General features: G+C 37.3%; 1 protein-coding gene across 4 annotated transcripts; it reads right to left on the bottom strand.

Moving 5' to 3' along the window:
• Positions 1-3,194: 3,194 nt before the first annotated feature.
• On the bottom strand, positions 3,195-105,252 carry LOC128511131 (band 4.1-like protein 1). Of its 4 annotated transcripts, none has more exons than XM_053483802.1 (22): positions 105,142-105,252; positions 47,516-47,655; positions 47,036-47,203; positions 35,101-35,205; positions 32,903-32,945; positions 32,220-32,295; positions 30,552-30,770; positions 29,035-29,122; positions 27,060-27,212; positions 25,915-26,012; positions 23,549-23,724; positions 22,335-22,513; positions 20,306-20,329; positions 19,796-19,831; positions 19,061-19,210; positions 9,270-9,395; positions 8,097-8,189; positions 7,572-7,619; positions 7,378-7,467; positions 6,937-7,017; positions 5,753-5,869; positions 3,195-4,614 (listed from the first exon to the last, which is right to left on the bottom strand). In XM_053483802.1, exons 2-22 carry the CDS (start codon positions 47,633-47,635, stop codon positions 4,609-4,611), a joined length of 2,196 nt encoding a protein of 731 aa, XP_053339777.1. In that variant the 5' UTR covers positions 47,636-47,655; positions 105,142-105,252; the 3' UTR covers positions 3,195-4,608. The 4 variants fall into 4 exon arrangements, with proteins under 4 accessions (XP_053339777.1, XP_053339778.1, XP_053339780.1 ...); XM_053483803.1 differs by having other exon boundaries at positions 8,097-8,186; XM_053483805.1 differs by lacking the exon at positions 8,097-8,189.
• Between the last annotated feature and the right edge of the window lie 16,644 nt (positions 105,253-121,896).

Raw genomic sequence — 121,896 nt, 5'->3', positions numbered from 1 at the left:
TCCTTTATAATGCATTAAAATGTTTTTTTTTTTTTTTTGGTCAAATTTCTACAGTAAATTTAACCCCTAAATGTAATAAGATGCAAAATAACTTTACAGTTAGGTTCAAGAATGTGTTGTACATTTAAAAATAAAGGTTCTTCGAAGGTTCTTTAGGTTTTCTATGGTTCAAAAGCATCCCGAACAATCTGATTGGATAATATCCGTTCCTTAATTGGTGATACAGTAATAGAGCAAAACATCACTGGGACATTTAACCATATGTATCACGCCATGGCACAGGTGTTGTAACAATCATTAATAATCCTAACTGTTGTTAGACACTAACTGTTTCAGCATCGGTGAAAGTAGGTCGCTACAGTCCGCAGTACTGAAAAGAGAAGACAGCAGCTGCCTCTAAAACCCACTGCAACTGCAAAGCTACCTAAGCGTGTGTTAGCTAGCTGCTAACACAAGGCTGAATACCAAATCCCTCCCTAACCCCTGATCTATGGCGTTATATTCCTGCCACAATTCTGAGCGCACGGTTTGACATTTTGAGAGCAGACAAAGCACTCTATGCGCGTGCAGTGTCTCTACTGCGGGCTCAACAGCTCGATTCTGCGCGTGCAGTTTCTCCCCTGTTCGCTCAACATGTTCTCTGTGCGCGCGCGACTTCGCCTGCACGCATGTGCAACATTTATTTTCTGTGCACGCTCGACTTTGTCCAGTTTTACAAAACTGCCACAAAACCAGCCAATCACAGACATCCACACACTACTTCTGATTGGCTGTTTCTTTTCTATCAGCTGGTAATATCGACCGCATAACGGAAGCGTTGTCAATAACGGTTTATAAGTAAAGCGACCGAGTTGTCCGATTTTAATTTTAGTCGATGTAGTCTAACAATGAGCTATATGGATAATTAGATAAGTAAATAAAAACACAAAATGGACAAACGAAACTTGTATATACTAATACTTAATTAAATAAAAAATACTTTAATATTTGTTTATAATATTTATAAATAAATACAACTTTATTTACATTGCTTCCCTTATGTAATTACTTTTCATTTCTATATAATTATATATACTAATATAATTAAAATTTCTTATTTTCTTTTGATTTTGGAAAGCTGCTTTCAGACAATGACCATTTTAAAAGCACAGAAAATAAATGTTGCATGCTGTTGAGCGCGCAGTGGAGACACTGCACACGCATTGACTGCTTTGTCTGCTCTCAAAATGTCAAACCGCGTGCTCAGAATTGTGGGAGGAATATAACGCCATACTGATCAAGGAACTGATACTAACAATACATGCAACATCTTTCCATTTTACACTATTTGGGGTTCAACCCCAAAAGAGTTAGGGCTGAAAGCTAAAGTGGATTAAGTTGAAATATTCAGTAAATCTTGTAGGTTTCTCAGGTCAGTCCACCACCTCTATTCTCCTCATCTTTTGCCTACATAGTAAGAACAGTAAGGATTTAAAACTACTACCTACACTAGTCGCAGGTCCCGAAGTGGAATGATGTGTGTTGGTAAAGCAAAATAACTGTTTAAATAATTCAAGAAATAAAATAATATGTTAATAATAAATAGTATTTGTGAAACTGTTGTATAAAATTAATATCACACTCAATGTCGTGCTGGTATTCAGTACAACAGCACTCACTCCAATCCCCCCCCCCCCCCCCCTTCATGTAATATTGCTTAATTATACAAGTTACAGTTCTTTGAAATAAGTGTGTGTTTTTGTCAGAGCATTCTGTGAAACTTTTTGTACCTTAAGGAGGATCCTGGAAGGTTCTATGTAAAATCCTAAAACATTTGAAGAAACTTTTGTTTGTGAAATTTTTAAATGTTCAGGTCTTTAACTTATGATGTTTACCCCAAACCTTTCCTAAAAGAAATCCACCACCATTGCTGTATAACCTTTATGCAGAGCACATGAATGTGTTTTAAACACCAAAGATATAATTGCATTGCACTTCCCACATTATGGCCTGTGACACAAAGAAAAAGAAAATGACAGCGAATCTCTCTGTGCAAGTATATACAAGGCACTTCGCCCTTCTCCAATGCATCTATATTCTATTATATATTTATGTAGCCATTATTTCTGACCATGAAAAACAAAAAAACGTTCGTCCTTTGCCTCAAGTGGCAGTGACTCTAACTGTTTAAGGCACCCAATATCAAAGAGACACTGCACAGACTCGAGCTACAATAAATTACACTTTGATGCCATTTATGTATAAGAACCAGACTGCAGGTTTAAATTACACTTTTGAATAAATTGGCAGAAATCATACATTTTTTTTTTTTTTAAATACAACCAGCCCATCACTCCCTCCAACACAAACTCAAATGAAAAGCTAACATATTGTAAACCAAACATAATTAAAAAATTGTGAATAAACACAAGCCTGGTAACATTTCATATAGTCTTTAAACATTGTTCAGGAACTCCAGTGATGACAGACTTTGAACAAAAAAATGAACTACTAAAAAAATGAAACAACTCAAACAGCAGATCTGACAGATTTCCCATCTAAGAGAAGACTGTGGAAGAAACAGACAAAGCCGCGGGTAAAGACGGAGGTGATCGCGTGAAGCTTTTAAAAGCAAGATTGCGTAAAGAGTGTCAGATTTTTTAAATGCGTCATTTCTAGAAGAGGATTTAAGGATTTTTTTTTTTTTTTTTGAGCCTGTAGCTATAACTGATGCCTGGACCCAGGATAATTTTGAAGGGATTGTGTGCCGTCCATCAAAAGTTTGGGGACACCATGTCTCCAGCTGTCAATTCTTTTGTTAAGGGTTGAATCAAAATGTAAATGTTTATTTCCATTGTCCCTTCGGGGAATCTCTTAACTATTTAATGGAAAACATGTACTTTAATGTATACTGTCAAAAATAAAGGCAACAAATTTTACTTTTTTTTATTTCTTACTTTTTTTTAAGTAAATTTAAACTTTACTCCAAAATTACTAACTAAACTATGTAATGTGCCTTCTTCAGCTCTTAGCTATTTTCGAATGTTTATCTGGCTTAAGTTTAAGGATATCATCATGAATTAATAATATATTAATGTACTGTATATGTTTCCTATTTTAATTTTTTTTTTTTTTTAAATATTAATGATAAGGTAGGAAGGTAAGGTAAAAGTTAGCTATTTTTTCCCCAACATCTCATATTAGCTTTGATATTTCAAGACAGTTACAATTAAGAATGATTTAAATTAATTAAAAAAAAAAAAGTCAAGATGTTACAATACTTTTGACAGATTGCACACGTAAGACCATCTTCATATGAGGGGTTGAATAATTATTTCAATTTCTAGTTTGATAAAGTCATTTTAAGTATTAGAGCATCTAACCCTCCATTATTAACCCAGGCTTTGTCCATACTAGACTACGTTATGCTGAAAGCCAACGATACAGTCAGAAACCCAAAAGCTCACATTCACAATTCTTATAAATACATTTTTTAATTGCACTCATACATTTTATCAAATAAAAATAAAACATCACATGAACTTCTTTTTAGATACAACATTTATATTAAAATCTTTTTTTAGCCTAAATTCTCTTAAAACCCATATATATGGTTTATATAGCTATTATTATAATAGTCGTTATTATTATTATATTTATTATTATTATTATCATTATTCAGAAGGAGTTGTAAGGATACAGTAGGACATGTTGGAAATAATGCAGGGCCCAAATTCTCCAAAAGCAGATGCGATGAAAACAAAACACTTATTCTTTTGCAATGCATGATGCGAATGGACTATAATTAATCAACATGGAATCTGAGTGAAATTTTACGATTGTTACATCCATGATTAATATTATTATCAGACGTCCCTGTAAATGCTGCTAGTTGGACGTGAAAGATCGGACTCTTTATCCATCCACACCAGCTACTCATGCATATGTATGTTTATAATCGATAAATACGCTCAGTTGTAATTAACAAGCAAACACTTTGTGATCATCTATTATATTAAAAAAAAAGCTTAAGAGACAGCGGATGAGCATCGCATAAGAGAGTTCAAGCAGGGCGAGCGGGACCGTGACTCCAGGAGATGCCTGACCTCGAAGCTTCTCTAAAGCCATGCGTCAAGGACAAAGTATCTTCATGAAAAAAAAAAGAAGTATTCCACAGTAAACATGAAGAATTAGAGGGATTTAAGAGCAAAGGTCCAGATTTAAACTCATGAAACAGACAACAGCGCATACGAGATGGATGCTTTATGGTTTTTCTCTTACCCCCCCACAAAGTTTTTAGAGTTTCTGCTATTCACAGTTTAAGAGGCTAAACTGGAGATTGCTATCAACATTTATACAGTTCAGGGTGGAACACACTGGTGAGTAGTGTCATGACAAAGAAGCATCGCGCGTATCGGTTGAACGGTTGATATGAAAGAAGTGCATTGGATTGATGGGGTTATGACATCAAGTCTAAGGGAGGAGGAGCCAGACTGTGTGTGTTCAAGATGCAGGAATTGTCTGTGTTATCGCTAAGTAGCAACAGTTAGCTTCTCGCAGAAGGCTGTAGTAGGTGGGGTTAAAGGTGACGCTTCTCTCTTCACTCTGATCTCATGAACCTGTTGGTGATCAGGACTACACACACACACACACACACACACACACACACGCACACAAAGACAGAGTTATATAATAAGTAAAAACTTGCAAAAGTTTAGACTGTGTGAATAAAACCTCCGGTATCCAACCCGAGTACGGACTAAAACGAGGTCCAGGAGCATGTGGGAACATGAGCGTTTTAGTCCCCTATGAATCTTTTTCATTGTGTCTTTTGTTTCTCCTTTTAATGGTAGCTCCGAGATAAATTTATTTAACAAGTCAAGATTGTGATATAGACATGCATCTTAGGTATTTGTTATTGGTTTTTGTTTTGTAGTTGCAACTCTAATAAAAGGCGCAAAATTCAAAATGAACAGTGCTGTAGAAAGGTTTTAACAATTATGCTAAATAATGGTGTCTGCTACATTTACCAGACGCCTTTTTTAGAGTGACTTACATCTCTTCAGACATTTGAGAGTTGTGCCTCGATCAAGGACCCACTTAGTGGTCCTGGGGTTCAGACCTGGCACCTTTTAAACAGTAGTCCAACACCTTAACCACTTCACTACTTCTGCCTCTAACCGGAAATGCAATTATCAAATTTATCTATTGAGCACCAGCAATATGTTCTGCTGATTTTGGTGATTTCCACAAAAGGAATAATAAAAAGAGTTTGAAAAGGACATTTTTAGCTAATACATGTAATGCATGTTAACAATTGTTAGAAAGACAGGTAGCTAGCTAGATAGGTAAATGTATAAATTTGCTTTTTGGTTCTTTAAATTATATGCAACACACATATCAAACAATATTCTGCTATAATCCTGGGTCATAAAATAAACTTATAGGTGTGTAGTAAACACCTTAGGACGTTTAAATTAAGCAATACTACACGTAATTGCTTTAAAAGTCTACGTAAGGGTATGTACAATATAAATGAAAATAGAGCCTCAAGTTTTTTGACTGTTTACTATACAAACTATACTGAGGCATGATAAAATTAATTCATTTGATTTTGTACCTGCTGACTTATGGCATTTGTTATTTACAGGGACTGCAGTGAAAAACTACAAGAAGTTAAATACATTTGATGGGGAAAAAGTTTTTTCCATAACAACATGCTGTGATGAATCGAAGAATGAATCAGTAAATCAACTCGGAGAGTTTGACTCACCTGAGAGGTCCGGTGTCTCTCCTCAGACGGAGCGTTCGTTTCTCTGACCACCACAGCCTTCGTCACGAGCATGTCAGGATGCTGCTGTTTGGCCTCTTGTATTGCCATCGCAAGAGCCTGGAAAAGAAGCAATCTCCTCAAAGCTGTGATTCTTACCTTCATCAAGCTCGTTCTTACTATATTAACTAGTATTGGCAATCGTTTGGGTTTTTTACGATACTGGGGCCAAATCTATATTTTTTAAAACGGTATCAGTACCTAAATGGATGCAAAAAAAAAGGCACAAAAATGGTGGATAACATTAAACAATGTCTTTATACTACATAAAAAAAATATATTTTTTTAAAGTTTCAAGTATACATAAGTATAAGTAAATACAAAAAACAACTAATTGACATACAGTACTATATAAGTAACCCAGCTACAATAATTTAACACCAATAGTGAGAAATTAGTTGGAATTCTTGATGTGCTATAAAATATCTTTAAATTTCAGCAATTGTTTTGCAGAAATATAACTTGGGCCGGGGATGCCCACACTGCCAGTAGATGTCCGCGAGCTCTTAAACGCGGTGCATCCCTCTGCTTTTACCTTCATCCCGTGTGTCCTCAAATGTTTTATTAGGTTTGACGCGTTTCCCCCAAACACACGATTGTTGAAAGACATTTGTTGCATTTCACGGACAAAATCCTTCGTTGTGAAATACACCCACACTTTAGAACGTTTAGTCTTAGGCATTTTTTATTTAAGCGTGTTTAGTTTAGCTAGCTATTGCTACCTGCTGCCGTCAGAGCAAGTGTAATTACTGCATTCATTGTTTCATTTCAGAAATATGGAATAACTTCACATCATCACCAGATTTATGACAAGCATCAGGACTTTAGCAGGATTTAACCCGTGTCACCAGTCTGTCAAGGTTGCCAAACATCTCTAATATTTGACTTTATATTATAAATTCTTGTAATATTATGACTTTTTAAAATGAATTCACAGCTTTATTATTGTTACATTCCATTTTTTTCCTCTTTAAATATTTTGATTTTTTAACCTTTTCTTTAATATGCAAATTTATTTGATCATTTTATGCCTTTAAATTCAAAATCTGAGATTTTTTACTCCTTAAAGTGGCCAAACTATCCTTTTATTCTGCTCTTTTTGCACGTTTCACTTAATTTAATTTTACCTGCTGTTGGTCCACAGCATCGTCTCCTGTGATAATGATCCTTTTCTCAATTCTTGTCTCTGAGTATCCACCTTTAACCGTCTGCAAATGGTGGAAGTCATAAATATATACATTATTTTCCCTAAACCAACAGGCGATTAACCTATTAAATCACATACTTTGGTGGTTTAAGATAATAATAATAATAATAATATCGTTCTGCACATTTGTAATGAATAAATAAATACATCAATCAATAAATAATCATTAAAAAACTATTATATATAACTATAATGTAATAAATCCTAGATTTAAATGTTTAAAATTTAGTATATGTTAAAAAAAGAGAGAGAAATCCTCTTACTTGCATTAGAAATAATTTAGCTTGCAAACCAAACTTGCATCCTAAACCAAACCAAACCAAACTTGCATTTAATTTGCTTTAAACAGATAAATATTTACCTTTGTGACTTGCGTAGTGGTCGTGGAAGTGACATTTTCATTACTGATGGGAGAAACGATAAATTCCTTCCCAATGCTGATTGTTTTAATCTTGAAAAAAAAAAAATACAGAACAACAAACTTAACATTTCCTGTTTAATCTAATACAAAATTGGAACACTTCACTATATGTGTAGGTATTTGTGCACACTTACGGGAGAACCGTTCTCTTTCGCTTCCTTTAGTCTGCTCTCTTTCTGGACCTGCAACAGACAATCGGAGCATGTGAGTGTGTGAGTGTGAATGGAAATTTTTGGTTAGTTTAGGAGACAAACAGTGGAGAAGCAGCGACACTAAAGGAAGCGATAGGCAGTGCACAGACAGTGGCCAGACAGCAGATGGCAGAATTGAACCTTGGTTTAAAAAAAAAAAAAAAAAAAAAAAGGCGACAGTTCAGGATGTTTGCCTGTAGAGAGCAGTGCGTTGTTACGGCTAAGATTTGTGGCCCTCCCGGGAAAAAGAACAGTACTCTTTTAAAATAATATTAAATTAACAAAATAAACGAGATGCACTGTGTTGTTGCTAAGCACCTGTACACTGAACATATATAAAGGTAAAGTCAACAGACGTGAGAACAGCGACAGAGAACGTATCAAGCCGAGAGTTTTTTGTTTGTTTTGCACATCGCATGCAAGATGAGTGGACTACATAGGACTCTGTCGAAGAGAGACAGAACATACCGGATCTCCCTCCTGTGGCTGGATGACATCATTATCAGAGACTATGGTCTCTTCACAGTTTACGCCACCGTCACCAACCTCCTGCACGGGCTGCTGGTACACACGCATTGTCCATATTAGGACACCACACATTTGTTTTTACACAGCCCGTTTACATTGTTCTTGAGGACACCCAAAAATTTCCCTGGAGCCGAGTTTTAAGGACAAGCTCTAAAAATAATCGTCTCGGCTCATCAGGTGAGCGAGATGAATGGCACGGCGGAATGCTGTGATTAAATTTTAATAAGACACCTGTGGGGGTACAGAGACAGGAGGTGCTCTCTATCTCTGTCTCACACACACAAACGCACAAAGGCATAGCCTTTGGAGATTAATGAATCGTCTTCCTTCCTTTATCTCATTAATTTCCTGTCGATTTCCTAATTGTCTAACACTAATTCTAACACCGTCTTCCAGTAAGATTTCTAGACGCAAGAGAAAGAAATATACTGAATTAATGGTAACCTTTATGTAGATTATGGGTGAACTTGAATTTACAGTTACAGTGTCTATAAGGGGCGTTTAAGTCAAACTGGGACTTTTGATTGACCAGAATGACAGATAACAGTAAAGAGTAACAGCTCCCTTTCTTTCTCTATATATAACAGACTGCCTACTTCACGTCTAAGACTGAGAAAATTACTGCAGCAAACTGACAAAACTCCAAGCCACCTTAGGCGGGATGATTTTTTCCACCTTTATTCATAAGAAATTTTATTAAGTCTTGGTTTGACTTGAACACCCCTTATATTTATTTTCATAATATATAACATTTAATATTAATATGTACTTTAAACTAAAAGAAAACATTACTTTATATATGTTCTTAATATGTACTCTACAGTATACATCTTCAACAATAAATGTCATCATTTAAACATTATTTTTATTTCAATAAATAAATGTTTTATTTGTTTTATTTATTTATTTTTTTAATCACTTTTTTTGGAAATAAGTGAAAGAATCATACCATTTTAAATTTTGCATTTCTAAAAAAAAAAAGGCTGGTAGATAATCTCTTTATTTTTTAAACTACTGTGATTTTATAGTACGCTATTTTATAATGTAGTCAGTTTCTAACAGTAGTCATTTTTACAGAAGGAAAGAGGAAATAAACTACAGATCTTCTCTTACCTGATCAGGGATGTCTGGAATGTTGTGAGGAACCCCAGAACCATTCGATTGAGACTCTACTCTGGACTCTTTTCTTAACATGTGCGCCACAGTCACTGCATTCGGGTCTTTCTTGGCCACAGGTGGCTAAAAGGAAACAAATTTCTGTAAGTGTTACTTAATAAACTCAAGCACAGACCTTTATTACAGTTTATGTGAGTGCAATCACGCCACAATTGTCCTTAAAACAAAATCGATGGCAAATATGACACATTTTTCCACGATGTAAGCTAGCTACAGTAGCTAGCTGTTTTACTGCAACGTCTAAGCAAAATTGGTTTATATATATATATATATATATATATATATATATATATATATATATATATATATATATATATAGCTAGATTGTTTGATAACTAGTTGGAACAGATCTGTCCTGGCCACCTACTGTAGCTATCGATTAAATTGCTGTATAGTCTTCAAAACTGTGATGTGGATTACCAAAGGCTCAGCTAACATGTAAAAATAATAAATAATGAATTAACATGACTATCTGGTCAAAGAAATAGCATATTGTTTTATCACAGTGGGGTAACGTGTTGTTTCTTTTGCAAAAAAAAAGTGGCTCACAAAGTAGAAGCGTGGCGAACAATTTCATGCATGATTAAAACAATGATTTGTAGTTGCTGGATGAAAATAAAAAAATACGAACAGAGACATAATGAACACAATGAACCAGGAAATTATAACAATCAGAGCCAACGCATAATCAAACAAAAAAACAAAGTGAAACATAAAATGGTAAAAAAAAAAAAAAAGGCAACCAACAACATACAAACATAAAAAAAATGGAACATTCACAAAACTGAAAATGTTTAATTAAAAAGCAAATGGTGGTCTCTGACAGAAAATGTCCAAATGCAAAAAAGAAAGAAGATCCAATGCATAGATGAAACACAAATTTGTGGGTTGTATGGACATCCACGGCTTGGTGTCTGGAACCAGAGCAAGGAAAATGGTTCCTTACAGGTTCTACTTCATGATGGATGCGTTCTTCATGTGCTCTCTCCTTTGTGGCCATCCCATCATGTGGTGGTCCGGTGATGCGGGTGATGAAGAAGTCCTCTGCCACTCCAAGTTCGACTGCGCTCCTGGTAGACTCCTCTACTCCTCCAGGAATCTCCATGAACGCGCTGAAGTCAGCTTCAGCCTCAAGGCTGGAGGTGGAACTGACGGTCATGCTGGAGCACTTGCGCTCGATGCCCAGGTGTGATTCCCTCAGAGTCACTGCTGTGTTGCGATCGTATTCGTATTCGCTGGAGGACAGTGGCCGTCGCTGTGGGACAAACAGACCAGGAGCAGCAGGCAAATGTTACTCCACTCATGTTAAATACGAGACCAGGACCTAATGGAAGGGGTCATGCCATTACTTTACAATTTGAACATGCAACTTTTATGGTCGATCAGTCAACTGGAAGTTTGAAAGCAAAGTTAATGAAAGGACAAGAGGACAGGTTGAAGAGACAGTTTAAGTATTTTTTTGGTGAAATATTCACTTAATGCTAGTCTTTATGGTTTATAATTTCAAGGTTAGGTGTTTAGGCCCTTCACGCATGGCTGTAACTGTTGGATACGTCTGGTTATCAGAGTTTAAAATGTTGAATAGTGCCAGTCTTTGGGGCTGTACATGTACTGTATATCTTGCATAGTGTGATATTCTTAAGCAGAAGGATAAGTATTTACTGTTTTACATTTAGCTCGCACTTATCAGCTATAAAAAAAAAAAAAAAAAAAACATTAACCCCCACACATTGTGTAGGTTTCCCTTGATCCTTTGGGTGTTGTGAGCTGGGGCCTCCATAGGCTGGATCAACATCCTAGACCTCTTTGTCTGCTGAGCCCCATACACAAAAGGCTTTGATGCACTGGTGGTTCTGATATTTCATGACCATGACCATCATGACCACCATTGACTTTTCCGAAAATTGGTGCTACATTGGCTTTTCTGTGGGACCAGACCGGACAGGATGAGCTGGCCTTTGGTCCCTGCAGACACAAATAAGCCTTGGGTGCCCATTATCCTGTCACTAGTTTACTGGTACTGTTTGTAATCAATGTTATGGCTGGTGAGTGTACATCCAATATATAAAGCAAGAACTCTTGCTTAGTCCCAATCTTTATTCAGTATGTAGGCCCAACCTACATTAGCTTTGTCATTTTGTTACTGATTATTCTTGGCTGTAACTCTTTAATCCCATATTAGGGCATGTTACTCTTGGTTGTAGGTTGTGTTATTCCTCCGGCAACTGGTTAACTGAGTGATGATTATGATGTCCTTGTTTAACTCCTTGTTAGTCCAATGCATTAAGTCTCTAATGTGTGGTTAGTACTAGTTTTTAAGCTGCTCATTTTGAGTTGGGCGCAGTCTTTAAGACTCTAGTCTTTTAGGTCCCGAATTGGATTTGTCCACACTCTTGGTTAGTTCCTTTAGGCCCCAGCTCTAGGTCTCAACTTTAGAACTCTTAGTTTAGCCTGAGTTTTAAGTCATTGGTCTTCTTTTTAACTGTATATCATGCTTTTTTAATTAATACTAGCTTCAGTAATGTCTCCCCTGCTTGGTTGCAGTCTTTCAGGCCCACTCTATAAATTAAACATGTTGTTATGTAAAATTTATATTGTAGGACAACCTACTGATATGGAACCCAAAACCAGTTAGAGTGCTGGGGACATAACCTCCTATACAGTACAATGTCTCAATCCAAACATAACTAAATTGGAAATTAAATGGATACAACCAATGGGATTAAAGGATTTATTACTGGGCTATGTAGAAGTATTTGGATGATATGAATTTTTCACATGGTAGGTGGATTGAAGCCATGCAAAAATAAACAGCTAAGACGCATGAATAATCATGGAGTTAGTGAATATAATAGACCTTGACTTCATCTACTGTCTCTTCATAAATGGCAGGGGTGGAAAGTGGCTCCTGTAAGAGGAAGAAACAGAAAGAGAGCATCCTTGAATTAGAGCCATTAATGTGAAAATAAAGTGAGAGAGAGAGAGAGAGAGAGAGAGAGAAAGAGAGAACTTTTTTGTGACACTTTACAAAGTGCATACTAGAAAATAGATTTTTTTAAAGCACTTGTAAAGCACTTGGTAAAGCTATTGGCAAAGAACTGGATGGAGTGCACTTAATTTTTCGAATTATTTGTTTGAATTGATTAACATTGTTTATAATTTGATTGGTAACTTCTCCAAAGCTCTCTTTTTTTTTTTTTTTTTGCATTCCAGCCATGATCTCAGTGTTGTCCATTGGTCAGATTGTTAAAAAAAAAAAAAAAAAAAAACATCCTATATCACTGTCATGAAAGCACCATCTGCTTTTGTTGGCCATTTCAGGGCCTGCCTTGGGCAATCAAAACAAACCAATAGCAAAAACCTTGTGATTCAAAGCTTGACAGCAGCCACACTGTTTTCAGCAATCACAATGTGTGAGCTTGTGAGATTACACTGCTCTCACATGCTTATCACAGTGCTGGCTCCCACACTCTTTTGTGTGCCATTGTGTTGTAGATCTTGATCTGCATTTTTCCATGTGTTAGAATCAGATCTCGGCCTAATTCAAAGTCCTTTAATTCCTTTAACATTAAAAATAATAATGAAATCTGAGTGCACTTCAAATTACAATCAAAATGTTAAAATATATGTGGTCTTGTGGTGACTGAGAATTAAAAGGAGTCTCATGACAGTCATAATGTTTTTAGATTTACAAATTATTATTGCATATTTGATGCAAACCTCATGCAGCATTCATTTCTTTTTATGGGTTCAATCACCACATGATGTGCTGTAAAAGAACAGTAGCCTTGTGATAAATAGTTTTAATTTACGAAGCCGGGCCAATTACTTATTAAAATTTGGTTTCTATAATTCACACAGGTTTTAGATTCAGCTGATGCAATTTGAAACCTACTTGAGAAATGAATACCAATGTTTTCCTACAGGAACATCATGGATGTTATGGAATACCAAGCAAAATGTCACAGAATTATTATTAACTCAATGCAAACAGTCCAAGAAACCACTTTAGAACTCACTGACTTCTTTTGCAAAACAAATGGCGTGGAGAAGTCATGAGTACCTCAGAGTCAAAGCAGTATGTATGAGCCTTGATTTTCTTTGCAACAACTCCACAGTTGAGAGCTGCAGAAAGCTCGGTTGGAAGGAAAAAGCAAAGCTCATGGTTGAAGAGAGGGGAAAGCAAAGGTGTTGGGCTGAATGGGACTGTCAGGGCTTCCAAATTATCTCATGCGCAGGCAATGTTAGGAAAAAAAACTCTAAACCGATGTGGCCTTCTCCAACCCCTCTCTTCATTGAAACTGGTGAAGAAGTTAAACGATTTTTCAAGCAATTGCAAGGAACATGATGGATGGGTAAGTCAGCTGGAAGCTCATGCGATGCTTTGTTCCAATGACTGAAAACAGAAGATGCCAATTAGAGTTACCCCATGTGTTTTCTTCAAAGCGACTTCCACTCCTAGCTCTTTGTTGGTATTGCGGCTGTTTCGAAGTATCAGTCCTGATTCTCTGGCCTTCTTGGTTTTGACTGGAGGAGTTGGAGGACCACTTTTTTGTAGTGGTTGGGTCTTGGGGGAGAACATATGAACTTCCATGGCCATTTGATCAGAGGGAGGAAGACTTTCGTACCCTGCTTTGGGGGAGTAATTGAGCAGCTCAAGATCCTCAATGGCATTTTCTTTGACCAAGCACTCACTATACATGATTGATTGCTGCTCATTCATTTGCAAGATGCTATGTTCAACATCCACCATGGATAAAGATGATGCTTCTTGAGAGCTTGTGGTTTTGTAGGAAGTATATAAAGAATGTGAAGAGCTTGTGTCCCTGGACTCAAATCTATTCTGATCAAATTGTCTCTCTAATGATTCATACATACTATGTCTTTTAAAATGGCTTTTCACCAACCTGGATTCTTCACCAATATCGATATCATCTTTAAATTCTTGACTCTTTGCTCTCTCTGGTTTTAATGGGACAATCCTTGTTATTTCAGTACGAACATGCCCTGTAATCCTCGGCCTTCTCTGAACCTTTTCAGCCTCTTCAAAACTCTCCTGTTCAATATTGCTAATCTTTTTTTCAGGCAGAAATTCACCAATTCTCTGGTTGTTTTCATTCTCATGCTCCTCTTCATTTTCACTGTTGTCAATCATGATGATTTTAGTAACCTCAAATTTGATCTCTGATTTTCTTTTAATCTCATCTTTTATGGGACCATTGATTGAGTCAGAGCCATCTTGCTGATCAACATTAATGCTCTTCGCCTCAACCATCATTTCCTTTAGTTGATCATCTGCTTGTGGTTTGGCATCATCAAAACCAGTCTTGCCCACAGCTGGCTTCTCTTGATCATTTTCCATTGTTTTGTTAAGCTCCTTCTCCTTCTCTTCACTTAGTGGACTTTCTTTCATTTGTTCCTTTATCTCCTCGGGCAGGGGTTCAGACCAGCTTTCCGTTCCCGGTTGCTTGGTTGGTGTCACCTCTTTTCCTGATGTATTATTGTCTTCGTCAGATTCCTCTTGTTGTATGTTTGATGTCTCTGTTTTAGTCTCGTACACAAACTCTTGTTTTCCCAAATTTAGACTCTGTGGTCTTTCTTCCTTATATGGAAGACATTCCACTTTTGATTCATGGAATTTGTCCACCTTGGTTCCTGTGGTCTTTGGTTCAGTAGATACCTTTGACTCCTCTGGTTCCCTTAAAGCAGCCCCTTGCCTTGATTCATCCTTTGCTTGTATCTTGGGAGATGGGAAGGTGTCCACCTGAACCTGCATTTCTTTACCATCTTCACTAGTTACTTCAATATGTATCATCTTTCTTTCTAAAGGGAGTTCGGTGACCAAAGGAAGCTGAGAAATATTGGGTTTGCTTTTATCTTTCTCTTCCATTTCATAGTCAAGCTGGTAAGCGTTCTGTTTTTCAATTAACACCCACTCCTCAGAACCCTATGTGTTAATACAAATGGAAAATCATTAGCTTTTATTGTCAAATTAAGGTAAAGATAAAGTTTTCTAACTTAATTATGGCAGTTAAAGCTTATTTCATTAGGAGTTAAATATTTGCAAGCAAAGCAACCTCGGGCGAAATCACCAATGTCTTCTGGACGAAGTCCTCCACTGAAAGGCTGTTAATAGGTTCTCTTCCACCTGCTCCAATTGCCTCCTGAGGGTCATGCATGAGACCAGCAGGAGAGAGCGAAGAACAGTAATTAACCGGTGTCTTATTATGCTCCATTTGCAGTGTAAGGTTAATTCAAAAATAGTAGACTCTTTCATGCGCTTCACTGAAAACATGTAACAGACCAATAATACTGGAAAAAAAATTCTGGCAGTTTAAATAATTAAAAGTAAAAAGTAAATCGAGCCCATCGGTTCGAAACCCTAGGCCTCGATGACCCTTTGCCCTGTACATTTTTGTGTCTTCTCTGCTCCCAGCACAGCTGATTTAATTCATCAGCTAATTATCAGCTTTTTCTGGATAGAAGTGAGTGTGGCTGAGCAGGAAGAACATGACATGTGCAGGGCAAAAGGATCCAGGACTAGGGCTGGGAACCACTGAGCTAGGCAACCAAGTCATAGAGAAAGCATTGTGAAGGACATGTAATAATTTTTCTGTCAATACACCCAAACATGCATTAATAACCTGTTTCCATCACAGGAATAAATCCAACAAGATAAAATCCTTGGCTCCTCAAGGATTTTTGAATGGTTGAGGGTTTTTGTTGTATGATTCCTTAGAACCTTGCCCTTAGACTGCTTATTAGGATGCTTGAAGGAAGCATTTCTGTTATTGGTGCATACAAAAAAAACTGTTTTAACTGTGGTTTTACCTCATTGCATTAGGAATTTGATATATATTTTAATATGTGGCTCTGTATGCACTATATGTAGAACAATGCTTAGGGCTAAACGTACCTGCTGACTACATTTTTAATTGGAAATTTATCATAACTTCAGGCTCAAAACAGGATGCTACTGCCTAATTCAACAAAGTACTCTTGGTTTAGGAATTCCTTAGTAAAATTTTTGTTAATTTCTTTTAAGCAGTTATGAATAAGTCTCAGTACCAAAGAACAGATTTTTTTTTTTTTTTTTTTGGTGGTAAGATCAGATTTTTTCTGATTTCCAAAACAAGTTTTGGATAATAGTCAATAGCCTACTGCTCTTTGCTTTAAATACGAATGATCTGGTGCCATCCTATTTAGCGAGGTGATAACTAAGAGTCTCATCTAATAGAGAAAATGTAATCTCAAGTTTGATCACAATGAGATTCAGTTCCTTTCAAGTCACAGGGGTTTCTTTCAGTCTCATATGGCTGAGGCTAATCTTGCCAACTAATCAATGCGACAAAGCAAGGATTATATCTGTCTTTAGAAGGAACAATGTAGTCAATGCAAGGATTATGATCTGTCAATGTTTTTTTTTTTTTACATTTTTTAAAATGAAAAACTATGTATAAGATGTCTTTCAAATGTCCTTTGACAACTGACTGAACTGACAATTCTACTAGACACTTGAAGGTATCAGAACATAAGTGAAGAGGACTGTGTGTACAACTCGACCCATATTAGACACTTAAATCAGAAAAATCTAGAACACTAGATCATTTTCACTGTACTATGTAGACTCCTTAAAAAAGGGTGGGTTTCTTTTAGGAAATAAAAGAACCCTACAGGAAAAGTGGAACTTTGAAATTAACCATTTCAATAACCCTTAAATAACCATTTTAATGACTTCACTCCAAGACACCAATTTAAGCTTAAAACGTTTTTTACCAAGGTTTTGTTCAACATGTGGGTGTGTTTTAAATTTAGGGTGCTTTTTTTTTTTTTTCAAATGCTTGTTTTTAGAGTCCAGTAAATAAACCAGTGCTAATAAACAAACCACATCACAGAAGGAGAAAAGCAATTTTCTCCAAAAATTCGACCATTAATTATATTTCATGGGGAGCTGTGATAACTTATCTGTGATAGTTCACTGCTCTGTGTTTTCCCGTGCAATATAACCGGTGTGTTTGACAAGGACAACAAAACATTAAGATCTTTTTTAATGGCCCAAAGTGCCAAATAAAATGTCTTTTGGGTTCATAAAATCCCTGACTATTCTTGAGAGATGCTCTTTTTGTGGCTAGGGATAAAAATTCTACATCACATTTAAAAAAACTTGTCTACGTTCAAATACCATTTTGCTCTTTATTTTGGAAAATATTCCTATACAGTACATTCATCTTTATAAAACACTTTATCTTGGCCAAGGTGGTGGAGGATTTAGACCAAGGGTGTTAAGTCTAATCGAGAAATGGCCGGTGTGTGGTTCGGTAGTATCGCCGCCGAGGTGTGTATAACGAGATGTTTACTTGGAATGTGAACCTGCACCAACAGCAGCTCTTTATGTAGAAGATTTGACACCACTGATCTACAGGAACCCACATTGGTTGTGATGCTAGTCTTCACACAACATACATGTTTATATATCACATTGGAAAGGCGAAGTAAACTGGAGAGTATGAAGCAAACCCAGTCCTTACATGGAGAAAGCATGGATCCACTGTTTCTAGGGTTGCAATTTCATTGGGCAAAACTATTTTTGAAGGAAGCAGCTACTGCTATTTCTAAAATCATAGTTGAAGGAGACAGTATTGATCTGCTGTCAGTTGCTTTGTTATTCAGTACTCAAAACAGAGTAAAAGTAGTTTTCACTTCTGGCAACAACATCATTTGATGTCCGAAGACTTTGTCTGGAACTTCCCACATCAACACTAACAGAAATCATCAAAGCCAGGAAAGTTATATTGTCTGTATTTTGCCTGAAGCGTTCACTTTCTTCCACTTGGTCCAACTTCTCCTTGGTGTCCTTCTTTATACCCGATATAAACATGCAATCAACTCATTTACTGTTTAGTTCATCTTAATTTTTTCCCCACTGCACCTCCGCTCTGTAAGTGAAGCTTTAAACAAACAGTGTAGTAAGACTGAGAAGTGGAGCTGTGGTAATGATAGGTCTTCAAGGTAATATATCCATCAAGTCAGTGTTGCATTTTTAGTCACGCAAATATATTATTATGATTTACAAAATATCCAAGCAAAATTTTCTGACCCAAACATGCTTCATGGACTATAGGAAAATATTATTGTGTCATCTCAAACTTTAAAAGCAAGCACTTATATCCCCCCCCTTCTCCAAAAAAAAAAGAAGCAACATCCTATAGCAGTTTTGAAACAGCATTTTTTTTTTTTGCTTGTTTTTCTAAGTTTATCATTGACGTGTTTCTTTAATAGAAGTCTGACACAATTTTCTTGGAGAAAAATGCATCATTTTAAAGGCTTTTAGTGCTGGTTTGACATGAAAAAAAATATGAAAAGAAAAAAAAAATGAACAAGCAGAACATGCCCCTGGCAGTAATCAATGAAAAATGAATAGAAATATATCAAGTGCAATAAAGCATCTAGAATGAAAAAAAGGTGAAATTCAACTGGTGCAATTACTAGAAGCATTTTCATTACAAAAAAGAAAAACAAATCAATAAAATACAAATAATACAATCATATGTAACATAATTGCAAAGAAAGAAAAATATATTAATTCATACTCATAACCAAACACAGACGAATTCTGTCAACGTTCCATTGCTGGATATATGACAACAAAAAAACCTGCATAAAAGAAGGAGGACACATGATCTACTCAGGTTTTCAGTATTCGACCATGAAACTACACTCATACTCACAGCCTTCTTCTCGGGCGTGTCACCCGGTGAGGTCGCTGAGAGACGCTTTTCCCGGTTCATCAGCTTGCTGCTGGGTTCCCTCAAGGCTCGCTTCAGCTCGTTGATGCTTGCCTGGTGCTTCAGCAGCATGTCTTCTGATTTATCCATAAACTACAGAATAAGAAAGATAAGACAAGAGGCTTTTCACTGCTTTATAGCACTGCGAGTGAGGATTAGAGGAGAAACATAAAAAAATTTCAAAGGATGAATAAAAACAGAAGCAAACTGCTGATCAAAAACTGCCGCAGTCATGCAGTAACATCCTCAAATTGTATCACACTCGGCACTGTATTAATATCCATGTCACATGATTTGATAATAATGGAAAGCTTGGGCGCTACTTGTGATTGGATTTTAATCAAGTCAATTAGCCACAAAGGGTTAGAACAAAAAGAGTGTAAGGTAATAGGTGTGCTCTTTCAAACTTAGTGAATGAACCTGCAAATGGCCATAATAGTCCAATTTCACTTTTATTAGCAGAAAAGAAAGTAATGGCCACCCCCTTTTTTCTTTTTTTTTTTTTTTGCTCTTTGGGTCACAGCCATTGTAATCATTTGACACTTTTCTATTTAAGTTGTATTTTTTGGTGCTTTAAAGGTTTTGGTCAGTCCACACAGGGTGGCCACCATTCACGACTTGAAAAATGAGATTGTGATTTTCAGACTAGGTCTATTAAACCATGGGACTAACGATTACCTCCTGTTTGTGTCGAGGTGTTGACTCCATCTCCAACTGAGAGGTCCCAGATGGAGGCAGAATAAAGACAAGCAAATAGAGCGGGATGTTAAGTTCAAAAGAAGAAGAGCTTGATCCAAACAAAGACAGGTGAAATGAAGTAAGACAGAAGGGACTAGATGTGTCTAGTGGTTGTGCTAAGATGACAAACAAACAAAAAAGTGAAAAAAGAAAAAAAGAAGAAAAAAAAAACTCTTTTTCATGCATGCTAATGAAGAATTATGGCAAATGATTAAAAAGGTCCAGAAGAAATTTTGCTGATAAAACATTTTAATGCTAATCCAAGCTTTGGAGTAACAACATAAGCTGTTGTGTTTCTCGCTAGACAGAGTAATAATTGGCTGCACATAACCATCCCCGGCACAGAACGTAATTAAAAGTGTTACTTTCTGGACGTTTCTTCTAATACTGATGAGATGTAAATGAACAGAACCACGAAGTGTCACTAATAACTGCAGTACAGAACGATACCTCCTGATTAGCATCAAGAGTCTCCTTTCAGCAGCAACAGGGTTAAAAGAGAAAGACATCCAAGGTGAAACATTAAAGCAGGGTGCATGAGAACCATTTTGCAGAACCAGTCAAAGAACCAGTTTATGCAGCCTTATGACAGAATAATGTGTTGCACCTCCAGCAAAGTGCTAATAGCTTCAGCAACTAAATTGCTATTGTACACACTAAAATAATGGGTACATAGTTAGATTAGGCTTTTTTTCTGTTTTTGTTTAAAAGTTGGGGGTTTTTTTTAATGCTAAAAAAGTGTTAGTATATCTAGCGTGCAGCTCTTACGTCCTATAGTTAATTGTATTTCAGAATGACTGTCCTGGAAATGATTAGAAATGAAACCAAATTATAGTCCTGGACCAATTTCCAACTCCATTTTAACCATTTAAGCAACCAGGCTTTTTAGTCCTATTGGCAGTAACATACTTGCTTGTGAATGGAATCACACTGAATGATATAATCGTGATATCAAGGTGCTGATACGATTAATATTGCGGTTTAGTTAGTATCAGTAGAACTTTTTATTTCTGATTTATTCTACCACCTTAAATGCAAATTTAAAGAAGTAATTTTTTTTTGGAGTCAGTGTAGCAATACATGAATTGCCACTGAAAGGAAATGCATATGTAACTGAATAAATGTCCCCATCTTTGATGTTTGAACACCAATTTTCTTTAATTATAAGCTACATAAAAAAAATAGCTTTTGTAGCTGTTACATATTTATATTATGTTAATTTTAGTAAGAATACATTAAGTTTGTAAATGCACTTAATTCTATTTAATGAATTCTATTTAAACTTATATTTATATAAATGAAAATATGTTGATACATAAATTTTTTTGTCTTATTTTTTCTTTTGCAATTTTTATTTTTTATTTTTTATGCCTTGCCTAATAGGACACAGAAAAAGCACTAACTCTGGTTACAGTTCTTTAGTCTGAACAAAATGCAAGCACCACCAATGTAAAATTAATGTGTATTACCTATATACAATTAATATATTGTGTAATAACTGAAGGAAAACCACTATTCTGGTTAACACCCCACCCTAATAAACCATCTTATTATAGTCAGGGATGGAAAGTACTTGAGTAATTGTGCCACATTACTAGATCAAAGTGTAATTATTAAGGCTCACTGCATGTTCTTTAACTTATTTGTATTTACAATTAACCTTTTACTACTTGCATTTTGATTTAGACTATTACATGCTGGTTACAAATCTTAAAGGTCTCGTTCACCCCAAACTTGAAAGCAGGTTTTGACATGTATACGAAGGGCAATCAAGTCAAACTTTTGATTGTGCAGAACAACATAACACAGTTAGTGCAGCAGTTAGGAAAGTAAAACTCTTTTTTTTATTCTCTATATAATACCCTGCTACACAAATGTACACAAATTCCAGTGTTTCACTAGTGCTTGGATACCATCAAGGTAAAAAAGTTTCTCTGTACGCTAGAGCCGTGATCAAACAATAACTCCCAACCGAATTCTTGTAATGTGCAAGTGGTATTGGTGAATGTTTGTGTGTACAGTTCTCAGACAGATGCTTCTCTTTTGCAAGTTGGTGACAAGTTATCCGTCAATTTTCAAGGATCAGGCGCTTCACTCGCTGAATGTTCACAGGAATGACTACAGTGGGCTCCGAGCAACCTTGGAATGCGATGATGATTTAAGAACGTACGCCCTTCTTTAAAACGTTTGCACCATTCAAATGTTTTAATGCAGCAGAGTCTCATCACCATACTGTACCATACTTCTGAAGATTCATCACAAATCCTGGTTTGACTTGAACACCCTATTTATTTAATTATAACTCCTTTTAGATAATAAAAATGGTTTTACATGCAAACATGACAACATTGTGCAAGATGCATCCACTTTTAATAGTGCAATATTAATTGCGTCTATACTTTTACTCAAAATTAATAATTATTTATTCTCACCCTTGTGTTAAATTTCTCCTCAAACAACCTTCAGATTGTCTCTTTACCTTAAAGTCTTTCTTCCTTGTTGGAGTGATGACAGTGGAATCGTCTTGGTCTTGGTCTTGATCTTGGTCTAGACTCAGGTCAGGTTCTCCGTCCTCGTCTCCTGAGAAACACTGCGTCTCACTTCTCTGGGACAGCGCATCCTGAGGTTCCATCATTGTGGACAGCGGCCTGGAGAACTCTAAAGGATACAGAACAAAATAAAAGGCCACAATTTTCACTGATGCACATATGAAGACATAACCAGGTTGTTGTTGTTGTTTTTTAAAAAAAAAAAAGGTTTCAAATGTTTTTTTAAGAGTTTTAGGGTAAAGAACTTGGATTGTTCTGGACAGACACTGTTTTTATGTTCTCAAGATTTTCTAATAGTTCACGCACAGTTCACTCAGATAGTGTTTGTCCAAGCTTTTAAAAGTCATCTGGAATTGTATAGCAAACTCGTCTTGTAGTTTGACACTTAAAGGGATCTTCATGATCTTGAAAGTAAATACAGAGTTAATTAGTGTTTTTCTTAAAATTGTTTATGTTCATTGCTTTTGGTGTCTCTTTTTCTTTTACATTTCAGCACTTATGATTTGCACTAAACTGCATAATTGTGTCACTGCCATGGTGCCATTGGTCTGACATTGTTTTGAGCACTGAATTGATAGTTTGTGTCATTAGATGACAATATTGTACAACATAGGCCCATCTAAACTGTGTTTTCAATATTTGCACTACACTACAGCTACTGTTCAAGATATCTGGGTTAAAACAAGTCAAATTTGTGGGAGAAACAGGCACACAAATTCCAATTCTCACTTACTGTAAGTCACATGACCATGTTTCTGATATAAAGCCGGTCTATGACCACATAAGTAAGAGCCAGTTTAGGCTGTATATTTAAATGTAGCTTACTCAATTTAAAAGATATCACGATTAAAAACCCTCTTAACTTGGGAGTACAAACTAGTATTGAAAACAATGTGAAAAAAATGAGGCGTGAAATTTGAATGAGCTTTGTCTAGCTGCAGAACCTTAGGGATACACCACTATTCGGCAAATTCATGTTTAATTCAAGAGTTTTAATTGGCTTCTGGTGAAACAATGATTTGAAAGAGGAATGAAAAATCACACCTTGGAAAATTAGCTTCAGCCCAAAATACAAATGATTTCTTTAATACATGAATTATTTAATAAATGCTGAATGGGATGATTGCAGTGGGAGCGTACAGACCTCCATCCAGACTGCGGGAGAGGAGGTGCCTCTTACTGGTGGAGCGCTCGAAATGAGGGGCGGGCCGATCGATCAGGGAGCTGGCCTGCCTCGTCTGGGCCTGTGTCCGCCCGCTGTACCGAAACTTAGAGCCCATAACGAGGAAACCTTTAGGAGGAGGTTCTGGAGACACTAACCTGTAATCAGAAAATGAAAGAAACCTCAGAAATGATCGAGATGCATTCCACAACTTTTACACTTGGTTTCATATCTATGTTACAGAGAAAAATCTTCAATTTAGAAGCCTAACAAGTTTTACACTTAAACCTACTCAGTACATCATTAAATATCTTATGTAGAACCCTACAACCAAAAGTACCACTTTTAAAAAACGTTCCAAATAAAAAGGCATTAAAAAACATTAAACCGTTAAAGATGAAAAGGACCCTACGTGAAACACTTCTTAGTATTCAGTCCAAAAATGTTTACCTTTGCAAAAGAAGTTGGAGTATTACACTATACAAAGACTAAGACCCTTAAAGGGATATTTATCTTTTTTTTTTAAGTTAGTCTTATATTAAAACTGAGTTGCATATACTTGATCTCACAAAAGTGAGTACACCCCTCACATTTTTCTAAATATTTTATTATATCTTTTCAAGGGACAACGCTTAAGATATGAAACTCTAATAGAATGTAAAGTAATTAGTGTACAGCTTGTGTAATGGTGTAAAGTTGATGTCCCCTCAAAATAACTCAACACACAGCCATTAATGTCTGAACTGCTGGCAACAAAAGTGAATACCCCCCAATATGAAAAGGGGTGTACTCACTTTTGTGAGATACTGTAAGTACAGTACAACAGATCTTGGTCATTATAAATTATCCTGGCCTGTGCCGTATACCGACCATATTGTACCACTGCTCGTCACCAGGGTGAGATCCTCAGAGGTATGTAGTTACAGTAGCCTTATTGTGTAAATTGTCAATCTATCTTCATGGAAGTAAATGTATTATACTTTTATTATGTACAGTATGTAATTTATATAGTGTCTATACCCAAAAATTATACATTGACCAACAAATAACTTCTAATAAAGAGGCTTGTCTTTCTCATCTCAGCAGTGTAAACTAAATTAAAGCTTCAGACTGAAAAGACTATTTAAAAAAAGCAAGTCTAAACTGAGACACAGAGCAGCAAGACTATAATCTCTGTGTCAACTTGAACCACACCAGAGTTATCCTAAACACTCTTTCTCTACAGTTACACTCACTCACTCATCGTCTATACCGCTGTATGCTGTATTCAGGTACACCCTGGGCAGGGTGCCAATCCACCGCAGGGAACACACACACACACACACACATACTACAGGCAATTTGGGAACGCCAATAACCCGAACCTGCATATCATTGGACTGTGGGAGGAAACCGGAGTTCTTTACTGTTTGTCCAAATTATTATCTTGATATTTTTGGTTTGTTTATCTGATTTGATTTCACACTGCATGTAATTACCAATCTATCAATCAATAAAACTAGACGAAAGACATGTAGTGATAAATGCATTCTAACAAAAAGATTCTAACAAAAAGATTTCTATCAAAAGATTTTCATGGCTAAATAAACAAATAAACCTTTACTCTTCCAAGCCCGGAGTGAGAATTTAATACTAAACAATTAAATTGAAATTTGAATTGATTTATAGCTATAGATACATTAAAAGTATTCCTTATTTTAATACTAAATAAATACAGTGCCATGAAAAAGAAATAATACATGATGACTTTATTTATTAAAAGGTGTGTGTTGGGGGGTTTCCTTTTTAAATATGTCCCTTTTCCAAATTTTCCTATTAAAATGTTAGTTAATAGTTAATATCAATATAAAGGGTAATATTAATATGATATAAGGATATTAAAAGTGCGACAAATATGTCAAAAAATGAAAAAAGTATTAAAAAAATACCTTTTAACAGCACTGTAGACTTAAACTATAGATGACAATAGATTTTATTTTTCACCCAGTAATTATTTTTTTTTATTATTTATAGGTCAATTTTCAGAATTTTCCCAGCATTGTCCTTTTTTGTCCTAGTGAGTTGTGACATTATATTTTAGATATATATAGAAATTTTATAGAATTATTTTTAATTATAAAAAATTAATATATAAAGTGTGGAGCAGACATTTAGTATGGATGGGAACCCTGTCCATCACACATGTTCACAGTAATCCACCAAGCCAGAAAACCAGAAAACCCATATACATCTAGACCATATATGTAAACCCCATGCAGACATGAGAAGAACACGCCTACTGTAACTCCAAGTGGAACCACCGTTCCACCTGTGGATCTCTTTAAGGATTTTTTTTCCGGAGAGGTTACCTGAAGAAGGTATGATGCTCGATGCAGACCTTCCAGAGTCTTTTCGCAGCTCTGTGGTTGTTCAGCTTGAACCCGATGGTGCTCTCGAACTGCTCATACTGTAAATAAAAGACAGATCATCATTTCTGTCTCATTCTGTCCTTGCCTGAATTATTACTATCAAGCTTTACCCATACCACATACAACGTTGTTAATTTAACAAACAGTGCACACACATCCCTTGTGTCGCTCCAGGGCATAATTAAACAATGTAAATTAATCAATTGAATCACTTTAGGTTTGTTATCTTTAAAACAGATTCCTGAACTAAGCTATAAGACCAATCAGACCAATTTTTCTCCTTTTTCCCCCTTTTTTCAGATGAACAGAAGCATGACATTCAGGCAGCGCTCTAAATTTGTCCATCTCGTCCCTTTTTCTGGGCACTGATCTGCAGCTGTGATGTGGGAAATGAAGGAGCTCTTTATGTGTGGATGTGTGTGGCTCTGTTCTGCCAGCGAACCGTCAGCAAGCCTGTCGCTCAGAAGACGGACATGCTGAGAGAAGACGCATGAGGGGTTTGCAAATCAAAGAGGACGTCCACTTATTCCCTCCGGGCTTATTGACATTCATCAGCCACACTTTGCAACACAGAACAGCTGGGAGACTCGAGAAACCACTTAGAAATGCAGTGAGTGTTTCTCGTTGTGCTTTTCAATAAGAAAAAGGCATGTGATTTAAGAAATAAAATACTAAATATATAACATATTTTCAAAGAAAGAATATAACACAAATGAAGATCCTATTCTAGGTAAATAATCAAAACGGAGATGGAGTGACGTTGCCTGAAGTGATGGTTTCCAGGAACAGTACGGCTCGAAGGGATTTATTTCTCATATACTGCACCCACATTGGCTATTTTTTTAAAGCAGCATATTGTAAATTGTTACATTTTTTACATAATCACCTTAATAAATCTTCATCTTATCCACCATGAGTCCAATTTACTGCAAAAGCAAACCAACTTTCTATTTTTGTTTTTGCAAATGCATTTCTATTTTTAAAAAGCATTTTTGTTCCAAAATCATGTTCTTTAAGAATTTTCACCATTTTGGTTTAATTGATTCAAATACGAACAGCACAGCAATGACACAACAGTGACGGACCTCTCCTGGACGGATCTTGATGTAAAAGTTGCTCCTCTTATACGAGATCTTCAGGATCTTGGGCCAGGCGAAGCGGTTAATCCTCAGTCGGTCGCGGTAGATCAGCAGGCCGTTGGCACAAACGCCCAGCATGATTTCAATCCCTTCTGAATCCTACGCCAGAGAATCAGCAAGCCACAAAACAAGAGAATAAAGTTTTAACCAGTCCTGAAAGCATTTGTGACCAGGAGTTACTCCGTGCTAGATGGAGTACAGTTTGCATTATGTATGCTTCGTTCATACTGACAGTTATATTTATTCACTGCACTTTAAAGTAAAGCAGTTTGCAAGCACATGCACAGATACAGACATCCTGAAGGAATAAATTATTCAGCAAAAGTGTCTGTGCACATCCGATAGTACAGTACACGCTAAAGCCTTGTTGAAGAATTTAGTCCCGTTGTCAATTTGAGAGTCGTAAGCTTTACAAGATGAGTCGAGTTGTAAGTCATAAGCTTTTAAGCCAGGTTCGGGTTTCATGTCGTACGATTTGACACCGGAGTAAAAGTCGTAGTCATACACTTTGAAATTTAAGTCAAGTTATAGGATATGAAATCCGTTTCATAAAATCAGAAGTATATGTCAAGTTTAAATATGTCGTCTTGTGTGCCATAAGCTTTGAAGTCAGATTTTCCTTAATTTGAACTAAACTACACTCAACTCACGCTTCGGTTCACATCGTATGGCACTTTTTGCTCACGGATCATATCATTTAATATATAATGGGTAGACAAATGTATTTTCACTTTTTATTTACTTTTTATAGATGGATGGTTCATTCAGTTTAGCATCACCATTCACGTATTAACACACTGACTTCAAAGTATTGTTTTCTTTATATGTATTTATATGTACACACACATACAGTTTATATATTCAGTATATATATTCAGTATATATATATATATATATATATATACACACACCGTATGTATAATATATTTTTTTATTTATATATGTTTGCATTTGAGTTGGAGTTCCTCTATAATCTTATACTGTAGATGGTGCTTTAAACTATTCACACATTAGCAGGCAGCACAGCATCTTATGTGGAATGAGCAAAAGTTAAAGCTAAATCTGTATAAAATTGTAACAAAATGACCCCTAAAAAAACGAAATAATTCTGGATATTTAAAAAATCTTAACAGTTACAGAATAGCAATACAAATCAAGTCGGGTGCTCACTGATGATGATTATAATTGTACAAATCGATTGTTTAAAAATATAATCTACTGACCTTTCTTTAAACAATAGTCAATTAAATAATAAAAATAATAACAATAATAATAATAATATGATACTTTAGAATAATATAAATATAATATGAATACTTTTTATCCTATTTACATTAATTTAAAATATGTATCATTTTAGTGGATCATTAACAGTATATAAAAGGTGTGTGCATAGATTGGGTAAATAGGAGTTCTAGTAGATGTTATTTTCCCTTTTTTACATTTTAGTGACTGGGTTTTTAGCACTACCATGATGGGATTATCAGCGTGATCTGGCAACCCTGGTGAGCACCATCAATCAAGCACCAGAATGAGTGTTTTAGAGATTGAAAATATAATTTGTGCACATACATAAAACAGATGTTTTTAGTCAGGAATTGGCCTGAATGTAGCACCAAACAGTAGTTATACAATTTTATTTCACGCTGGGATGGTTAGCCTTTGCAATTCATCTGTGGTTCACATCTGTTCCTTAGCATGGAGAAAGATCCATACAGATCACTAATCAATTGCACGCTATTATTACATTGCTACAAAACTGAAAAACACACAAGCTGTAGCAGTTTTGACGAGGCCTGAGTCAAGAAATCTAGAAGTCTTGTACCACTGTCAGATCCTAACATGGCACACGATGCATCAGTAATAGAGCTGTAGAACCAAACCTTAATTAGAAATGTCAAAAGTTGCTCCTGTGTTGTACCTTTGCATGATGTAAGTCGACCCCGTACATGGACAGCTTCTTGGCATTCTCCAGGAAGTTCATTTCTGCCTCAGCAGGTGTCATACCCCTAAACCACGAGATAAAAAAAAGAACTGTGCATGAAAACAGCAGGAAATCTTTTAGTCGGCTTGCCAGATAACAGAATAAATAAGTTGGCTAGGGGGTCTGAGTCAGTCCTAATAGGGATCCAAGACCTCAGCCTGTGCCTGAGGAGCTTCAACACAACCTGTCAATCAGCAAGACCCTGGCTGTGGAGCTTATTGACTGTCTGACTCAGTAGGAATCAAACAAACATGGTGGACTGGTTTTAGAACAAACCAGGGCGTGCGTGTGTGTTTGTCAAGCTACTGCACAGTGCTGAAGAAGCATCCACACAGCCACATATACACGTTCTGTAAGAGGCCTGTTAGCAAGAGGTTACATAAACCAATTGTGAAACTACAGACAGCCAGGTCCGGGATCTAAGGGCGAAATAATAAACACAATGCAAAGTGTTCCATGAGCTGTGAGAAAGCCTGATGAAAGCCTCGAGCAGGGATCAAATTAACCAGCCTCTCTGTGCTGCATTTCATAAGAATCATCATTTCATTAGGGTGATCAGTAAATAATGGGGAAAATCGTACATTATAAACATACTGTACACAAACCTCGTCCAGTTCCGAGGAACTATTCCACACACACATTTTACATATATCTTTTTACAATACATGTACTGTATTATAGCACTTATTATTAGACTTCTTATAAGTGTTTGTACTAGTTGTGTGTATTTTACCTGCCAAATATTGTTGTCAGACACATAAAACCAGACACATAAAAAGTTTCTAAATGTATTTCAAATGCGAACAACGGCTCCATGTGATGTGCATTTAGCTGAGCTCTCATGTAATCTGGGGATCAATTCTAGCTTGCTAGCATTATAAGACAGCCATATCACTGCTACAGTAGTCTATTCATGCTTTAAACATGTTAATTTAGTATTACAAGTATTTTATGATATGAGTATCAACCCTAGGCAATACAAAAATAAAAAAGGGCAAAAGCCAAAAGATGCAGTTTTCTCATTTTTTGTTTGCTTGTTTAATCTTGAGTAATAGGTCACATTTAGATCTCCCATGAAAAGTTTAGATTATTTTAATCCCTATTCAGACTGGATTTTCTTTATGGTTTATATGGGTATGTGGCATAACTTTCAATGATTGAAAGGTTTAATCCTATCCAAATCTGTTATTATTATCACAAAGTCAGTGATTTTTTTTTACTTATAACTTACAGCTTTAAGTAAAAGCCTTTTATCGACTATACAACTTCCACAGCACCACAAGTTACAGTATATACTGTACATGGGCCTAAGTGAGAACCCTAAACTATTTTTTGGTTCTTATTCAAAATATAATTTAAGATTAATAACTAGATACCTAGCCTTCAAAAGGGTAAAATATCTCTAACAGATTTCGACTTGATCTTCTTCACAACAGATAAACTGAGTTGCCCACCTGTAGGTGCGGTGCAGCTCCATGACTCTGTCCTCCAGCTCGCGCGTCTGATTGGGGGCGAAGCGGAACTCGCTGACATAGTCAGTGCCGTGCTCCTCCTGGTCATAGTCTCCGAGCTCAGCTTGCACGGTGTAGGAACCCAGCAGAGCGTGAGTGACGAACGAGCAGGGGAGGCGACCAGACAGAATGTCATCACGCAGCTGAAGGCACAAGTAGTACCTATAAGAGACGGGGAGGAAAAAACATGACAAGGAGGAGCAGAAAGGACTTCTGTCAGCCAGCAGAGGAACAAGTTTAGAGCATTTAGGCTTGTGCATGTTACCATCACTGACATTAGATTACATATTGTACAAATAATTTAAACTAATATTAATGCATGGACAAAGGAGGAAATAAAATACAGTGAACAAGTTAATACTTATAAATGCTCACTATTACTCGCTCACTTTCTCTATACTGCATATCCTGTACAGGGTTATGGGAGGCCTGGAGCATATCCTCGATAACTCGGGGCACTAGGTGGTGTAGAATCCATTGCAGGGCACACAAGCACACTCATTCACTCACTTACACACTACGGGCAATTAGGAAACACCTGTTAGCCAAATCTGCAAGTCTTTGGTCTGAGAGAGGAAACGGGAAAACCCGAAGGCAGTCTCGAGGCCATCCTGCTAACCACTACTCCACTGTGCCGCCCGTACAAACACTCTAAAACTTTTAGTTTTATTCGGTTTAAATTAATGACATGTGGTTTAACTTTAGTAATGACATTTTCCTGCTTAAAGTTGTTTAATAACCTTTTGTTTTTGGTTTGGTTTTGCTGCATTTGCGAGCCATGTTGCACTCCACTGAAATATTAAAAAAAAAAAAAGAAACAAAAAGATAATACTAGAACATTTAAGAGCTGCATGTGCTTTTTTTTTTTTTTTTTTTTTTTGTTGGTTGTAAGTTGTATTAGCAACGACAAGTTCCAAGGTCTTTTTAAAAAAGTCACTCTAACAACTTTGTGTTTTGTGTGGGTAATGTTGCAAATTCATTACCACTATATGATAACACCATCTAACGTTAAGCATTTCTGGTGGAACTGTGTTCAGGTGTGTGAGTGGAGAAATTTTGTTAATGTTTCAGGATAAATTCATCGTGCTTCTCCTTGTGAAATAATGCAATAATGTAATATTATTAATGGCTCATATATATATAATCAATATGAGATCCTTTGAAGATCTCAAGCGCACATCCTTTTTTCTTTTTATTGATGTAAAAAATTACATATTAAAACTGTTTCTTATATTTTTGTAACTGTTCCTTGTAATTTGCTCCAAATACTCTCTTAAAGGAGCAGTTTGTAATTTCTGAGCCCTCTGCTGGGTACTAGATGAACATCAAATTAAATAAAAAAATATATGGGAAAAAATTTTTAAAAAGCCAATTTCTAGCCAAAAAACATGTACACAAAGGCCTAAAACCTAGTGTACCTTGTGTGATCCACTGCATGGGAATATATCAGGTCATCGTTTTCATATGGTATCTTTAATATGATATGATGTCAATTATACATGTTTAGAAACACTTTAAAAAAATCACACACTGCACGTTATTGTCCAAACCTTGTAATAAAAACAACTCAAACAATGACAATGTAATGAGAATGATTTGTGCAGCTCTTACCTCGTGATATCCTCCATGAGCTGAGATGGGTCTGGAGGGTAGAATTTGACAGCGAAAGCAAAATGCCAAGGAGACACTGAGGACACAGAGACATATCACGTCATATACTGTAAGCGTGTACCTTAGCCATGTCGCTTTAAAAAAGTTAAGGGTGGAGAAAATAAGTGTGTGTGTGTGTTTTTATGCCTGTCTTAAGATGTGTCTTTGACTTCTACATACTGTATATAGTAGTCTTGGAATCACTGACACATATACAGTATGCATGTGCTTGTGTCAACTACATAGCTAACATGTGGGAACCTGACCCGATTTCGGGTAGGTTTTACTTTTCTTTTTTTTTTATTATTCCTATTTATAACTTTTGTTACCTTTCTGCCATGAGCTAATTTCAGTTTAATTTAGTTGATTGCCAAACTCATAATATAAATGTGTATGATCTTTACAAAGCTAGCCAGTTAGCTAACATAAGGTGAGATGATTTATAAGTCATATGGATGTGTGTTTATAAAATTCACTGCAAACACAGCTAACTTTACTTAGCTAACATAAAACTAATTTTCCATTGTATATGCATACATATACAGATCTATGCAGATGGAAATGATAGCAAAAAAAAGCAGTGTATGATGCAAAGTAGCTCACAGATGGAGAACACGGCTAAAGTTCCTGTCTCATGCACTTACTTCGCATTTGCTTCTTGATCTCCTTGGAGGGGTCCAGCCAATTCTGCAAGACAGAGCAGTAACATTTGAACCGGCGTCTGCGTGCCTGACACATGGCGAATTTACACCACACTGCCTTTGTTTCCCTGACAATCTCTCACTAATTGCATGGTTTCCAGTTCGAAGCCTCTCCGTATGTTTAACTGAAGAGAAGCAGCCTGTTCCTAGAGAGCAATGAGCGGAGCCGAAAGCAAATCTTAGCATCTATTTTTTTATTTTAATTTTTACCCATGCAAGTGCATTTCAATTAGCTTCATCTTTAGCTGACCGTTCTTGGTAATTGATGCAGTTTGCTGCTGATCAACAGACTATAAAGTATAAGCTGTGACTTTGTTCAAAATTTCACAACCTCCTCAGACCTCTGGCCCGAAAACGAAACCCTGATCTACACAAAACATTGACTTTGCAATTCACACAAATCCTATTTTAACTTTAAAGCCAATATGCATTTCAAGCGGCACAAAAGTGTCTACACAACACCGATAAACTGGACTCAGAGGGCATTATATCCTTTTTGGCATTAGACGAGTTGAACGGCTCAGCACTGCTCATCTCGGGACTAAATTGAATTTTGAAAAACAAATGTCTTTTCGTTGAAGCAACATTTAGAAACCGCACATATTCAGGCTGAATACAAAGACTTGGAAAGGATGCAGGTAACATTTTGACCTTCATTAATATTTCGTTCAAAGGTATGGTAACAAAAATGCTAATCAGTAATTTTAGTCAGATATCAGGTTTACAGAGCTACACTAGACGGGGTTATGTAGTTAATATGGAACTTTGCTATTAGCAAATAATGCCAAGTAAAAACTGCGGTATTTATTTATTAAATCAATGGCTACATCCTTAACACAGATATTAATTAAGGTTAGTTTTACTGTACATGTAGTGTAACCTCCAGAACCCAGTTATAATCGAAACCTATAATCAGCCGAGCTATTCTTACTAGCCAGATACTCTACCTTACATGCTTGCTAATAACGTATTGAAGAGTCAGGTCACTGATTGCTGGTTACTGACACTTTTGCAGTACGAACTGTGGTATGCTCGTGAGCGCTTCACTAGCGCTTCAAGTGCACAGCCGATGTGTGTTCACTTAGGGGCAGGGCTATACGCAGACGTCTCTGTGTCCATGTGTGAGAGAGAGAAGCCAAAGACTGAGCGGAACAATGATAATAATAATAATAATATTTTGATAATAATAATTATCAATGATAATAATAATAATAATATTTTGCCCATTTTAAATAATAATACTAATACATATCGAATTAATATGTGGAAGCTATTATTTATAACGTGGTGGACGACACAAATAAATCAGCGTGTGGGAAAACACTGGATTGTGCCGCTAGAACTGAATAAATACATTTTAGAGAGGGAAATCTGGTGATTAATTATTAATAATTAATTGATTATTGATTATTAACACCTACAATATGTTTTTAAACATATGTTCAAAATCGAACAGCTTTATTTGTTTTGACTTATTTTTTCAAATAACAAGGTATAAAAAGTAAAAATTACAATTTGTCATAATTAACCTAGAAGTAAGTATACTAAAAAATCCACCAGATTACAACTTGTTGCCATTTCAATCTATAACCTTGTAAAAAAAAAAAAGATGGCAGAAAGTGACAATTAACAGATGCACCAGAGACCGAGGAAGATTTGGTTGAACAAAATGCCTTAATCCTCAAAAAAAAGAAAAAAAAGAAACACAACAGCTGGCTGCAACACAGCCAACGGCATAATTACCCAGAAATTGCTTCCCTTACAAACAATTTGCCTGTCCCCTCCAGACTCAACACTCACCATCCCACAGTGAATAAACAAGTTTTGTTTGAATGCACTGTGCTTTGTTTTTCTGCAGGAGGTCTGTTTGTTCCACTGCAACATTCCCTCAGATTTAAAATTTCTGTATGTTAGCAGTGTAACACAGCTCCATCATCTACATCTATTTAACTGTCCGAATATCTACTGTATATTTGAATTTTGAACCAAAACCCGACTTAAACCATCACATTGCCCTTGCCTGTTACTCCTCAAATATCCCGTCTGCTATTCCTATCCATTTAGAATACAAACTCAAACTTGACCACATCTCAGTATTAGTGCACAGTGCATACGTTCGTCCTTTTGAAAGGAGTTCTGACCTTCTGGCTGTCTGAATCGCTGAAGGTCAAGCCGAAGTAGTCCTTCTCGAGTAGGTTGAGATGTTCGCACACCAGATCCAGCAGCGCCTGACCCCTGCAGTGCTTCTGCAGATACGAGCAACAGATAAGAACAAATGAGACCAAGTCCAAAACATGTTTCATTGACCCTGTGCAAGGATGTCGAAAAAAGGGACTGAGACTGAATGATGTACAGAAAATGTGCAGGAAAAAAAAAACACCTTTTTTTTAATAAAAATTGAGGTGCATGTAAGTACGTAACAGTAAGCCTTGTTTGTTCCGGTTTGTCATACGGAACGAAGTATAATAAAAGTAACAGGGGCCAAATTCCACAACCCTTATTCCATGTAAAAATGCATTCTAAAGTTCAACTGAAACTCATCTAATGCTTCTGCTGTATGGTACAGTCGGTTTGCAAAGTAATGTACTTATATGCACCTCAATTCTGATTGACTTAAAATTTACTTAAAACTGAAAATCTGTCCCTTTAAAGCTCAAATAAACTACAGGTGTCATTCTTTGGAAAAACAACAGTTATGGCAATTATAGCCTATTGGTATAGAGAAGAACTTGAAGCAAACATATTCCTACCAATGATCAAAAGGTCACAGGTTCAAACCTCAGCACTACCAAGCTGTAATGCTTTGGCCCTTTATCAAGACCCTTAATCCTCAAATTATGACTTAAAATTTTAAGTAATAGAAAACACTGCTTCTTAATTTAGTAACAAAAATCATTCACATCACAATAAATATTTTATCTAAAATACATGTGGCCATTTCTGATTATTTTCTTCAATTCTTAGAAGACAATATGAGGCTGTGCCTTAAGTCTCCTGGGATAGGCCCCAGGTCCCGCCAGCCTGAATACAGGATGAAGCGATATAGAAAATCAGTGAGTGAGTGAGTGAGTGAGTAATATTATTACATGCACATGTTTGTTTTTTCATTTATATATATATATATATATATATATATATTTTTTTTTTTTTTTTTTATAATTGCCAATACTTTTACAATTACACAATTACATAATTCCAACAAACATTCCTAAATGAATAATGGACAAAAGGAAATGTCAATTTTCCAGTGAAGGTGGAGGAATCTTTGGGGATTTTTTGTTATAGGCTGAATAAATACAGAAATAAATACAATACAGAAATAAGCGTAGATTAATTGTAAATGCTTAATTTACTCTTGGAATTACAAATCACTACACCATCTGTTCAATTGCCTGTTTTTTGTGACAACTTTTACAAATTTTGTCCATTCATCCATCCATCCATCTAGGAACCTTTGTAGACCAAAGGGTCAGTAGGAAACCATAGAAGGGTACGGTGCTTAATACCATTTAAAATATATATTCATTTATGTTTATCATAGCTTTGATTTTAATATTTACTTCTGCACATGATATTTCCTACATAATGTACCTAACTGTATTAACAAGAGCCTTTCCACTGTGACTGTGGCATTAATCATCACTTAGCTCTCCCTTCTTATTCTCCAGAGGAATATACACTCACTATGTGGAGTACTACTATCTGGCACAAAGATAAACACACACTAAACACGCACATAGCTCCTCTAAGAGCCTTACATGCTTCTGCTTTATAGTGACATCAGTCATTGTCATGGAAACAGGCGAAGGGTGTTGCTGTGTGAGAAGTTCTCCTCTTTACACTTCATTACTACTTGAGGGAGGAAAAGCACATGTGCACTTCTAATCCTGCTTAATCTTAGCCTGTAGATGTTAGCTAGATTCATTTTGAAATGAGATCCTTTCTTATTACTCAGATAGCAAGCAAATATGAAATGACATGTCCTGAAGCCAGGTCTTTAGCTACACTCAGGATTTTATATAGCTAGCACAAGCTTAGTTGACATGCAAAGGCAACCAAGTGCATGCTTTTTTTTAAACCGCTTAAACACGGCAGCATAACACACATCTTCCACATACACGTCATCACAGATGCCTATGATTTGCTAACGTCACTGTAATTGACAGAAGAAAGTCAGCATGGGTTCCTTCCCACCTTGAGAGCATAAGAGCCATGAATCATATGTAGACTGTTGTTTCAAATCAATGCTTTTCTTGGATATTGCAATTTTCACTTCGAATTTGACTTAATAGCACTAAAGGTTGCTGTTGGATCTGTCTCTAGCAGCTATATTTCTCAAAGGTCCAGAAAATCCACATTTCAATGCTTAAGGAATACTACAGAATTTTTTTTTTCTAACTGAGCTCGGTCAAAAATATCTGCGCTGATTACATAACCACCATGAAAAGTATTTTCAGTATGTTTTTCTCTGCTAAAAAAAACAAGAATGGTTAAAAGAATGTTACTCCCTCAACAAAATATTAATTATACTAAAACCATTAAGAATTATATTGTATTATCTAGAAGCACTGTCAAATAAAAAGCTTATCAAAGTACTTATTAATACTAGACAAACATTATTTGTATAATTCAAAAGCTGCCGTTAGACTTGAATTAGGAGTAAATCTGGGAAAACCATCCTTTTTTTTTCTCAGTGCAGGAAAGATGTGTTAAAAATCTTACCCAGGGTAATCAAAAACTCTGTAATGATGTGTTACTGTAGATAGCGATTAACCTGAGAAACTGTGGAGCATAGGATGCACACATGGCAATTAACCCAAGCCTTTCAATCCAACAGATGCTTAGATTCAACATTTACCATGGGATGGGATTGTCTTGTTTTTAAAGCGAACGTTGGCACAAAGTGTAGCTTGGCTTCTCCTGGACAAAACATCTGGCGTGGTACTGTATATGTACTGTATGGTATAGTGGATATGGGTACTCGGTTATAAATAAATGAAAGGGAAAGTGGCTGTTAAATAAATTAATAATATATTACAAACATGATCATGCAAGAAGAATAACAACCCTGACCACTATTGTTAAATATTTAAATACACTTCCCAGCAGGGACCCTAACCAATCGAACCCAAACCAAATGATGTCCACATTGAGATAATGACTTTTATCCAAGAATGAATTTTATAAAGTAACGTTGAGCTGGTATTGAATAAACATTGTGAATACAACCTCAAAGCAACAAAATTGAATCATTTATTTGAAGCATTTGTGCCAAATACGCTACTTGCACGCAGACTTGTTACGTACTTCCGCTTTGAAGTAATAGGGCTCGCGTGAGTTCCGGTTTGTCGGACATTGTTTTGGAGTTTGGAGGAAATGTTCAGAAGAATTTGTGTGTGTTTATAGATTTCAATAAAACAACGTACACTGTTGTGTTCCGCTGTACATCTTCTGTGAAGTTCAACGGAACTTTAAGTTTTCACAGTTTTTCTTCAGATGTGGACCTTAGAAAACCGTGGCTTGTGAACATACCGTACGCCGAGACGATTTTTGTCCTACCAGCAATTCTAGAGTTTGCAGTAAACATTTTAGCAGTGATCAGATTATTGAACCGCAAATACCAGAGGCACGGAAAAAGTTAGTAACTGGCGCTGTGCCAGTGCTTCTTGCCTGGTATGATTACGCCGTTAAAGCATCGCGGTCCAGTGTGTGGGAGGGAAGAGAGAGGCCTGCTGAAGTGGTATCCGTCGAACCCATACCCATGGATGTAACGATGGATCATGATTACTGTAGCATTCCTGAGCCTTCATTATTAGACCTGGCATGTGCTAAAATAGAAGAACTTTCTAATCAAGTGGAGGAGCTTCAAATGCGGCTACAAGAGCTACACGTTCAGCGTGACTGTACATTTACAGAACACAGTACAGGGTAGTATTTACAATGTGGTATCTACATATATATATATACACTACTCTTAGTCTAGTGTATATATACTACTCTTAGTCTACCTCATAAGACTCTCGTCTGTTACAGGGCTGCTTTCTATCACTTTATCATACTTACCAGCTCTATTTGCACTATACAGTATGTCTGCATTGGCACTACTCTGTCTGGTTTGCACTCTCTGCCATGTGCCCCTACCCTTATATTGTATTTGTTTTTTTATATATTATATGTTTAATTGTATTTATTCATATTTTTCTTTGTACTTTTAAAATTCTACTTTATATATTTAATGTTGTCCACCAAGGGTCTGAGAGTAACGCAATTTTAATTGTCTGTATGTCCTGTACATGTGGCAGAATTGACAATAAAGTTGACTTTGACTTTAATAAGTTCTTATATAGTATACAATATATTTTGACTTGATTGTTATATATATATATATATATATATATATATATATATATATATATATATATTCTTATATAATATGGTTGTTTTGCAAATATGATGCACGTCAGCAACGTTAATCCGTGGGAGATCCTGGAGACAGTGTAGAACGTAGCCATTGCTAAACCGGAACTGACTAAGCCCTATTGAAAAGAACGCGGAAGTAGGTGTACAAGTAGCGCATAAGATCCATTCGCACAATGTCCGCACAAGTTTCTAACCAGGTTTAGAATTCTGATCAGAGATTCACACACAGCTTGCCACACACAGCATGTGTATCTCATGTGTCACACATCTCTTAGTGTTCATTTCATTCCAGAAGTGTTAACATTGAGGTGCTTCTTAGCTCCCAAATCACTTTACTGTAATATGGCCCACATGGAAAGAATCTATATGAGGATATATGCGCATATATGAAACCTATATGCAGTATATATGCACATATATCCTCACCTATATGAGGATATATGCGCATATATCCTTACCTATATGCAGTATATATGCACATATATCCTGACCTATATGAGGATATATGCGCATATATGAAGGCCTATATGCAGGATATATGCGCATTTATCCTCACCTATATGCAGTATATATGCACATATATCCTGACCTACATGAGGATATATGCGCATATATGAAGCCTATATGCAGTATATATGAAGGCCTATATGCAGTATATATGCGCATATATCCTCACCTATATGCAGTATATATGCACATATATGCTGACCTATATGAGGATATATGCGCATATATGAAGGCCTATATGCAGTATATATGCGCATTTATCCTCACCTATATGCAGTATATATGCACATATATCCTGACCTATATGGGGATATATGCGCATATATGAAGCCTATATGCAGTATATATGCATATATATGATAATATATATGCTGCATATAGGCAAAATTGAGGTGCATATATGTGCATATACAGGCCATATAGGTCTCCTGTATTGCTTCTTTATATCCACATATAAGCCCTATATGTACATACAAGATATGTCTCCTATATAGCTCATGGCAGGATCTGGTCATTTTAGCTCATATCTCACTTTGGGAACTGTCATACATGATGCGCTCATATTTTCTATTATTAAGGCAAGAACTAAGAACTAACTAAATAAAAAACACATTTTAGAATTTCTGTCGAGTTATCTGCTAATGACCCGAGGCAGGACACGCCCACACGCCAATCACACGGAAATCAGTCCGGCTAATTTACATACTAGGCCACGCCCCCGGACAAGGAAACTCTTCAGAATGTTCTGGAAAGTGGGAGGAGTTTACATTTACCTCAGAAGAAGACGGTGTGGCCCTGACGACGAACGGGGAGCATTTTGAAGAGAGAATCCAGGGGGACACACTGGGTAAGTTATTAAGTCTTATATAACTCTTATTCTGATAATATTAAACTAATATTAGTAAATATTTTCCTCACTTCAGCTAGCTCTTGTCAGCTTGTGTGACACATTGACTTTCAATGCCATTTACATAGTTTAGGTAAATCATGCTAACATGCTGCCTTTCTGTATGTAGCACAAACATGATATTTCCCGGTGGCTAAGCTAATGCCTTATGGAGTTTACAGATGTTTATAAACGTTTTAATAAATAATCATTTATTATTATTATACTGTCTTATTATTTTTGTCTTTTCTAGATGCTACATTAAAGAAGTGGCCGGCAGCCACCCGAGGGCAGACAGGCACATCTATCAATGCAAAGCTCACGAAGCTGAGAAGGTCCTCAAAATATATATATGTTTTCTTCCTGTTGAGTTTTTTTGTCTTATTTTTGTTCTTTTACTATTTGATTGTTCTTAAAAAAATAAAAAAATTAAATTTCTACATTTTGGGCTTTTATTTATGTTGTCTAACAGCTATGGATTTTAATAATTTTACTAATATCTAGGTAAAAATATAGGTGCATATATATGCACATAGGTACATATATGCACGTATATATGTACACATATATGTACATATAATATAGGAAAACGGCCAATTTTATATATGTCACATATATGTCTATAGGTACATATATGCACGCATATATGCACGCGCACATATATGTACGCATATATGTACATATATGTACATATAATATAGGAAAACGGCCAATTTTATATATGTCACATATATGTCTATAGGTACATATATGCACGCATATATGCACGCGCACATATATGTACGCATATATGTACATATATGTACATATAATATAGGAAACCGGCCAATTTTATATATGTCACATATATTAAAAACCTATATCAAACCTATATTAAAACATATATGTTTTATATAGGTTTTTTCCGTGTGGGGGTGTTTGCATGTTGTTTAAACCGCATCATGTTCACCTTCACAGAAATGTTTTTATTTTAGCCTTTTGGCTGCTTTCCAACTTAATATGTTGGTAAATTCCTGTTGTCCAGTATTTTTGTTGCTGTTTGTTGTTATGTACAACCCTTTACTAGCATCAACACCTAGTGGTCCAGTGGTAAGCACGCACTTTAGTGACTAGAGTTCGAATCCCACTCAGGTCATCCAGCCTGATATTAATACCGCTTTATATGTGTTAGATGCATTCGGTCAACGTAATCCTATCGTCATGTAATCAACGTTGTTCCAAGGTCATTTCATCAAACTCATTCTAACTTTCAAAAACAACCTGATACATGTAACAACATTGTCACAACATCTGTAACACTGCTAAATTAATGTCACCACAACGTTTTGACAACCAAAAAATTCATGCTAGGTTGGTGACTGATAAATAATCATTAACAAAGCAAATTTTCTTTGTTAATAATTGTTTAGTTTTTTTTTGTTCTTTTACACTTCATCATTCACCAACTTCTCTTCTAATGACAAACCACAAATCATACCTAACTTCATAAGTCCTGAAGACGCTCCTTTGCTGGAAAACATTTTTTGACTTGTTTCAAAGCTCTGACACTGGAGACTCCTTCCAAAAATGTTTTTTTTTTTAAAAACATCCTATGTGGACCGTCCACTAAACATGATTCTAATGTGATATGTTACTACTGTAATGATAATATAGCTGGAAATGATTCAACATCTCCAGCCCAATGAGATTTGCGAATTTCAGAATGAGAAATTCGGAGTCATGTCAGCTGATTCCCATTATACATCTAAGTCGTTTAGTTTGTCATGCTGTTTACATGAATAGTGAGTAATCATGAAAAGCTTACATTTAGGAAAAAGGCATTTGGCCTTTGCGTTTGAGCAGAGAGTGGCCTTGACAGACGGAAATGTTGGAATGACTTACTGAACTGGTAGATTTTAAATGTCACCCGCCCCTCCTTCTTGTGCCCTCTGTTCACCCACATAACCAGGTGGAAAAAATTAGGGGCAAAATGGCTTATGCAAAAAATGTATTAGCACTACCCCATAGTATACACTAACACTATATGTGTGCATTTTCCCTTCCTTTCTCTGCTTTTTACATACATGTACATACATAAAGAAGCTGCACACAGCAGCAACATTGCCTGATTTTCCTGGTTGACTGAATGTAGATAATGACATTCAGCAAATGTCAGGGCTGGAGGCACGGCGCCTAACTGTGCACGCTTGTCTAAATCTCTACCTCTATGCTGCAGTTTACTCTTAAGAAAACAGTCTCTGAATAAGTAAGACAGTAATCATATTGAATTTTTATCAGGTCTTTCTTTCCTGATCCGCTGATCCTATCAGCCTGACTTTCATTTTCAGGGACTCTGCAAAGGCACATCACTATTTCAGTGCAAAACTGATAAATGCTATGAATTCTAGTATATTTCAGTTTTGATAAAACATAACATGCAACATAATATGAGCACTCCATTCAAATAAAAGCTTACCATTTATCGCCTACTATTCTCTGTGCAATCCTGTTACTGTTTTTTTTTAATGCAAATTGATTTCGATCACAAACTTGGAAGTTTATTTAAAAAGCCATGCATTAAATAATCATAAAAATGACCAACCCTGATCTATGGGTATGCAACGCTGTGGTACATTGAAATTAGAATTTTACAAGAAAGACATGGCTAAATTAGTAAATTTGCTTAGTTAACTTGACTGGGATTTTAGTATGTATGTATTGTTTTATCATTGTCAGATATATTAACTACCAGCCTTAACACACATATATATATATCGTTCTTGAAGCGTGCGTGTATATTGTTGCAGTACACTTACTTCAGAACTGACACTACACTTGGACACGTTCCCACTGACCACTATAGAAATGCAGTACTGTCTGCCTTGATGGGATTTGAGGACGTAGTCAAAGCAAGACGCAGTAAGATCTTAAGAAGGACATATTTAAATACAAACAAACAGCATTGACAACTTAACAACATAATTAACACATGTTTCGGACTTAATTGAAGTACTACAAGCATGGCACTGACGAGAAACAACGGATGGTGCTCTGCCTGAGTTGTCATTAGGATTTCAATTAACTCAACTGAATCAAGTGAGTTCTTATTACTCAGTAATACAGCAGTAATAACTCCTTTAGATATCACTGGACTAGGTGAGCGAGTAATCATGTACATGATAGGAAATTAATGACTATGTGGTCGACACAATGAGAACCCGGCAGGGACATGGGTAAGATGTAGTATGAACTTAATAAATTCTATTTTTTTTCTATTTTATCTTTACTTTAAGATATGTGACACCAACGATGCTTATTTTTTATAACTGCTTGCCCACTACACACTGGCCACTATTCACTTCTTCTGTTTTTGTGAGCTCACAGATGGCCATGATTAGCAAGCCTCACCATTGACGTAAGAATGCTATAACGCCACCAATGCCATAACCGTTCAACTATTACAGTTCCTATGATATTTTCAGACTTACTATGAAAAATATTAATGAGACTAAAAATATTGTTTGGACAAAAAAAAAAATTGGGGGACAAAAATTGTTATAATAAGTGTGTATGTGTACATTTACTGTACTTTTAAACATATTTTTTTTACTTGCAATAAAATTCTCTTTATAGTTTTTATAGAAATGCAAACCTCTCAATCCTTAGCGTTAATTACAGAGTTTGCACTATTTTATCCATTATCTATGCATTCCAATTCCAATCTATTTTTCTTTCTTTCAGAATTAATCTATCTATCTATCTATCTATCTATCTATCTATCTATCTATCATTCTGACATTCAGTTTGGAGTTCAGGAGATTGTCTTGACCAGGACCACACCCCTAAATGCATTGAAGCAACTGCCATGTGATTGGTTAATTAGATAATTGGATTAATGAGAAATTGAACAGGTGTTCCTAATAATCCTTAAGGTAAGTGTATATATAAGCTGTTTGATACTTGGTAACATAAAACTTGGACACATTGATTGAATGAAAGAGTTCAATGTTATTAGATTAGTCTTCAACTGGTTTATATAAACCAGTTAAACACTTCCTACAAGAATTTAATAACATTTGACTCTTTTATTTAATCCAGGTATCATGTTTGAGAACATATAGTACAAATTGGATAATGTCTGTATTGTATATTATTATTTTACATACTTTAAAATATTAGCATTCCTGGTAACAATAATACGATTGGTAACAATTGGGAAAATCGAAAATCCTTGTTGTAAATTGTTGTTCAGTCCAGGATTATAATAATTCTCCTATCAGATTGTTTTTTAAAAACTGCGACGCTGTTATTACCCTAAAAATGACCCCAGGTCCTGTCTTGTGTCCCTGTCTTATTTTCCGCATGGTATATTTGAAGGACATTTAAAATACTTATTAAGGACCGAATGAGAATTTTGTGCGTGTTCTCCACAGGAAGCTCCGACAGTGGACATCGTTACAGCCAAAAACAGCTTTCAAATGGCAACTCTTCGAGCTATTATGGTGAATGAGACACTCATTAAACGAAGAAATAGAACAGCTTCACTTTAATGAGCCCAAATGACAAAAAGCTTTCTGGAGGATAGTCGAGTGTGTGAAGAGCTTTGGTTAATCTTCTGAAAAAGATTTCATGTCTGATGTTGTAATCATTTTCTCCTTTTTGCAGAGCTTTGTTTTTAATTGTATAATGCAGCTCTTTTTTGTCCAGGCAAATGTCCATATTTTTTCTATAAAAACTATAAATTGTGACTATATTTGCATGAAGTGGGCCTTGGCTAGGTTTTAAACACAATCCAGATCCATAAAATGGGGATTTCTTTAGTGTAACATGTTTTTTTTTTTTTTGTTGTTGTTGTTTTTATGTTTTTTTTAGTACCTTTCAAGTCAATTATTAGGAATTTATTTCCACAGAGATATTAATAAGGTTAAATAAAGTTAATATTGACAAAATAAACAGTAGACACTAAATGTGAAAGCTCCTATAAAAAAAAAAGTATTATGACTACAATAACTTCAGTGACATACAGAAACTTTATGCATAAAATGTTATTACTCACCCACTGAATCATCGTCTATACACGTATACACTCCTTTAAAATGTTATTATTCTAATATAATTATGCAGCTTATAATATACGAGGACTGTACCAAAAGTAACGCAAAAGTGCGTATAACTTTTTAAATAGGTGGTTTTAAATAGCACATTATTAGAGTAACTCTTCATCTAAACAACTCAACCTAGTCAAATTCTAATCAAAGTTCTTTATTCATCTGTGCACACGGCTCTTGTCAAAGGTGTAACCATCAACTGTGACAAAGCGGATTTTTAAAGAGGATTCGAGAGTTGAGTAGTGCTTTTATACCACCTCATCCTTGGCAGAGCAAGAAGCACTGATTGGCTCATAATTCATGCTCACACGTAGTTAATCATCTAACCACTGATGGGGATAAGACTGAATTCTTGGAACCAATAATACACAAAAGGCAGAATTTATCAGAAAAGGTGCTAATCGTATGCTCAAAGTAGGGAAAAAAAATCTTCTTCTGTTTCTCTTGTTGTTTTCACTTGACACCGGGCGAATCACCGTGTGCATGTCAAAAAGTTATATTCTGATTAAATGCTTTGTGCATGAAAAACATCTTATCACATGATTTCCACTCAGATTGTAGTTTATAAAATGTACATTTCTAAAAAGCTACTGTACATATCCCAATTCTGCTTGGTAGGAAAGATTTCATTCTAAAAAAGCAGTTCTAAGCATTTCAAAGACTTGTATAGTAGAAGCTCTGACTAGGCATGAATAAACATCTTTTTTATGGCTAAGTGTTTGTCACTGATAAAGTGTGTTTACTTTGGTATGTTATCAATGCTTTGTACCAATCAGAGATAACGTCTTCAGAATGGAGAATTTTGAAGGGAGATTGTTTATACAGTACTTGTGGTGATCTACGTAGTGATAAAATATTTTGCAGACATTTCATGTTACATGTCATTAATAATGGATAACATACACTGTGAGGTTCTTTTATAAATAAAAATGTTAATCCCTGGTAAATTATTAAAGCATAAAAAAACCATTTTTTACATGTGCTTTTATTGGAAAAGATGAGGGAGGTATCATTAACTTCTCTTCACATCAGGCCGCATCTCATCGTTCTGTCATTGATTATTTTGCTTTAATGGCACTCCCAACAAGTGTTTTAGTCCTAAAACAGGATAGAAACAGAACTGCAGCAGATCTATGACCTGATCCAGAATTACACAGATGAGATATCTTATCTTACCTCAATACCAGCTTCGTAATCAGAGCTGTCCAGGAGAGTGACCTTGAAGGGGACAGTTTTCAAACGCTTGGACGATTTCTGCGGCGATTTGGGGCTTTTGCCTGGTGTCGTTAGTTCAGAATCATCATCTGGATCTTTGTGATCATCTGAGCGTTTGCCATCTTGCTCCTGAAAATCAGGAAGTAATTCAGTAAGTTACATGTGTGGGAAAAAAATGCTCTTTAAGAACCCTTCAAGGAAGTCTTTGGGAAGTTAGAATCCTGAATCAATTTTATCACATTTTTTATGTCTTTTTTCTGTTTCCAGCTTATAACATTATTTCTATTCATTAATTTTTGGTAAAAAAATAAATAAATATTTGTGGTTTATATGGGATTGTATTAAATGCAGATTTGGGGGGGGGGGGGGGAACATGGCAACACTAAATAAAAAATGCAATGGTGTTTTTAAACTGCTCTACAAAAATTTGAAATTGTGTACCTGTTTAGCCATTTTGCCATCTGAGGAAGACTCATTCATGTTGCCTGCAGATACTTTCTGTTGGGATGGTTCCTCTGCTGCCTTCTTCACCTCTGACCCAGGACCTTTCTCTGTGGTCATTTTCTTTTCTTCTCTTTACCCTATAAACACATCAACATGAAAGTTGTCAGTTTGCCCTCAATAAATTTGGTTAATACTTTCCCCACTGTGTGTTCATGTACTGTGGCCTTTACTACCACCATACTACAGCAGGTGTAATCACATGACTCAAGACTCTCCAGTTTACTGGTTATAAATGCTATGAAATGTATTATTATATATATTCTAAATGTGTGTACAAATTTTGCTTACATTCCTGATTCTTACATTCTCTACGAACATCCCTTTCTAACCAGTCTTTACTTAAAACTTTCGTCCCCCAGGTCTCTGATTAAGGAAGGGGCACTAATTGGCTCACCATTTCATACGCAGTACAGCATCTTACCAATCATAGATGAGACTCAATTCTTGTAATGAGACTAAAATCCTCACTTGCAAAAGGTACCGCTGAACCACTTTGCACATGAGCAAAACCTTACATTCTCATTAAATACCTTAAGAATGTTAATGCTGATCTTATCAGAATCAGCATCCACGTAAACAGTCAAGTTAGAATCTCTAATAAAAATTATTTCAATCAGACAGAAGAAATACAGAAGAAATATTGTCCATGTAGCTACTTTCTCACGGCTAGAGTGTATTTTTAAGTTCTCATCTCCTTAAAAAAACATACCAAGAGGGAAACACACTACAATACTATTCAAATGCCATAAGATACTATAAGAAATTACACTAATTGTTAATAAAGATATTTCTAAAATTAAACATGTACTTAGAATTATTCTATACTTAGAGTAGTCCATAAATCCTTACTTATGTGATAAATAAAAGAATATTTTATATAATAGTTCCACCCATACAAAAAAAAGAAAATTATCCTGCTGGTATTCTCAGATACTCTTCTGATCCATTACACCAGCCTAGACATATCCATATTTGTAAAGCCCTTAATAGACATCCCCCCTAATTTTCTCTGCTCTCCTCACATGGATGTCCATCACTTAAATTGAACGTCTCACACATTTTCGAGTCAGTCTAATCCAATCATAGCCTGACATCTGAGCTCTACCAGTGGCCTCAGGACATATCAGCATAACACAGCAAAATAACGATGTGGACAGTTCTCGAGGGACAGAAGAAAAACAGCCAGCTTAGATTAAACAAAACCGAACTGCACATGGCATGCAACAAGGGTGTATTTTGGGGCCATTAAAAAGCACACATTCTTGTTTTATTCTAATTTATGCTACCTCAATCTCTATGAATCAATCTTAGTCTACATGGACAAGACTAAGAGAAACATCTGTTCCTGTGCCAGCTCATATTTTTCAAGTTGCCTGCTATAACCGAGCTCACCACCATGGCGATAAATCAATATTTCATCACTTTTTTTCCAGAAGTGCTAAAGTTATAAGCCTGTAAACCTGCAGTAGTGTAGCGGACTTCCTTTTGTGTGCAGTACTAGTGAAAGGCTCAAGGGATATTCATCTTCATCTTTACGAGTAGCTCTCAGTCTCTTTACGAGAGACAAGACGACTCTCAGTGCCTCACCATTATATATACAGCAATATAGCTCCTATTCCGATTAACGGTGACGGTTTAGTTAGAAATGTTTAATTAGAATGCTTTTGGCCAAAAAAAATAAATAAAAATAATAATAATAATAATAATAATAGCTTTAAATAAGGAAAGTAATAAAACAAAAGGAAAAAAATGTAGAATGCAAGTTAGCATCATGCTTAAGTTCTGGTAAGAAATAAGTCCCCCCCCCCCTCTTTCTTCTGTCATATAAACATGAGCTGAGCGTCCCAGTGTTCAGTTTTGTCAATAATGCAAATGGGATGTAAATGCTCTTTGCATACCAACTAGGAGAATAAAATCAAAAAATTTCCAAGAGAAAGCTTATACATGGTTCATGGTTCAGATTTACCAAGGGCATAATCTCAGACCCCACACACACACACACACACACACACATACCGTAGATATAATGTGGCGTCACCTGGGAAGCAGTTCCGAATCATTTGGGCTCAAACTACTAGGCTTAATGTATGTGGAAGGATGTGACCCTGCTCAATTATATAAAAGGCTTATGGTTAAGTGCTTTTGGGCAATGCTGGCTCAGTGGTTAAGGCCTTGGAATACTGATTACAAGTTCAAAGATCCAAGCACCACCAAGCTGCGGCTGCTGGGTCCTTGAACAAGACACCCCCCCCCTCCCCCAGATGCTCAATTGTACCCTGTTTTAAAAGTAGCTTTGGAGAAAAGCTTCAACCGAATGAGCAAAATGTAAAAAGAAAACACATTGTTTAAGTAAAAGAAGCATAAAACCCCAGAGAACACGCTAGACCAGCATGCCTGCACTGCTTTACTTTACACGCAATGAGACAGAACTGTTAACAACCATGATGTGGATACAAAGGTGTCCAAAAAAATAGCCAAATTTTTAAATTCTTATTCTTGGCTCTCACTCTGGATAAAGCTGTGTGTCCTGTCTGGAGATGGTTAGGAACTTCAGATTAATTACCAAATTAGCGAGGGCTGTTATCGTCCACAGAGAGAGTGAGTGAGCAGCATTTGAGGCCATCCATTTGCTGTCACAGCCCATTACCCAGGCGTGTCCCTGAATACAGAGGCAACGTGTCATGCACCGAAATGCTGCAGCAGAAAGACGAGGACAAGCACCTCACAAAGACTAGATAATAAACCCTGCTGATGAAAAAGCCATTATTACATAAAGACTGTAAGCACTTTCAGTGAATTCAGAGATTCTTAACTCGTCAACCCTGATCTCACTGACCTGCTAAAATGTGTATATTAATATAAATATCCTGTGAAGCTTCAGATTGAGAAACTAAAATCTTATGCAGCAGAAAAAAAGAAAAACTAAGGAAAGAAAGAAAGAAAGAAAGAAAGAAAGAAAGAAAGAAAGAAAGAAACTATTGGCAGGTACAGTATACTGTACAAGTGAAAGAAAGAAAGAAAGAAAGAAAGAAAGAAAGAAAGAAAGAAAGAAAGAAAGAAAAAAGACAAAGAAAGACAAAGAAAGACAAAGAAAGAAAGAAAGAATCTATTGAAAGAAAGAAAGAAAGAAAGAAAGAAAAAGAGAAAGAAACAAATTATCAGCAGATAGCAACTAACTATTGGCAGATACAGTAGGTGAACAACCAGAATGCTTATTACCGTCGTGCTCACCGCTGCGGAAAAGCATATATTTTTTTTAATATATAAATTTAGTCCAATTCTTTTTCCTCAATCTAAATCTAGTCAGGTCCAATTTCCTTCCCGTCACTAGGGGGGCTCCCACATTAAGGCTACTTACCTCCATCCAGCCAGGAGGGCCGGGGGCTGTCACGCGTTTCCTCCGAACCACGTGACACCAGTCTACTTCGAACTGCTCGCTCACGGGGCGGCATCACACACTCGGAGGCAAGCGCTTGCAAACGCTGAATGGCGTGCAATTAAGGTGGGAGCACTAAATACCTCTCATCCCTCCCCACTGAGAAAGCTCGGCCAATTTAGCTCTCTCGAGGCCTCCGGCTGTGAGAGGTTACAGCATCACCCGCGAACCAAACCAGCAATCTCCGGATGATAGGGCGAGCACTTTACCACTGCGCCACTTGGAGGCCCAACGCAGCCTCATCTCGGAAAGAATTTCTGTACCGGGGTTTTGGTTTGGTATCTGTAATGGGTTCGGGCCTATTTGCACGGGCGGCAATATAAAGCACGGACACGAGGCGAGGTCTTATGGAGAAAGGGATAATTTATTTAGGTAAAATAGGGAAGGAAAGGGTTAAAGGAGGGATGAAGTGCACGTGCAGATCCGGGGGCTGTGCCATGCTGGCACACAGCTGGCGAAAGGTGGCGGCGCGCCTGCACGGAGTGAAGGCGCCGTGGGAGCGCGAAGATCAAAGGGCGGAATTTCAGCGTCATGTTTAAAGTCTCTGGGCCGCGTCACATCGCCACGACTCGCATGCCACTCTGTCCTGCTCCACCGCATCACATACTTCCCGGACTTAACTCTGCGCCTTGCCTTTATAGCCCGAGATCCTAACGTTAATTAACGTGGGCTATTGTTGTTTATCTCCTCCTCTTTAATATCCTACTCTAAGTCTATTCAGCACACACCCGCATGCATAAAGTTTTTTCGAGCGCAGAGGAATTTTGTTGTAATATTTAATAATATTTATGCCGTATATTAAGGGGCTCTTATTCCTATTTGTCCTGAAATGTTGTTCTTTTAGTGTTACTGTGTGTGCTTTACAATGGCAGACAACATTCAAATGCAAATTATTCACCCTCCTCAGGTGTGAATCGGCTGTTCTCACCTATACATTCAGAGAAACTTAAATGCACCCCTCCTCACTTTAAGACCTGGATTTTGAAGACCTGCAGTGATTTAGGCCTCTTTTTAAATTTCTGCAAAATTCATCTTCTGGATTCTAGATTCTAAAAATTGACATTATTACTGTTTTACTGTAATAGAAGAAATTGAGATTTTCCTCATCATAACATAAATTGTATTGGTTGTAATCACTCTATACACAATCATTTACTTATATTTGTATAAAATATTGAAAGTTAATTTCTTTATTTTTTTATTTAAAAAAAATATGAAAATAAAAAAACAAAAAAAGATTCCATTTGTATTTCCCATCTCTAAAATAGCATAAAAATCACGGTTTGTGTATAGAGTGATTAAAAACAATACAAGGCATGTTATGATGAGGAAACTTTCTATCTCTTCCATTCCAGCGATTAAAAAAACGGTAACATTGTCAATTTTAGAATCCGTTAAGCTGAGTGGTCCGAGCACAACCTCTCGCGGACGCGCTTTTCTCTGAATACGCTGTGTTCACGGGGGTGGGGCTAATAAACGCGCATCTCGGTTTATTCATTTTACCCCCTTTTATTTGGGGTAAAGTGACTGATGTGCCTTAATTTTTTCAGCAGAGCTTCTGTTTCACTGAATAACCCACGACTTTTCATTAGTATGTAAGATCTCTTGAAACCTCACACACACACACACACACACACAGCAGATCAAATCGTCATTAGCACGCCCCCCTCAAACAGCAAAGCATTTACTTACATCTAATCTGAGTCGTTTACATAAATCACTGATCAATAGCTTATGATATACACATTTAAACAATTAATTTTTACAGATGTACCTGTTTTACATGGAAAGTTACAGGCTTGTTACTGAATGATTTAGTCTAATAAAGAGCCGTATAAGAACTGTGGCAGCGGGCACACCCAAAAATAAATGCAGGATTATTTGTTATAGTCTAAATAAAATATTTTTTTTATAAATGTAAGCTCTTGTTATCTACTTCAAATATTTGTTTATTTAGTTTAAATGAGGTTTGGGCTCGGGACATTGAGCATCATGATCCTGCTCTGTAAATTACGTAGTCTAATCAGTGCTCAACCACATGCATAACGTTTTCCAGAGTGCAGCGGCAGAAGTAGACTAATGATTACGAATGCTTCGGGAAAACAGCAATGAATCAGAGTGAATCTGACCATTTTAATAATTAATTGATAAATTTGTGATTTCTTTGGTTTCGGCTGTGCTAATGGTGATCATGTCATCTCGTCGTCTCTCGTCGTCAATACAGAATAGTGAGCCCTGTTTACTTTATTATTTTACAAAATCAAGTTTTTCGTCATTGTGAGTGCACCTAAATAAAAGTAGTCTCTTATAAAGGCTATGTAGCTTATATAGTTTTACTATATAGTTTTTGCACATTGATCTGACAGTGTTTTAATTTTATGGTCGATTAGTTTCATTTATTTCAGTTAATAAATCTACCACAAATTTAAAGAACACAAAATATATGACAAGACCCTACACGCGTAGCTTTTCTAATTACACATAAAATCTAAAGGCTCAGTGTGTTAACATTTACGTTGCTTAAATTCGATTACAATTGCTTCAATTACAATGTTTCACTTGATTTTATCTGCAACTACGTGCGGCTCTAGCCAAGCTGCGACTCATTAATCCTGGAGAGAATGAACTGATGCCTGAGGCCTCAGTCTATAGTTATATAGCGCCACTCAGTGGTAAAAGCCAGCAAACTCACAAACCCAAATGCTGTCGCCATGAGGCGCAGCAGGAAAAGTAACATACCGCTTGTCCACCTACTGTATACTGGAAAGAAGGAAAGAAAAAAGGAAAAAAAGAAAGAACCTATTAAAAACAAGAAAGATGAAAGAAAGAAAGAAAGAAAGAAAGAAAGAAAGAAAGAAAGAAAGAAAGAAAGAAAGAAAGAAACTTTTGGCAGATATACAACTGAAAAAAAAACTAACTATTGGCAGATATTCTGGAATGAAGAAAGGAAGAAGGAAAAAGAAAAAACCTATTAAAAGAAAGGAAGATGAAAGAAAGAAAGAAAGAAAGAAAGAAAGAAAGAAAGAAAGAACCTATCGGCGGATATACAACTGAAAAGAAAGAAAAAAAATATTGGCAGGTATACAAATGGAAAGAAAGAAAGAAAGAAAGAAAGAAAGAAAGAAAGAAAGAAACTAACTATTGTCAGATATACAAGTGTAAAGAAAGAAAAAAGAAAAAACCTATTGAAAGAAAGAAAGAAAGAAAGAAACTATTGGCGGATGTCCACGTAAATAGAAAGAACGAAAGAAAAAAACAAAGAAAGAAAGGCCATGTAAAAAGTAAGACAGATCAACATAAAGCTGTGATGAAAGAAAAAGTGAGACTTTTTTTATCTCAATTACAAGTAAAGCAACACTGCAGGGGTTTTTTTCCCCTCACACACACACACACACACACACACACACACATACAATCAGTCTTTAAACAATGTCTTTAAACAACGAACCTTATTCTTTTTTATTACTTGCATTGAAGTGTGAATTGTTTTCTTTCCATTGTTTTAAATCCCGTTCTTTACTAACGCTAACACAAAGGAAGATAGAACCAGAGAGGGAAAGAGGGAGGGATGGAAGGAAGGAAGGAGGGAGGGGCTGCATGAGATTCAGTTACCATGGAAACACCAGGGAACAATTTCCATCGCCCAAGCTGTGTTTGATAGAGATGTAGGTATGTATGGAGGAAGCGGGAACAGTCGAGAGAAAGGCGGGAATAAGAGAAAAAAGGAAGAGACTGTTATCGTGGTGAGAGGAGTGCAGAGGCGTAAATAAAGGCACTAAACGAGGCTGGAGGCTTAGCGCCGCTTGTTTAGTGGGTCTAGAAACCCGGAACAGCCAGACATGGCCACGTTTTCTCTCTGAGGCCGGTGGAAGCCATCGAACGCCTCCTCGTGTCTCTTTTTCCTCCTCCTACTACTCGCCGTCGTCTAGAACAGCACAAAGGCTAAGCACAATGTGCAGAAAGCGTTCATCTCAGTGCTCGTGGGTTTTCTTCTATTCACAGCCCTCCGCAGGGCCACTGAAAACACCGTCTGTTTGCCTCGACACTTCAGTCCACGCTGACCGCCTTTATCAAACCCGGCATGTCGTCCGTGCACAGAGCAAAAGAAGCTGCTGCATGGCCAAAGAGTCTCTCAAAGTCGCCAAATGATGTTAAATGACTTCATAGGCATTCAGAATGCTTAAGTTTTATCACAATAGAAAAAAAAATAGATTTGATCTAACGTTAAAGAAAGAAATTGTCTTTAATTAATTTAATAATAAAAAAAATTATATTATATTAAGAATGCAGACACTTTATTACTGTTAATATCACAACGAAGAGAATAAAAATAATCTGACGTGATTGGTTGTTGGAAACAATGGTGATTGGTTCCTTCCTGATTCACAAATTATAAATAAATGTAAAAATTGTAACAGTTAATATGTGACATAGGATCTGGCAACCCCAGAATATCCAGCTGAACACTTTCAATTAAAAAGAAAAAAGCAAGCATAATACCAGCAGTAAGCAGTAAAGCTGCTTTGATTTTAAGGCGTATTTTCCTGAAGCACCAGTACACATTTTCTGTGTAATCCTATATAAAGATGTTACAGGAGCAATGGAATCGGGTTTAAAAAGAGATAGAAAGAAAGAATCAGAGACCTTACTGTCTGCTCACACTGTGCGATGAATAAAACCGGCTGGCAGATTGCCTCCGAGCGTAATAACAGAATCATAACAGCTATTGGAAGCATGAAAGCAGTCGGACGCCCCCAAGGAGGAGATCGGATTCTCAAAGGGACGCTACCCCTGACGGCATGAGGAGCAGATTTCTACGTTCTGACTCAGGGTGTAACAGTGTGACATCATTAGAAATGTAAAAAAAATAAAAACTCATTATTCGATACGTCATTATTTTCACTCGGAAGGTGGCAGAAAAACTTCATGATTCTACTTAATTTATGGATTCTTTAAATGTTTTTGGAGAGAAACCCGACAACAAAGTCTTTTCCCTGTCAGAAAAAGTTCCGTTTATAAACGTTTAATCCTTTGTCTATCCAAAAAAACAAAAAAAAAAAGAAGAAAAAAAAACGTCAAGAAACCTTTTCTAAGAGTGTTGTAACTTCAATATTACTCACAAAAAAAAAGGTGCTAACAGTTACTGCTAAAACAGCTAAAGTGATGGATTTGCCTTTATTTCTTATTCTGGACCTCAACAAATACAACCTGCTAACTGCTTGCCGTCCTCCAGAGAAAAATCCCAAGCAGGTTTTTGCCAAAATTGCACCCATTGTTTGAAATGAATGATCACTCGCACAAATATGGCGTGTTTTAACCCAGATGGCACGAGCAAAAACATGTCGACGTGCGCATGCATGCTGTTTCAGAGGACAGACACGTCCACATTAGAGACAGATTTATGAAAAGTCATTTGTTATTATGAACATTACCCATCATGACAAGCAAATCCAATCATCTAAACAAAAGAATCTGAATTGGACATGACTTGTATTGTGAACGCAGCCAGAAAAATGTGCTAAGAAGAAGTTTTAAAAGATAAGAGTTCTCCAAGATGGTTCTTCAACGTTCTAAATGATTCTTGTTGAGTGTCTACAACCGATGGAACATATGAGAGGACATATTTTTTCTTTCCCCCTTTCTTTTCTTCTTTCTTTCTCTTCACTTGGACACCTGCCTATAGGTGCTTTATCGTTCTCCATTTACTTTGTTTTAATCATCTCACATTTCTTTAAACAGCAAAGTGATAAGATATAAACAGAGACACGATTAATAAATCCGACATGATAAAAGTACATAAAGTATGTTGTTTATTTAAGGGCACTTCGGTTACTTCATTGTTGCACCTTTTAATAATTTCACCCAACCCAAAAAAAATGAGAAAGGACACACCACAGAGCGAAGATCCCGCCGATGTCATCGAGATGGTGCAGGATGGATCTAGTGATACACCATGCCAGAACAAACAGCACACAGAAACAACCACAGAAAACAAAATAAGCGCTATGATGAATGAACAGACCTTCATTCAGTGCTCAGAGTTCATTCCGCACGCTGAAGCACAGGTTCTTATCACGCTGACGGATACTGGCAGGACTCGATGAGTACCGCGTGCCACGAGGTCTGCACTGTGAAGGCATCCAGAGAAGCTCCAGCCCATATTCCTTACACTGATATCTCAGGACCGGAGCGAGCAACCACTTTTATTTATTTATATTTCTTTCTCCAACAAACTTCTAATTTCACCCTGTTTTCCATAATAATTAGATTGATTAGATTTACATAATAATTCCTCAGTGTTTCTTTATAAAGTATGGAAAATGTGATGGTTGAAACCAATATCATGAATTATTTACGTATTAATTGCGAGAATTATTCATAGAAGCATTTCGAATTAGATTAAATTATGCAAATGAGGCAACAGACGGGTAAACAAAAGTACTGGAAGTGTTCTTGAAAAGGCTGGTTAATGATAATCTTACTAGTTCGTGTTTTTTTCCCTAAAAAGCATGTTATATTACTGCGGCCAAAGAAAAAGGAGAAAATGTTTCTTGTATTAAATTAATTAAAAACCTATGGGATGAAGAACCCTGTAACTTATGTGTTTTAAAGTGCTTCAGTGAAAAAAGAAGGTTCCACCCTGGTTCATTACTTTGGATGTCTGGATGATTAAACCTTTTTGTAGTTCTTTAAGTAAATTACAGCTTATTACAAATAACAAGTCACTCTTAAACGGTCTACGTGACTTTGGGAGGAAACCAGAGTACTCGGAGGAAACCCACTGAGAACGGGGAGAACAGGCAAACTCCATGCACACAGACTCGAGGTGGGAATTAAACATGGACCCTGGAGGTGCGAGGATAAAGTGCTAAGCCACATTGCTGCTCCTACTAAGAAACTTCTTCTAATAGAGTTCTCCAAAACGAATAAAATATTCTTACAAAACTAAGTTTCATCTAAAAGTCCTTTAGTTTCTGCTTCAAGAAAACGCTTATGTGTTAAACCAACAACTTTAGGAAATGATACCATGTGTTCTAAAATCAATCTACTATAGAACCTCCTGAAGAGCACTTTGAACAATTTAAAAGATACTGTACGTGTACTTAACAATGGTCCTTCAAAAGTCTACAGGGTTATTGATTTGCAAGCTGCCCAGATTTGGAAAACACATGGCAGCTCTAATTTACTTGGAAAGCATTCTCATGGGGAAAAGAAAAGCTTCAAACTAGCTTCCAAAGAATCCAAAAGAAACCCTAATGATTTAAAAATAAAAAAAGTATGCTAAAATACCTTTGTAGTGAAGAAAATCACCGCCTGATGCAATATTATCATGATATCTAGGTGACAATTTGGTTTGTATTGTGATTCTGCTAGTATCATGATTTTATACAGTAAATATCCCGATTTTATTTATTTATTTATTTTAGATTTTGTTGCAATTCCAAGCAACATTATAAAATAATTTGCTCCTACAATATGTAATGCATGCATGCTAGGATTATAGAAGAACTGCAACATTTTACCACTTTAAATATAAACTTATGTAAATTTTAAATGAATTTTAAAAGTCAATGTGGTGATACATAAATTGCGATTCAAACGAACCGTGATACATACAGCGACTGAATTGGGATAATTCCTCCGTCTCTAGTTCTTTGTATCATTTTTAAGTATGCCAGTAGGAAAATACATTTTTTATTTCGAAATCTAGCACCCTGTATACTTTTTCTTGGGAAAAACTAGAACGCTTAAGGGTGTTTTGGTTTCCCTGCCAAATCTCTTACATTTTCTATGTGAAACCTAACAACAAAGTGTTCTTCTGTCAGTAAACCCTTTTAGCAATGTACAAGTCAAAGAACCTGTAAAGAACTCCTTTTTAAGGGGGTTTTGTGTTTAAAGTGTTCTAGCCTTCCATCTGTGCTGTTTATCTCTCCGAAGACTTCTTCAAGTCCTACTCCAAGGAGAACCCACAATGGTTTGCCGATCAGAAATGGTCCCAAGTAGACATACTGTATAACCCATCCAAAAAACATTCAGAGCATAAGAACATTAATTAGCGCATATTGGAATTGTCTTCATATTTATTTTACTCTGATCTGCTTAAAAGGAGAAATGTTGGGTAAAAAAATGTTTTAAAAAAGGATGTTTGTACATATTAAGATTTTTGAAATTGCCTCTAATCACTCTGGAGATCAAACGAATTTAAAAATCACAACTAAACCCTGAACGTTCTCTGATCATATGAGAAAACATTTTTATTACACAGCTTTAGCTTGCAAAACATTTTCAGTGCCCGTTCTAAACAGAATTGTAAAGCTGAGTATGTTAATTCTTCCTCTAACATCTCAGCCTCATCTTTACTCCGCTCCTTTTGTTCGGGTCTATTTCTCACACAATGGGGCATAGCATAGAAAATATCGGCATCATCATTTTTCATTCTGCAACCTTACAAAAGACAGAGTGAATAAAGGAAAAAAAACTGCAGGTTGTGCATATGAGCACTCTGCATCAGACCGTCACATTTTTGTAGGCAGCATGTGTATAATTTGGAGCTTTCTTAATGTCAGGCCTAATGAGAGACTTCCAACGCAGATGCGCTTCCTAAAGTGCCTCGAGAGGATGCGCGACGTCTATAATCTACAAAAAACAACTTCCTGTTGCCCTGTGTGAGCAGCAACACTGCCATGTGATTGCGAGATGTGACGCAAGACCCAGCTGACGAAGCCAATGGGAGAGGTGTAGGCCTGCTAAATTAGTCCAGGAGCTAAACCTAGCGCTCAAAAGATGTGTGAGTGTGAACTGAAGCATTGTGAAACAATTTATGGCATCGCAGAGGTGCTTTGACACATCTGATCTGGGCGCAAACGTGTCAGTGAAGTCATTCTAAAAACTGGAAATATACTGAAGGGTAAAATCAGGACAGAGTAGTAGCTCAAGTCTTGGCCATAAACCAAAAAAAAAAAAAACATTAAACATTAAAAAAAAAGGGGGATCAAAGTTTTCCAACCAAAACAATATTGCAAATCTGATCATATTCAGAACAGATATTAATTTCAAGCAGGTTCTTTTTTAATGGGAGGTAGAAGGAAGCCACAGTGCAATAATGTGTCAGGACAACAAAGCAACAGTGCAATAATGTGTTTATACAACAACGCATCAAAGTGTCAAGACAACAAAGCAACAGTACAACAAAGTGTCAAGAAAACAAAAAATTGATGTGACAGGACAACAACGCAACAAAATTTAGGGAGAACAAAACAACTATGCAACAATGTGTCAGACCAACAATGCAACAAAGCATCACTACAACTAAAAAGAGCACAGCAGTATGTCAGGACAAAAAAAGCTACAGTGCAATAAAGTGTCAGGACAACAAACCAACAGTGTAACAAAGTGTCAAGGCAACAAAGAATCGAAGTGCAAAAATGTGTCAGGACAACAAGGCAACAATGCAACACAGCATCACTACAACAAAAAATCAAAGTGTCAGAACAACAAAGCAATAGAGCAACAAAATTTAAGGGACAACAAAACAACTACTGTATGCAACAATGTTTCAGAGCACCAAAGCAACAATGCAACAAAGCATCACTACGACAAAAAAAGAGCACAGCAATATGTCAGGACCAAAAAGCTTCAGTGCAACAATCAAGCGGGACAACAAAGCAACAACGCAAAAAAGTGCGAGGACAAAAAAACAATGCAGTAAAATACCAGGACAACAAAGCTACAGCACAAAAAAGTGTAAGTATGAAAAAGCAACAGCACAGCAGCCTAACATCTGTAGAGACTTTTACGATTCTAAGCAAGTAAGTTATGAGGCTGTTAGCGTGACAAATTCAGTCAAATGGAATGATTCCTCTGACTGATCTTATGCCTAAACACAAGTTCAGATCCTACCTGTTCCTATTTAAATAGTCGCTACACAATCCACGTTCAACACACGTCACTCGCTAGTGTGAATGAAGGTTAAGAATGAGGTAAAGAGAAAGCTATGTACTGTATGTAAGACAGAGTAATCTTTGTATTTTATGATTAATACTGTTCATGCTTCTGCTCATGTTTACTGAGTCTTGCCTTTTCTTGACAGCATAACTTCCTCTCCAACCAAATAAATGAACTCTTTATGAGCGATTTCCTTAACAACGTAAAATTAAACTAACAAGCTGGGTACAAACCAGCGTCTATAAACACACTCGAGGTGAAGAGGTTGTCTGAGACGTATTCAAAGCTCCCACATGATTCTGCCCCTCATCAACACACACACACACACGCTGCTCCTGAGCAATCACTGTCAAGAGTGTCACCTTCACATGTTTTTGTTTCAGAAAATGACCTTTTTTCTGCTTCTTTCATCTAAGCCAGTGCCTTTTCACCAGTGCACCGACTCGACCAATCTCTCCAGATTATCCTGCATTCACATCATCAACTAACCATGGTAGCTTTAACAAAGAACGAGCTGTTTAACTGTAGATATGAACCAGACATTGCAGAGGGGAAAGTTCACAAGCGTTAGCTTACTTGTGACCCGACTGCATGCTCGAAAACAATGATGCCTTTGTTCCTGGTGCAGCCATTCAGAAGTGAAGATTAGTTACTTCTTGGAGAAATTCGCAAAAACAACAGTGAGCACAGCGACAGCGAAGAGACTGCAAAATAAAACCACGTGTATTAGGTTGTAAGAAAGAAAAGCCTGTGAAGGGAAAACGGCCGCTGCATCCGAATCTGAAATCTGTACGGAAGTGTCAATGTTACGACGAGTGACGGCTCAAGCGCCCGGTTTCTAAACCGAGGAAAGCCAGGGGTAAAACTAAATGCCGAAGTGACTTGTTGCTTGTTTATGATGTTTTTACTCTATTTTTAATTTAGATGTCTAACAAATAATCCTAAATATAACATGGAAACAAAACAATGCTGCCCAATACAATAAAAGAAATACATGTCATGAAAAACACTTTCTCTAAATTGGTATTTTTGCACAGAAGAACAACCACACTGTAATGTTCTAGGTACTGAGAAGAACATAAAATACATAGTAATTAGATAAATGACTAACCCTAACCAGTTTAAAGTGATAGGTCATAGTTCATTTTCTGTTTGTGCGCAATACAGACAACAAGCAAGAACGCAACAGGCCACTTAAATCAGTGAAGACAGCAGAAGAATCAGCAGGAAACCTCAATAGCACAGCGCAACACATGTATTGTCAAACATCATGAAAAAGTGATATTGCAACAAATCAACAGCGGGGCAAAGGAACAGTGCAGCAAAGAAAACATGTAACAAAGCAACAGTGCAACAAAGCAACAACATGTCGAAGCAACAGTGCAACAAAGGAATAGTGCAACAAAGCGACAGCATGTCGAAGCAACAGTGCAACAAAGCAACAACATGTTGAAGCAACAGTGCAACAAAGGAATAGTGCAACAAAGCGACAGCATGTCGAAGCAACAGTGCAACAAAGCAGCAGCAGCATGTCGAGGCAACAGTGCAACAAAGCAATAGTGCAACAAAGCAACAACATGTTAAAGCAATAGTGCAACAAAGCGACAGCATGTTGAAGCAACACTGCAACAAAGCAACAGCATGTCGAAGCAACAGTGCAACAAAGCAATAGTGCAACAAAGCAGCAGCATGTCGAAGCAACAGCGCAACAAAGCAGCAGCATGTCGAAGCAACAGTGCAACAAAGCAATAGTGCAACAAAGCAACAACATGTCGAAGCATAGTGCAACAAAGCAATAGTGCAACAAAGCAACAACATGTCGAAGCATAGTGCAACAAAGCAATAGTGCAACAAAGCAACAACATGTCGAAGCATAGTGCAACAAAGCAATAGTGCAACAAAGCGACAGCATGTCAAAGCAACACTGCAACAAAGCAACAGCATGTCGAAGCAACAACGCAACGAAGCAACAGCATGTTGAAGCAACAGTGCAGCAAAGCAACACAATGTTAAAACAACAGCAGGACAAAGCAACAGTGCAACGAAGCAACAGCAGGACAAAGCAGCAACACAAATCATGGACACCAAAGCATTTCATTAAAGCGTCTCTAATTTCAGCGTTTATCCCATTTTTCCGTTTCAAAGTTGTGAATGGATTGGTGTTGAAATGCATGCGACACAACATCCAAGCAACAATTAGTTATGAATCCAATGCACTTAGATAACACAGGGTTTCTCTGTTGCGTTACATGATCTGAAAAAATCTGATATGATATAAAGATGTGTTTGATGCTAAAACAAGTATTAAAGTAAATTAATTAGCATCATAATTACCTTAGTTCCTGTAGTAGCATAAATTACTGATTTAATTAGAAATATTTTGCTTTTATTTTTTATAAAACATTAAAGAATCTATTCATTGCAAATATTTTTTGCCATTGAAACAACAATTTTTTTTAATCTTTGTTATTATTACCTTGAAGTTTTTTATTACGTTACTTTAATTAATCAATTCATTAAATAAATACAATTAAATAAGTATTTAAATAAGACAAATGGGATATTATCCCACCGATACGATATCATCGTGATAGTTGGGTTCAGCCGATTCAAACTGTATTGCGATTCTGTATCAACATTTTAGAAGGAACCAATTCAATACTCAAAAAATCTAAATCTTAAAAACAATTATTTTGGTGTCAGGGGAGCGATACATGAATTCCCACACGAAAGAATTTCGATATTTAACTGACAGACCGACAAGGGCAGCAATGTTCTCTGACAATCATCATGCATAAGTTGCCGAGCGATTTCAACATTTTCATAGGTTGAGGTCTTCCTGATCTCTTATCGTCTCCAGGTCATGTTGCTCCGCTCTTAAAGCGCGCGTGCCACTCAAACGACTCAAACGTCAATGTCATTGGGCACACTGACTTATAAAGGTCAGTGCTCCCTGTGTCTGTTGGTGTGCTCCTAAAAACTAGTCTAGAAAATGTTTGATTTATTACCATGTAAGAGTAACTTTAAGAGTAAGAGATTGGTTTTCGTTTAGTTTTTTATCTTCTAGTGCTGTACCAAAGTGCGATAAATCTCAGTTTGGGTTTCCTTTTCATTTCCTTGTATTGGATTTAATTCTTTTTATTATTCATCTACGGCTACAGTAGCCTAGAACTGCTTTAAATTTAGAGCTTACTGTACCTACATGCAGTGCTATAAAAACAGCAGCAGTGACTCATACACACATGCTCAGGCTGATGCAACCATTTCCAGTGGTTAAATATGAATATTTTAATATGCTTTATATATGAATCTATCGTGACTTCCGGTTGCCCTGCATATATTAATAAACGGATTTCTAAGCCGTCTTTGAGTGTGGCGTGTTAATAGAGTCCAATGACTCTATTTTAAACCGTCTATTAATAAACTAATGAAGTCCTCTTACAAAGTGTATTAACTTATGTTATGAAGGTACATTTGAGCTGCATGCACATCACTGATTTTAACACAGCAGTGTGTTAAAAATCCTTACAGAGTCATGACAGCTGGATGACATTATGCTTGGTGGGTTCACACTACCGTTCTGTAGTGGAGATGGCTCGGCTGTGGGGTTTTTTCTGTTTTTTTGCTTACTTTCCGAATAAGCACAAGCAATACGTCCTGATGAAAATGGAGCTTGTCAGATTCTCCACGGCAAATTTCATTCCCTGGGCAGCCACTTTGAGTCATAGTGACACGCTTTCACTGTATTCTTCTGAAAGACGATCAGGTGGAATATGGCGGGGAGTTATGGCAGGATTTGGGGGAAGCAGGCTATGAGAGTAATTGTCCCGAGCCTTTAGTTTTAGACGATAAAACCCTGTGACAAATATGCTTCTGAGTGTTTATTCCGATATTTATAACCCTGTGAATTTTTATTGGGTATGTAAAAGAATCCCGAAGATGAAGAGTGCATCTTGCAGTAAACTTTTACATTTTTGTTCCTTACAAGGGACTCATTTCATAGGTTTATTCAGGTTGCACTTTTTCAGATAAGTTATTATTTCTACAGTACCCGGTTATTCATAGGGCCTTGTATCATGGATGCACCTCATAATATTAAATATTTAGAATCTTTGATACACTGAGGGTTTATAGAAGACATCTATCGATCGATCAGTGTCTGTATCTATACATATATGAATGAGGGTGTAAACCCAACTGACATTTACAGAAGACTCTTAGCCACAGTAAAACATCTGAACAGTGATCAGGAAGTAGGTCCGTGAATGATTATCCCAACTGAGGTGGCTCGAGGCCGTAGTAGTTGTTACCATGAACATACAAAGAGGGCTGATTTTTGAAAATGAACTGATAACTACTGTTGCAACTGTATACACAATCATTCAACAACACCACTTGCATATTACAGGAACTCGACTAAGGATAAATCAAGGCCATGTTTCCTGTACAGTCCTGACCTTGCTCCAAGCCGTTTCCACATGTTGAGGCTATTAAAGGAGTTATCCAAGCACTAGTGGAATACTGGGATAAGTGAATTACTGCGTCACAGAGGATTAGGCAGAGAAATAAAGGAAGTTTTTGCTCTCATAACTGCGTTCCGTGCAACTATATATATATATATATATATATATATATATACTCACCTAAAGGATTATTAGGAACACCATACTAATACGGTGTTTGACCCCCTTTCACCTTCAGAACTGCCTTAATTCTACGTGGCATTGATTCAAAAAGGTGCTGAAAGCATTCTTTAGAAATGTTGGCCCATATTGATAGGATAGCATCTTGCAGTTGATGGAGATTTGTGGGATGCACATCCAGGGCACGAAGCTCCCGTTCCACCACATCCTTAAGATGCTCTATTGGGTTGAGATCTGGTGACTGTGGGGGCCATTTTAGTACAGTGAACTCATTGTTATGTTCAAGAAACCAATTTGAAATGATTCGAGCTTTGTGACATGGTGCATTATCCTGCTGGAAGTAGCAATCAGAGGATGGGTACATGGTGGTCATAAAGGGATGGACATGGTCAGAAACAATGCTCAGGTAGCCCGTGGCATTTAAACGATGCCCAATTGGCACTAAGGGGCCTAAAGTGTACCAAGAAAACATCATCACACCATTACACCACCACCACCAGCCTGCACAGTGGTAACAAGGCATGATGGATCCATGTTCTCATTATGTTTACGCCAAATTCTGACTCTACCATTTAAATGTCTCAACAGAAATCGAGACTCATCAGACCAGGCAACATTTTTTCAGTCTTTAACTGTCCAATTTTGGTGAGCTCATGCAAATTGTAGCCTCTTTTTCCTATTTGTAGTGGAGATGAGTGGTACCCGGTGGGGTCTTCTGCTGTTGTAGCCCATCCGCCTCAAGGTTGTGCGTGTTGTGGCTTTACAAATGCTTTACTGCATACCTCGGTTGTAACGAGTGGTTATTTCAGTCAAAGTTGCTCTTCTATCAGCTTGAATCAGTCGGCCCATTCTCCTCTGACCTCTAGCATCAACAAGGCATTTTCGCCCACAGGACTGCCGCATACTGGATGTTTTCCCCTTTTCACACCATTCTTTGTAAACCCTAGAAATGGTTGTGCGTGAAAATCCCAGTAACTGAGCAGATTGTGAAATACTCAGACCGGCTCGTCTGGCACCAACAAGCGTGCCATGCTCAAAATAGCTTAAATCACCTTTCTTTCCCATTCTGACATTCAGTTTGGAGTTCAGGAGATTGTCTTAACCAGGACCACACCCCTAAATGCATTGAAGCAACTGCCATGTGATTGGTTGATTAGATAATTGCATTAATGAGAAATTGAACAGGTGTTCCTAATAATGCTTTGGTGAGTGTATATATACTGTATATATAACTCAAAGGGTGTGGTCACACATTCTGACATTCTGCCGTCGTAAAAAAACGGCGCAGGCTGGGTGAGCTTTATTGTTTACCTTAACCTACATACTCTAGGGAGCCAGAATAGGTAGGGAGAGGCTTTAGAAAGATTTCTTTAAACTAGAATTGGTGTTTTAAGGGTTAAAAATAAATCTCTTTGCCTTGATAGTAGTTTCAAAGACAGAAATGTTGGAATGCTTTGAACAAAAACAAAATTTTGGCAATTTTTTGTTGTTGTTTCCATTCATGCTGAACGTTCTTGTCTTTTCAAACCTGCTGCTTTGTTGCTCGAGTGTCTTCCAACTGATTTCATTCTTACAGAAATATTTTTGAAACTCCACCAAAAAAGCATTGGCACAAAGTGTTTTTCCACACAAATGCACACACAAACACACACATACACACAGGCTTTTTTATGAGACCTGAGTCAGAAAATTGCATCACCCAATTACAGCAAGAATCCAGTGCACGGGGCACAGTTGCTGAAATGTACAGTCACTGGGGAAACACATATACACACGCATGCACACACGCACACACACACACACACACACACACACACACACACACACATACCCTGCTGTGCCTGCTGCCTCACGCCCAATGGTTCTTCAGCAGTCACAGATCTGCCGTAAACACTGTGTTTGATTTGACTGGAAGAGACAAAACATTCAGCTACACAGAGACGCATGTCTACAGGTGGTGTAGGAAATCTGTCTCTGTATGTGTGGGTGTATACTGTAGCTACGTGCATGACTTTGCCCAAACACACCACTAAGTACAGTACACATGTTTCCAGTTTCAAAAATCTGCATAAAGACTTAATGCGACAAATATATGATGACGACGATGATGATTATGATGATGATGATGAAATATAATTCATTATAAATAACTCCTACTCCTCCTACGTGGCTCCATCCACAAATCAGTTCAGAAATCAAGTAGCAAAATGAAGCTAGTTTAAATGAATAATAGTGTGTTAATCCCAAATCTGCATCTAGAAGCGATTTCTAAGCGCATGGGGAAATTTATGGACATAATTTGGTTAATGACCTCTAAAGCGTCTGACGCAACGTCAAAGTCTGTCAAAATCCGCCACGCTGTTTTGCTTTCCTATCTTAGAAAGATTTATCCGAGCGAATCTGTTCCGCTCCAGTGAACAGGAAAGGATGCAGGCAGATGAAGAGGGATATGTCTTACTTACCCAGAAACAGTTTGGATTTTTTTTTTGTCGAGAAAACGAAAAGGTCGCAGCGGTATTCTGCAGTTTTATTAGAGGGCCAGAGAGAAGTGCATTAAATTCACATATTCTGGATATCTGCAATCCTGCTTCAGTGGTGCGCTTCAGGAAGCACAGTATAACAACGAAGTATTGAAAATATATATTTAATGCATGATACAAAGAGATCTATCATTTGTTATGCGTTTAATAAGTGGGTTATTTATTTATTGGCACAAAGCAGAGTTAAGGGCTGGATGGTGATCAGCATGATACCAGAAATAAAGAATCAAGTCAAGATGAAATGATGTAGCCAGTCAGGTTTAGATGCTAATTTGGTTAAAACATGATGAAAGGTCTATGTAACACTCAAAGGTGTAAAGAACATTTGAACAGTTTGACTGCAAAATGAGATCTGCCTCCCATTTTTGAGAGTTTTTTTTTTTTTTTTTTTTTTTTAATGAAACACAAAAGGTATTGACACTGTTATTGTAATATTTTGTGCACATTTTATTTAAGTCACAAAATAAAAAAATAACAAAATTGTTTTGGTTACATCAGTGTGAATTTTGTATAATTTGGCAAAAAGCTATAACTTTAACTCCCACGGTCTTGCCACCAAGGATAAATCATCCTGAAGTTGTGTTTGTGGTTATTTAAGTATGCAATTTAGGATCACAAATGTTTTTGTTTGGTTTTGATATCAAATATCCAACTGGATTGCACACAAAAAGCTTTTTAAGAAGCATAAAAACATTTTAAATAATAAAAAAACTTCAGTTTACAGCATCCCTGTGATGAATTGGCACCCTGTCCAGAGTGTACCCCGCCTCGTGCCCTAAGCCTCCTGGGATAGGCTCCAGGTCCCCGTGACCCTGAATACAGGATGAAGCGATATAGAAGATGAGTGAGTGAGTGAGTGAGTTTACAGTATCAACATCCTTCTCCTTTATCAGTTTTAGGTTCACCTTTGTACAAGACAACCACACCTTATCCAGGATACAGGTATGCCCCGTTTAACGTCTGTTCATGCATCAACTGACCACACATAAATCAGATATTCCCTGAGGTTTTATCATTACAGAAGTATCAGGCAGGACCAGGGAAAGTGAAAACAAAATTTTCCCACACACAGCACAGAGACCTCAAGTCTCATGTATACAAATTATTGTTGATTTTTTTAAGCATTGTGATATTATCTCTCTGCCTAATGTTCTTTAGACAATATTATCATTATTGCATCATTGCCTTCCAAATGCAGCAAAGCCAGTAGAAGTGATAGCAAGAGCAAGAGTTTAAAAAGGTCTTTCACTAATGTATCCCGTGCAGCTTTTTAAGGATATAAATTAGTATTGAATCAACATCCAGATTACACAATGGCCTATTTCACACCTGTAGTTCATGACTGCTGGGGTAACTGTAATGATTGTGACGTCTTTTTCTTGGCTTCAACATTCTCCAAAAATCCACTGAATGCATCCATTTCATCGACAGCAGCCTCTGTTTGGCCCAAATCACGGCTTCAGGTCACGTGACAGAAAAAAGTGATGCGATTAGCTTTTCAGGGCATGTCAACTTTTGCTCTGAAACATCACCAAATTTTCCTAAAACAGCATGTCCCAAAGAATTTTATTCATCTTGCACCACAACACTACATCAATTGTTTAATTAACTAAAAATTGTGATACTAAATTATAATAAGAATAATAACATTAACTACTTCCATTCCTTATATGTATTTATCATGTGTAATTTTTTTTTGTTACATATCCCAGCCATGATACAGTACAAGACATAGAGCCTCGCTCATGGGACCAGCAGTCACAGCTTGATGGTGTTGGGAGTTGAACCCTCACCCCTGTGATTAATTTTTTTTTTTTTTTTTTTTTTTTATAAATTTAGTCCTGTCCAATTCTTTTTCCGATTTTTCTCCCCAATCTAGTCGTGGCCAATTCCTCCCCGTCACCAGGGGGCTCCCACATTAAGGCTACTACAACCACTCAGTCGGGAGGGCGAAAGCTATCCCGTGTTTCCTCCGAACCACGTGACGCGAGCCGACCGCATCTTTTCGAACTGCTCGCTCACGCACCCTTAGGGCCGGAGTAACACACTCGGAGGAAAGCGCTAGCCGCCCCTTCCGCGTGCGCGAGCTCACAGACGCCCCTGATTGGCTGTAGAGCCGTGATTAATGTGGAAGCGCAAGTACCTCTCATCCCGCCCCCCTGAGAGAGCTCGGCCAATCAGCTCTCTCTGTGCCTCCGGCTGTGAGAGGAAAATCACCCGGGGTTCGAACCAGCGATCTCCGGATGATAGGGCGAGCGCTTTACCACTGCGCCACTCGGAGGCTTCCCCTGTGATTAATAACAGTTCCTGTCACCACCTCAGAGTTTTCCCATGGTAGAACATTTACTGCCTGTTACAAGCCACTGCCACTGGAGATTCCCTCTATAAGTGTTACAGGAAGTGTCAGGTCTTAGGAAAAACTTTACCATCTCAATGATCATGCAGACTTTTCATGCTTAGGCTTAGAATAGGTATGTCAAGCATCCACCAGTTAAGTTCCTGTAAACAGGCTGTTGCTATAGAGACAATAACATATAGAACAAGCACATTAATATAAATTACAGGGGAAAGCCAGGGTATGTCGGTGGTTGTTTAGGATCCTGCATTAACACCTGATGGAAAATAAGATTGGTGCCTGTAGCTAAATTCCAAGATGGCTAATATCGCTGGTCTTGCCAAGGTCATCTGACAGATGGCTCATAATAAGCAGTTATATCCAGCTCTGCTTTTGTACACAGAGCCGATAAAGACAGAGAGCCTCTCTGCAGAAGCGGCACAAACAGTAATGGTGTGTAATTGAAAAAACGACACTGGGCCATAATTACCAAAGAACAAATCCAATAAATGATCTAACCGGCTTGATTGAGTGTCTGCACCGTAAAAGGGTAAAAGGTATTTCTGCAAAAACGGGACATAAGGTACCAAACGTTAGGTAATCTCAGCGGGCCTTGTTATGTCTGAATCCTGAAAACTTTCATTTTTTTTACATTTATGCGAGACAAGAAGATAGTTAGTTAGTTATGATCCATGATCCATGATGTGACACTGCAGCTCACTAGCACTAATTAGGAAGCATTTGTTAGATAAAACTGTAAGGAATAAAACACTCAAATCATGCACTTCCAGAAATATGATAAACAACGTAGTGGTGTGATGAAGAAAAAGATGTGAAACAGTTATCACATAGAAGCTGAATATTCCATGTATATTGAACGAAGATAAGCATGTAATTTTTTTATCCAGTTTTAGTTACGATTAATGCGGGACATCAAAAAAACATTGTTACAGATATATAAACAATTGATCTTTCGCAAGCATTCCTTTTAAAGTTAATAAGACACAAGAAAGTGGTGTATTTTGATCCACCTATAGTGGGTAATTTAATGCTTAGTTGGATTACATTTAGTGGTATAGTGGTTAGCACTGTTGCTTCGCACCTCCAGGTCCTGGGTTTGATTCATGTGTCGGGTCTGTGTGCATGGAGTTTGCATGTTCTCCCCGTGCTTGGTGGGTGTTCTTCGGGTACTCCGGTTTCCAAACTAGTGTTCCCAAATTGCCCTTAGTGTGTGAATGAGTGTGTAAATAAATACAATGGTCACCACTGGCCTCAATAGTCCCTAGTTGGACTATGGAGGTTTCTAAATGGATGGATAAGATTTAAAGCTAGAGTGTTAAAAGAAAAATGAATGATATTTCATTTTGTCAAATATGCATTAATACAATAATCTTATACATACTTCTTGTTTAGAAATTAAAAATTTCAATCTTATTTAAATCTTGAATACTTTACAGTTTTGCGATGCACTATATACAGCACTGTGCAAAAGTCTTGACCTCCTCATTGCTTCATATAAAATTTAATTAAAAAGTGTAGATCAAGTGGTTAACTCTGACAGACTGTAAAGTGTCCATTGATACAATAAAAAAAAAAACTGGTTGTGACAAACTCAGCATTAACCTCATTTCCCCTCTCATTTGTTCCAGCCACCCAGTATTTACAGTAGCATCACCAGTGAACTAATTACCAGCCTGATCATCTGTTATTATCCGTAAGGTTCATGCCATAAGTGATTTATAGGTTAGCGTGTGGCTTAGCTAAAAATATTCCTCTGAATATATCTAACTGCTCAGGTACAGGGACTGGACTGAAAATGAGAGCCAAAAGAGTCCTTCAGGAAGCTGGGAGAACTATTCCTCACGACTTCAATAAAAATACAAGAAAGTCTGGCTCTTTGGAAGAAAAATATAAAGATATGAAATGTGGCTCAAGACTTTTGCACGGTACTGTATGTATGTCCCCAAGGTTATAAACTTTACAACAAACTTGTAAGAAATCTTTCATGGGTTAATATAGATTCTCATTTCTGTTTTTTTTTTTTAAAGAACACCTGAGAGATCTTGCATCTTAGCTTTTGCCTATTTCGACATCTTCAGTATTAGCATATAACAAAAAGTCAGGATTTTAAAACGAATGTCTTTCCCTTGCATCACCTTTCATATCTAGCTCTGTCTGATCTTATCTGAGGTTTTTTCTCTTTTTTTCCTTTCCGACACAGAGGGAGAACGTCTGACACAAACTCATTCATCGGCCAATTACTTTAAAAACTGGATCAGGTGTGGCTCCTGCTTGTTCACATGGTTTACACCGTTGATATTATCACAGATAGGACTCTATACTTTACCATCTTCCTCTGTCAGAGTTGAGCACTTTGCTTTAAAGAGTAGTGGATTTTTGGCAACAAAGTGCGGTCAGTCGTGAATCTCGGAGGGACATCTGTGTCGCAATCTGTTACAGAGAGCAAGGAATAAACCCACAAGGTCGTTTTTCTACACTGACTCACTTGGGAGTAACACTCGAGCCACAACACTTGACCCCAAGTTTTATTTAAATGCCACTGAAGGACGTGCAGGGCAAAAACACTTTTTTTTTTTAATAGAAAAAAAAACAAGGCTATACTAATAATCTGTTTATTGACCGTTGTTTGTTTTTCATATACAGTGTCTCTGTAAGCTAATCCTCAAATATGCGATTTGAGGAAGCCAATTTCACGTACACTGTTTCACACTTGGCTTTGGGTTTTGCTTACACAGTAGGCGTGGCCAGACCAAAGTTCTCAACAATGACTCTGTGAGTCTGCCAAGTAAGCTTCATGATGACCCCGATCTTATTACAAACCCGGAGTGTTTATGGTCTTTGTCAAGGAAAATAAATCGATCAAGTTTAAACTCTGCAACATACAGTATAAAACGCACTCAGGTTTATAACAGAACTACTAAAACAGACAGGTTTTGCAGATGGACATGGTCACATAAGTAAAAAAAAAAATCCCTGCCACACCCACCCCAAAGCTCACGTCTTACTTCTGTTAAGGAATCTAGCTTATGTTCGCTACAAAAATGACGTCTTAGCAAGTGACACCGTCTTAAATATCAACAAATGTATGTCATATTTCTAAATTATGGAATTATCCCATATTCAATGTTAGATTATTTAGTTTAGTTGTAGATGCTTTTAATTATTCCAAACTTAAATTTGCCTGATTCTATCAGGACTGTACCAAAAGTAATGCAATAGTGGGCATAACTTTTTTATTAATGGACATAGATCATTTCAATTGCACATGTCGGACAAGCAACTCTTCTCCTATATTTAAAAATCCCCTTTTTTACAGTTGATGGTCTCCCACTGCGCTACAGAACGTTTACGGAGATGAAAAGAGAAATGCGCACAGATGGATAAAGAAGTTTAAAGAAAAGGAAATCAGAATCGAAGATAAACACAGCAGTGGGAGAACATCAACTGCGAAAAAGAGGATTTTTAAAGAGGAGTTGAGATGGTGCAAATGCATAGCTTTGCTAAGACTTCTTCTTCTTTGTCTTTCGGCTGTTCCCTTTCAGGGGTCGCCACAGCAAATCATCTGCCTCCATCTAACCCTATCCTCTGCATCCTCTTCTCTCACACCAACTACTGTAACTTCATGTCCTCTCTCACTGCATCCATAAATCTCCTCTTTGGTCTTCCTCTAGACCTCCTGCCTGGCAGTTCCAACCTCAGCATCCTTCTACCGATATATTCACCATCTCTCCTCTGAACATGTCCAAACCACCTCAATCTGGCCTCTCTGACTTTATCTCCAAAACATCTAACGTGGGTTGTCCCTCTGATAAACTCATTCTTAATCCTATCCATCCTTGTCACTCCCAAAGAGAACCTCAACATCTTCAGCTCCGCTACCTCCAACTCTGCCTCCTGTCTTTTCTTCAGCGCCACTGTCTCTAAGCCGTATGTTGAGTAATACCTTTGCAGAGAGGAAGACTTCCTCTACCAACATGTGCAAATTAAACATCAAATGTTAGTTAATTGCAACTTTGTACCTTACTTTCAGTCCAACCTGTTTCTTCAAGTTCTAGAAGCAGTCCAGTGTTTCCCACACACTGATTTATTTGTGGCGGCCTGTTGCATACAAATATACTGACCTTTTTCTTTTTTCGCACAGAGCATTGATTCGCTCAGCCTCTTTCTCACACACACATGAACACACAGACCTGTCTGTGAATAGCCCCGTCTCTGCATGCGCACAGATTGGCTGAAGAGCTCGCCAAAATACAACAGTTTGTGTTGTTGAACCGTCAACTTAGCAAAAGTGTTGTAGAACAACTGCTATCAGTTTTGATAAGTGAAAATAAAGATGGCGGAAGAGGAAGCGGATTGCACGCAGGCGACTCAATCCAGTTTTCAAGAAAAGGAATCGCTGAGACGCGACTCATTATTAGCAGGGAATGTAAGAAGGCTGGTTAGTAAGGATAGTTAATCAAACAGAGATTACAGCCGGATTGTCAAGGTTACAGTACCTCTACATGCAAAACTGCTTAAATTGTTATTAGCTAATAATCATTAACATTTCGAATGTGTTAATTACCCATGAAAGCTGTGTAATAGTTCTGTATTGAGATGTTTATTTTAGGTGTCTCTGGAAGGAGTCTCCAGTGTCAGCGCTTTGTCACACTTATACAAAAACCTGCGCTGTTAGAACATAAGTGAGAACAGAAACTAATTTACAATAACAGACATAGATTAATTTTTACCAAATTCTATTTGTTTTATTTCTTTAAAATTAGCAACACCAAGACGACCTATGAGACCTCAACAAATCTACACAAAAATATTCTTTCTCCTAACACCAGGACACTTGGTATCCTTGCATCCTAGAACTGTCATTTTTCTCATGCCGCTTTTTGATCGTGCCGTTATGATGAAGTGTCCTCCTCAGCCAGTGTCATTATCCTCATTAGGAACACTTTAGCGAAGGCAGGTGTGATGCAATACACTCTGTTCTTTTTGTAACACTGTAAGACGAGACGTAGATTCGTGTGAAGCTGTTCCCGACGAAGCAACTAAGCCGACACGTCCGGGTAACATTCACTATTGATGTGTGTGACGGGTTATTCTGGAGGAAAAACATGAACGCTCTCTATGATCCTCTTACTTTCTGGAAATATCCATGTTGTGATTTTCCAGAGAATATACACAGGTCAGGGCCAGACTTACACTATGAATCACTATCAATATCATGGTGAATATAAGCCTTATATTTTATTCTCTATCATATTTAATACATAGAAAATAATAGAGCATTTTACTTATAAATATTTAGCAAATGTACCTTAAAGCATCAATTCTATAGCTTTATATAATTATGGACACTTTTACTGTTAGAGCCCGAGAGTTTCAGTTCATGTTTGAATGAAAATTTAATCTCAGTGATTTCGACCGTGGCATGTTTCTTGGTGCCAGGTTGAGTTTTTCAAAAACTGCTGATCTCTTGAGATTTTCACATACAAATGACTCTAGAATTTACACAGAAACAAAAACATCAAGAGCGCGGTGGTTCTGCACGCGGGAACCACTTTCTAAGAGAAATCAGAGAATGATCAGACTGGTTTGAGTTGACGGCCCCTAGCGATGGGAAACGGTAACCATTCCATAATCGATCATCAGTTTGAGTAAACCAATCAATCAGTGTTTAATACGCTTACACTATAATGCTTCCTAGATTTGTTGTATTTCCTGAAAATCCATACCACCACTATTCAATATTACTACAAACAGAGTACATTACACATCAACTAGGATTACACACACAGCCATGTAATAAGCATAAGCATCTCAGAACACACAACATGTCGAAATTTTGCGTAGGATTAAGTACAAAGGCAAAAGACCATGTCAAGTCTTAATGCTGTTAGAGAAGAACAGGAATATGAGGCTCACTGACATGGGATAGATGACAAGTAGGGGATGTCTGTTCCAGGGTTATTTCTGTAACAGTAAAACAAATAAATTTTAAAAACTGATTAACTGTTTTGTAAAGTAATTCCTTGAATTTGATATATTTTTACGTTATTTGTCATTTTTAATGAAACATATATGCCAGAGTGTCATTCATTTTTAACTGCTGATAAAGTGGTGATTTTCCAATATTTTTCAAATCCTAAAAAATGTTACACTAATATTACTCCTGTAATGCTTTAGATAATATCTACAAAACCATCCTACCCGATCCTTAATGATATAATGGAGATAATCCTGTTAATATGAAGGGCTTTACTCCAGGTTAACGTGAAACCTGCATGCACTGGAAGCTCTTATTGAGAACTGCGCTAACTGATTCGATTTTTATTCATTAACATCGCTGATCAGCTCTCACACAGTCCAATTTAATACCATTATGGACTGACATCTCATTTAATACTGCCTTGTTTCCTACTGGGACATTATAAATGGCAAAAAAAAAAACGTTAGGCTTTAGCACTTTAGGTGTCACTAAATCTATGAGTAATTGGAGGAATGGTCACTTCTGCAACAGACTCTACGTTTTCTGTGTCGTTGGCTCCGTGCCTGGCCGGCCAGAAGGAAACGCAATCCCATCTTCTGACACCTGCCGCCGTTCGCAGCAGCAACCGGCAGGAACGTTCACGTATGTAATTTGTCTGCTCGGCGAAAGGATCTGCCCTAAAAAGTCTCTTCTGTGTTTAAGCTGAAGATCAGGATCCCTGTGGTAAAAGTCTAATCGTAAGTCTGCTGTTGTGGCACACCCATAAACTCAGACGAAGATTAGAGGAAATATGCAGGAATGTCAGACTCATGTGCCTGAAGGTCAACTCAGGACATGCAGTAACAATAGCACTCATTCATCTTACTGAACAGGATGTCAGTTTCATCAGAGGTGATCGACTGATTTTTTACATTTGTAACTGATATAAATGTTAACGCGCTACTGTACGCACGGGAAAAGCTAATGCACGCTAAACATACTGTCATAATATATATTATTTAATCAAACAGAGGCTTAAAATCTATGATATGACTTTCTGTGACTTTATCAGGAACTAACCAACTCAAGAACAGGAATAAATAATAAATAAGAGTTATTGGTTTATTAGGTACAATTGTGAAATTTACCGTATGCTAACGGTTACTCTACTTTTCATTTTAACATTCCGGGCCACTTACTCACTCACACAATATGTCTGTGGGAAAGGTACACACAATTATTCACTTACACCACTTGCACATTACAGCAACTCGACTAAAAGTTATAGCCGCCTGTACAGTCCTGACCTCGCTTTAAGCCATTTCCACATATTTGGGCCATTAAAGGTGATGCTGGGAAGCCTGCGTTTTTACAGATGTGAAGTAAGCAGTTTGATCATGGCTCTGGCGTACTGAGAAAGCTTTCAAAACCACAAAGGTTAAATAAAATCATTTTGTTTTACCCATAACCTGAATATCCTCTGATTTGGAGTGCTATTTATGTCTCAGACTTTCCCGTGTGCGTCTGTGACATCATTCACCTTCATGCCTTTTCTAAATCCTGCTCGGCACCCTACAGCGAGCCATCCAGCTCAAACCACAACCTTCAAAAGATGGATTTCAGACATCAACTCAATAAAAAGAGCTCACAAACATGTGAGAGTCAGAAGCTGTAGAACACCATCAAACGTAAAACTTAAACAAGCCTTAAGAAAAACACACTACATTACAAAACCTGCATTCATTTCCATGATACAAAGAAGTGACCCCACTTGTAATAAAGATTAGAAACGAATATCTGTGATAAACAGTTGAACTTTTCCCCTTTAACAGTCACATCCTGGATTATGAGCGGACTTTCAGTCTTCATACAAGTCCAAAATTCTGCCTAACCTCCTGTTTAGGCCTCTTAATGAGTCCATATATCAGCTCCTTTAACAGGAGCCGTGTGTAATGATGATCTCAGGCTGCGTTCCTGTCTTTTTTATTATTCTACTCACGTATTAGACGTAATTGGAACTTTTAGTAAAACGCTGCCACTTATAAAAGACATCAGTGCACTTTGAATGAGAGATGAGGCAGGGATGAGCCACAGGACAGGAAGGGTAAATCAAAAGCACACACACACCGTGTAACCCAAAAGCCCTTTCACTTTGCCGGCGGGAAATCTGTGACGTGATTATGTAGAGCGATAAATTAACCTTTCACCTTGTACTTTCACAGAATTACGAAGCTCGTCTTATTTCACAGGCTGATCGTTTTAGTCACTTCAAGCGCATTTCTGAAAAAGTCAGCAACCAAATGAGGGAATTTAACTTGATTAAAGTGGACACAGATTGAGAGTTCGATTCCTGCCTCAGATGTGAGTGGCATTTGTGGGTTTTGCATGTTCTCCCCGTGCTTGGTGGGTTTCCTCCAGGTTCTCCAGTTTTTCCCACAGTCCGAAGACATGCAGATTGGGCTAATTGGTGTTTCCAAATTGAACAGTCCACATTGTCCAGTGTGTACCCCAACTTGTGTCCTGAACAGGATAAGCGGTATAGAAGATGAATGAATGAACTAACAAGTGAAAAATTAGCAAAGATCTATTTATAAAATTATTCATATTTATTATTTATATTATTATTTATTAAACCTGCAGCTTTACAACACTATAAAGTTCCTCCAATTGCTCATAAACATTTCTATCTTGATGGGCGTGGCTACTTCTACCTTGACTCCACCCCAGTCCCCTTCCCCAGTGAATAAGGGCCCTCTAGATAATTAAATGCTATGACTTTATCACACTATGTTTGGGAGTTTAGAGTTTGAAGTTATTTTGGACCACCATCGTCACAACACCAGTTAAGGGAAGACCTTTTATAAGAATAGTTTCCATTGCTTCTAGACTGATCCAGAAACTTGCAGAATGGAAGCGCACTGAAGCTGTTCTGATAAAGTAGCCGAAAATGGACTCGTAAAAACAAATCAATGCCTCAACAAGACTGATGCATAAAATTACCAGACTGTGAATCTAGTTTTATGAATATCAGCTCTATTACAATAACAAAAAACAGCAATATAAATTTTAATTGTATCACCAAAACCATTGAATATGTTTTCAGTCTTATAATGTGTAACCCAATATTTAACAATTGAAAATATAAATATATTTATTTAGTCATTTTACAACACATACGGATTTTGTCCTTCAGATTTTCATGTCGCGCCAAAGCCTTCTGGATGATTGTTATTTTTCAGGGTCATTTTATTCTTTTTCATTTCTTCGTCCTTTAGATGTAATGTTCAAGTTCAGACTTCGCAACTGAAAGAAGTAATCAGCTCTAAAATATCAAATAAAGTAATTGATTAAGATGCTATAGGGAGCGACCGATACTACATTATCACGGTACCTAGGGGCTGAATCGTTTTGTATTGTGATTGAGTTAGTATCACAATTTGATAAATATTCCAATTTATTTTTTATTTTTTTTAGATTTTGTCACAATACTAAATAAACTTAGCAAATTATTTGCTTCTAACACACATTCTTTGCTTCTACAACACACTGTGCACTTATTCTAATGTGTTAATACTTTAGTGTGCCACCTGTAGGATTAAAGAGGAATAGCAGCATTTTACCACCATTTTACTACCAATTAGGAGAAGTAAACGTAAGCAAAACATTTTAATAGCAAGTACGCAGTGACTCTCTTTATAACAATTTCATTACAGTGAAAACTGACAGGTTTTTACCATAAGATAAGATCAGGAACAAAACCAGCTCTCAGTTAAAAAAAAAAAAAAAAAACACTACTAGAGCATCATAAACAAAAGTCCATCATTTCCCATTGGGTCAAAAACTGTGACGAGAGCAGGCAGCAATCTATAAACTAGAGACAGTGCTTTGATTCACTTTTTCTTTTACGTCTCACATGGGATCATGACTAGACTAAAGTTGAAACAGACACAGCAGTCTTAGAAATAATCTCTAAAGCGCACACATACGCACACAAACTTGGAGTTTTCATATTGAGAGTTACAAAAAAAATTCAGGACAGCATAAAACTACATCAAATCATTTTAACTAAATTAATTAAAACAAGACTTTACAATTTTTCTTTTGTCTTGCACTTATTTTGCACTTTTTCTGGTTTCTCAGTAAAAAAAAAAGACAAAATAAAGTCGTCTACAACATTAAAGGGAACCTATTCTGCAAAACTCACTAGTCTTTTTAGAAATTCATTTGGATCTCCAGTGTGCATTTTTAAACAAACCACATGAGGAAAAAAAAAGACCTGCTTCTTTTCCTTTTCTCATTTATGTATTGCAGGAGGTAAAACAATCCAGTTAGATTTTTCCCTATTGTGACCTCATAGGAGAATAATCCCTTTATTTGTGTGATCCCGCTTATTTGGGTGAATTTAATTTAAACAAAAAAGAAAATGCTGGGGATGTTTTCCCAAGCAGGTTATACATACTGTATATAAAATTTAAAAAGCAGTTAGAGAAAATTGATCTAAGGCTTTTTCTTGCTGCATAAACAAATCCAGAGTAAATGGTCTGTCGCTTAAGCAATCGATGACCTTCTGGTCCAGATACAAGTCGTTTTTCAGGAAAAGATTAATTCCAGGTCAGCAGCGACACAATTCTTTGTGACTAGTACCAACAAGGAATGGAAGGAGAGAGAGAGAGAGTGAGGGAGAGACATCATGTTAATTGCAATGTTGCCACAATGGAGCAACGCCTTATGGATGCAATCCGTCCTCCTAAATGGAGATTAGCCACATAATTGCTAGTAAGTTTCAAGAGACTGCATATCGATTATAGAAGTGAACCTACATTTACAATCCATCTTATGTTGTGCACAGCATAATCCAAAGCCGTTATCCATTTAAACTTTATGTTGGTCGATTCATTTGTCAAAATGGAATATTTCCAGCTCTGAAAACCAAGTGCCAGGGCGGACCAGGCCTCCCATTGATTCTGCACTTCCTCTGATTTGAAAGCCTCTGGCATGGAAATTAACTCCAACCCACAATAGTTGAAAAAAAAAAACCCAACACTTTCAGCCTACTGGATAGAGAAGAGAAAGTTCATGTTGTGGATGCAAATAGTGCTGCACTGACCATAAACTGCAATCATTCCAGTTGCTGTGGAAACCGCCCAGTAAGAATTGTTCACCATGCCACTCAAAGTCCAGATATGGCTTATTGAGTTTGCTTTTAGGGGATAAGTACAGTATATAGCGTGTATGTGGGTCTAATCATATCTAATACCACTGAGATGCAGAGCTGGAAAACCACTGAAGTTGAACAATGATTCAGCTAAAAGAATTACAGGATCACATCAGAGCTGATAGCTATAAGCCACAAAATGTATTATCCAGCATACATACTGTATACTGTACAAATAAAGTGGTGGATATAAATACAAATATCACCTGTTACATTATACAGTATACGTAATCAAGAATAAAATTAAATGTCATTTACAAACATTGCAAGTCAAGTTTAAAAATTTTAATTGTATAATTCACAATGTTTTTTTTTTTTTATTATTCTTAATCAAGCTAGAACCTTATGGTACTCCAGTTAATAGCAGGAAATATAAAATAAATTTAACATTTTAACAGACAGACATAGAAATGTGGTATATTTATTAGGGATGGACATCACCAGGGACCACATGATGAATGCCTAAGTCTTTTACACTGTACTGTATGTTGTTTGAGTATTTAACATAATCCCTTTTTGATGTTTGGTCTTTTGACTAATAGTGTATGAAGCACTTTGGTTCCTGTAGCTCTGCCGCCTTCAGTCTTATTACAGCCTTAATACAAGTTACTGTATTGTGCAACTAAACAGGTACACACTGTTTATCTGCCTTGCGGGAAACACTGTGGCTTTTAAAGAAAAAAACACATATTTAAACAACAAACAACTGGACTGCTTTGTGCAGTGAGTGTGGTGTCCCATATCGCGAAATGTCAAAAGGAAAGAAAACCATGGTGCTAGTTCAGCTGTTTCTTCACACTGCTATTACACTTACACTAACCATAATTAAGGTCTGTCATGTCTGTTGGAAATGGCTTGGTGTAGAGTAAAGGAGCAAAGTAAAAACATTGCTGCATGGATTACAGTAAATAAAAGGTACGTTGTCAAAATGACACCATGCAAATTGGTCGTTCCATTATTAGTCACATCAGCGCTGTTGTCCTGAAAATCAACACCGTCATTTATTTCGTTACAAAGCTATTGTTCGTTTGAGAAATCATAGCCTGTAATGACAAAAGGAGTTCCTGAATTCCTCAGGAAACTCAATAACGCTTCGAGCAGGTCGATCAGAGAGATGCTAAAGGTTTTACAGAATTAAACAAGAAACAGGAAATCAATCTGGCGTCATTGTTAAAAAGGGGCCGTGCAAGAACAACAAGACTCCCACTAATGTTACTGATGGGCTAATACACTGAGTCACGATACCTATGGATCACTCCCCACCGATCGGCATCCATGTAAACCAGGGACTGTTTGAAAAGGTCACATCATAATGTGAAATACCCGGCAAGGGCGGTGAAAATCAGACAAAATAATGACATTTATTATTATATTTATCCCATAACCTCATCCTCCAATACATCTAAATGCACCCTCTTATCTAGTGCTGCTAGTATCGCTGAACGGCAACCACGCTAATTCTTTCCACCTGTTCTTTATTTTTCTACCCATCCCGAGGCATCTGGAGATTGTGCCAGCCGCATTAGACAAAGGCCGACCCTGCGAGGATCTTGAGGCATCCAGAGAAGGACCACCTCCTTGCCACTCCAGCTGGATTCTGCTTCATGATGGTTTGGATATACACAGGCTGTTCCTGAGCTCCCAGTGATCCAGATCCCCCTCTGTCCTCTGGCCTGCTGATTTATCCCTGTGCTGAACTGAAATCTTTCATAGAACATAGAACTTTCAGCAGCCTAACACACTTTATGTCGTTATATAGTTCCTGTTATCCGTTATTACCCAAATGAGGATGGGTTCCCTGTTGAGTCTGGTTTATCTGAAGGTTTTTTCCTATTGTCATCTCAGGGAGTTTTTCCTTGCCACCGTCCTCGACACCCTTGTCTTGCCACAAATCTAAATTTTAATTTAAACACTTTTTTCTTAACTCATACACACTTCCATAAATTTTATTTTCATTTTGTGAAGCTGCTTTGAGACAATGACCATTGTTAAAAGCTCTATATAAATAAAATGTAATTGAATAAAATTAAATTATATATGCACATACTTTGTATGAAAATAGTCTGCATTCACATCATCAAAAAAAGTTTTAAAAAGTCATTATGACTGATATCATCTTGCCTCAAATTGCAGTATTACTTAACAATTGAGTACATTTTTTTATATAAATGTAAATACTTTTAAGGCCATGTTCTTACCTAGCTTTTTTTAATCGAACAATCTATTGATAATCACTCTAAGAGATTTAGTCATCATTTTCCGTGGTTAATTTAACAATAATTTTCTGGTTCGATGATTAATAATTTTATTAAATTTCCAATAATTAACCATAATTTTAAAGTTCAATCTTTTAACCTTTAATTTATAAAAAAAAATTCTCATAAAATAAACATTTCCCCATAATATAAATAAGTGTTCAGAGAACATGTGTATAATGACAGAAGTTTTATAGAAAAAAATATTTTTATTAAATAAAATAACAGCTTTGCACCTTCAAAACCTACAAAATAAAATAACTGACATTGTACTGTAGAAATCTCCAAATAATATCAACTGCATGCCTCTCTAAAGAGAAAACTTCTTGAAACATGAAATGTTTCGATGTGAGAAGCAGCCGTTTTAAACTTTTAAGTTTTAAAAGTTTGAAACGTGCATAAATAAACAATTGAAAACTCGCCAATGCACTTCAAAGTGACGTTGCCAGGCTAGCCATTAAGGTCTGCTCTGGAGAACCTTGACTCCCAGGGACTGAAACACACCAACACACAGACTGAACTGGCACTAATACACACTTCACTTCTTACGTCATTTTGAGGTCAGACTGAGAGAACTGGGATGTTTTCTTTTGAGAGTCTCTTGCTGTGCGCATGGATGATGTGTGTGCATGCTGTGTGTGTGCATGCTGTGTTTGTCTTTGTGTGTTTGCATGTGTGTGTGCAAGCCATTTCACTTTGACACAGTATACGGAGCACAATCAGACAAGTGGGTTCTTATTTTTATCCATAAAGGATTTTGTAGCAAAATAATTGGGGGACAAAAGTACATATTACAACTCATTAACACACTCCATAGAAGCCGATGTATTTATGTAATTGATGTAATCGATTACGGTCACTGCATTGATGCAGCTATACTATATAATGTAATTGCCTGCCTTTTTTGTTTCTTTCTTTTAATTTATTCAATCCCTGACCAAAACCAGGATAGATTTGTGATCTGTTGCACTGCTAATGATACACAAAGCCCTGCCATATACTAGTGGATAAAACAACTGTTTTTTGTGCACCAAGAAGCAGGGGCAAAAGTCAGATGTAATGTCTCATTATACAAGTTATATTGATCGCAGTTCGTTTAAAAAAAAATTCATAATTCGTTCCGGAACTGGGCTCGTATTCCAAAACACTCGTAAACCAAATTTAATTTCCCATAAAAAATAATGGAAACTCAAATTATTCATTCCACAGCCCCAAAAAAATGAATACATAAAAATAATTAACACAAAATATAAGGTCAAAATAAAACAAATTAACCTGCACTTTACTTTAAAAAAAAAAGGAAAAATAAGTGTTACCGTTTGTGCGTGGAGGTGCTGTGTATGTGTGTGTTCGTAAATCTAAAGTAAGCTCCCCTTTCCCCCTTTTCGTCCTACACAATTACCCTTCCTCCACTCTTTTCACACACAACAAAGCTGTTTTATTGAAAAATTAAACAAGAAATCTCTCCAATGACACTTGATTAAGAGACGCACTAACGGTATCACTGCTGTAAAGTAAAAATAAAACAAATTAACCTGCACTTTACCTTTGAAAAGAATCGCGACAGAGCAGTGTTTCTGTGTAGAGCAGAGTGTGTGTGTCTGTGAAGGCGAAAGTAGGAGTGGTCTCTGTGTATGTGTGTGTGTGTGTGTGTGGCACGTGTCCAATGACGCGCGCGCACACAGCTGAGCATTAAGCAGAGAGAGAAACTGTATTTTTAACCTCTCTAATGAGATTTGCTTTTGCTTCACAAGCGCGCTGTACACACACGCATACAGACACAAAATAAAATGTTTTACACACACACACCTGGTCACAGTGTAATAGTAAACAGTACACGCGTGCACGGATGTTGATTATACCAGTAGGAGACGAGCACTAAGACCGAGCAGAATAGAAGATTACCCACAATTCCGCAGCGCAAGAGACAGAAAAACTGTTGGCTCAGTTGTGATCACGTGGCGCTCGTGTCAAAATAAGAAGCGCATGCAGGATACATGAAACTCGGTACTCGCACTCCAAGACTTGTTCATTTTCCAAGTCATTTTTTTTAAAATCAAAAATCTTTGCTCGCCTTGCGGAACACACGCAAACCGCCTTACTCGCAATCCGAGGTTTCACTGTAAATGCATTTATAAGATATACAGTGTAATTCACTTAAAAGAGGCCATGAATATTCTGTAATAACTCTCGCTAGATTGCTAGAATGTACAATGTGCTCCTCAGTATATGGCGCTTCAAACACACCAGTCGAAGCAATAAGGTATAACCATTTACTGGTTCAGGCGCTATGTTGAAATGTGTCTTTTAATTCCTTTCTCCTTCAGTTAACTGAGTATTCAAATCATTAGATTTTTTTTCCGCCTTTGATCTGACCAATGCTTTAGCCTTAAAAGCAGACAAGCACAATTTTCCAATTTGAATCCTGTAGTATGTCTTAACTGTAGGCACACAAGAAATCAGTGAAGTGCACGTGAATGAACATTCATGAAAAAAACACTAAGGTTACATCGACATTACAAGATTCATTATGTTATCGCTGAAATTTCATCTGGTGTGGCCTGACAGCTTGCTTTAGCACTTTTTGCATCATCCACTGTGCTGCACCAAGATCTGTATGGGGAGGAACCGTGTTGTGGATCGGATTCTGAGGAAATTCCGACTAAAAACCATATGGGTTAAACAACCAGAATGTGCTCAAGTGCTTTAGTTTAGCTTTAGGTTTTTTTTGTAAAAGGCACACACGAGTGACAATGACTGTTACGCTTTTTCGCTGGAAAAAAGGAAAAAACTTAAAATGAATGCTCTCATCACATTGACACTTTTTGCATATGTATCTGATTAAGGATACAAAAATATATAGACACTTAATTTCTGATTTGAAGAGATTAGTTTTCTGTGTACACACAGACAGGGGGGAAAAAAAACAGATTTGTGTCACTTCAACACGGTGAACCTGAGCCGATTTTCCACCTCGTAGAACAGCCATGACAGCGCTAATGGTTAAATAAATAAACACACACAAAGTCGATTTGTTTGGAGGAGAGTTAGTTTATAAAAATAGCGTGGCACATGGTTGCCATGTAAGCAGAGATCCTGTCATGGACAGCAATATGCCACTTTTTTTTTTTATCTAAAACAATGACTTCTTTGCAATAAGCATGTCATTACTTCAGGCTCTTACACAAAGTGTAATAAAAATATATAATTTTTTTTAAATGTTTCTCCCCACTGGCACCCGTTTAACAGGGGAGAAGAAAGGACAAGGAAAAGTGAAAGAAATCGAGTTTGTCGTTTAGGGCGATGTTATTTCAGGCCCTCTCCCACTTTTCCACTGTGGCCTTGTTGGCTTTCCCATTACTGACCACTTTAGCAGGCAGCAGTGTGCCACATGGGACCTGGTCATGATTCTGAGAGAGTCCAGACCTCTGCTGTGAGAACGAAACATGCAAAGAAATAAACGAAAGAACGAATTAAAAAAAAAATGCATGAGACAGACCGAAAGATCCAAAGAAACTGTAAGTGAGAACAAAAGAGGAAAATGTCCATAACTGAAATGCACTGACTCACTAACAAAGAGAGACATAAACAGAGAGGAAATGAGTGTCTGACTGTGTACATGCGTGTATACAGTAAGTGTGTGCGTAATGGGCGTTGTTCCAGTGCCTCCTCGGGTCTGGCTTCTGTTTGTATAGGACTATTCATGCCCTTATTAGGCTCAGTGTCACAGACAGAAAGTTCAGCGCTCACACTGGTGGCAACATAACAACACAACAGCTGGAAAAGTTTACTTTACAGCTTTATATTTAGAGGATTTCAATATCTTAAAGGTGGCATCAGCGATTGTTTATGTTCCCAAGGGCATGCTGTTAAAAACCTTAAAAGGAATCCACATCCCTGAGATACTCATATAATTTCCAGTGTATATGTGCATATGTATATGCATGAACATGCAAAAGTGAAATGCCTCCCCACGTCCTCCTGCATTCCTAAATATTGCTAAAATGAGCTTCTACCAAACTGCTAGTAAGCTGGTTATCGCTATGGCCTTGCACTTCCCAGGAGGAGGGTTCGGTTCCTGCCTTTGGTCAGTGTGCGTGGAGTTTGCATGCTCTCCCCATGCTTGGTTCCCTCTGGGCACTCCGGTTTCCTCCCACAGTCCAAATACATGCAGAGTAGGCTAATTGGTGTTACCAAATTCCCTGTAGTCTGGGAGTGGGAGTGGGAGTGTGTGCTTGAGCCCTATGATAGATTGGCACCCTATCCAGGGTGTATTGTATTTCACCCTGTGCCCCAAGCACCCTTGGATAGTCTTTAGACCCTATAGGACTCGCTATAGCAGTTTTTGCATCCAAGTTCATTATTATAATAAAATTTAATATTATAATAGGACAAACTCAGCTCATACTTAACCCAGGCACAAAAGTTTATAAAGAAAAAAAAATACACATATTCAAAATGAAGTGGACAGGATAAACCCTCACTTCAAAGTTTTTTTGTTTTGTTGTTGTTTTTTGCCTGAAAGGGGAAATATGAACTAATTCCAGATAGGAACAAAACTAAATTGATGAGTGTGGAGCAGAAGAAATGGAGAACCATACATGTCATCGGACTGGTCTGAGGAATCATTAGAGCCATCTGTTTGAATTTATCAGAACTAATTTGCATAGACTTGAGAAAATGGTCACACTCTCACTGAATTTGCGGCTCCGTGTCGTATCATCACCTAACTTTTTTTTCACAGTAGAACTCACCAGAGTGTGGTATTATTCTGAATAATTATTGTATCTACACCACCTCTGGTTCACATAATTGTAGTCAATGAGAGTGCAGATCTTTTAAAATGCATGATGTTGTGAATAATGAAGCTGTACTGTATATCGCAAGCAGACAAGCAGACTTTCTTCTTAAACAGGTTTTACTACTAAAAAATTATTAAAAGTATCTAATAAGACTTTAAATGCTGTGCATGTTGTAGTGCTGCATAATTAATCTCATCGTCAAACAATCAAAATCGTCAAAGGCTGCAATCTGTTACAGGTAATATACATACAATTACAGTCTATAATTTATGCAGAATACTTTTTTATTAATAATTTAAAGTTCATAAATAAATATTGGCAAACATCCCCCTAATGAGGTAATTTATTCAATTATTTTGTGTTAGCCTGGTGTTAAGTTTGAAAACAAAATGGTAAAATTATTTTAAATAACAGTTATTTAGTTTAAATAACTATCTAAATTAACTTTTAATTAAATATCTCCGTTTAAATCGCAATCACGGTAAGTGTCTAATTGTGTGGTTTATAATTTTTTTTGCATATCGTCCAGCCCTATTAACTTGTTTCTTACTGTATATCACGTAACCTTTTTTTCTGTCAAGCTTCTGCTCCACACTCCAGTCCAGCAGGGGGCAGTATCGCACCAACTGCTCATTAGAAGAAGTGATATTCCCACTAAACATTTACAGAAATCTTTATACTGTTTATATATTGGCTGTGTGCTAAATTTCCAAACAGCCAGCTCCATGCTACAGAACTGTAAGTTCTGCATCGTTTCAGTCTTTGTGGTTTTAATGGCCTGACTTTGTACATTAAACAGTAATGTGTGTACATGTAAAGGGAATGCAGCATAAGTGCCAGAGGCTCCTGCGAGGTTTCGATTAAAAATGTATGCACTACATCCCAGCAGGGGCCGGTTTACCACCGCGCGATGTGTGCATTTAGAGGATTCACCGGTACAGAGTGATCCACGTTAATGAGAGGGCTGAAACATGTTTTTGAAGTTCGGGTATGACGTGCAGGTGCTCAAATATGGAGAAAGGTCTGGTTTAACAACGTGGAACAACCATAACCACAAGAACAACAACAACACATTACACTTGAGTAAGCAAACACTTCATGCATATGATCAACCCTTTTTTTTTTCTTTTTTTTTAAATCATGTCCAAAATATTAGACAATTTGATATGAAACTTTTCTAAAAGATTACTTTTTGGGTAAAATCAGTGTAACGCTATAGAAAATCCCAGAAAATAGCTTTTTATGAAGTCCTGACTAAGATGCTCTTCCCCGAGTTCTTAATTGCGACTATAAAAGAGCGAGAAAGCACTGACGGCTGGCTCACAGGAAGTCGTATAATCAATAAATTATATCCTGCAGAGGCTTTAAACTGAATTTACAGCATAGTTAGAAAAAATATTACACACAATCCACAGAACAACACAATCCTAATGTTTAACAGCAGCCATACAATCTATCATGTAAATATTTACAGATATTAATGTTTATGACGCACACACACACACACACACACACACTTTAAGCGCTGGTACAGCTGCATGCACTGTGTCTCCAACAAGCCACTGCTGATCCCTGTTTCTATGAAATGAAGAAAAAAAATGTTTGCATTTGCACAGAACAAGTCCGGCCAGTTTTTTTTTTTTTTTTTTTTTTTTTGAAGCACAAGCCCTGAGGGACAGGGAGGAGGCTCAGGTTCAGTCAAACACCACACATTACTCAGGCCCATCCCAAACGAGGCCTCCTCGATGAAGACAGCTCCATCGGCAGGAGCTCGGGAAAGGAAATCGAAGCCACTTCTAAAGAGTCTTCCAATTATCCTCGGACACAGAGGTGTGCAGAGTGCACTCTGAAGAGATTCTGTGAGAGCTTGCAGTACAAACAGTTTTACAGCTCTGTGGCTGAATGGGTGGTGAGGTAACACTTTGAAAGTTTGAGAGAGCTGACGGATTTGAAAGCCTCGCTACAATGTCTGTCAACACAACCAGTCTGAGATGGATTGTGAATATGTTTTCAGCTTGAGTCATTCAGACGGTTTGGTCGTGTCGCTTTCAGTGCCAGACTAATTAACGACTAACGGCTTGTCTCTAACATACACCTATTAAAACAAACGTTCATTGTCTGACTTAAGCCATGCTGTGTGTGTTACGTTGTTACGGTTAGAAATTGAAATGGTATGATAACCTAGCTTATGAAAAGCAATTAAAAACGTTTAAATACAAAGTGGTGGAAATGAACAGAAAATCTTTTGGAGTTGTGGATTCGTTATATACTGTCTTGTACTGTTAGTCAATCTTTAAACATTTACAGTATGTATAATAAAGACAAAACAAAATGATTAACAAATATAGAAATATACAGAAAGGTCCCACAGTTTAAGAAATTGGTATATCCGTATTCATTTATTTATTTATTATTTGTCTCTTATTCTCAATACTACTTATCCTGTACAGCTTCATGCGAAACCTGAAGCCTAGTCAAGGGGACTAACAAGGCAGGATACACCCTGGACAGGGTGCCAATCTATTGCAGGGCACAAGCACACACACATAAACATACACTCACGCACACACACGTCTTTAGACTGTGGGGCGAGGCTGAAGCTCTCGGAGGAATCCCACCAAGCACAGGGAGAACATGTAAGCTCCGCGCACGCAGAGCCACGGCACAAATCAAACCCTCAACGCTGGAGGTACAGGGCCACAGTGCTAAGCACTAAACCAGCCTATCGGCTACACAAGTTTGTGCAAAAACTCATGACTCATTTTGGATCAAATCCTTCAGCATGCTATCTGATTATATACTGTATGTCAACAGAATGAGAAAAACCTGACCGATTGTATAAAGCAAGTAAAATGGTCAATATTTCACATTTTGGTCCTACAAATAATGCAGAAATATAATACATTTCCCAGATTTTTAAAACAGAGGGAGAACATCTCCAACAACAACTTCACCCGACAGTAAGGTTGCAAATCTATCTGCTAAACCCACATGCACCGGTACTTACCAAAGGAAGGACTGCACTATGCAGGTGTAAGACAGTTGTGCACTTAATATCGTTTCTCTAGATCAGGCTCCGTGCTGGTCCTTGCCATGAGCATGCTGCGCTGGTGGCTAAATCAACAGCACCACATAAACAGCAACACAAACATCAACACAGCAACTCACAGATCACATGTCTGTTCACACATCTCTTCCTAGAATTGGCAGGGCACTTAAATGCATTCCTTGGGCAACCAGGAAGGCAGCAGATGAAAAACCAACAGTGTTGTTGCTGAGAAGGGAGAGATGGAGGTTAAAAAGCTTCCAGCTTTCCGAATGTGCTGACTCATTGCAATCACGCTGAGAGCTGCAGCTCACCAGAACATCCTGCCTCTACCATCTCATTTAATATCATTCAGAACCCCTAAAGCTGGCATTATGACCAGGATATTTAACAAACAATGTTGTTATCAAGGACAAGTTTTGAGTACCATAACCCCAAATACAGAAATGGCAGAAGTGACTGCAGTGTACTGTAGGATGAATGTAGGATGCAGCATTTGCCTGCTTTTAGATAAACGGACCGTCCTGAGATCCCGGAAATGTTTGTACTTGACTTAGTATAGAGCCCTGAGGGACACCTTGACTAGCAGATATCAAAACAAATTTGTGTTTGTTGATGAGGTATCCTAAACCTAAAGGTGTCTTTCCAGAGTGTTTGTACGTAAGGACTCGAACACTCACTTCAGGGTTTGCTCTATCAGATAAATGTTTCATTGACAACTGGTTTTACACCTTCATTCACAAAATAATTTCATCACAAGCCTCGATTTCATGTCAACACCCATCAAATGTGTTCTCATTCTATAGTTTATATATATGAGCTGTTTAGCTTTTTAAGATATTTGTGTGTAGATATGGTCTACATAGCATGTATGTATCACAACTAAAAAATAGTAAATATTATTTTAACCTTACATTAACTTTCGCAGGAAAAATTATCTCAGTGTATCTACCAGTTAATAGAGATTGATTTGCCTGATTACACAGCGTTAAGTTCTGTTCTTTGTTTTGACTTTTGCTGTAATTTTAAGCTCCGGTGCTTTGGCACCTTAATTCCCCTCAGCGCTTGCTCGGGTGTCTATGACACCCTGGGGCGAACTCCTTTTCAGCGTCGAAAAAATTAAATAAAAGTAAAAAACAGTTAGGAACAGGAAACGCTGCATATGAAATTACATTCAATGATCTGTAAGCTAGTAACAACACCAAGTGAAAAATAAGTGTTATACTCTCCTATTTTACAACATACATAGTATTATACTTAAAAAACGATAACATAGTTGCATACCTTTAATGTTTGTTCCTTCCTTCTCTTCTTTCCTTTTTTTTCTAAACTGGCCACCTAAATCCTTGACACTCCCAATTAGAAGTCAAGACTAAACTATTTGGCCTCAGGCATGTGTGGACTGGTGATTTATTATCCTTAACAACTTCACACAAACAGAAGAATGCAATATTCCTGTGAAACTGTACTGTGTAATACTGTATGTAATCACAGCGTTATGAATTGACTATGGCTTATTCAGGAGCATTTCATAGTGTGAGTGATTTTACTAATTGTGCCAAGTTTGATGTGTGCTTTTTTTCCTGCCCCTAAGGGTCCCATCACCACCACCACCTCCACCACCATGCCATGTACTCTGACATCCCATTAGCCTCCTCCCTGCCCCTTTCATACTTCTGAAGTGAGAAACCTTCCCAGTCAATCCACTGCTTCAGTCACAAACTAGAACCATGGCATGACATACAAACAAGTGACAGAAAACCAATCGTGCAAATGTTATCATCGTTCTGAAATTTCTTTTTTTTCAAGATGCCGCCCTGGGTCGTCAGTCATGACCAAGGAGATGCGTGTTTTCTGTTCTCTGGTTCGGTAGAGAACATGACAGAAGGCTGACGCAGAGGAGTTTTTTTTCCTTCTGTTCACTGACACATCACTGTCTCTTAGTAGTCTAACCAGTAATATTTCTCTCCCACAGATTTCACTCAATTGATTCTCAGTAAATATGGAACAAAGAGCGGCTCATATCAGTTCAATACAGAACAGGTCTATTAGTTTTCAATTATGGAACGCTTCCGTATTGTACGGGACAGTTGCCAACCCTGTTAGAAAAAGATGTTCTCATAGAGTTTACCGATCAGCAGGTAAATTTCCCCCCTGATACTCGCATGACCTAATGTTACCCCCCCCCCCCCCCCCCCCCCCCCACATGGGGCAAACGTGAACAGAAAGAATGATCATTCACACTAAAGAGAAATGATTGGATCAAGTGTTTCCATGTCTAATATTTACCACCTAAAACGGTTATCAAATGTTTGATCGGCTCAGACAGTTCCGATTGGGTGTCTATATGATGCATTTTTATTCTCATCAGGCTGTTATTCCCATTATTAGTTAAATGTTATGGTCCAATTTAACAGAACTCTTGACTGTTACAAGGAGATGACATCTTTTTCCATAAATGCCAAATAAATGTCTCCTCGCAGAATATTTTACCATATAAACGACTAGACATCTTTTTTTCACCTGGTTCTGTCCTACAAAACAACACATTACAAAGTGCATTAATATAAATGTCAGAACTGCCATTCAAAAAAATCACGCAACATTTTCTAACCAATTGGATTCAAGAATGCAACAGCTATGAGCAAAAAGCAAGGCAAGGGCTAGAGACCGCACCTTGGAGAACGAAAGCAGCCAAAACACTGCAGGAGGGTCAGCCAAGAGGACACACTGAGTCACGCTAGAAAATGGTTTGTTTAGGGAACGAGACCGGGATAAAGAGCTTCCTCTCCTTCATGTCCTCTCTCCCTGCACTATGAATAAAACAGATAGATAAAGACACTGATATCAAGGTTTCCTGACTGACCAGGTCCAGGCTAATTGCTTTTGGCGCTTAGATGTCACGAAGTATGTTGTTGGCATTTTAATACAGGATGTGTGCAAAGGTTTGTGGGTCCACAAAATCCGCTGGAGACGTAGCGTGGTGAAGAGATCTGTAATACCAGTGATGATGTCACTAAAGCGCCGGTGCTCATTACCACCTACTCAACCCTCTTAAAATAACCATGGCAACAGAGTAGCCCCCATGTCCCATAATCAGCGGTGCTTGTTCTAAAGCAGCCTGCACACCGACGGCAGGCCAGGATGAGCTCTGAAAGGGTGAATGCATGCGTTAGGATCTTAAAAAGCGCACTTTCTCTAGAATTACAGCGCCGGAGGAATCCATTCATGTAAGGAAATGAAGATTCGCTCATCAGGCAGCTGCAGGGGGGCCTTATGACACAACCCTATCCTCATGACATTGATGTAACTACTGTACTTTATACAATCATAAGCCCTGACTATGAATTCTACAACTGCAGTGCTGTATATAATGGAGCGTATTACAAACACTGGAACAATCGCTCAAAACGAAAGCTCAGTCAGTCAACATTTAGTGATGCACAAAGACAGGAGCAGATAGACTCGTTCCTTATCTCTTCATCTCTTCATCCCCTATTCTTTGTGAGAATAGATTTTATTCTCTGTGATGATTTCTGCACTGGACATGACAGCTTTTGCCTTCGGCTAGATAAAACAGAAAGCTTGGGAACATTCCATAAAGTGTGAGCGAGACCACCAGCTTTAGCTCACTCCACACAAACACACATTCACTCACACACACATTTCTCCTCACTCTCATTCACCAGCATTACGGAAACAGGACAACAAGCCTCAAAAGGCACTCGGGTAATGATCGTAGCATTTGCAGACCTCTAATGTGCGCTAATGTGCAAGCAAGAGACAAGACTCGAGAGCAGCGCTGATGGAGCAGAGCTTCTAGAAAAGTGCTAGGACTCGTTCTCGCTGCCTTCCAAATACCAGGAACTGCTGCCTCGCTGATTTGAGTTGCAAATAAATGCTGTGTTGCAAATCGATCTGCAGGTCTTTGTCTCATACACACACACACACACACACACACAAATATCAGCCTCTAACCCTGCCACACCTCCCACACCTTGAATGAACACACAAACGCTCACAGTTTCAGACTTTAAGGATCACAACTAGCTCAGCTATTTTAAGCTAGCAGGATATTTTTTGAACTTTTGCACTGTGAATAAAACATTTATTGTTAGCAGCCATCATTGTTAGCTTCACAATATTAACCTGTAAAACACTACAAGTCTGCGCAGAGATGGAGGTCTGCTTTAGTAATTGTTTTTGCTACGCATTGGACAATTCTGAATCTCACACAAAATAATACTGTACATTTGTATTTAAATCCATTACACCAATGTCTAAAAATAACTAGAACTTTATGTGTTGCATAACTATTCACCCCCTGACATAGTTCTGATAATAGTCTATATTTCCATTTTTTATTTATTTTTTTTAAAAGCTGGGATTTTTGTTTTTTTTCACCAAGCCCTAGTTGAAACGTGTCCAGAACTATCTATAGCTTTTTAATTTTTTGAATGACACTTTGTTTAGATACAGCATGACTTCTATTAGTAACTGATAGCAGAACTAATGCACACGTTCACATACAAAGACAATCTCAATGTACTTAATTGTAACAAATTTTGTTTTAAATTATGCATGTTTTTGCTTTTGCTTTAGATTATTTACGGGAACTTTGGACTATTTTGTGTACAGTATATTCATTACACATAATCCTAATTCAGTCCATTCCAAGTCTTAATTTTACCAGTTTAAAAATGAGGAAAAGTTCATGAGGGGTGAAAAGTTATATAAAACACTGTAATAGCAAATTCCTATATAATTATATTTACAAAACTGTAAATAAGAATCTGATCATTTTTTATGGTTTCATGGTGTAAAAATGCCTGTACTTGGTGAAGCATAATCGATACCCTCTCATCACACCATATGTATGGGGGCTTTCAAGTAAAACTGGGACTTGCGATAGAATTTCTGGTGAATGACATAAAACCGATTGACATTTACATAAGCCTTCAAGCACAGTACGGTGATGTGACTCTTACCCGCAGTAAAACATTTGAATGGTGCAAACATTTTAAAGGAGGCCGTACGTCCGTAAATGACGATCCCGGCCGAGGCGGATGGGAGCCCAGTGCAGTCGTTCCCATAAACGTTCAGCAAGTGAAACATCAGATCCTTGAAAATCAATGGCTAACCTGTCACCAACTTGCAAAAGAAACACATCTGTTGGTGAGAACCTTACACACACTCATTCACCTGCACCACATGCACATTAGAGGAACTTATCTGGGAGTTATTGCCACATTCCCCATACAGTCCTGGCCTCGTTCCAGGTCATTTCCACAAGTTTAAGCCATTAAAGGAGTTCCTGGGAGGCCAGGCAATTCAACCATGACTCCAGCGTATTGAAAACCTTCTACCTTGAAAACACTGGGATAAGTGCATCAGTGTTGCAGGGGATTATATAGAGAAATAAAGGGCGTATTCTCCTATGCTGCACAATCAAAGTCGCAGTTTGTCGTATTTTTTACAGAACTACAGTGAATGTTTTAAATCTGTTTTCCTAAACAATCTGTTTGTTGGTATGGCTCAAATAAGACACAGACATAGACATTATTAAAACAAGGTGATTATAAGGTATTATAGCAGACCAGCTCAGCCTTGAAAATAAATTCAACTTTGTTTTAATAGGAGGAACATACAGTACCAAGGTAAAGGGGAAAAAAAAGATAGAAGCAGTAATTAAAACAGCATGTGAAAGTACTTTCCCAAATCCAAGTGTGGCCAAAAGAGATAAGAAGCAGCCCAGACCCAAGAACTGATTAACACCTAACTAAATAGGGAAAGCTGATGAATAATTAAATGAATAAATATGTGTGTAAGCGCTGTCTGCTTTCCTCATACAATAGAATTTATTTGAGAGGGAAAACACAAAAGAAAAGCGACGTCAGTTTTTGTTGGAGAAAAAAAAAAAAAAACAATCCCATAGTGTAGCTGCTCTGACACAAAACTGAGAAAAATAAAACAGCATGAGGACTGAAAAAAAAAAAGAAAAAACAAAGAAGACACACTGGTTCTTCCCAGTGTGTGTACAGTATGTGCATGTGTGTGTGTGTGTGTGTGTGTGTGTGTGTGTGTGTGTGTGTGTGTGTGTGTGTGTGGACGGGTCTGAACACATCCCTACAGGCTGTGGGAATCCAGAAACATGCATGACTGGAGGTTCTGGCTTGGTGACATGTGATGTTCTTCTGCAACACACTAAAATAAATTTTAATAGAGGTTTAATCACAATGGGAACGAGAGTCAACACCCTGTTCACTAAAACCAGATGGAATGTTTTCCAGTGCGAACGTCAACCTGAGTGATTGTCACTCCCTCCCTCGAGGTGTTTGTTAAAGCGGAACAGTAAGAGCGAGCATGAGAGTGTGTGTTTAGGTGGGTGTGTGTGTGTGTGTGTGGCAGTTCAGTGATGTAAACATTACAGTATATTTATATGCTGAGGCTTGGCTTCTTTCCCTTTTTGAGCTCTTAAATATCTTTGAAGCAATTTAAATTTGCCTAGGCTTTTTTGTTTTTGCCAAGCTTTTAATAAAAGATATGTTTTTGTTTTTTTATTTATTCTTTTTTTTTTTTAACCTTATTGCTCAGAGAGAAAAGGGAATAAAACAACAAAAATTAAACACATTGCAGCAAAGAAGATTGCACTTTGGATGGTGTAATTTAAAGATTATTTTACTTTGTCACACTGTATCAGTATCATCTTGCTTGAATTCTATAACGCATGGTATAATAGCGTGTTATACAAGTATGTTTTTATGATTATGATTATGATTATTATTATTATTATTATTATTATTATATCATCAAGATCCTCAAAAAACGGACCTCAAATAAAAGAAAATGATTAACAAACAAGCTCTTTGAGGTTGCTGTTAAGGCTGTTACATAAACAACCAATTTTTTTAATCGTATCTTTAGGCACTTTGCAGCCTGTCACAGTAAAACATTTGTTCTCATTTCTCTAATTGAATTTAATGTACAGTATCAGCCGAAGGTTTGGACGCACATTGTCTACTGTAATTTTTTATGATCTTTTCTGATTTTTATTTCTTTCCATATTGTAAAACAATGCTAAAGGCATCCCTTTTGAACAGTTGATATTGAGAAGTATCTGTTACTCATGCTTCATCACGCCTCTAATCTGAGGTGCTGTTTGTTAACTGGTGATTTCTGAGGCTGGTCTCTCTAAATGAACTTCTACAGCGGAGGTAAGTTCTGGTCTTGCTTTCCAGTGATGGTCTTTATGAGAGCCAGTGTTATCATGGTGCTTGATGGGTTTTGCAAATGCACCTAACAATACTGTTATTGCAAGAACTGTTCCAGAACACTTGACCTTCACGTCTAAAAATAGCAACTGAGTGTTGTTGTTGTTGTTGTTGATACTTAATTACCCAATGCCATATGTGTTATTTCATAGTTTAGAAAAAGATCCAGCATTATTCTGGAATGTAGAAAAATAAATCCAATATCGTGTCCAAACCTTTGACTGGTAATGTACATAATTCATATACAGTATGCACACATATACACACATATAGAAAAAAAAATTAAAGAAAACATAAAAAATGCCAAAGTTTAATTTGTTCTCCTGGTCAGCCATTTTAACAGGAGAATAGAGTGTTATGGAACATTTAACTGCAATTCTACTATATTTGTAGCCCTTAAGACCCGAAGCATTTTAGCCTTTTTCGCATTACTATGTCTTCAGAACTATACTGTATAGGGGTTCGGATTTTGCAATATAGAGTGACATAGACTTTTTTCCGCACAACCTAGGCAACATAGTGAATAAAATTTTATTTAATCTTAACCAAAACTATACTAACATAACTGAGCAAAACATTACAAATTGGTCACATATACAACAAAATCAACAGAGATACATGTGTTTAAATGAGTGTTTTTGAGTGCAATAATAATAGTAATTCAAGCAAGGTGAGTTCTTTTACAATGTCATTCCCATTTTCCAGAAGTGGTGACTCCAGAATGCAGTCGTGTGTAGCTCTTTAACCAAGGTATTGCAAATTTGCTCATTTGAAGAAGGTGATCATGTGATCAGTGATGTTCTAAATCGGTCAGTATGTTCGATTGATAGCCTAACCAGCTTACGCCTAAAATTGTGTTTCACGAATCACATGATGTTAAAGCTGAGAAATGAAGGCGTATTTAATGAAAGAAAAAATCATAGACAAGGTACTTATAGTGCTTTTATATCTTTATTGCTATTGTGGCCAAACAGCTGGACGGAGACGTTTTCCAGCTGGTGAGGGGGGGAAAAAACGAATCAATTCTCTGCAGGCAGGGATCTCTGAATAACCTCACATCAGCTTCAGCTACATTCATCTCCAAGAGGTAAGATGAAAGACGGAAAGATCAAAAAGCAGTGATGAGGTTTTCAGCACCTACTGACCCACAGCCACAGGCCTTGTCCAAACTCATACAGATTATATTAAAGAACATGATTTCTTTCTCTGTTTTGGCCTCCTCGCAACACTCCAGTGGTGCTTTTAGGGCAGGATATATTTGAAAATGTCATTTGGACATTATAATATGACTGGAGCTGACTGCATATCATTCTATGATTGGCTCCTGACAGTCATGTGATCCCAGGCTACATCCCTGAGTTCATCCTAAGGAAAGTATCGGTTTAATAGGATTGCATAAAACAGAGGCGTTATTCGTATTCACTGTGACTAGTGAGCATAAGAAATTTACCACATGACCTCTTACACACTTTTAAAGCTCGGTGAAAATCCATAATCAGAAAAACAGCAAAGAGATGTGAGAACACCTTTTTATTAATCCTTTATCCTTTGGCTAATAGTTATATTAATCCTATTAGCCAATCAAATGACAGCATCATAATGCATGCACATATTGTGTGGTTTTTAACAACATTCTCATAAATGAAAGTTTAAACAGAATGGTGCAAAAAACAAAAGACATCCACTAAGTGGTAGATCCATCAATCCATCTATGAACCTCTGTAGTCCAACTAGGGACTGTTGAGGCCAATGGTGACTTCCAAAATGCCTTGCTGATAAAAAAGGAAGACATCCAAACTGATATGAGCTCAGATAAGCAATCTGTACAACCATGATGAGCAGAAAACCATCTCAGAATACACAACCTTGTGGCTGATAAGCTACAACAGCATTTAATGTATCAGTAACTCTGTGGTTGAGATGTTACACTACGGATCTATTGATGCATCTAGGACTGCTGATGGGATATGGCTCTCAAGGTCCAGGATTGGCCACCTCTGTACTTAAGGTTCCTTCCTCATGTTGTCTCAAGAAGCTTTTCTTTGTCACTCTCAGATCAGGCTTTCTTATTACCAATAACGCTGGACCGAAAAAACAAAAAACAGGGCCAATCAGACGGTTCATGCTATTATGTCCACATATGGCTTATTTCAAACCCCCTCCATGTGTTATATATTTTTTTTGCGCTTTAAAAGTCATTTGTGTTTTTTAAGTCCACATGTAAATGAGTCTAACCTTCAAAAACAAAGCTAAACAACAACACCACAGCGATCAAAGCTACAGAATGAGCAGTCATTTTTCAAACATGCCTTTAGCTTCACTAGGAGATGGGGAAATGCAAAGCAACAGGGTTGGTTTTTCAGTTTACTGAACTGAGATTAGTGAATTAAACAACACCTGTTTCGCTTTGCACCCTTCTGTAATTTCACGACACCCTTATCGCTCCTTATCGCAGTGTACCATGCAGAACAAAAACAAGCTGATAATTGCCTGCGTGCCGAATTGTGCATAAACTTTCTTGAGGCAGGTCTAAATGTAATCAGAGAGGAGATTTTCAAGACTACTTCAGAACAGACACTGTTACAGGTGGATTTTGGGGTGTTGTTTTACTGAAACCTTGGATTGGTCATTTGAAGATATTAAGCATTAAGAGCCAGACTTTCTTGTATTTTAATGTAGACTTGAGGAATAGTTCTCCAGACTTCCTGAAGGACTTTCTGGCTTTCATTTTTAGTCCAGTTCCTAGACCTGAGCAGTTTCAGCTGAATGTTTTTTGTTTGCTAAGCCACAAAGACTTTTGAATCATTCTAGTATAAAAAAACATCTAACTTGGGCCATGTGTTTTGGAAAATCTTCACTTTGGACGGAGTTTTCCAAAAGCTCAGTTTTCAACGACCAAAACTGCGTTTGCGTAAGGACGAAAGGCGAAAACCGCAGAGAAAAATCTCTGTTTTTAAAAATACCCGGCTACGTGTGGACATGACCTTAAGGCATGAAAGAGTGAGATGAACACAGATGATCAGGCCAGTGATCAGTATATTAGTGATGCTGGATTCTGAGTGGTTGGAACAGACGAGAGGGGAAATGAGGTTGCTGCTGAGATTGTTACATAAACAAAAAGTTTTTAAGTTGTACCTTTAGCACTTTGCATCTGGTCACAGTAAATAATTTGCTTCCATATCTTTCATATAATCGCCATCATTTATCCAGTTTAATTAGTATATTTTTACAGATTTCAATTTTAATTCTCTTTTATTTTTTACCTTTTGTAGATTTGTAAATGCTTTCATTGAAAACTCTATTTTCATTTTAATTGTACTCTCCAGTCAATTTGAATTTGATTCAAGACTTTTGCACTGTACTATATATTTATAGCATTAATACAATTTGTCAGCTTCAATCTCAACTCAAATTCTTGCAATTTCAATACTGGTTGTCTTAATAATATGCTAAATAAACAACTACTGTATGATGTAAATATAAATTTAATATACAACTAATGATGATGTCACATTGTTACAACAGTACACTGGGTAACTAATTCAGTCTTAAGTTTGGAGACATGTCCATTTTGACTGCAAACATAAAAAAAGTTTCCTACGCTTTTCTTTCAAAACCTAACGCCAAAACAAGCAAAGTAAAAGCATGGCAGTTAAGTGGAAATAGTAGGAGAAATAAGGTAAAGTTTGTGGTGTCGGGGGGCGTGGCCAAGGGCCGCTCCTCTGTGAAGGGAACGGGAGTCAGGTAGAAGTGAAAGGACATACAGGTGAGGTAAATGTGATTAATGAGTGTGTTGTTGTGAACTGAGAAATAATAATGAAAGAGATAGGGTGCATGAGAGGGAGAGAGAGATCAGAAACTGGCAACTGTGTGCACACGTGTGTTTCATGATTCACTTAAAAAAAGAAAGGCTGACTGAGGAGAACTGGAAATAAAGAGGGTCCACAACAAAACACAGACAACAATTAGCCACTTTCCATCTGGTGTGAGTCCTTTAACATTTACATGACTCGCAAGCTTGTTTATAATTTGCAATGAGCTCTTGGTCAAATCGGATGATGTAGAAAAGGACAATTTGAAGCATCTGTCTTACAAGAAGATCACTGTGCTAGCCTGTTTAATCATTTACACAAAGATATAAAGGATTTTTACATATTACTTGTCTATTTATTGACTTCTTATGAATTACAGTCAATTATAAGCATTTTATGATTAGGATTGTTCCAGATCTTTAGCGGTACCAAGCTAGTCGACAATGTTATGTACTTTAGACAACCGAAGGCGGAGTTTGGATTCCTTGATTAAATAAATACCTAACCGAAGGTAATGCTTTTTTTTTTATTTTTTTTATTCCAGACCAATGCTACTGAAGGTGAGGAACCCAAAAGAAATCTCCTTCACCTTGTTATGCTTGAATAATTACATAAAAGAGAGAATGAGGATCTGTAACATGAGTCACACTGCTCTCATGTCCCAGCAGTGAAGTTAATATCAGCGCACTGATGTGATTAGCATTGTACTGATGCCTATCCTTTTCCCATTTTAGATGCAATATCAATGTCCAAGCTTTAAATTTGGGACCGTCCATCGATCTCATAATGACATCCTCTTTATAACCAGGAGGACGATTCTCTGCATCGCCAAGTGATGCCTCACAATTACGTCAGCTGATGAATTATTTTGCACGTGGACAGTTTTAGTAAAAACTGCAAGAACTTGACATTCAAATCAAACCGGGACTTGTGATGAAATTTCTCTTCTGCAGCAAACCATGTAAATGCTGCAAACGTATTAAAGAAGGCCATACAATACAGTACGTCCATGGATTCACTGTCATTCCCATGAACATTCAACTTGCGGAAGAGACGCATCTGCCTGTGGGAACTGCACACACACCAACACCACTTGCTTGCTACAGGAACTGGACTGACGCCAATTTCACCAATCATTGTGAGCAAGCTAGTATCACAAGATTTCTACTCACTGCCATGTTATATCTGAAATTCTACCACTCACCTCCGTATTTATTTAGAAAGATCACACAAGCAAGAGTGCGAGCAGAAGGAGAGATCAATGCTGAAATTCTCAATGTAGAATCAGGCTTTTTCATTGTAGCCTTCAGACATTTTGCTATGTCTAAGAATTTACTGTGCTATCCAAAGTTCTAAACATAACCTCGAACCAGAAAAAAAAAATCAGCTGGTGTCCAATCAGTCTGCAGAGTATCGTCTTGGTTATAAAGAGGATGTCATTATGAGATCGATAGACGCTTCTTCATATTAGATAGAACCTGATACTTGGCATATCTACAAAAAAAAAGCAGTGTATTGTGATATTGTGTATCATGATGTCGATCTTTTTTAGTCATATTGCCCAGCCTTACCTTAAGATCTCATTTTCTTTAAGATGCATGACCTCACAAGTGAAACTTACTGTACATGCTAGGTTTAGCAGGGATGCTCCTACTGTACCTCAATGACAAGCGTCTGAAAAGTACAGCTTTCTGAGAGTGTAAAGTAACGTGTAGCGTAAGTGCAAACCAAACAATTAAAATATACATATTAATGTGTTGATTTTTTTAGGAGTTCTGCACGTGCCCTTTAGATGTTTCAGTGTTTCTGCATTACATAAGGAGCTTCTGTTACTACAGCAAGTCAGTCAGTCAGTGTGCACGAGATTTCTAATCAAGGCAACAGTGTGAGCAACACAGGCTTGGAGAATTATGCACACACTCACACAATAACCATTTCAGCACGTAAATGCATTCACACTATAAAGAATAAGAATTGCACTTGACGTATGCTTGAAAGAAAAAAAAGAAAGAAAATGATTTGTGCATTGTTGCAGAAGCGGTTTTCAGGTTCAGTTCTGTATGTAATTGTGTAGCCTGCATTGTTGACGTGAGATGCGACATGCAAACACACACACACACACACTGCCATCCAAACATCATGACATAATATTCAAATATGCCACTTCCACGCCAAAGTGGCGACAATAAGAATGAAAAATAAAAATGATCATAAAATAATAATAACAGAGGAGATGCAAACATTATAAACGCTGATGTTTAGTATTAGAGTGTATTTACCGACCTGGTAGCGCGCGCTCCTCCCCGCGCGGAGCGTCAGTACGACCGAGAAGTGTTGCGCGCGAGACGCTGCGGTGGAACCGAACGCGCGCGCGCTTGCCTGCTTGCCGAGTCCGCGAGCACAGGAGGAGGAGGAGCAGAGCACGCGGATAGAGGAGGAGGAGGAGGAGGATCTACTGTAGGAGGGATGACTCTCTCCTTCTCTCTCTCTCGCTCTCTCTCTCTGCGCATTTATCGATTCCTTGCGAGCGCGTGCAATCAGGATGCAATCGATCGAGCCAAGACGATGAATCGCGATTATGGTAACTGACTTCGATAACACACAGCTCTCTATTGCACTTCATAATTCCAGGCAACCGTGAAGAGGTTGTGTTTAATACAGCAAATTCCAAAATTATAGACAGGAATGATCCGAATTTTCCACTCCAACAATCGGGTTTTCTTTACACAGCAAAAGTGCTGACTCTTATAAAGAGATGGAAATTCCAGCCATCCATCCAACCATCAAGCCATCCATCCATCTATCCATCAAGCATCCATCCATTCACTCATCAAGCCATCCATCCATCCATCTGTCAGGAAATTCATCCAAACATCCATCCATCCATTCATTCAAGCCATCTATCTATCTATCCATCTACACTAACAGTGGTGGGTGATGTTTCGCTGCAATGACCTTCATGTTCATGGTCACTGCTGTAGGAGACGTTACTGTACATGACCGAGAACACCAACCTTTGGCAATCTAGGATAACACACACTCGCACAGGCAATTTGGGAACATCAATCACACTACTATGAATATCTTTGGACAGTAAGAGCAAAATGGAAACCAGTTAAGGAAACCAGAGGAAACTCTTTAAAAACCATACAATTTACATTCCACACACACACACACAGGACCAAAGGCAAGATTCAATCCCCCAACCCTGGAGGGGCAAGGTGACTGTCTCAACCACTAAGAAACCATGCTACCACATGCAACCTAATATAGTGGAACCTTGGATTGCGAGTAACTTTGTCTGCGAGCGTTTTGCAAGACAAGCAAAATTTGTAAGTAAATTTTTACTTAATAAACGAGCAAGGTCTTGATATACAAGTAGTCCGCATGTGCTTTGTCTGCCGAGCGTCATGTGATCACAACTGAGCCAATGGTGCTTCTTTCTGTCGCGCTGAGGGATTATGGGTAATCATCTCCCATGCTCAGTCTCTGTGTGCGTGCGTCACTCGTATAATCAACATCCCAGACAGTGTGCGCACGTGTATTGTTTATTATAACATTGTGACTGAATGACAATCCCAGCTGGTGCAGTCATTCCCATGAACATTTAGTGAGTGTAATGCCTGATCCTTGTCACCAACTTGGAGACAAGGCAAGACAAGAAGAGACACATCTGTCTGTGGGAACTGTAAACACAATAATTTGCCAACACCACGTTCACATAACAGAAACTCTGCTGGGAGTTATTGCCACATCGCCTGTAAAGTCCAAGCCATTTATACATGTTTTAGTCGTTAAAGGAGTTCCTGGGTTCCTGGGTATCCAAGCACTAGTGAAACACTGGGATAAGTGCATTAGTGGTGCAGCAGTTTATACAAAGAAATAAGGGAGTTAACTATGTCATAACTGTGTTCTGTTATTCTGTATGATCCAACGTTTGACTTGAGCGCCCATTATAGTATTAAAAGTAATGAAACTGAATGACAGTCCTTACTTTCTGTTCCAAATAAGTAAAACAACATGCTCAATAGTGTTTTGTTTTTGTTAGAAGGCTGGGGAAACAAAATTGGGTCAATTTAAAGAAACCAATGTTTTTCCAATGTTAATCTAGAAATAATGAAGCAACGCTGGAAGGCTATTGTTGTTCTGATTTACGAATACACAAATACTAAGCGTGCCCCCAGGACTGTTGAATAGAGGTGCGCATTTTTGCCGGTCTGTCTTCAGACAGAAGGATCCTTCGGAATCATGGATATATAAAGCACACTTTTGTGCATGCAAGTTTGCAAAACATTGGGTATATAAGATATATTTATTTATAATTTTTTTTAAAAATTTCATGTTACCAAGACTCAAGCCTTTTCCACAAGTACATCTGTACTTTTAAGCAGGGGGTTTCTATGTTTATTTTTTTATTATTTTGTGCAGATGCAAACCTACAGTAGTTGTATGTCAATGATAATATGGCTCTTTTGGAAAATTTTGACACTTTATTTTCAGTGGAAAAATTAGTTTTTGGCTCATGTACCACATACTCCCTATCTCCTGACTTTATCGTCAGAGTGTAAGAAACTCAATGAAAAATCTTTCTGGCTTCTTAATGTCCAACATTGCTTTACAGTTAGGGCAAAATCACAGCCTGTTGGTTTGGCATGTCCTTCACAGCATGTTTTGTATTTTTTTATGTGAATGAATATTTTGTTTAAGAATGAAAATGGAAAATACCCATTTAAAATATGTGTGAACCAGGCTTCAAGCAGTCAATAAAAATAGAAGAAAAACCTGCGAACGCAAAGCCGATTTGATATCCAAGCTGACACAAATCATGCGTTTTTTCCAGTCCTGTAATACAGTCGGAATAAACATTTGCTCAGCATCACGAAAGAAGAAATATACTTCTTTTATATGAGGAAGTAATGTAGCGAGAAGAAACAATCACATTACTCAGCATGTGGCATGAAAAGCGGTTAGCCTCCACACTTACATGCGAACCGTGCTGTGGTTCAGTTTTAACCTTTTCAGACCCAAAGTCTAACTCAGTTTCTCCTCACTGTTCATTAGCACACATTAACTATTGAACCTAATCGATGTCTTCAAATAGCAAGCATAGTTAGTATCCATGATATAAGGATCTTAAACAGTGTGTTTGGGAGAAAATGTGAAGAATATATGATGGATCATACTGTATGAGGACAGTGTGATCTCCTGAGCCTATGCAAAACCCAGATCAAGAGAACGAGTGATCAAACAAACATTAGTCTTAAATTTTCAAAAAAAGACCCTAGGGAAATAGTTTTTTTCTTTCTAAACTAAAAGAGATCACACATTCACAAAGCACATGTGCGAAATGTGTAGTTACTGTAACCAAAATGTCAGAATTTAACTCTCTTCCTTACTTACTCACTCATTTGCTATACCGCTTATTTTGTACAGGGTGGCAGGATGTTTGGAGTTTATGCCACGGGCATGAGGCAGGGTACACTCTGAGTAAGGTATCAACCCATCACGGGGCACACACTTCCAGAATTTGGAAACACCTGGATTTGCAAGGCCACTACACCACCGTGCCACCATCAGTTTTTCAATCAGGCTGTAATTAAACAGAACTTTTATATTGTTTTTGATAAGCCCTGATCATACTGTTTGATGATGTACTGTAAGCAGAACAGTATTTTTTTTCCCTAATTGCAGATCTATAATTAAAGTATTGAGGTCAAGAATTGGCAAATTATGATCTTAAAAGACCACTGAACATAAAGGAGCTCTGTAGTCTTTGAATGAATATAGGTTACAAACAGTTGAAATGTTATTTTTTTCATCCATCATGGTGTGAAAAACAATGCAATAACAGAACAGATATATAGTACACTGATATTTAATGGCTTTAGAATACCACTAAATGCTGCATGTTGTATGACCAAATTAAGGATTTCTGTCTGAACACAATATGCGCAAGTTGAAAAAAATGAAATTAGGAAAGCAAAACATAACACTTCCAAACCAAATGTAAAATCACTAATAAATTGGTGTTGCTTCGTGGTGATCCAGTGGCTCTCGTTATGTCTGATGGATTTGTAAAATCTGTTTTAAAACAGGACATTTCAATACAATAATAAAAAAAAAACATACTGTACCTAATCAATAAAGAAATGGCTGTGGGCAGAAATTAGTTTTGGGATTTGAATTCCTCGCCAGATAAGAAAGCTATAGAAAGAATGGAAGAGAGCATCCACATTAACAAACCTATGAATATATATTGAATATAAGTTTGCATAAAATGCTCTTGATGCAGGACAGCTCCTCCAATCTTGTTTGAGGCTGAGTAGTTATTCTCTGCTGGGTGCCAATAACTTTTGAAACAGTGTGATTTTTTCCAGAAATAATTGCATATTAAATATTTCGCTGAAATTAAACCATATAGGATTGTTTTAACAGATTATAGAATAAGAGCAAGCATTAACTGCATTTGATGTTTTTTTTAAATATAATAATTTTCCCCTTACTTTTATTAAGGATGCCAATAGGCCGGTATCACGCACTTAAAAAAACTTAATGTTTGGTCATAAGATTTTCAACAAAATGTTGAAATGGGTCGTGTTGACTGCACATCTTGATCTCAAGTGCATCCCTGATCCATGTCTGGTCATGTTTTCTATCTCTTAGACCTGAGATTGGCCTGTGACAACAACTTGTCCTTCTGGCAAACAGTATGAAGTGCCTGTGTCTAGCAGTTTAGCCTCCATGCGTCACTGAGTGTTTACCTACAGATGGGGCTTTAGTGGAAAAGTACAGCGAGCTTAGAGAACGTCCAGCCAGGACGCAGAAGTACAGGCGGAAATTCTTTCTATATTAAAGAAACAGGTTGTGTTGTGTGAGTGTACAGATAAACTGAATGTCTATTTGTAGTCTAAACAAATGCTCATTTGCTCATGTTTGGTATCAAGCACTGCTTTCCATTTGCTACTTCCTAGTAAAGGTTTGAAATTCCCTGGTATGGACAAACTTTAACAGGTAACATAAATCCAATGTGTTCAAGTGTTTAGCAGTTTTCCTAAACGTTTGCAGGAGGATTCATTGCCCATGGTAATCATGCAAATCATGATCAGTAAATTCAGGCCATCAGCTAAGCTTTTATTGCCACATTGCAATGCTGAGTCTAGAGCTGACCAACTGAAGCAACCGCAGATCATAACACCGCCTCCAGAGGCTTATCCAGTGGCCACTATACATGATGCATTGCTTCATGCACTTCCCTTCTTACCCTGACACACTCATCACTCTGGAAGAGGCTCAATCTGGCCATCAGATCCCATGACCTTTTTAACCTGAAACAAACGGAGGCATAGATTTTTAGTCCCAATCCTCTAAGTTCTTATAACATTGTGTGTATGGAAAAACTCAAACATAATTCTGATTTCTAATGTTAATCATTAATCTCCGCAACTTAACAAGCATTTACAGTGGGGGCTGAATACAAAGGTGGAAGGCGAGAGTGCTCATCTACGCCACCGAGCCGCCCCACTGCCCCACTGCCCCAAAAGACTTGCAGCTGTATATGCAGCAAAAGGTGGTTCTTCAAAGTATTTACTCAGGCCGCAAAATACAAATGCACGGCAAACTTTTCAAATATTTATTTGTAAAAAAAAAAAAAAATTGAAAACCAATAATCATTTTCTTTCCACTTCACAGTTATGTTTCACTTTGTGTTTGTCTATCACAACTCTATAAAATACATTTACATTTGTGGCTGTAATGTGGTAAAATGTGAAAAAGTTTAAGGGGTATGAATACTTTTGAAAGGCAATGTAAGGGATCTACTGTATGTTTACAATATTTTTTTCTTATTTCTTTCATAAAGCTGCTGGTTCAGCACAATCCTTCCTAGTTTTAATAATGTGTTGTATAGTTCCTAACCCAATTCTAGTCATTTTAATGGGTTTTTTTTTTTTTTTGCTTGCTGCAAGCCAATAATTTGACCCTTGCTTATGATATTCTAAATGATTCGACAACTTTTCTCTTCCTACAGCAGTTTAAAATTCTTGATCTCTTTCTATAACAGCAGATCTGCCAGAAGAGCAGCCACACTACAAACCACAGGTCAACGGTATATTATTGTTGTTTTTTCTATTACAATATCTTGCTTATAGTAATAGCTTAATCACATGAGCTTCCATAGACATGAACAAAGACAAAAAATGTATTGTTATATAAGTAACAACAGGGATTGTAGCCATAGTAATAGGTACGATTAAAGGGGGCAGGTGCAATTAAAATCTGTGACTGCAGTAGTTCAGGATTTGTCCTACCTTAAATCACCTTTGGATATAAAAGTGATTTTTAGGCTCTGTGACTGTACTTTAGTACGATCGGCCAGACGGAGAGGCACAGAAGCTGTCTCTTTTCCCAAATGACACAAACTCACCCTATACACACTCAACATCTCATTATCTAAGCTCCAGGTGCTAATGTGGGCTTTCATTAATGTGAGAAAGTGCTAACCGAATATATATATATATATATATATATATATATATATATATATATATATATTATATATATATATATATATATATATATATATATATATATGAAACACACACAAAGCTAGTAATAAAAAGATAAATACGTATTACAGTACTAGACTGGAACAGACGGCTCCACTGTCTCAGCACTAACTCATCCTGTCAGCGGTGTTTGATTCAGGTTGCCCTTTAGTCCATACTAACCAGGTCCGATTCTTTAATCCAAACCCCGCGAGAGGTCACAGAAGTCAGGGTTTTAGGATAGCAGAAAACAGACACAGCTTGAGCTGCACACAAATCGATGCTCGTCAGATCTCAGTGGAAGAGCTCTGCCGTTTCGCCGAGAATCAGAGTCATGTCGTGGCTGCTGACTGGAAATAAAGTGAGAGCTGCCGGATGTAAGATTTCACTTTCTCAGGGAAAGAAATGCTGTTGCAAGCTACTTGGGAAAAACGCTTCGCAACGTTATGTCTCTGATTTTAAAATGCTGATCATGGAAATGGTCTTATTAAGTAAAGTTATTCAGGCGTAATACGTGTATTTAGTGGGGGGGGGGGGGGGGGGGGGGAAGAAAAACATTCCCTTTACCATCCAGAGGTGATGAGTGCTAATCTTGATCGGATCATAGTTAAGAGCCGAGGGCGCAAAGATTGGCCGTGTCCCCTTGGTGGGAGGGACAAACATTTCATACCCTGTCAATCACAGAGACACAGGTCAATTATTAGTATCTGTGACTCATATGTAAAAAAAATAATGTAATTATTTTTACAAGGTTTTAATTAAGCTTCAAACATCAGTTCAATTCCATTTTAACCCCCTGAGATGACATGAGGAAGAAACCTGAGAAAGACTGAAAGTGAACCCACCCTCATTTTGGTGATAACACACAAGTGTGACCATAAATAAACCTTTTCTGTAACTTTTTTCTATGAGGTTGAAAGAGCAGCTGTATTAAAGGAAATATGTTTCAGTGAACATAGAGTCCACCTTGTAGAAGTTACCAAATGTTCACCGATGGAGACTTTGATACAAAACTCGTCATGGTAATTTCAGTACCAAAACCATTCAAGTGATTGAAGCCATAAACCATTACAGAAAACCATTAGTATCAATGCATTCCAAAGTGCTCTTCATGAATATTAAATGAAACCATCCTCAGTTTACATCGTTAAAAGAAATCACATGTGGCCATCCTCAGCATCAGTGAGTGGTCTCCATGTGTGACGAAAACACCAAACAAAAGTAGGGTACCAGAAAGAATTAAGCAGGCCCAGAGTGCAGAAGGGGTGAGAACTACTGGTAACTCAGGAGTGAAACCCCCAACCCCTCCCCAAAGGACACACACACATTTCTTCATATTTTGCTTAAATGTTAGACTTTTCTGTATTTTTAATGTAGTCTCAAGGAATAGTACGCCAGGATTCCTGAAGGACTTTTTTGTCTCTCATTTTCAGTCCAGTCCCAGTACCTAAGCAGTTTCAGAGGAATGCATGTTGTTTGTTAAGCCACACAGTAACCTTTTAATCATTCATGCATAAAAAACATCTAACTTAAGGCATGAACCAGTGAGAAACAGGTGCTGATGATGACAGATGATCGGGCCGGTGATTAGTCCACTGGTGATGCTGAATGCTGAGTGCTTGAAACAGACGCGAGGGGAAATGAGGTTGCTGCTGAGGTTCTTATATATAAAAAACACATTTAAAATTGTACATTTTGTTACTTTAAATTTTGTGTTTTTGTTCACGTTTCTTTAACTTAATTTATATCATTTTATTTAATATAAAAAAAAAACATTGGGAGCTCAAGGCTTTTTCACAGCACTGTAGCATGTGTCTAAAAACCCCTGGCTGTTCAAGCTTAAGCTCTGACAGTGAATTCCTATTTCAGGATCATCAGGTGATTCAGCAGCTCAGGATTTTCTTCTCCCTCCGGCTTAATATCGTTATGCGCTGTTGCTTTGAGACAGCGTGGTTGAACTCGACCATTTTACCCTGATCTAACATCCTCCTGTTGGACTTGAACTTTCACCTTATCTATAATGAATGAAACGGCAGGCAGGTGACGGATCGGCATGAACGGACAGCTTCTCGCGTTTTATTTTTTATGGCATGGTTGGGTGCAGTGCAGCATGGAGAAGTGCTGAAGCAAGGCGAATGCTGATTAAATGGAAGTTTCTCTCTCTCTCTCACTATCCGTCTCTCTCTCTTTCTCTATCTCTCTTTTGCTCCTGCACACTGCTCACACCTTTAATATTTCTCCAGCCATAGCCTTTCTGCTCAAGCCTGATGACTCTCAATTGCGAGGGCAAATGAATAGTCAATCGATGCCGTACCCTTGAGTGGGCTTTGAAAACAATTCACGTGCTCTTTAGTGTCAGGCTGCGAAGAACAGGAAAGGTTTTTCGGCCTACGAGCACAAGCTCACGGTCCTGGCGTTTAAAGAAAATGTTTATTACACCAATTTGGCTTAATTAAAATGATGATTTGTTCTGGCTTGAATATTAATCAGGTGTCTGGGTCAGAGTTAATTAATCAATGATGACACACTGTTACAGCGATTCAATGTTTTTATTTTTAAACAGCCGCTGATTGTGTTATAATAACTAGTTGCAATTATTTCGCTTTTTCTTCTTACTAAGGCCAAAGCAAAGTCTACATCCTACCATTTTATTCAGCAGTTCAAGCTAAATTCTCAGCTAGATCTATTAAAATTTAATTTTTCTACCATGTTGTGTTTAATTATCAGAAGCAAAAGGCACTCATAAACATCTTCAATATTAAATGATTAGCATTAAATCAGAGCAGGTACATTAATCTGATCTCTCTAGAAGGCATTAATGTTGCATAAATGCGAAGTTAGATCCAAGCAGAAATTTCGATTATGTATAAAGAGGTTTTCAGAAACCAGAAGAAACTGAAATTTTAGCATCCAGATTATTTTTCATCTACTTACTGTCACACTTCCTATTAGTTTTAATGAAATTACTAAATTAGGAAAGGAGAAAGCACTTACAGTATGTAAGTGGGGTTGTGATATAATAGGAAAATAATAAATGACAGAGTGGTGTGATGTGGACCGACACAAAGTAAGGCATTTTTCATTCAATTACTGATACAGCAAGAAAACACAGCATTGTCATCTTAAACAATATGCTGTCTCCTTAGTAACTGCTTCTAAGGTGTTGTGAATTGCCTCTGAACCGTCCATGTTGTTCGGTTAACAGCTAACGAGAGCTACAATGCTAACTAGTGACGGGTCGTTCATGAATCTTTAACGTGACTCAGAAGAACGAGTAGTCTTGGAGAGTGATTCGTTAATTTTCTACTGCATGCGCAAAGCATCGCAAAACCTCCCTATAGTTACCCTATAGTCTTTCGGTCCGAAATGGTCGTTCTTGCGTCACGTGACTCCCATAGATGCTATGCGGTGCAATAGATTCAAAAGAATAAACGACTCGGCCAAGAAGATATGAGAGGTGAGCTGCTCATTTTTTTTATCATAATATGTCTTTAGTTGCATTGTAATATTTTAATTACTGAAACTATAGCCAAAATGTGTGTGTATATAGACGAGTTGGGTGTCAGTTTATTAAAATTGTAACATTGAACGAAAAAACTAAATGAACTAAATGCCTCAAAATACAATTACATTTGTAAACTGTTTATTGTGAACTTCTGAATGCGTATATATCTGTACATGTCTATTTGTAAATTCCTATTTATAGAAAATAGCAACCTGTACATTATGTACATATCTATTTGCAAATTCCTGACTACAGTTAATAGCAACTTATTATTAATAATAATAGTATATATTGTTCAACTATTGTCAATTTCTGATTATAGTTACTAGCAATCTGTATATTATGCTCACAGTATATCCATCTGTAAAAATTACCCATAGCTTTTCCCTGCACAAATCACTTTTTAAGTGTACTTACAACTTATACCTTTATCCTGCACTTTCTTCTTATTGCACTTCTGCTTGCCTTGTACGTGTACATGTGTAATGACAATAAAGTTGAATCAAATCTAATCTAAATCTAAAAAAAGATTTCTTCATTTTAATAAACGAGATTCAAAGAACCGAGTCACTTAAATGATTCAAACTTCACATCACTACAACAGGGACCAATCCCAAATACCTCTCTAATCCCTGATCAAGGGCACTACTTGCTGGGTGGAGTAAGGGATTGTACTCCAAAGCACACTAGCTTTCTGTTTAATAATATTTGGGAATCAACACCAGAACCTGGAAGTTTACAGAGTAAATATTCTAAAGCAGAATAAATAGAAATTATTTATCAGGACTGTCCACCTCCTTCACAGTTTATTCTCTTAAAATTTTGGCTACGTAGTACCTGTAAGAATTTAAAATTACTTTCTCTTCTTTTAATTACACTAATTGTTGCTCTCTAACCGGCAATGCTAGTTTCACCAGTCGTAGAACGATATGTGTTGCTGGAGCAAAATAACTAGGATTAAATAAACAAATTATAATCTGATGATAATATATGATGTTTGTGAAACCGTTGTAAAAAAACAATATTAAACACAAAACAGTAGAGCTGTGCTGATATTCAATACAACAGCATAACCTTGTACATAATTATCACTCACATTATAACGAGCAGCAAGCAGCCATTCTCTTACCATTCCTTCTTCTTTCTCTTGCTTGAATTTTAAATAATTAAAAGAAAAATGCATACAAGAAAGCACAAACTTTTCAGTCCTCAACAGTCATATTACACTGACACTGGAGACTCTTTCCGTAAACAACAAATACATGTTTCTGTACAGAAACCTTTACAACAATTACACATATTTTTACATTTTCTTCCGTGAAGCATTAACGATACAAGTCAATATGAAGGAGTTCTTTTTATAAAAATGAGTACATTTCAACAATATAAACCTATTCTTTTAGCTGCTCTACTCTCAGACCTGCTGTAATAATAAATTAATCAACACCCTGGCTGTGGTACAATAAAGGCTGGGGAATAATCTGAAAACTCTGTACAGTTTCTGGGCTCTGACTCCAGCTTTCTTTTGCAACCCAGGATTACCTTTTTTTTTTTTTTTTTTTTTTTTTGCAATCGAACTTTTTTAGATCAGAAATCACTCCGGTAACAAAAACCCAGCCGGATGACATTGCGCCGTCCCGACCATGAGCTGACGTATGTCTCTTGGCTCTAATCTACTGCTGCTGCTGCATTTGGGAATTTTTCAGGAACCTGGCAGCGGCCGATAAGGACAGCTGGGTCTGCTCATTTGTACTGTTTTCAAAAGCCTCAGAAGCAGCCTGCTGCATCCTCCCTGTGTCTGCTGTCCCGCTCTCCTCTGCCTCCTGACCTAGGAATAATGTTGTGATGTCTCCACTGCTCTGTTCTCTACCTGGGGATCTCAACTTTTTAAATCTCAGTCTTTAAATCGGGATGCTTTGTGCGGTGCACCTGCTCAGTAGTGTGGTAGTTTTATTCTTATTGTTAAGTTAAAGGAAGAGAAAATGATGGGTGATGGGACGATTGTGTATAGCTTCCAAAATGAGTGAAATAACAGGTAATGTTTAATGGTTGTTTTACACAATAAATGTAACTATGAATCAATACATAAAAGACGATCAGTTGCTCAATAATTTTTTTTTTTGCTTTAATATAAGAGGAATAAAACCCTCTAGGACCAGTTGTTATAAGAGAATAATTAACCTGTGTAGAATAACAGAACACAGTTAGGGGAGCTAAAAACTACTTTTATTTTTCTATATAATCCCCTAATAATTTTATTATTGCACGTATTTCAGCGTTTTATTAGTGCTTGGATACCATCAATGTGGAAAGCTTTCCTGATCATCAGGATTGTACGCTTTTAATGACTCAAACTTGTCGGAATGGCCTGGACTTTACCGGCAGTGCGTCAGCCGATGCATCTCTTCTGCAAGTTCGCGATAAGATACTTAAATAAATTTTCAAGGATCTGAATGTTCATGGGAACGACTGCAGTGGGCTCAGAGCCACCTCGGACATACCGCCTTCTTTAAAATGTTTGCACTTCAAACGTTTTGCCGCGGCTAAGAGTCTCATCACCGTACTGTGCTTGAAGTCTTTTGTAAATGTCAAGTTGCACCTTCATTTACCAGACATTTCATCAAGTTCCGGTTTGACTTTTGATTTAGATATTAATCAGGTACAAGACATATTCTTAAAACAAAGTGGCAGACCTGGACTTTTAACAGATCAAGGTCATGTCAGGTCCACGGGTGTGTACTACACTGTACAGATAGTGCAACACTGTACAGGGACACACCCTGTCGTGCTCTATCGCCCGTGTGTGACCCTGCGGCGGCCATGTTTCCGCACGATAGCCCCCATGCCCTTGCAGCTGAACAGGAAGTGAGCTCGCTCATCCTGAGTTCGGTCTTCTCACATCAGCTCACATTACACGCCCAGTCTGGAGCCATTACATGGGTTAGGATTGTTGAAGAGGAATAAAAATAGGACATTGTTCAGCCAGAAATATGATTGCCGCCAGGATTGGACATTACACATTGCAAAAATAGAAAAAAAGATTATATAAAACAAGCTATTATGCTATGGAATATAACTTTTTCTGCTTTCCAAAAGATTAATGACCTGCAAAATTAACTTTTTAGTCATTTTTCTGAGTACTGAAAGGGTAATATGGAGTGTTTAAGCTTGAACATTAACACGCAACTCAGAGACCTGTATTCGCTTCTTAAAAAAAAGTATGGGAAAAAAGTATGAGACATTTAACGTCAACAAAATGACAATGTAATGTAATTATTATACATGTAGACATGATATACAAAATCTAGGTCATAAAGTCATATGGATAGAGAAAGAGAAAAGGAGAAAGAGAGATGTAGTTTTTCCTCTTCTGTAAAGAAAATACATGGTATGAATGACAATCTGTCAAAAGGGTGCCAATAATTCTGGAACTGACTGTCAGAGAACAATTGCATTTAATTCCTCTGACACAGGAGAATATCTTAGTTATAGTTCTGTTATTATAATTTTGGGAGTACTAAAACAGCACAGAAGGCGCCCGTGTTTTCAGAGCTGTAGCTCCTGAATTTGGATTGCAAATTAAAAGGAAAAAAAAATGAGAGAGAAATGGATCGAGACTCAGAGCTTGTAATTAATCTACCAGAGCTTCTCCTCTCCGATGTGCTGTTTTTAAATCTTACCCTCTCTCTGGTTCCTCCTCATCTGAGGACCACAAAGCTCTTTGAGTTTACTGCTGCAGTATGGAACGATGCTGCGTTAATAATCCTCTCCGGCATCCACTTCACTCGTAAGCATAATTAATCAGATCCCTTCCCCAAGAATATTCACAGTGCTGTTGTTTTTCTGGATTCTGATTGGCCAAAAACTATTGATAAATTTTCTCTAAGAGCATCCCTGAGTGTAGTTTCAGCGGCAAGATTTGTGTAATTAGCTTTTTCTGATACGTTATAGTTTCTATAGCAACAGCTTATTCTTAATGTGTACGCATGGTGAAAAGGCCTGTAAAGAGGTTTTTATTCTCTTTTATTATCTAAGTTGTTATCTTTAGGTACTATAATAGTAAGAATATGCACAAATAAATCAAGTAATTTGCTGCGTAGATGTTCAACATTTATTGTTTTTTTAATATATACAGTACTGTTCAAACACAAAATAAGGCAACACGTAGTCCCAGTTTGACTCGAACACCGGGACTAGGTTTTTCTTAAATGATACTGTATATTGAGCAGTGTAATTATAAATGTAAAAACCTGCTGTAGTATAAGAGAAGTCATGATGTACAGTAGGATACGCTTGTAGGGGAAATTTATAAACCGCAACCCAGTGGATGAGACATTGACCTTCTGATCAGAAGGTCATAAGGTCAAATGCCAGGGTAATGTAAATTGCTTTCGATAAGGGCATCTGCCAAATGGCTTAAAAGTGCCTGCTATATAAAAAAAATGCCTACTGTAAATTTTAAGGTGATTATATTAACTTCATTATTGATTCATTTTTATAGCATATACAGCACTCCCTCATGTGTCTTATTCCTTAGTTAACGCACAGAAAATCATGAAAAGCACAATCAAGGTTAATACCTGATTTTAAAAGCTTGAACAAGGACATGCATGTAAAAAAATACTCAAGGAAGCTCTTGGGTTTGTTGTGTTAAAATGGAAAACGACTGAGAAAAAACGGCAACAGGGACCGATAAAGGAAGAGGAATAAAGAGAGGATGTGGTTGAGGAAGAGGAAGAAAAGGAGCAATGTTTAAAAGGAAAAAAAAAAACTGGATCCAAAAAAAACAGGATATCATTTCAGGAAATTTAGCAGGTTGGAGAAATTAAATAAATAAATAAATAAATGCGATGTCTTCCTCCTTGGGGCAAAATAAAATGATTTTTTTATTTTTATAATTATTATTATTATTATTTCTCCTGTGATGTACCATGTATGAGCTTTCGAGGTGAGACATTTTTGGTTGAGAACAGGTTAAATGTTGGTTTTATTTTCTGGGGAGAAAATAGAGAAATTGGCAATTAGGGGGATTGGCAGGGATTTTAAAAGTGCACATATGTATTATAATCTAACAGGACAACAAAGGGACAGAGAAGAGTGTATGTGTGTGTGTATGTGTGTGTGTGTGTGTGTGTGTGTGTGTGAGAGAGAGAGAATTCATTGCACTCTTCACATGAGTCTCTCACCTCCTGTATAACTGGTGACAGGTGGCCTTGTGCATTCACTAGGAACCTGAAATCCCAGTGGAGTCTCTCTCTCTCACACACACACACATACACCTCACACCATGCCCGCTCCGTCTTTCTTTCCAGCAACCTCGATATTCCCAGTAGTGCTACTCCTCCATTTTGGCCTGCGCCGTCTTGTCTCATCTCCATTTTGGATGTAGCAGAGCAAGAAAAGTCTTGGCCAACTGCAGGGCATGGGCACAGAACAGCCTTTACCAACACACACATTGCTGTCTTTATCCTCGACACACTGAGGCATTGATCATGGTGCCATGTGGCATCGCTGTACCATTCAGCACATTGCTCCACCATGACATTGTTTATTAAAAAAAAAAAAACACACAGCCGTAAATAAAGAGTCATATTTAATATTCATAGATCGAATTACACTTAGGCTATTCGAGTGACTTCTGCCCTAGAAACACATGCGAAGCACAAGATTAGAGAAAATCAATGGTAAGGATTGTTTCAGATAACAAATCATAAGCGTGGTTTTGTTTTGTAAGAGGGTTTAATAAATTCTGCTTCTTCTGTGATCAATATATTCTTGCTTTTGCTGTTTGTTTGTTTGTTTTTTTATCCTAAAATCTTATTATAACTAATGCATTATTGTTATAAAATATCAAATAATTGCAAACTTCTATTATACTTTATGGAACCCTGAGGTTTACACCTTTATCACTAAGCTGCCTTGTATGTGTAGCGGGTAATAACAGAGTTAGTATGCTAACTACTTATCTAGTTACCTAACTAACTAGTTTCTGCAGGTTTTTCTAGCTCACTGTATTTTTCTTTCATTTGTTAATCATTTGTATAAAATTATGTTCCGTGCAATGTTAGGCTTTAAAAATTATTCAAATATTTGCTGTTTCCTGCAGTCAGAACGGTGACATTAATCTACAAACACACATTCTTTTTAACAGAGTCTTCTCCATACGTCCTTATTATCAAAGCCGTACTCTTTGTCCTGTTTCTCACGTCATAAAGCCGGATGTAGCAGATACATTGTCTTGACTCGTGCCTCTTCTTCCTCTTCCTCTATCGCTTAATTTACATTTCTCTCAACAAACCAACGAGCTCATGTGAGTTTTGTTTAAAATTTCATATTCAATTGGTCAAAATATATGGATTTATTTTTATACACCAGCATCTCTGACATTCAAATCACAGGTTTATATTAACATGCTCACAGACGACTCTCCAGGTAATCTAAGTCTAATAAGGAATAGCTTAAAAACAACACAAAAAAACTAAGGAGTCTCCAGTGTCAGCACTTAGCAATTGGATTTGCAGAATAGGATGTAGGAATTGAGTTTCATTATGTTCGCAACAACTTGTTTTTCCACAATTTATTAACATTATAAATTTTTTACGTCACTTATCCTGTACATGTTCACGGGACGTCTAAAGCCTATCCCAGGAGACCTGGGGCACTAGGCAGGGTACACCCTGAAAAAAATAGTTTTTCATATAATTTATTAATTCATTCCATTAATTCATCTTTTGTAATGTTGTCCTGTACAGAGCCTATCCCAGGAGACTTTGGGCACGACACCCTGAACCGGGTGCCAATCCATCACAGGGCACACAACTCTCATTCACACATTGCAGACAATTTGGGAATGTTAATTAGTCTAATATGCACATGTTTTCTTTACATACTTTTTAGTATTTCAGGTGCATTATTTAAGTTGCATTGTAGTGACTGATGATGGGGAAGAAATGCAATCTCCCTTATCAGTGCTAAATTATACACCAGAGC

This window comes from Clarias gariepinus, chromosome 23 (assembly GCF_024256425.1).
Source record: "Clarias gariepinus isolate MV-2021 ecotype Netherlands chromosome 23, CGAR_prim_01v2, whole genome shotgun sequence".
NCBI lineage: Eukaryota > Metazoa > Chordata > Actinopteri > Siluriformes > Clariidae > Clarias > Clarias gariepinus.
The sequence above is the reverse complement of the archived record's forward strand: the minus strand, read 5'-3'. Positions and strand labels throughout refer to the sequence as shown.

Excerpts from the sequence above, each read along its gene's own strand:
- LOC128511131 (XM_053483802.1), bottom strand. The coding sequence starts at position 47,635 with ATGACCACAGAGAAAGGTCCTGGGTCAGAGGTGAAGAAGGCAGCAGAG. Across the intron at positions 32,946-35,100 it reads GCGATTCAGACAGCCAGAAG|AATTGGCTGGACCCCTCCAA; the intron begins GTCAGAACTCCT and ends TCTGTCTTGCAG. Across the intron at positions 9,396-19,060 it reads ACACGCCCGAGAAGAAGGCT|CCACCTGTGGCCAAGAAAGA; the intron begins GTGAGTATGAGT and ends GTTTCCTTTTAG.